We start from the raw sequence: 144179 nt of genomic DNA, 5'->3' as shown, positions 1-144179 counted from the left end.
TAGTTCTCAATGTCATGTCTGGACACCATCATTATTCTCATCTGGTTGAAGGTTGTATAACTTACTATAAAAAAACTTTAAAGGTTTTCACCATTTCCCCTGTTTGGATGACCTCTCTATTATCTGCTGTCTTAATTTTCAATATATTTTTGGAGGTTATGTCTTTACGGGCTATTTTTGCGAGATCTTTGCCACATTTATTAGCGTATAGATAATGGTGGAAATTAGCCTTATAGAGATATCTCTGGTATTTAGTATCTAATATTTCCTTGACTTTTAACCTAAGTTGGGATAATTTTGGGCTCTTTTTTCTTTGGCACCTAGTTGTATTAGAATCCCCCTAATGACACATTTATGGGCTTCCCATATCAAAGGATCACACTCTCTGTCTTCTAAATTTTCCTTAAAATAATTATTTAGGTAAGTATTGATATATTTCACATTTTCCTCTTTTGCTAATAAACTCTCATTTAGTATCCAAGTGTAAGGTTTTGCCATGGGTGTTCCAAATTGGAACTGGACGTGAAGGGGAGCATGGTCGGTGAGGAGTCTAGAGCCGTATTCTGACTTTATTACATTGCCTAAGTCTCTCTGTGTAGTCAGAAGGTAATCAATTCTAGAGTATGAATTATGTACATTGGAGAAGCAGGAGAACTCCTTTTTTGTCGGGTGCATGGCTCTCCAAATATCAACTAGATGAAATTCATGAAGTAAGTTTCTGATAGTTTTAAGTTTTTTTTATAGGAGACGCTTGACCTACCTCGAGATGTGTCTATGCCCGGCTCGAGGGTTATGTTGAAATCTCCTCCGAAAACCAGGGTCCCCTTCACAAACGGCCTCAGCCTATTCAAAACAAATCTAAAGAAAGCGGTCTGTTTATCGTTTGGGGCATAAACATTTACGAAGGTAAACGTTCGTTCGCCAATTTTGCCTTTAAGAAATATGTATCTGCCTTCAGGGTCAACAAATACATCTAACTTAATAAAGGGAAGGTTTCTGCTTATGAGGATAGCTACTCCTTTCCGTCTCTGGGATGGGGTGCAAGCATTGTACCATTAGTTATAAAAGCTATGTTTAGTTACGGGGGTAAAGTTTTTTTTAAAGTGTGTTTCTTGAATGAACAATAAATCAGCTTTTTGTTTCTTAAAAACTTGAAGGATTTGACCTCTTTTAGTGGGTACATTCAAACCATTGGCGTTGAAGGTCGCACACTTAAAATCAATCATTTTTTTGTTAAAACAATATAATAAGCCTTCATCATAGTCTGACTGGTAGGGTAATATAACTTCGAAATTGGTAACAATTGGTACGCCTCTTGAATAGAGTGAAGTACCGAAGGGGTGAAAAGTAACAGCGAATGATCCATAAGTAAAGAAAGGTAGCCTTGTGGATCAGAGTTTAGAACACTCATCAAGGTGATAAAAGACGGGTGTTTTTGTGAGGGGGGGGTAACAACAATAATAAGCAACAGTTAACACAGCTTAGTAAAGCTACAACAAAGTGTAATGAGACTAGGGAATGATCAGGACGAATCAGAACCTAGTGTAGATGGAAACAGTTTGTAATTACAGCGAAAGGAGCCAATGACCAAAACGGTCTAAATATTAAATATCAAGTATTACAGCTATATCAGGTGACATATGTTCTAAAGCAATAGAACAAAAGATGAGGAACAAACTACAGACGTATCAAAGGATATGGAGCTTCTTCATCCTGGTGTAAACCATGTTTAGTTTTTGCGGGGAGCTCTTGGGAAGGGAGAGTCTTGAGGTTCGCTCCTTCTTTGCTTCGGGGTAGTAATAGTTTCCCATTTGTTCACCCTGGGCAAATTGGGAAAGGACTCTGAAGGATCATTGGTCAACCAATCTGGTATGTCCAACTGCCCATGGTTCAGTTTTCGAATGACTGTTGTAAGATCTTCTGGGGTTTTAACAATATAGGGTCTGCTATTGTAGGTAGCCAAAAGACCAAATGGATAGAGCCATCTGTATTTGATATTTCTGTCTCTGAGGGCTCTAGTGAAAGGGGCCAGCTGCCTCCTTTTGTCTAAGGTGAATTTTGAAATATCTATAGTATAATACCTAGTTGTAAGTATTAATAAATGAAACAGAACTGCCGTATTTACAAAAAAGTCACAAGAGAAAAACATAGTAAATGTTTTAGTCAAAAAGCAAAATCCGCAAAAAGGTCAGACAAACAGGCAGGTAAAGAAGATGAGGTCACATACCGTATATAAAGTGGTAACGAATCCACAGGAATACTGCACACCCTGACGCGCGTTTCGATACGAAACCTTCCTCTGGGGGTACAGTCTTCCCACTGGAGAGAGCTCATTTAAATGTGTATTCCACCAATCGGAGTCCGTTAATCGGACATGTGATGTCTATAGAATCAAAGATTACAGTATAAGGCGCAGGTGAATCGCGCGATGGCCAGTCGCGCAGATGTAGCTGCGCCTACTACTCAAGGACCTTCCATGACGTCGAAGACGTCATGATCCCGCGTGATGTTCAGCGGGTCACGTGATGGCCAAGCACGTGAACAGCGCAGTCACGGGGATGAGTCACTGATGAAAGCATGGATGGCACTACTGCATACTAAATAAAGATGCAGTATACCTAAACATGGTAAGGAATAATGAAATAATAATTAAATAAAGTGAAATAGATCGCAATTACCTGATAAACTCAAAAAAAGAGAAAGGTACATAGTGACAAGTCATAATATTGTTGATAAGTGACTACTGATAAGTAATGAAAAATAAATCAAAAATCACTTAAAAAAGACGAAAGAAAAAAATATAAATAATAATGAAGACGTGAATATATAAACTTGATGATGCCATAAATAAAAAAAGAGTAGTATAATACATAGTGTTCATAAATAGTTAAAAGTGATAATTGATATCAGTCCTCAGATTGTATCTTTGGTGGCACAAGTGGTCCAATGGAATGTGCCCAAGATTCTTGTAGGATAATAGAAATAGATGTATTAGCCTAGATATAAAAAATACATCATTAGTAACAGAACTCTCCAGTGGAAAGATATGCAAAACATAAATGTGAACATGGAATCCTATTAAAAGAATCCAAAGTTATAAAAGAAAAAATATATCTAATACTAAAATGTGAATTTTACATGTTCACTGTAGAAAGGGGGCATAAAATAGGGCATCATTGAGGCCTTTTGGTTGTGTAGTACCCAAAGTCCAAATCCACTTTGTCTCTAATTGAGCCAAACGTTTCATCAGGTTGCCACCGCGCATGCCCAGGTCGATGTGATCTATCCCACAGACCTTCAAAAGTGAGGGATCACTGTCATGAAAGTTCCTGAAATGTCTAGCGATCGGTTTTAGGTCATCCACAACAGTGGTGTCCTTTGATTTCAAGATGTCCCGGACATGTTCACGGACTCGCACTTTTAATTCTCTGCTTGTTAGTCCCACATAAATTTTTGGACATGGGCACGTAGCGTGGTAAATTACTCCTTTAGTCATGCATGAAATATGGTGTGTGATTTTGTATACTTTAGTCTGGGCAGAGTTCATAAACTCAGTAGTCTTTAAGATGTTATCACAGGCCACACATTTCCCACAAGGGGTACAACCCCATTTAGGTCCCTTTGAACCAAAAATTGTTCCTTGTGTTTGAGGGGTATAATAGGACCTAACTAAATGGTCTCCTAAGGTTTTCGCCCTCCTAGGTACCACAGATGGATATGGAGATAGTATCTTATCTAGGATTGGGTCCGCCCTCAAAATTGGCCAGAACCTCTCCAAAATTTCTCGCATTTTTTGCCATTGTGAATGGTAAGGAGTAATATATCTTACCATATCAGATGTTTCCTTCTTTAATTTGGGGTTAATAAGGTCTTGTCGCGCTGAGCCTTTAGCCCGATTATACGCTCTCTTTATTGATCTCTTGCTGTAACCTCTTTCCAGGAAACGTTGTAGTAAAATGTCTGACTGGATCTCAAAATCCTCATCCGTGGAGCAGACTCTCCTGATCCTGATAAACTGGCCTGTGGGTATTGCTTTGATGGTCTGAGGAGAGTGAGAGGATGACGCATGTAAAAGTGCGTTGGTGGTCGTTTTCTTTCTATATATATTTGTTTGTAAATGGCCCAATGAGTCACGTTTGATTAAAACATCCAAGAACTCAATCTGTTTCATGTCATGTTTATAAGTCAGGTGGATGTTATACGTGTTGTCATTGAGGTTATCCATGAAAGATCCCAAGGCCTCGGAAGTACCCTGCCATATGAGGAAAATATCGTCGATGTACCGGGTCCAAAAAATGACCCGGTCCATCGACGTATGCCCATCAGACATGAAGAGCTCCCTCTCCCACAGCCCCAGGAAGAGATTGGCATATGAGGGCGCACAGGCCGCTCCCATTGCCGTCCCCCGGAGCTGCAGGTAGAAATAGCCATTAAAGGTGAAAAAGTTGTGCGTAAGGGCAAACTGTAACAACTCAATCAGACAGGCCGAAAACTTTTTGTCACTGTCTGTCATAGACAAAAAGTATGAGGCAGCACATATCCCATCTCCATGGTTGATGCTGGTGTAAAGCGATTCGACATTGCATGTCACCAGCATCATGTCAGGCTCAAGATGAATACCGTCAATCTTCCGAAGAAGGTCGGCGGTATCTCGCGTGTATGATGATAAGCCTTCTACCATGGGCTTCAAGTTATGCTCCAAGAATTTACATACATTTTCCAAGAAGCCTCCACATCCCGATATTATCGGCCTACCTGTTGGTTTAGTGGAACTCTTGTGAATCTTAGGCAGGAGATATAAGGTAGGTATCGAGGGATGTCGTACGGTTAATGCTTCACATAATGGTCGAGATATGACTCCATCAGTTACCGCTGCTTCCAGTAGATCCAGCAATAATTGACTATAAGCTATGTCTGTCATCTCTTTATATGCTTTTAATTATATATTCAATAAAACACTACCGGTGGTGCGCGGCCGATAACGATGTGAGAAGAGAAACATTCAGCGGCACTCACCAGTGTGTTGTATGAAAGTGGTGCTTTATTCCATAAACAAGGTGTAGCAGGGGGCAGACAAATCTTAACCACGCATCAAACAGCGACGGCCGTTTCGCGCTACATGCGCTTCCTCAGGCTGTGCGTCAGCGCGTACATTCGCACCACCCTTTTAACTATCGGCGCTGCCTGTTGTCATGGTAATAGACAACAAAGTTGCTCCCACATAAAAGGTTAGGGAAAAAAATATATATACATATAACGTAACAAATACAAATTCCATGTGTTTCAATACTACATGACAACATTGTGTGCAACACATATCTATAAGAATGGACTCAAATCGTTCCTATCATTCAAACCAAGCTCACCCTCTGCAGGAGGAGGTGGTGTCTATCCCCCCCTGCAGGGGGGCGGATACAATCTCTAGCCCTGTGAAAGAGATGCAATCCACGTTACCTCCATGAACACTTCTTACGTGGTCTATGAATCTTGGGCAACCTTTTCCCGTTTTTACGGAATTGAAGTGCTCCCTCACTCTTTCAAACATGCACCTGATTGTCTTCCCAATATTGAATCTCCCGCAGCTGCAGAGTAGTAGATACACTACATACGTGCTCCTGCAGTTGATGAAACTTTTGATTCTATGTAGGGGTGCACCGAAATGAAAATTCTGGTCCGAAACCGAAAATTCAGGATGCCCTTGACCGAAAACCGAAACCGAAACAGCCTTTTTGCCCAAATACTTTTAAAATACTTTTTTTTTAATGATTTTATTAATAATTCTTTTTCATGAATGAAATTCATCTGTGGGTGGCGCTGTTATGGAGAGGGGGATCTGTGGGTGGCGCTGTTATGGAGAGGGGGATCTGTGGGTGGCGCTGTTATGGAGAGGGGGATCTGTGGGTGGCTCTGTTATGGAGAGGGGGATCTGTGGGTGGCGCTGTTATGGAGAGGGGGATCTGTGGGTGGCTCTGTTATGGAGAGGGGGATCTGTGGGTGGCGCTGTTATGGAGAGGGGGATCTGTGGGTGGCGCTGTTATGGAGAGGGGGATCTGTGGGTGGCGCTGTTATGGAGAGGGGGATCTGTGGGTGGCGCTGTTATGGAGAGGGGGATATGTGCACTGTTATGGAGAGGGGGATATGTGCACTGTTATGGAGAGGGGGATATGTGCACTGTTATGGAGAGGGGGATATGTGCACTGTTATGGAGAGGGGGATATGTGCACTGTTATGGGCATAACAGTGCACAGATCCCTTTCCCCATAACAGTTCACAGATCCCTTTCCCCATAACAGTGCACAGATCCCTTTCCCCATAACAGTGCACAGATCCCCCCTCCCCATAGCAGTGCCATAGACCGATCCCCCTCTCCATAACAGCCCCGGCCCTCACTGCATCTTTATTTTACCTTACAATCTAGACGCTCCAGTAACAACTCTGCAGGTAGAGCGGAGGGCGGCGTAACGTCACTTACTCACGTGACGCACCTACTCCGCCCACTTTATGAATGAAGGAGGCGGAGCAGGCGCGTCACGTGAGTAAGTGACGTTACGCCGCCCTCCGCTATGCCTGCAGAGTTGTTACTGGAGCGTCACGATTGTAAGGTAAAATAAAGATGCAGTGACAAAGTAAACCGCCCGCCCGCAGATGGTGAGCTACTTGGTGGGTGACAAATCCCACACCCCATATTTTCGGCCGATATGTAACAATATCGGCCGAAGTGGATTAGGTGCATTTTCGGCCGATATTTTCGGCTGCCGGAATTTCGGTGCACCCCTAATTCTATGTTGGGTGCCTGCAAACTCAATATACTTCTTTTGGGAATTGTGTTGGCAAAGTGAACAACTGCCACATCGAAAATTAACCTTTGGTATATTATTTCTAAGCCAATTATTGCCCTTGATGGGATGGAACCTGCTTCTCACAAGTCTGTCTTTAATCGTGTGGCTTCTGTTCAGTAAGTTCGCTCAGGGTTGCATCTCTCCTCAAAATATCCCAATTCTTAAAAATTACTGAACGAATGTGTTCTGCCATGGGGCTGTATTTGAAAGAGAATGCAAACCTGCCACCCCCATTCTTGGCCTTCATCTGTTTATTTCTACAACCACTGCTCGTAAGTAGGTCATTCTGAGAGAAACCCTCCTCTACTCTCTTCATATCTTTATTAAGCAGCTCTTCTGGATATCCTCTCTTTAGCAATCGCTGCTTTAGCTTTGATGCCTGTCTGTGGTAGCCACTATCCCTACTATTAATTCTCCTCAATCTGACAAACTGGCCGTAGGGTACGGCTTTTTTCACATTTCGTGGATGGAAGCTGTCATGGTGGAGCAAGGAGTTGGTCGCCGTGGGCTTACGAAAGCCCTCCGTGACCAGCTTGTCGCCCTCAACCAAGACAGCCACATCCAGAAATTCAAATCATGTACCTCCAAAATTGAGGGTAAATGTCATTCCCATGTCATTTGCATTTAGGTATTTTACAAACTCGTTACACTCGATCTCTGTACCTTCCCATACTATGAACACAGCGTTTTTAGACAACAAAAAGAGAAGGCGCTCATAGGGTAAATATGTAAAGTGCTGTTTTCCCTTGCCTAGGGGAGGTAATATGCTCACCTGTCAGAGTTGCACCTAATTGGGTGCAACTACAATGAAAGATGAGCAATAGTGGGGATTGGTTGGTGCCGCCGGTCTTGTCCAAACACCCTTCGGTCGGGGCCACACCGCCAATCGGGTGAGTGTGAGAGCTGTAGGTTTGTTGGACCAAGGAAGTCCAAGAGGAACGGACAAAGTAAAGGGCGCAGAACCACAGCCAATGGTCAAAAAGATTTCGATTTAATCAAAGACAACGCGTTTCGGGGTGCATGACCCCTTCATCAAGTCTGATGGATCACAGAGGAGGCCGCTCACTCCCCAGCACGTGGGGCGTCTGGTATGCTGTGAGGAACTGGTACGCTGTGAGGAACTCACAGCGTACCAGACGCCCCACGTGCTGGGGAGCGAGCGGCCTCCTCTGTGATCCATCAGACTTGATAAAGGGGTCATGCACCCCGAAACGCGTTGTCTTTGATTAAATCTAAATCTTTCTGACCATTGGTTGTGGTTCTGCGCCCTTTACTTTGTCCGTTCCTCTTGGACTTCCTTGGTCCAACAAACCTACAGCTCTCATACTATGAACACGTCATCCACGAAACGCAAATACGTTTTCAACCGGGGTAAAAACGGATTCATAGTAGAATAAACAAACCTATCTTCTAATCTGGCAAGGTACATATTTGCGAATGTGCAGGAGACGGGGGTCCCCATAGCCGTTCCCAGCTTTTGCCTAAACCACTCGTTTCCAAACTGAAACACATTGTTGGATAAAATAAATTCAAGTGCGTCCCCAATGAAATCACAAAAAATTGGGCTTTTTCCCAAGTTAGTCACGATGTCAAGGACCGCCTCCAGACCCGCACCATGAGGGATGCGGGTGTAGAGGCTTTCCACATAGAGGGATACCAATTGGTACCCTTCTTGCCACTGCAGTTCCTTTAAAGCCAACAAAAAATCATTGGTGTCCCTGAGATAAGCAGGGGCACTTACCAAAGCAGGTCTCAAAAGCCAGTCTACATACTTAGACAAAGGCTCCATCACTGAGCCAATCCCCGCCACGATAGGACATCCTGGGGGGGGGGGGGTGGCTCAGCGACTTGTGGACCTTGGGGAGGAAATACCACGATGGTCTAGCTGGAAACGAGGGAACAAGTTTGTCCAACATATTCTTAGGGAGAAAACCTGCCTCCACATATTTAGTGATAAGGGACCTAAGTTGGTGCTGGGTCCTGGGTATGGGATCCCCCCCCTTCCCTCTCATATATGCAAGTATGCCCCAGTTGTCTGAGGGCTTCACCTATATAGTATTCTCTAGACATGAGAACTACATTGCCCCCCTTGTCCGCCGGCTTTACCACTACATCATTTCTGGAGCAAAGCCACTGCAAAGCTTTCTGCTCTTCAAGACTGATATTAGGTTGAGCTGTAGAATAAATAACAGCCCGAACATCTCTCATTACCTGATGTTAAAATATGTCAATGCTACTGCCGGCGGGCATAGGGGGGCAAAAGGTAGATTTGACTCCACCTTTGAATGGATCCACAGAGGTGTCACTAGGGGGTTCTTCAGTGACTGCTGCCCCGGTCAGGAATTCCAAACAGGCTAATTCTTCCTCATCAAATTTAGTGGATATATGAAAGCCTACAGGTACCTCTACCTGTGTACGGATGAACTTCTGCGGTGCGTCCCTGAATAACTTATGTAAATGGAGCTTGCGGGTAGCTTTAAATAAATCCACTTCAAACGTAACAGGATCAAACTGCTCAGTTAAGCTGCATCCAAGTCCTTTACTGAGGACCCTTATGCAGCCAGGTGGTAACACATGGTCCGTGAGATTAATCACCAAGTTCTCATCTGGTAGTGGGGGAGTAGTTATTTCCTCCAGGACACTTGTTTCCTCTCTCTTTCCGATTTCCTGACTCCTTTTCTTCTTGGTCTTTCTACGGCCCCTTCTGACCCTTTTCCTAAAGGGTCACATGTCTCTCCCACAGTGTCGATTATCACTTGATTAGATTCATCTGATGCACTGGAATCAGAATCCGTTGTCCAATAATTATTGTTCTGACGGCGGTTTGGTTTTCTCTTTTGTTTCCTAAATTTTCTGCCTATGTTCCAATCAAAGATATGTCGTAGTCTTGTTTATCTCTCACGAATTTGTCTTTTTTTCTCTCCTTCACTTCAGCTTGTACGATTGTGATTTTTTTGTTTAATTTCTTATCGAATGACTCCGATATCATTCAATCAGATAACCTTGAGTCTAGCTCGGCTTTTGCTTTAGTGAGTTCTTCTTTCACTGCATCGTACTCTTTTATATCTCTTTGTAATACTGTATCCAAAATTTGCAAGGAGAAATTAGCGTGTAGCTGTTGCCACTCCTTTAGAAACAATTCATCGTGTTCGTATTGAGCTGGATATTTGTAGACTCTCAGACCTCTCGGTACCCTCTCACTTTCTTTATAGGATTTCAGAGACTTTACTGTCCAGAATAGGCGCACTTCTCTGTCAGCCAGTTGCATTACTTTAGCCTCTAGTGATCGGGTGCTGAGGTTCTGTAGAATGTCTTTACTGTTACATTGCGTGAATAAATCTTCCGCCCCTTCTCTGCCATCTAGTATGGATGGACCGGATGCATCCGAAGCCTTAATAATAATCGCTCGCTGACTATGTTCGCAAGTTATTCGTAGCGTGCTCTAAGCCCCAGAAACAAAGTCCAAGGATTCTCACATAACCTTTTTCACTAACCTTTTATGTGGGCGCAACTTTGTTGTCCATTACCATGACAACAGGCAGCGCCGATAGTTAAAAGGGTGGCGCGAATGTACGCGCTGACGGACAGCCTGAGGAAGCGCATGTAGCGCGAAAAAGCCGTCGCTGTTTGATGCGTGGTTAAGATTTGTCTGCCCCCTGCTACACCTTGTTTACGGAATAAACCACCGCTTTGATACAACACACTGGCGAGTGCCGCTGAATGTTTCTCTTCTCATATCGTGATCTTTTAGCGTAGAACTTGCTTGCTCCTTTATTTGCTGCTGAACCAAATTCTGTGGGGATCACATTTGGTTTCTGTCCTTTGCTCATCTCAGATTGCTTCTTAGGGGTTTTGCCTTGTCTGTTTTCTTCAGTGAAGGATGCAGTTAGCACAGATCTAAAAGGTTAAATATCTTGTTAGCCAGTGATGGTGGAGATAGGAGGCAGCTTGTTAGCTTAAATTTTAGTCATAGCTGTGGATGAATTTTCTACAGTCATGGCTCCTACTTCATCATTGTTGTTCACTTCACATTATTATCTGATCGTAGAAGTGGAAGATTATTGAATAATGTACAGACAGATTCTTACTGTATATCTTATTGTCAATCGCAAGTAAGCACAGGGTCCGGTTCTTCCACTTCTACTATGTTTCTGTAGGGCTCTTTATCTGCAGGAGTTTGCCTGTGGGTGATTACAGTACACGATCGGCACCTCAGGCTCTGCTTAATACAGCTCTGGCCCTTTCATAGTGAGCGCTGATGTATGAGCGCTTCAGTATTAGCGCTACTACTCAGCGTTGATGCCGGCCTGTCTCTGTGACACTCAGGCGTCCGCCCGATGCAGCTGCGGATCCTGCTGTGCCTGTCACTTTAAGCGCCGAATCTATTCTATTCTTTCTGCCTGTCAGCTCAGACAGCAGTTGCGCGCGGCAGTACTCACATTAGGGACCGGATAGCAGACGTGCAGTCTTCTGTATCTTCAAGTAGCTCAAGCCGGCCCCAGCTGGATGTAGATTTAAGCTGTCGCTTTACCGGCCGGCAGCTCTAAGAGACCGGCACTTCAGTCCCCGGCGTCTACTGCACTTCAGGCCCCGATCTTCACGGCGCTCACATAAAGCTGATGTGACGGTGCCACAATGTCAGCACTTCAATGTCAGAGTCTGTTTTGTGTGAAAATCCACATGAAATGCGATTTAAATCGCTTAAATTAGCTATTTAATGCAGAGTTCTCTGCCTGTGCTTCTGCTCAGCTCAGCCCCCCAACTTGCTACCTTTCTTGAGCAAAAAAAATAAAAAAAATCTCACTTCACAATCACAGATTTTATTTTTATTTTTTGTGGGGGGGATTTTTGAAAAACAAGATGTACCTTCAAAAATAACCACTTTGGGTTGCATACTGTGTAGCTGTGTAGTGGGAACTGAACAGAATGTGCTTTTTTTTTTATTATTATTATTTGCAAATACTTTTGACCCACATTTGGTTCGGTTTTGCTTTGACAGCATTCCCCATGTCGTAAAACTGATCCGCGCCATTCGCTCTCTGGGCCATTTTGCTTTCTACGATTGCCACTTTGGTTAAGTTTTACATGTGTCTTCCAACAATTGCCATTTGCACATATTTTCTCTCCTGTCCGCAGTGTGAAACTGTAGAGACCCGGTGAATCACCGCACACTTCACTTCTTTGGGCAGTCACGGGGCCAAAACTGACCAAATAACTCAAGTGTGAACTCAGCCTTACAGGTCGATATTAGTGCCAAGAAGAAGCGCACTCCTTTTACACCGTCGTCAGCTGATTCCACATAGATGTCTACAGAACCTGTTCTATTAAACACTTATACAAGTAGAGCCCCCAACAGAGCGGAGAGGGTGTCAGCAGTTTGTGTTGACGTCACTGATTATTTTGCCCTTCCTCTGATCCATCAGAACAATAACCCACAAAAAACAGATCCTTCACTCGGTCAGCATTTGGTCAGTGATTCATCAGTATTGCTAAGGACAAAAAAAACAGGAGTGGATCCAAAACAGAGCTTACACGTGAATGGAATATTTGTATGTCTTCTGTGTTTTGTGAATGTGAATAAAGAAAAGAAAAAGGAGGATGCGGTTAACAAAATCTACCTGGGTAGGACGTAACCCAAAGGTAGTGTTAAACCAAAGGCGCCAAAGGTGATGGAAGTGGAGGGAAATAAAATATAGAAGGGAAAAGGGAGATGGAATTGCGAAAAAGATAGAGAAGGCAGCTGTGAATAGTGCTAGCAAGGCTAAACACTTGGTGAACAGATATTAGGTCAAAATTAGGCAGTCACAACTGAAACATCAATGCATGGCGTCTCAAGACAGACCAGCTTTTGAATAAAAACAAAGAAAACAGACATAAAGGTGCCAGCGCCACTCTCTACGCAATCAGGGTGGAAAAAGTATTAGTAGTCCAAGAGATAGAGACAACAGGCCTCCGAGTGGAAAGGTGAAACATCCACACAGTACAGTAAAATACCGTGATGGTGATAGTGATGTACTAAAGATACTTTGGAAATACCAAATGAGTAAATATGAATTGTATATATAAGTAATTAAACAATCATTGATATTAAATTAAAAACGTGTAACACCTACTTAATATGATAAGTAAAACCAATCCAGAGTATAACCCTGGTTAACTCACTTCACAGGAGGGTTTGCCACCAGGATAAAGCTCAAGACACCTGTGGCATGAACCCCCCAGCCGGGATCGCCTGTAGTATATTGGAGATTGACGTCAGCGCTCCAGTCGTACCATAAAGGTGATAAACGGCACGTGGGTCAGCAACTTCTTCATCAATCGCTTCATTGCAAGAATATGCAGCTCAGCGCGTTACGGGGAAGGGAAACAATCCCCTTCACCAGGAGCAAGGATAACAATAGAAACCGGGATATCAGTAAATACACACATGGATAATACTAAATGCCCGCCAAAAAGACGTAATTTCCGGTTTCCGGGGCAAACCGGAAATAGTGCGTTCCACTGTGGTACATAAACTGACAATACATGGGCTAAACACATACAAAACATATTAAATATATTAAGATGGAGGCTGCATAAAAATAGTGAAGAGGGTACATAGGTGGGGCCCCATGTGAGAGAATAGTAAACATCCAAAGAAGTTCTAAATAGAGGGCGCCCGATGAAAGGTGGAAAGACCGGAAGTACAATGGCCTCCGGTCCACTGTAAGATGGAACGCACAGAGACCGGAAGTACACTGGCTTCCGGTCCAATGTAAGGTGGAACGCACAGAGACCCGTGCGCATGCGCCCTGCTGGAGCGCATTGGGCATCGTGCGTTCCAAGTACAAGAAACTGCGACGGCAACCCGGTGAGGACACATAAGGGTTCTGTTATAAAAAGAACGCCTGTGGGAACAAGGAAAGAGGAATAGGTGAAGAGACAAAGGAGGGATCTGGAGGGGAAATAACACACAGCCATGTCTACATGCAAATGGGGAGAACAAGTCCCATGCCCACAAAACCACCAGAGGTGCCAGAGAGAATTATAAAAATTAGTTATATTATAATAATAGTCACATTAATAAATAAATAAACAGATGATAAAAAAGATGATAAAAAGAACATATGCTAGTGGTATTGAATACATAGAGGATAAAGTGGACACAATGGGATAGTACAATCAGGCGAGCAATAATTTGACTCGTATAGTGGAAAAAAGTATAAAATAAAACCTGGAAATCGGGATCAATAAATGAAGCAAATGGGGGGGGGGGGATACAATAGCATTACCTGGGTGTGCGATATAGTGATACCTATCAGTATCAGCACTCAAAACCAATATATAGTCTATTCAAACATATAGAAATATGATAATATAAAAATGGAAAACAATAATAAATATACTTGAACGGTGCACCTACCGTATATCTTAATCAAATGCAAGCCTCAACCCAAATGCATAGGAGGTGGTGTGCTCATAATGGTGTAGAGAGTAATCATACCATGGATAAAACATGAATAAAAACATAATTAAAACATGATTATGAGGGTAAAGTACATAATGTATATCAGTGGGAACCTACAGAAAGTTAATTTCGACCATGTACGTATACACGCAAATCACTTAGGAAAACCTAATGGAAAAAATCAGTGAGATCAGAGCAAGTATGAAAAAAACTGATAACCATTAGTAATTCGTATGTTCGAGTGATTCGTTGAGACCAAACGGAGTAAGGGTATTAAGCTTAAAAATACAGAACATTTCTTTTCTACATAATGTCTGGTAGGAATGTGGAATCCATTCAAGGGGCGTCACCCTCAATGTGGATGGGTCCCCGTCGTGATGCAGTAAAAAATAGCGGGATACACTGTGGGTTGCTATTTTCCGTTCTCTTAAACACTGAGTGGTCCGTCCTACATCTAACAGATCACAAGGGGATTGTAAAAGGTAAATAATGTTCGAGGTACTGCAATTCATAACGTGACGTAGTGTAATGGGTTCTCTGGGAGGTGGTAATTTAACTTGTTTAGCACAACGGATAATGATATCACAACATTTACACCTTTTGATCCCACATTTAGAAGAGCCTACTTTTAGGTGGGTCTTGTTAGTTTTAGACTTAAAAGAAGAGGGATCATGAGGTAATTTGGGGTACGAGGGTGCCATGATGTTTTTTAGAGTACGGGCTTTCTTATAGGTGAGGTTTGAGATTTTTGGAATTGTTGCACCTATAATGGGGTCTTTTAAGAGGATTGTCCAATGTTTATTCAGGATCTTTCTTCATGTTCCTTCTCGAAAGCTCCCATGAAGATATTTGGATAGGCAGTAGCAAATTTAGTGCCCATAGCCATCCCTTTGCGTTGCTGGTATATAGTGTCTTGAAAAATAAAGTAATTGTGGTTTAGAATAAACTGTATAGAATTTAAAATAAAGGTTCTCTGAGATGGGGGCATCAAGGATCCAGCAGCGAGTGTGTTTTCAACTGCTTGTATACCAAGGGAATGAGTTATATTGCTGTACAATGAACTAACATCTAGTGTAGCCCATATATAAGTTTCTTGCCAAATGAAAGTGTCAAGAGTGGTGATCAGATGAGATGTATCTCGTAGGTAGGAGGGTAACTGGAGAACGTACTTTTGTAGGATGCTGTGTAATCGGAAAGGTTAGAGGTAAGGGACCCCACCCCTGATATGATGGGTCTCCCTGGTGGATTTACTAGAGATTTGTGAATTTTGGGTAAAAAGTAGAAACGTGCCATAGACTGATGTGTGATTTTAATGAAGTTGCTCTTCTTTTTATCAACGATACTCAATTTATACCCCTCATTGACAAGTGTTGTTAGTTGCTTCCTATACTCTTTTGTGGGATCGGAGGGTAGAGTTTGATAGTAAGTCTCGTCAGACAGGATCCGCAGGGATTCCGCAGTATAGTAGGAGGCATCCATAAGCACTATGCCACCCCCTTTATCAGCGCTCTTAATAACAATCTCGTTGTTACCCGTAAGGGTCTGCAGAGCCTTGGATAAATGAGAATTGAGATTGTTTGTGCCTGTTGTCGAGGATGATGTGAGAAATGCCTCTCTAAAATCTGACATCACCTCACCATATTTTAAAAGCTCTCTATACGGTGGCCTTTACTTTCGAGAGGGTAAAAGGTAGATCTCGGTCTTAAATTAGATGGAATGGGAACAAGTAAGTGGTTAGGATGGGGGGAACTGAGAGCGTCTAGGTGGACTACAACAGCCGATGAAGCACCTATGTCCGAATTCGACACTGGGGAGCTGGAAACAACATCGGACTTGTTAGTGTTGACAACAGAGTGGGCAGTAGGGGTAGCACCGGTGAAGTCTATTTTGTGTGAAAGATTTTTAATAGTAAAACGAAGGTAAAGAGTTTACGTATGAATTGGTTGAGGTCTATAAATAATTCAAAGAGATCGGGTTGATTGGTGGGACAAAAGGAAAGGCCCTTGCTCAGAAGTTCTATTTTGTTTCTGGTCACCATCACGGTATTTTACTGTACTGTGTGGATGTTTCACCTTTCCACCCGGAGGCCTGTTGTCTCTGTCTCTTGGGCTACTAATACTTTTTCCACCCTGATTGCGTAGAGAGTGGCGCTGGCACCTTTATGTCTGTTTTCTTTGTTTTCATTCAAAAGCTGGTCTGTCTTGAGACGCCATGCATTGACGTTTCAGTTGTGACTGCCTAATTTTGACCTAATATCTCTTCTGTGTTTTGTACCCACTCCTGCATTTAGCTACCAAATCACAAGCCAATTCTGATGGGATCATACAGGCCTTACAGCTGCTACACAGACAGGATCCGTTGTGCGTCTCATTTTTCCTTCCTTCTGACAGATCAGAAGAAGGGTCAAATAAATGAGGATGTCAGTCAGGCTGAAAGGCAAAATAGTGGCCCAGTCATGAAGTGGGGAGGGTGGGAACAGCAAGAGAAGTCCACAGAGTGGCCCTATGACATAGTGGTGAGGTGGAAACAGCATGAAAGGCCATTTTCACCACTGTGTGGCATCTCCCCTTCTTCTTACAACACTCAACAGACGTCTGGGGACCGAGGAGACCAGTTTCTCAAGTTTAGAAATAGGAATGCTCTCCCATTCTTGTCTAATACAGGCCTCTAACTGTTCAATGATCTTGGGCCTTCTTTGTTGCACCTTCCTCTTTATGATGCGCCAAATGTTCTCTATAGGTGAAAGATCTGGACTGCAGACTGGCCATTTCAGTACCCGGATCCTTCTCCTACGCAGCCATGATGTTGTGATTGATGCAGAATGTGGTCTGGCATTATCTTGTTGAAAAATGCAGGGTCTTCCCTGAAAGAGTTGACATCTGGATGGGAGCATATGTTGTTCTAGAACCTGAATATATTTTTCTGCATTGATGGTGCCTTTCCAGACATGCAAGCTGCCCATGCCACACGCACTCATGCAATCCCATACCATCAGAGATGCAGGCTTCTGAACTGAGCGTTGATAACAACTTGGGTTGTCCTTGTCCTCTTTGGTCCGGATGACATGGCGTCCCAGATTTCCAAAAAGAACTTCGAATCGTGACTCGTCTGACCACAGAACAGTCTTCCATTTTGCCACACTCCATTTTAAATGATCCCTGGCCCAGTGAAAACACCTGAGCTTGTGGATCTTGCTTAGAAATGGCTTCTTCTTTGCACTGTAGAGTTTCAGCTGGCAACGGCGGATGGCACGGTGGATTGTGTTCACTGACAATGGTTTCTGGAAGTATTCCTGAGACCATTCTGTGATTTCCTTTACAGTAGCATTCCTGTTTGTGGTGCAGTGTCGTTTAAGGGCCCGGAGATCACGGGCATCCAGTATGGTTTTACGGCCTTGACCCTTACGCACAGAGATTGTTCCAGATTCTCTGAATCTTCGGATGATGTTATGCACAGTTGATGATGATAGATGCAAAGTCTTTGCAATTTTTCGCTGGGTAACACCTTTCTGATATTGCTCCACTATCTTTCTGCGCAACATTGTGGGAATTGGTGATCCTCTACCCATCTTGGCTTCTGAGAGACACTGCCACTCTGAGAAGCTCTTTTTATACCCAATCATGTTGCCAATTGACCTAATTTGTGTTAAATGGTCTTCCAGCTCTTCGTTAAGCTCAAATTTACTTTTTCCAGCCTCTCATTGCTACTTGTCCCAACTTTTTGGGGATTTGTTGACACCGTGAAAATTGGAATCAACGTATTTTTCCTTTAAAATGATACATTTACTCAGATTAAACGTTTGATCTGTCATCTACGTTCTATTACAAATAAAATATTGACATTTGCCATCTCCACATCATTGCATTCAGTTTTTATTCACAATTTGTTTAGTGTCCCAACTTTTTTGGAATCCGGTTTGTACATTAAAGTCGTGTATCTGATTACATTTCACCTGCAGGTCTGAACAATCGCTTTATATGCAGAAAGAGTGTTATAAAAAAAATCACCAGTGCGACCTTCAGCGATTCTAATTTTTCTTAAGTGCACAAAACTTCACATTTTATAAGGTCTCACTAGATATTATTGATTTTTGCAGTAAGTATTCCTGTGACATCACAGCCACTATGTTAGTAGCATATTTGTATGGAAAGCATAGAAATATATTTAACATGCACATTGCACATCCATTGTCTTGCCGCACACTATATACCACACACACACTATATACCACACACATTATATACCGCACACACACAGACATACACTATATATACCGCACACACACACAGAGTGTTTGTATCCTGTTGGTCAGGTCTCAGGAGAAGCTTTCTCTGTCAGACCGCCCGTATTTGCTGGTTCATTTAGAGTTACCCAGGGTGCATCATGGGCATGCGAACCAGCTTATGTGGTGCCCATATTCAAACATGGATTGTTTGAGGATTTCCATCATGTAATTTGTAGAACATGCCCACAACTTAGACCTTTTCTTAAATTGGTTAATTGTAAAGCATACAACTAATAGGATAAAATAACTGAAAAGGTCAATGTGCAGAACTATTCACCCCCCTGAAGTCAGTACTTTGTAGAGCCACCTTTTGCGTCAATCACAGCTCCAAGTCGCTTTGGTTAAGTCTCTAGGAGCAGTTGCCACATCTTACCGCTGGGATTTGTGCCCATTCCTCCTTGCAGAACTGATTCAGCTCCTTCCAATTGCATGGTTTGCGCTTGTGAACAGCAATCTTTAAGTCTGACCACAGATTTCCTATTGGATTGAGATCTGGGCTGTGATTAGGCCATTCCAACACATTTACATGTTTACCCTTACACCCCTCAAGTGTTGCTTTAGCAGTGTGTTTGGGGTCATTGTCCTGCTGGAAGGTGAACCTCCGTCTGAGCCTCAGATCACACACAGAGTGGTACAGGTTTTGCTCAAGAATATCCCTGTCCATGTTTCCCTCAACTCTGACCAGTTTCCCAGTCCCGGGTGCTGAAAAACATCCCCCCAGTATGATGCTGCCATCACCAGGTTTCATTGTGGGGATGGTGTTCTTTGGGTGATGTGATGTGTTGGCTTTGTGCCAGACAAGTGATGGACTGAACTATCACTGTGTCTGCAGTAGAAGCCTGAGGGCTAGCCTCCTTCCTATGGGCTATTGGCCCAGGACTATGGAGACCCCCACACTGACCTATTTGGTCAAGAGGGAACTATAAACCATGATTTTTTGGTTGAGTTTATAGGCCACATCTTTCCTATTCCCCATTAAAGTTGCATGGTGTGAATCCATAAACGCAATAAGGGTTAACTCTGCTCTGAGACTCCCAATGAATGTGTTTATTTTTCCCTTTGTTCTATTGTGTTAGTGATGGGATTAAGAAGTAGCCGACTCTGGTGTACAGAAGTAGATCATCCTATGATACACTCAGGAGATAATCCCATCCCATGGGTCTCCTCTCGCCCTATTGTTTCATCAAGATACTGTTGGGAGGATGTCTTTTTTCATACTGTTAATTTTTGATTGAGTTATGCGTCATAAAGCTGGCAGCCACTGCAATTATATATAGATTCCGCCATATTGGAATTTCTTTATATCTAATGTTCTTAAGATTTTGGAGTTGTTTATCTAAAATCTGAACATTCTGTGTTCACAGAAGTTCCTATTCCCTCCATTCGGAGAAGGCGATCGGTGGAGGTTGAGGAGGAAGAGGAGGAAGAGGAGGAGGAGGCGGACCCTCCCAGCCTATTGAGCCAACCCCCACCAGATGTGGGAGAAGTGAAGGAGGTGGAAAGTGCTGTACCCTCCAGCACCACCCCATCTCAGGACTCTGAGGAAGAGGAGGCGATCACCAGCCCCCGCCAGGAGGGTAAATATGCGCACATAGCAATATGATTATATATCCATAACATGTACATAAACATTAAAAGGGCCAACAATGAGGAGACAACATACACTATACACAAAAAATAACACTGGACAATAACTCTTTAATCTACATTAAAACCATTAACTTAACAAATAAATAATATTAAACTCTATAGAACTATCGCTAACAAACAAAATAAAATTATACTGTACTGAAATATCACTAACTAATAAACTATATAATGATCATAAATATCACTAACGTATTTAGATTTAAATCGTTAGTGTATAAAGACTTTAAATCCCCCCCAAAAAAAGAAAGGTAAACAATAGACAAACAGACATATTTTGTACCGCTGTGTACATATCGACCGTCTCTATAAAAATATACTATGATCTAACCCTTCCGGTGAACACTTTAAACATAAAAAAAAGAAACAATTAAAAGAAAATATTAATTTATTCAACCTAACATCACTAAAAGTGGAACACCAAGCTATCAAAAAATAGTAACAATCGGTAAGTTCATTCTGCAAAAAATGAGACCCTACCATTAGACAATCGCAAAATAAAAATAATAAAATGTCTCTCAAAATATGGAGACCGTAAAACATAAATTGTTTTTGGTTCAACAATGCTTTTATTGTGTAAAATAGAAATAACAAAAAAATAAGGAAAAATATTCGGTCTTGCCGCATCTGTAACAACCAGCTGTAGAAAAATATCATACCAAATAACCCCTCAGGTGGACACCTTTTTAAACAAAAGTTTAAAACTCTCCAAAAAGGCAATTTTTTGGACAACTTTTATCACAAAAAGGTGTAATAGCAAGCGATCATAAAGTCAGATGCACCACAAAATAAAGGTTTAATAAGAGTTGCAAATAATGTTCATATATATTTTTTTCAAACAGTACTGAAGACATTGAAGGCCAAATTGGCCAAAATGCATAAGGAGCAGCGCAACCATATGCAGGCCTTTCAGGAGCGCATGAAGGCCATGGAGGAGAGGCAACGCCAGGCCATGAAGGGGGTGCAGGAGATGATCATGCTTTTGGAAAAGTTGCCATAATATTTTTTATTTTTTCTAATAAGTTATATAAATCATTTATACAGTTATAACGTGTATTTTGTTTTTTTGTAATATTGCTCGGTTTTAGTGTAATAGCTCGGCCTAAATCAGCCAGAACTGACAGCAGCCGGTAAATACATGTCAAATACATATAGGGTCCAGTCACACGTCTGTAAAATGTGTCCGTATCCGTTCCACAATTGAGAGGAACGTTTACAGACCCATTGATTTTCAATTCCAGTCTGAAAAATTAGGCATTCACAGGATACAGAAGTAATTGTTGGCCATTACAGGCCCAAAAAATTAGCCGACAGGCGTTCCCCTGACAGCAAATACATTTGTATTCTGTGGCTGGTGGTACATTAGGCATTCATAGGATACAGAAGTACGTGTCGGCCATTACAGGACCCAAAAATTAGCCGACAGGCGTTCACCTGACAGCAAAGCATTTTTTATTCTGTGGCTGGTGGTACATTAGGCATTCACAGGATAAATAAGTGTCGGCCATTACAGGCCCCAAAAATTTGTGTCACGGTGGGTAGGATACAAGATACAATAAACACACAGAAAACCTCAAAACAAGCGTCTAGGCCAAAAGCTGGGGATAAAGGTCACCTCCTGACAATTCCCTACCAGCTCTACCTGGACTTCTGTGCCCACGTTCAGACCCTAAAGGTGGGAATAAACGTGCCTCCGTGCCTAAGGCTGAAGATTCCTTAAAGTTCCTGAGATGGTGGAAAGGGGAAAAGGGGCAGCCTGCTTCCTCAGGTCCCGGAGGAGGCAGGTGTCTCTCTAACAGCCTAGACAGAACACAAAAAGTAAACCAAAACCAACTTATCTTTGTAGCAGAGCAGAAACAGCAAATCCACCTTTCCTCAGAGCAAGATAGAAGCTATAACCCGCACAGGACACTGGGAAGGAGCGTAATTTAAACTCACACAAACGACCCCACTCAGTGCACTTGAAGGGAGGCGGATACAGCTCAACTCCAAACCCAAAACAAACCAAAAAACTACACACGTGCTGCCAACCTGGTAGACCTCCGTACATAACCTGAGCAGGGCATGACAATTAGGCATTTAACGGACATAAAAGGCCTTTTATGCCGCTGTATTTACCGAAGACAGGGACCATAAATTGTTATGGGTGGTGGCGGATATAGGCTGAATAAAACATGGTCTACTGGTCACATGTGTTGAATTCCTCCGAGATCTATGCCTCATTCATTTATAGAAATGTGAGGTAGTCAACACTGTCGTGAGCTAGGCGAGTGCGCTTATCGGTCACGATCCCCCCTGCTGCGCTGAATGTCCTTTCGGACAGGACACTTGACGAGGGGCAAGCCAACAGTTCCATTGCAAATTGTGCAAGCTCTGGCTAGAGGTCAAGCCTGCCCACCCAGTAGTCCAGGGGTTCATCACTTCTCAGAGCGTCCAAATTGGCCGTTAACCCGATGTAGTCGGACACCTGTCGGTCTAGCCGTTCCCTGAGGCTGGATCCGGAGGACAGCTGTCGATGGGTCGGCTGAAAGAATGATCTCATATCAGAAGTGACCAACACATCTTCAAACCGCCCTCTTCTTGCAGGCGCTGTTGGATTGGTACCCGCAACTGTTTCTCTGTGAGTGGAAATTCCTCTGCCAGCGCCCAAAAAAGCAGAATGCAGCATTTCTCTAAGCAAGGCCTGGAAGTGCTGCATTCTGACAGCCCTCTGTGATGGTAACATTTCCGCTATTTTTTGTTTGTACCGGGGGTCTAAGTACGTTGCCACCCAGTACTGGTCCTTGCCCTTTATGCTTTTTATACGGGGGTCCCTCTTAAAACACTGGAGCATGAAGGCCCCATTTGCACTAAACTGGAAGTGGTGTAGTGGCCTGGCTCCTGCTCATCATCCAGGATAAAATCGTCCATGTTCTCCTCCCCCCATCCACGGACAACACCAGGGATCCCAGAAAGGTTTAAAGCATGCTCTTCTTGCTCCTCCTCCTCCCCGGCACCATCCTCCTCTGACTCCTCTTCAGACTCCTGTTGTTGACTTGTCTCAGATGGAGTAGCCCCCCCCCTGGAAATTCATCCAGCATTGCGACTTCCTCATCTTACTGCTCCTCGACGGCTTGATCAATGACACGACGCAATGCACGCTCCAGAAAGAAGGCAAAAGGTACGATGTCACTGATGGCATCCTGGCTGCGACTGACCAGTTTGGTGATCTCATAAAATGGCCGCAGAAGTCTGCATGCGGCGCGCATGAGCAGCCACTGGCGCTGTGAAAAAAAAACAAGCTCCCCAGAACCTGTCCTGCCGCAGAGTTCATTCAGGTAGTCGTTAACTGCACGTTTCTACTGGAGCAGCCTATCAAGCATATACAAGGTTGAGTTTCATCGCGTAGGGCAGTCACAAATAAGACGTCTGACGGGCAGGTTTTGTCGCCGCTGAATGTGAGCAAGGCGAGCCATGGCCGTGTAAGATCTTCTGAAATGGCCCGAGATTTTCCTGGCCTGCCGCAAGACGTCCTGGACCCCAGGGTATTTGACAACGAATCGCTGCACGACCAAGTTCAAGACGTGTGCAATGCACGGCACGTGTGTCATTTTGCCCTGTTTTAGCGCGCTCAGCAGATTGGCACCGTTGTCGCACACCACTTTACCAACTGTCAAATTAAGAGGTGTTAGCCACTGATCTGCCTGTGAACGCAAAGCTGAAAGGAGTGCAGGACCGGTGTGGCTCTTGGCTTCCAGGCACAACAGACGCAGCACAGCATGGCAACGTCTCACCTGGCATGTCGAATAGGTTCTGGGGATCTTGGGCGGCGCAGCGGAAGAGACGGTAGCAGCGGAAAAGGAGGAGTCAGCCGAAGAGGAGAGGGAGGATGGAGTAGGAGGAGGAGAAGAAGAGGCAGGCCTGCATGCAATCCGTGGCGGTAAAACCAAATCTACACGGGTTACATGCTTGACGGCCGTCAGAAGGTTCACCCAGTGGGCAGTAAAAGTTATATACCTTCCCTGCCCGTGTTTGCTACACCACGTGTCTGTGGTCAGATGTATCTTGGCACCGACACTGTGTGCCAGAGATACATTCACTTGCCGCTGAACGTGGCCATATAGCTCTGGGATGCCCTTCTGAGAGAAATATTTCCTTCCTGGGACCTTCCATTGTGGTGTTCCAATGGCCACAAATTTTCGAAAGGCCTCTGAGTTCACAAGTTTATATGGCAGTAGTTGGCCACTCAACCAAGTCTGGTGTGTCCTTTTGACGTAATTGAACGCACCTTCTGCAACTTCCCACTTTGGCTCCGGCCTGGTGCTCCTGCCCTACCCCTACCACCCCTGCGGAAGGGCCTGCCTCTTCCTCTACCTGTCATTTTTTAAATGACCCGGTGACCAAAGTCTCTAGAGAAGTGCAGTGTATGTGGAAGAAGGTATATAACACCCCGCTTCAATATGTGGTTTTGGGGGGCCACTGGTCTATCACACCAGTTATAAAAAAAAAATTCTGTTCAATTTTCTCACGGTGTGTAGCAGAGGTAACGCAGTGAAAGCAGCTAAATTTCTGCAGTACCCAAATACACTATTTGAATAGTATATTCTTATATAACACCCAGCTTCAATATGTGGTTTTGGGGGCCACTGGTCTATAATCACACAAGTTATAAAAAAAAAATTCCTTTGAATTTTCTCACTGTGTGTAGCAGAGGTAACGCAGTGAAAGCGGCTAGATTTCTGCAGCACCCAAATACACTATTTGAAAAGTATATTCTTATATAACATCCAGCTTCAATATGTGGTTTTGGGGGCCACTGGTCTATAATCACACAAGTTTTAAAAAATGTTTTCCTTTGAATTTTCTCACTGTGTGTAGCAGAGGTAACGCAGTGAAAGCTAGATTTCTGCAGCACCCAAATACACTATTTGAAAAGTATATTCTTAGATAACACCCCGCTTCAATATGTTGTAACACCCCGCTTCAATATGTGGTTTTGGGGGCCACTGGTATATCAGTTATAATACTTTTTTCTAATTGCGTTTGTCACTCTTGGCCCTTGGCCCCTCCCCAGACGCCGCCTTGAAACAACATGCAGATTTGTCTACAAGTGATATTTATTTTTCTCCAGCCAGTTATAAGTTTTATTATCCAAAATAAATACTGTTTTCAGATGAGAACAGACCTCTTTAATATCAATATGTAATAAAAAAACATTAATGAATAAATGAAGTGGTATTTTGAAAAAATTAGGAAGATTAAACAAATGATAAAGGTGGAAAAAAAACAACAAGCCAGGTCTCGTTAAAGATAGTTTACTGTAGACAACTGGGTAAACATAAGTGCGCCAACAGGCACAAAAACAACAGGAGTCAAACGACCCAAGTTCAGAGTGCAATTGAACATTCACAGTCTGCATATGTGCATATATTTATGGCTTCACCAAAAAACAATGTGAAACACTGACCAGTTTCACTAGTCCTTTCCCATTTTGCCAAAGGTGTTACAAATTTGTAGTGGACATTCTTCGTACCTTTGCTTCAGCAAACTCATTTATAAGGTCTTTAAAGTTTAGCTGTCTTGCAAGTTCATGCTCAATGGACAGAAGAGCCAGACTGTTCAGACGCTGCTCACTCATTGTCGATCGGAGATAGTTTTTTATCAAGGCTAACTTGCTGAACGCTCTCTCTCCTTCTGCAACTGAGAGTGGAAGGGTAGCAAAAATTCTAAGGGCAATACAAATCTCTCCAAAAATCCCTTCAAGCTGCAGCTCATAAATTGAATTTAATAATTCCAAGGGACCCAGCTGATTGGTAAATGTTTCTGCATAGATTTTCCGCAGGAGTTGTAGTTCTGTAAGTAGGGATTCAGTAAAGTCATCACGGTATGTGGAAATCAGCATTTCTGTTGAAGTTTTCAGTTCTTCTTCTGAAAGAGTCCTCAGATTCAAGATGGGAGCAAAGAGCTTGCAGACTTCTTCCATTGATTTAAATCTTTGATCCAGGTCTGAAATTATGACATCCATTGCTGGGAAGAACATATTGACTTTGAAATAAATTTCCACATCCAGATCTTTTACATTTTTATCAGCCTTCTTTTTACAAAGCTGGTGAGCATTCAGTAGCTCCTTGGGAATCTCCATAGAATCAGCAACAACTTTGGACTCCGAGAGTAGAGCTGGCCACTTATCCCGTAGAATCTTCATTTCTTCAGACAAAGCCCTGATGTTGGCTGCACCTATGTCAATAGATACAGACCTGGACTGAAGGATTTTATTCCGTTCCTCAAAACTTTGCAGGACCTTGACCCAGAATGTAGCCAGAACAATTGCACGGAAAGAGGAGAAATAATCTAGCAGCCCTTCCGCTTCAGAGTGTGCAGCACTTGTCAGTTTTTTACTTTTCAGCACTCTTTCCAAAGCTTTCAGAACACTTGGAAGCTTTTGTGCGATTGGCTTTACTGCTTCAATCCTGGAACTCCATCTGGTGTCACTAAGGCCATGTAAAGAACCACCAACTTCATCTAACAAAGCGCTCCATCTCTCAGGACTGCTGCTAAATAGAACATATAGCCTATTTACACTCCCAAAGAAGGTCTTCATTTCAGGGGAACTTGAAGCTGCATGTACACCAACCAGATTTAATGAGTGTGCTGCACATGGACTAAACAACGCTGCTGGATACTTTTGTTGGATCCTGGATCTTACACCTTTAATTTTTCCTGACATGTTGGCTCCATTATCATATCCTTGACCTCTACAGTCTTTGACATCAATGCCATGCTCACACAATCTTGTTAGCAGCATTTCAGCAATTTCTTCACCAGTCTTCTCAAAGAAATCAAAGAATTCCAGGAACCTTTCTTGAATGCCCCATTTTCTTTTCACAAGATCTCTGTGCACATATCGCAGAATAATAACATTCTGTTCCATATGCGATACATCTGGTGTTGCATCACAGATCACTGAAAAATAAATAGATTGTTGCCTTTCAGAAAGCATGACATTCAAAACATGTCTTCCACATACATCGATTAATTCGTTTTGTGTGGCTGATGACAGATAATGTGCAGGTAGACGCTTTCCTTTTTCCTGGCTTTGTTTCACCTTTTCCAAGTGCTCCCTAAGTACACTATCATATTTGGCAACAAGTTCAAGAGTTCCAAGGAAATTACCATTTTGAATGTCTCCAATTCTTTGAGAACATCCTCTAAAAGCCAGATTCCGTGAGGCCAAAAATAAGGTAACATTAAGAAGCCTTTCCAACAGAGCTGCAAACTTTTCTGCTTCTCTTGTCAATTTTCTTTGCATCTCAAAGTCCACACCTTGTCCGCCTATGGACCTCTGTAAAGCTCGCCAACTTAGGTAGTACTTTCGGTGTTGAGCAGAACGTTCATGCTCTGGCAATCGTGTATAAAGTCGATGCCATGTGTTTTTGGAAGGGTCAAAGCCTTCGCTCCTACATAGTATACTCCCATCCTTTCTATGGTAATAATTTGTAGAAAAAGCTCTGCAAGTGATGCAGTATAAAACATGTTTGGAATCACTCCATCGAAGCCAGTCTCTTAAAATCTTCTCACGTCCATTTGAGGATTTTGCATACAAAAGATACTCCGAAAATGAACGTCCATCGCTGTCCAAAGTCATACGATATGCCATTTTTTTCAGATCCTCTTCAGTCATCAATCCAGAAAGCACAATTTGATTTCTTTCTTTGTCTTGAAGATTTTCTGGCCACAGTGCTGGATCTTTCCAATCGACTTTGCACAAATCCATAGTAACAGGACCTGTAGAACTTGAGGCAAAAGAGGAGCTGCATGAAGTTTCTAAATCGCTCAAAATTTCAAAGGGATATGCAATGGAGGAGGTATCTTCTATACTTGCAGCAGACTGGGTGCATGAGGACACACTTTCCTCAGGTAAAACACTCTCAGTGGAGCAGTTTTGAATTTCAAAGGCAGCCATACCCTCTTCTTGCAAATCTTCAGATATAGTGAGCAGCTCACAATGTTGAGAATGGCCCTCAATTGTGTCTGACCTAACATCCATATCTAGTTCTGAGGATTCTCCTTGTTCAACATTAGGTTCCTGGGTAGTTTCTGGCTTCTTAAAATAGTGAAATATTAGATTTTTCTTCTTTATTTTTTCTTGTTCTTCCTCTCGCTCTTTCCTCTCCTTGCGCTTCAGAAATCCAGACTTGTGTGGATACATTTTTGGATTGACCTGAAACAGGGAGATAGGATTCTTGTTCTGAACAAACGCAGCCAGAATCCCAAATTTGGGTCATATCTAAGTAAGATTGCCCAAAGGCGCTTATCACTCACTCCACCTCAATGTGATCATGGGCATTGGGCTCCATTCACTAAAGCATATTGCATGCGGTATTGGGCGACGACACATTTTCCTAAAAATTGCATGCAATAATAAAATAGCAATTGGTTTCATGAGATAAATACAGGCAGTCCGTCCCCAAGTTCCAAACTGGCTAGGGACTGTAGGTTTGTTTTTAAGTCAAATATGTTCGTAAGTCGGAAAAGCATGCGCAGAACAGCAGATACGTTGTTTTTTGAAGTTCCGTCGAATGGGCCCGCCATCAAAAAGTGGCCGCGAATGCGCAGAACAGCAGATACGTTGTTTTCCGATGTTCCTTGAATGTGCCCGCCATTGAAAAGATTCCGTTGAATGTGCTCGCAGTCAAAAAGGTTCATTCGAATGTGCCCGCCGCCGAAAAGTGGCCACGCAGCCTCCCGTTCGCAAGCAGGAGTTGTTCGCAAGTCGGATGTTCGTAACTCGGGGACTTCTTGTACCGCATATTTGAATGGAATAACGCAGGCCATGTTTTACTAAAAATTTTTGCAGAATGGTAAAAAAAATTGAAATTGATTTTTTACCACTGCTCTTAAAGCGGTAGATATTGTTTCAGGAATGGAGCCCAGTGTCTTAAGATACTATCAGCTCAAAAACACTCACGGTCGCTCAAAATAAAAAGCATACATATCCACTACTTAATGGGCCTGTAATCTATTTTTCCTGAAATTGTTTCTTACTGTGGTTTTCTGCCTCTTTGTAACGTCCTCTGCGAGCTCCCGAAGCTCTCCTATCCACTTTTGCTGTAAGAGGAAGACGGGACTTTAAGTTAAGAATACATACTTGAATAGAACTACAGTTTAGTGTCACTTTAACTTGTGACAACACAACACTCTATGGGCCACTCCGCGGCGCCAGGGAAGGACAAGCTGGCCGGGACTTGATTCTGCAGAGCAGACTGAGCAGAGCAGAGGAGCGGGCGCGGGAGAGAGAAGAGAAGAGATACTCTTCCGCGCCCGAAACAGAGGAAAATAGTCCCTACCTGCTGCCGCATACAAACGGAGCAAGCAGGCAGGTACTGAGCGGCGATTTAAAAAAAAAATTTTTTTTTTTTTTTTTTTTTTTTTAAAACATTAATTGGTTATGTCGAGGCTGCCCAGGCCCCCCTGCCAGCCGGGCCCGGTACAACTGGGCCAGCTGTACTGGCCTATCAGCGGCCCTGCCCCTATATACTGCACAACAATCAATAGCACACCTTTACCAGTCCTTAAAAGGACTTTTGTGGACCTATTAGCTAGTGATTTGTGTCACTAACAGTCTATCCCTGCTCCACACAGCAACCTCTCCCTACACTGACAAAAGACAGAATGTAAAATGGCGGCCAGATCAGGTTTATTTATAAGGTAGGGGGTGAGTCCATGTGCTGAAATGTCTCAATTGGCTGTCCTGTACCACCTTATGGATGTGTCATGGGTTTAATGTTTTTCACAATGTAAAAAAATATGGCAGTCGTGAATATCGCCATATGTTCGCCGAACAGCGAACGAGCAAAGTTCGCCGTGAACCAACCGCTTGGCGAACCGCAAGGCCATCTCTTGTCTCCAGTCCCCTGACCAGCCAGATTTACCAGCATCTGTTCCAGGACATGAAGCAGTGGAATTACGTTGTTCATCCCGTAGTCCTGGCGACTGACAAATAATGTGGCCTCCTTGAAGGGCCTGAGCAAACGGCAGGTGTCACGCATGAGCTGCCACTGGCTGACATCGAAGTTACACAGGGGAGTACTCCTGTCTGATTGGATCATCAAGAAATCGTTTATTGCCTTTCTCTTTTCGTACAGTCTGTCCAACATATGGAGGGTGGAATCCCAATGGGTGGTACCGTCGCATATCAGCCTATGTTGGGGGATGCCGTTCTGCCACTGCAGCTCAACGAGGGTGTGCGAGTGGCTGAAGTGCATGCAAAGTTTCCTGGCCATTTTTAGGATGTCTTGCAGACGGGTGGAAGACTTCAGGAACTGCTTGACAACCAGATTGAACACGTGTGCCATGCAGGGCGCATGGCTCAGCCCTCCTTGACGCAGCGCCAACACCATGTTCTTCCCATTGTCGGTCACTATGGTTTTGATTTTGAGTTGTCGTGGAGAAAGCCAGGATTTGATTTCTTGATGAAGGACACGGAAAAGTTCCTTCCCTGTGTGACTCTGTTCGCCCCAGGCAAACGAGGTGCAGAACAGTGTGACACCGCTGTGCCCTGCACATGTGGTATGCTAGAGGGGCACTGTGAATTATGCCTGCAGTGGAGGCTGAGGACACGGTGGAGGATGAGGCGGACATTGTCACCTAGCCAGGTTGCTGGTGTGGCTGTGCAGGAAACACATTCACCCAGTGGGCCGGAAAGGACATGTTTTGTCCCTGACCGTAGTTACAGCTCCACACGTCAGCGCTGCCGTGCACTTTGGCAGACACAGACAGGCTTAAGTACTGGCCCACCTTCTGTTCTACATGTGTGTGCAGGACTGGTACTGCCTTTTTGGCAAAGAAATTACGGGTTGGGACTCTCCACCTCGGCTCGGCACAAGCCATCAGTTCTCTGAAAGGTGCAGAGTCCATCACTTGGAAAGGGAGGGACTGCATCACCAGCAACTTGGACAGGAGCACATTCAGCTTCTGCGCTGTTGGATGAGTGCACGCACACTGTTGTCTCTTGTCAATCGCTTCGGTGATTGATTGCTGACGGAATGACTGGCTAGGAGAAGGAGGAGCAGGAGCATCAGGACCAGCAGATGATGGGAAGAACAGGCAGCTCCCTTCGGCTGAGGTGTTGTAGCCTTGACTGCCTTAAACCGGGTGCGTGCCACTGGGTGATGCAGCGGTTGCTGCGGCAGGCTGGACCACTACATCGGAGCCACGGTTCTCCCAGGCCACTTTATGGTGAAGCTGCATATGTTGACGCAGGGCCGTGGTGCCAACGTTGGCACCCTGGCCACGCTTCACCTTCTACCCACAGATTCTACGTATGGCCATGTTCACCTCCTCCGGCGGCTTAACAAAAAAACTGCCACACTGCCAAGTAGGTGATTTTACCCCCAACACTACGCAGACTGACTTCTACCGCCGCTGCTTCCGTGAACCCCTGCACCACTACTTTTCGGGCAGGTAGGCTCCTGCGAAGCGGTTGGTCTACCCAGGGCACGTTTGGCTCCCGACCTCCCACTGCTGCCACACTGCTGACTCCCGGCCATGCTAGCGACTTGATGGCTCCGCCGCTGCCTCACGTACAAGCTGCCACGCTTTTCTCCCGATGATGATGAAGCCCCTAATTCACCCGCCTCCCAAGTGCGATTAGCTACATCATCATCATCGAGTACTGTCTGCACGTCACTGATGTCTTCCTCAACGGTCTCTGGGTCAGGAGCCTGATCGCTCATAACACCACCTCCCACGCCACTCTCCTCACCACTACTTTCCTGCCTAGCAGAGAAAGCAGCGGATGTCTCATCCACTTCTTGGCTGGCCAGTAGCTGCTGACTGTCCACTAGTAGCTCATCCTTGCTGTATAGTGGGGCTGAGCATACAGCATATAATACTTCTCTGGCTGAGAGAACAGAAAAGGACAGAGGCAGGTTGAGGACAGGTGAGGGCACAGGGCCTGCTCCCGGGCCATGCCAACTAAGGGTTGTGTCTGACGAACCCACCGACTCTTGGCTGGGGATGTCTGATGTCACTTGGGGAGAGTGGAAGACCGAGTCAACCATTCAAGAATCGCTGGGTTGCTGGTCAAGACACGACCGCTAGATGACACCGAGAGTTCAGGCCTCTCGCAGCTACTCCTGCTGCCACGACCCCTTACTCTGCTGCCACCTGTGCCTGTGCCAGAAACATTTAGGCCTCTGTCACTCCCCTGTGCAGGGCCTGGCACTTCTCTGTCTGACATACTGTTAGATCAAATAAATAAATAAAAAGGAAATTAAAACACCCCAAAAAAGTCTATAATTTTCTCACTTCACCACACAACGGCTAATAAGCCCCTTTTTTTTTACCAGGGCTGTAATTTTTGCACTTCACTACACAATGGCAAATAAGCCCTTTTTCCCACACTAATACAAGCCAAAAAATGCTTTAGAACATATACTGTAACTGCACCACACAAGGGCAATTGTAATAAACCCAGTTAATGGCCGTATCAAACAGCACTTGCACTCCAATAACAAGAACGGTTTGCTGGAATTACAGAGCTGTATAATGGAAATTTGGATCTGCAGTCAGTGCAGCAAGGTGTAATCGGATTGTTCCTATTCCCCAGGCTGTAACCTCCACTACTGAACCCTGTTCTACAGAAATGATGTGGAATGATTCCTCCCTATCCTTTCCCTACACCTTGAATAATCTTTCCCTGCACTTGTAAATCGCTTTTTCAGCACAATGAAGTTTTTTCTACCACTGTCCCTAGCGCCTGCAAAATAGGAGACTTCTCAGCAAAATAGGAGTGTACGTCATTTCTGATGACTGTGTTAATATCCTCCTCCATGTGTTGTCCCTCTGTGTCCTCTTCACTGCTGCCAACAGACTCAAGTAGAGTCTCCAGTATCGAGAATGTTCTTGATGTTGAAGGTCCTGGCTCAGCATCAGCTGTAGAAGTAGACGTGGTAGTTTCTGAATCCTGCTGCACCTCCAGGATCTCGGTTCTTCTTAGAGCAAGCAGCTCTGTCTGCACTTTTGCCTGCACATTTATAATTTGTTCAGGTGTCAGAAACTTCAACTTCCTAAATCTTGGGCCCAGCGCAGCGGAAATAATGACAGGATTTAGAACCTGTTCTGATAGGATATCACTCCATCTGCTGTGAAGCTGGTCCTTTGCAGTGGCTTGGAAGCTCCTCATGTCCGCAGTTTCAAAGGAAGCACGCTCACTGGACCTCAACAACCCCTTGACAAGTGCAGGCATTGACGATGGAGATGGATACTCTTGCCCACTCATGAACACAGTGGTACACTCAAAAGGCTTAAGCGCAGTAGAAAGCTCCTCTAGAACAGTCCACTGTTCTGGCTTTAGGTCCCGATAATGTTTGCCCTTTATGGTAACTGATGGGTCTGACAGGGTTGCAGTAACTGGCCACCTTAGCCATATAGTAAGTGCTGTTCCATCTGGTGCTGACATCTTGCACAAGCTTATGTTCTGCTGTACCCATCTGCTTCTCCTTCAACTTGGTGCTGGCTAATTCACTTTTTTCTAAATTGTTCACCCAGTCCTCTGACAGCTCTATCAATACCTGCATTTTTAATTGCAGCATTAATAACAAGCTGCAAAGTGTGGCCAGTGCAGCGGATACTGGACCATCCATGCTTCTCCTCCAGGATGTTCACAGCAGCCACCATGTTTGCAGCATTGTCATGGACAACGGCAATAATTTTTTTAGGTGGAATTTGAAATCTATCCAAAACCTCCTCTAACCATTCTGCAATGTGTGCATCTGTGTGTCTCTCCTCCAGGGGCATGGTTGTCGGACAGATGGAATTCATCTTCCAATCATCCCCTATGTAGTGGCAGGTAATGCCAAGGTAAGCCTCAGTTGCTACGCTGGTCCATATGTCTGCAGTCAACGCTATTCTGCTCTTATTATGGTGAATGGTATCCGTCACATGCTGAAAGGTCCTTGTACTTCCTCTCCATTAGTGTGGTGAAATGGGTTCTTGATGGAAGCTTGTATGAAGGATTCAGTGCACTGACCATGCCGTGGAATCCTTTGTCTTCAACCACGGGCAGTGGTCGCATGTCAGTGACTAACATTTTTAATACAGCATCTGTGAGAACAGAAGCTTGTGCTGGAGCACATTGGGGATTCACATGCACAGATTCACTCATGGAGCGCTGCCTCTTCCTGAAATGATTGAAAAGCAATATATTAGTAAAAAAAATTATTTCTGTCTAACTCACATTCATATATATGAGTAGGTTTGACAGAGCTTTTTACCTGCATAATACATCATTTATTACTTACGGGGCTATTCCTTCCTCTGTGACGCCAACATGTTTCCTCCTCAGGTGCTCGTTCATCACGGTTGTGCTTCCGCAGACAACCAACTTGTTGGATGGATGTTGAGTGAAGTGCTCCCATGCCTTGCATGACTTTGTCCGCACGCTTTTCTCAGGGGTCACAGTCTCACCAGCGTCAGCCATAATGCAGTTCTGTAATTGAAGCAAATGTTTAAACTTAGTTCTGGTGGGAGAGGGGTTTAGTACTAGGACATGCAGGAAACAGGTTAAATAACATGACATAACTTACACAGCAGAGCGGTGTACACCTGTCTCTCACAACCGCAGTCCCGCACCCCTGGACTCTGGAGGTGGTAGACCTAATAGGGACAGAAAAAACAGCAGCAGCATATTAACAAGTGTATCCACTACTGACTTCCCTCACCTGACCCACCACAGCCCTTCCTCACCTTGCAGTGTCTCTCTCAGGGGGATTCTCACTACTGCATCGCACCACCAGTGATGGTCAGTTCGCAGTGTTCGCCAGCGAACACATGCAGGCTGCCATCTTTAGTAAGGTAGACTCACCCGTCCGGCGATGCACAGGTAAGCCCTTGCCTGTGCCGGGAGCCGGTCTGAAATCAAATGCGGTCACAGGGAGCATGCAGTTCCGACAACAGCCTGATGAAGGCCCCCGGCAGCTGTTCTCAGAACTGCCTGCTCGCGATGACTACATTTGAGGGATTACCTGTGCATTGCCGAACGGGTGAGTCTACCTTACTAAAGATGGCAGCCTGCATGTGTTCGCTGGCGAACACTGCGAACTGACCATCACTGCGCACCACTGGACGTAGTAGACCAACAGCTTATTATTGCACATTCAATCTCCAAGTACTCCTCCTACTACTATTATCCTGATTACCTGGCTGAGCTGGCGTATCTCATTTATTTCATTTTTCTAGGATGTGATGTGACTAAAAAGCAGCAAATTTGGACTTTTTTTACGTTTACGCCAGTTGCTGTACAGCATCATTAACATTATAATTTAATAGTTCAGACAGTTACCCACACGGCAATATTAAATATGTACATTTTTTGGGGGTTTTTTGCACTTTTTTTGTATGCAATAGGAAAAGGGGGACTAATTTTTCTTGAGGGAGGGGCTTATTTACATTTTAATAAAACTTGTCTGTATAGCCTAGTATGTACACTCCTACTATACACATGGGGGTATGTGCAGACTGGGAAGAGCATTGCATCATAGTGTCGGTACTACAGACACTAAGGTGCAATGCTTTGCACATACCCCCATGTGTATAGCAATGTGCAAAGGCCTGGGACACTGTGGCAATGCGGCAGTAACAGTGGCAGCACGAGCCCCAAGCAATTGTTGAGCGGAGGGTCAGAGGAGGGTGGGACTGAAAGTTAGGGGTCAGGGACTTAACTGCGGTGGTGCTGGAGCATGTGGGATTTACGGGACCTGCAGGCATAGCTCCTGAACTCCCGCCCGCATAGCAAGGAATCGGCCGATAATTTGATAACGGGATTCGTCGACAACGAATCCCGTTATCGAATATTATCAATAACGTTGATTAATTGTTGCAGCCCTAATACGTACCATAGTAAGGACTCATACACACTGGTACGGAGCCTGCACTCTTTTCATACATACTGGTATGGAGCCTGCACTCTTCTCGTACACGCTGGTACGGATCCTGCGCTCTTCTCGTACACGCTGGTACGGAGTCTGCACTCTTCTCGTACACGCTGGTACAGATCCTGCACTCTTCTCGTACACGCTGGTACGGAGTCTGCACTCTTCTCATACACACTGGTACAGAGCCTGCGCTCTTCTCGTACACGCTGGTACGGAGTCTGCACTCTTCTCGTACACGCTGGTACGGAGCCTGCGCTCTTCTCGTACACGCTGGTACGGATCCTGCGCTCTTCTCGTACACGCTGGTACGGAGTCTGCGCTCTTCTCGTACACGCTGGTACGGAGTCTGCACTCTTCTCGTACACGCTGGTACGGATCCTGCACTCTTCTCGTACACACAGGTACAGAGCCTGCACTCTTCTCATACACACTGGTACAGAGCCTGCGCTCTTCTCATACACACAGGTACGGAGCCTGCGCTCTTCTCATACACACTGGTACGGAGCCTGCGCTCTTCTCATACACACTGGTACGGAGCCTGCGCTCTTCTCATACACGCTGGTACAGAGCCTGCGCTCTTCTCGTACACGCTGGTATGGAGCCTGCGCTCTTCTGGTACACGCTGGTACGGAGCCTGCGCTCTTCTTGCACACACTGGTACGGAGCCTGCACTCTTCTTGCACACACACTGGTACGGAGCCTGCACTCTTCTCATACATACTGGTATGGATCCTGCGCTCTTCTCATACACACTGATACAGAGCCTGTGTGTCACGTAGTGATGTGGGAGGGAACACCACACCGACAACAGGAGGGAAGGGAAAAGGAACTAGGCCCTAAACCCTAATCCTAGCCCTGACTCCTATCCATATGAACGGACCTTGAGGGTAGGAATGTTCATACACTGGAACCTAAGACCCTGGAAATCCTGAATAGCCCTGGAGTAGTGTCTGGGCTTGAGACCGCCTGTTCCTTCCAATATGAAAGAACCAGCGTCTCCCTGAGGCCTAGTAACAAAGTCAGAGGGGAAACAACAAAATATGAAAGGGAAGTGACACTTAACTTCTGAAGTAAATGGATGAGCAGGAACTCAGAAGAGGACCATACACCAGCACTTCCAACACCAAACTGAAGCTATCAACCGCATAGCATGATGGGTGAAGTCAGACTAAATAGAGGAGTTGGAAGGACCACTAAGCTACACCTGAGACAAGAGGTGTGGTCATAGCAGCAACAACACTGAAAAAAAGGTGAAACCAAAGAGGCTGTCAGATCACATCACGTGCAGTCAGTCTCTTAGATCTTCCGACACCTGTCACGTTAGACACCTGTCACAAGCAGACAGCTGAGAAGCTCTGACAGGAGCCGTTCAGATCCTCCCCCTTGAGTTTCTTTGTTTTGGTTTCTGTTCCTCACCTCGTTAGGCTATCTCAGCTGTCATGCAGTCAGACTCATTACCTCCCTTTATATTCTCCCCCATGAGGTAGTTGGGTGTGGCTGATACAACTTCCTGGATTGAGTGTGCATGCTGTCTTTAGCTCCCAGCTACCAGTTCGCAGTTCACAGTCGTATGCAGATAAGTGCTGTTTTAGTATTTATGATTTTCTGTTGTCTGGATCCAGGTGACCCTGACTCCCTCCGTGTCTGTGTAGGGAGCCGGTGGTCGTGTCCCCTCACTATTGTAGGGCCTTCAGGTTAAGATAGCCGAGGTACGTGGATATGCGCCCATTCACCTTTAGAGTGGTCGCATAGGCTGAGCATTAAGGGAGAGCGGCAGGTCGATTGCAGGGGTCTCCTTTTATGTTCCTTAGTTGTGGATCCAGTTAGTCATCGTTTGTTATTTGTATCATATTGTTTCCTGTACACCATCCGTGACATTATCAGCCACCAAAACCGTCTCAAGCATGGATCCGGTTTCACTTTTGGCTGAACGCTTCCAGGGTCTTTCATTGGAGGTAGCTGATCTCCGTAAGACTTTTTCTCAGTTTCAAGTGACCGGTTCAGCTTGCGTTCATGGAGTTTGTGCTGAGCCTAAGATTTCGCTCCCGGATACGTTTTCCGGGGGTAGTGAGAATTTTGTACGTTTTAGAGAGGCTTGCAAACTCCATTTTCGCCTTCTTCCCCATTCTTCCGGTGATGAAGAACGAAGGGTGGGCATCATTATATCGCTGCTCAGGGGTAATGCTCAGTCCTGGGCCTTTTCGCTGCCGGAGGGGGCACAACCCCTCCGTTCAGTGGATGAATTCTTTTTAGCCCTGGGTCAGATATATGATGATCCGGATCGTATTGCTCTGGCTGAGTCTAGACTACGTCTGTTATGCCAGGGTAAACAATCCGCAGAGATATACTGCTCAGAATTTCGGAGATGGGCAGCAGATACGGGTTGGAATGATGCTGCACTCCGAAGTCAATTTTGCTATGGTCTTTCTGAGGGATTGAAAGATGCATTTGCCTTTCATGAAAGACCTACCTCCTTGAATTCTGCTATGTCCCAGGCTGTTCGTATTGACAGGCGTCTTAGAGAAAGAGGAGAGATTTCTCCTTCTTGTCATGCTCAGTCCCGGGACAGTGCACCGGTGTCTTTCTGTGCACAGGGGTCTCAGTCGCTGTCAGCCCCTTCTGAGCAGGAGCCCATGCAGCTGGGGTTGATTGCCTCTGACAATAGAAGATTCAGCCCGCAGGGGAGGGTTTGCTTTTGTTGTGGAGGTATAAATCATCTGGCAAATGTTTGTCCCTCTAGGAGATTCAGGCAGTTTTCTGGGAGTAATAAAGAGACAAAAAGGAAGAAATCTTTTAAGAATATTCCGTCTGTTACTATTGGCAGGGTTGAGGCGGAAATTGAAGAATTGTCTTTTGCTTGTAGTTCCCGTTTTGTCCTGCCTGCTAGGGTGGCGCTAGAGAGCAAGAACATTTTTTGTGAGATTTTTGTGGATAGTGGAGCAGCTGTTAACCTCATTGATAACCAATTTGCAATAACTCATGGTTTCCAGGTATGCACTTTGCGAAAAAATATTCCTGTTTTTTCTATTGATTCAGCTCCACTTTCTCAGAAATCATTAAAGGGCATAGTTCACAATATCCGTTTAATTGTGAATGATACTCATGTTGAGGATGTGTCATGTTTCGTCCTTAGCGGTTTGCCTACTCCTCTAGTGTTGGGGCTACCCTGGCTCTCTAAACATAACCCCACCATTGATTGGCCAGCGAGGCAAATAAATGGTTGGAGTGACTTTTGCAGAGAGAATTGCCTCATAACATCTATTTCTGAGGTTTCTACTAAAACTGTACCACCTTTCCTCTCTGAATTTTTGGATGTTTTCTCTGAGAGTGGAGTTCAGGATTTGCCTCCGCACAGGGAGTATGATTGCCCTATTGATCTCATCCCAGGTGCCAAGCTGCCTAAATCTCGTTTATACAATCTTTCCCAACCTGAGAGGGTCGCGATGCGTGCTTATATCTCTGAGAGTCTGAGAAAAGGACACATACGACCCTCAAAGTCACCTGTTGCCGCTGGTTTTTTCTTTGTTAAGAAAAAAGATGGTTCTTTAAGACCTTGTCTGGATTTCAGGGAGCTGAACAGTATTACTATTCATGATCCGTATCCGCTTCCTTTAATCCCAGATTTGTTTAACCAGGTTGTTGGGGCGAAAGTCTTTTCCAAATTAGACCTAAGAGGGGCATACAACCTGGTTAGGGTCAGAGAAGGAGACGAATGGAAGACGGCTTTCAATACCCCTGAGGGCCATTTTGAGAATTTAGTTATGCCTTTTGGTTTGATGAATGCCCCAGCCGTTTTTCAGCATTTCGTCAACAGCATTTTTTATCATTTAATGGGAAAATTTGTATTAGTGTATTTGGATGACATTTTGATTTTTTCTCCTGATTTCAAAACTCATAAGGAACACTTATGTCAGGTCTTACTCATCCTGCGGGAGAATAAATTATACGCGAAACTGGAAAAATGTGTGTTTGCGGTTCCAGAGATCCAATTTCTGGGGTTTCTTGACCCCGAGAAGGTCCGCGCTGTGCTTGAGTGGGAGCTTCCTGAGAATCAGAAGGCGCTGATGCGTTTTTTGGGCTTTGCTAATTATTACAGGAAATTTATTTTGAATTATTCCTCTGTTGTTAAACCACTCACGGATATGACCAGAAAGGGGGTAGATTTTTCTTCCTGGTCGGTAGAGGCGCGTAAGGCTTTTTCTGATATCAAGGAGAGTTTTGCTTCCGCTCCCATCCTAGTACAACCTGATGTTTCCTTACCCTTCATAGTTGAGGTTGATGCTTCTGAGGTAGGGGTGGGGGCGGTCTTGTCTCAGGGTTCCTCTCCTGCCAAATGGCAACCGTGTGCCTTTTTCTCAAAGAAGCTCTCCTCCGCAGAGAGAAATTATGATGTGGGAGATAGGGAATTGTTGGCCATCAAGTTGGCTTTTGAGGAATGGCGCCATTGGCTAGAGGGAGCCAGACACCCTATTACCGTGTTTACTGACCATAAAAATCTGGCCTACTTGGAGTCAGCCAAGCGTCTGAACCCGAGACAGGCCAGATGGTCTTTGTTCTTTTCAAGGTTTAATTTTGTTGTTACGTTCCGCCCTGGGGTTAAGAATGTGAAGGCAGATGCCCTGTCACGTTGTTACCCGGGAGGTGGGAATTTTGAAGACCCGGGTCCCATTTTAGCTGAAGGTGTGGTGGTCTCTGCTCTTTTTCCTGAATTGGAGGCAGAGGTGCAGGCAGCCCAGTCAGAAGCTCCTGATCTTTGTCCTCCTGGGAGGTTGTTTGTGCCTCTCGCTTTGAGACACAAGATTTTTAAAGAACACCATGATACGGTCCTTGCTGGGCACCCGGGGACAAGAGCCACACTGGATCTCATTGCTCGGAGATTCTGGTGGCCTGCGCTTCGTAAGTCGGTTGAGGGTTTTGTGGCAGCTTGCGAGACTTGCGCTCGTGCCAAGGTCCCTCACTCACGGCCATCAGGTCCTCTCCTTCCTTTGCCCATTCCTTCCCGTCCTTGGACACATCTGTCCATGGACTTCATAACGGACTTGCCTCGTTCCTCGGGGAAGTCTGTGATTCTGGTGGTGGTGGACCGTTTTAGCAAAATGGTGCACTTTATCCCTTTTCCCGGTTTGCCCAATGCTAAGACGCTGGCGCAGGCATTTGTTGACCACATTGTCAAATTGCATGGGATTCCTTCTGACATAGTCTCTGATAGGGGCACGCAGTTTGTTTCCAGATTCTGGAAGGCTTTCTGTTCTCGCTTGGGGGTTCGCTTGTCATTCTCTTCTGCTTTCCATCCGCAGTCGAATGGCCAGAGCGTGTCAATCAGAATCTGGAGACATATCTGCGCTGTTTTGTGGCGGAGAATCAGGAGGATTGGTGTTCGTTTTTGTCCCTTGCTGAGTTTGCTTTAAATAACCGTCGTCAGGAGTCCTCTGATAAGTCACCATTTTTTGGTGCATATGGGTTTCATCCGCAGTTTGGGACTTTCTCTGGAGAGGGCTCTTCTGGTTTGCCTGATGAGGACAGATTCTCCTCGTCTTTGTCATCTATTTGGCAAAATATTCAGGATAATCTAAAGAATATGAGTGAGAGATATAAGCGTGTGGCGGATAAGAGACGTATGCCTGGTCCGGACCTGAATGTTGGTGATTTGGTGTGGCTGTCTACCAAGAATATCAAGTTGAAGGTTCCCTCCTGGAAGTTGGGTCCTAGGTTTATTGGGCCTTACAAGATCCTGTCTGTCATCAATCCTGTTGCCTACCGTCTTGATCTTCCTCAGACTTGGAAGATCCATAATGTTTTCCATAAGTCCTTATTGAAACCTTATGTTCAACCTATTGTACCCTCACCTTTGCCTCGTCCTCCGATTATGGTTGATGGGAATCTTGAATTTCAGGTCTCTAGGATTGTGGATTCTCGTCTTGTCCGCGGTTCCCTCCAGTACCTCGTTCATTGGGAGGGTTATGGTCCTGAGGAGAGGATGTGGCTCCCAGTGACGGACATTAAGGCCTCTTGCCTCATCAGGGCTTTCCATAGGTCCCATCCTGAGAAGGTGGGCCCTGAGTGTCCGGAGTCCACTCCTAGAGGGAGGGGTACTGTCACAAGCAGACAGCTGAGAAGCTCTGACAGGAGCCGTTCAGATCCTCCCCCTTGAGTTTCTTTGTTTTGGTTTCTGTTCCTCACCTCGTTAGGCTATCTCAGCTGTCATGCAGTCAGACTCATTACCTCCCTTTATATTCTCCCCCATGAGGTAGTTGGGTGTGGCTGATACAACTTCCTGGATTGAGTGTGCATGCTGTCTTTAGCTCCCAGCTACCAGTTCGCAGTTCACAGTCGTATGCAGATAAGTGCTGTTTTAGTATTTATGATTTTCTGTTGTCTGGATCCAGGTGACCCTGACTCCCTCCGTGTCTGTGTAGGGAGCCGGTGGTCGTGTCCCCTCACTATTGTAGGGCCTTCAGGTTAAGATAGCCGAGGTACGTGGATATGCGCCCATTCACCTTTAGAGTGGTCGCATAGGCTGAGCATTAAGGGAGAGCGGCAGGTCGATTGCAGGGGTCTCCTTTTATGTTCCTTAGTTGTGGATCCAGTTAGTCATCGTTTGTTATTTGTATCATATTGTTTCCTGTACACCATCCGTGACACTGCGCTCTTCTCATACACACTGGTACGGAGCCTGCGATCTTCTTGTCAATTATCTTTTTATTGAGCAAGGTCAAGCATAGTAATACAAAGTTGACATCACATGCACAATGATATAATAGCATATTCAGTGCAATAAATCAGCCGAGGATAGGCACATCCTCGCATACAGTCTTGAGCTACATATGCAGATCATACAATGGAATAACCCTGACTTCCATATAAAGGTAGTGATTAAGGCACTTATCAGGTAAACGGGTAGCTCCCAGTTTGCTCTAACCCATATACCACTGGGTTAGCACCTTAAAGGAGTGCTCCTGTACCTTGACGTACCTGGAGAAGCCATGTGAGTGTGCGTATAGCCGGAGGATGTCTGTCTCAGAGAAGGTTCTGTTCAACTCTATCTCCCAAGTTTTCAGAAACTGCGGGAGGTCATTGGATCTTGGTATGTTCAATGCTAGATAGAGCAATGAAATTAGCCTCCTGTGTGGCGAATTAGAGGACAGAATCCTCTCAAACCAAGTTTGTTCCATATCATGAGCTTTCTTATCTAATAGGGCCTTACTGACAGACCTGAAGTCTGCTAAATCTAGGAAATTGCAAGATTTCATGGCGTTTCTAAAGGTGTGGTCAGCTGGCAGTTTGCCTAAGGCATCTTCTAAAAATACCTTTGTTGAGAAATCTCTTAGGTAACACCACCCTGGAGGGGTGTGTTTCTGCTGCAGGTCTAACTGAGTAAGGGATCAGGTCTGCTGGCATAACTGAAGAGGGATTACGTAGCAGGACATGATCCTTATTGAGCTGCTTAACCACCAGACTTGTGCCCCTAAGCAGTATATGTGCGTGTAAAGATGTCGAATTCAGACCCCATAAAGCAGCCCTCTGAGACTGGGATAGTTGGAACAATTCTAGGTCATTGCCGACTGTTGAGCAGCTAGGTACATGGAGCTGCATCCATCTTCTGAGATGAATTGCCTTGTAATAGAGCTGAACATCCGGCAATGCGAATCCCCCATGATTTTTCCGTAAAATCAGTCTGCTATGTGCAATCCTAGCTCCCCCCCCCCCCACAGATAGTTAGAAAACAATCTGCGTATCTGAGTAAAAAATGAGGAAGGGAGGAAGACAGGCAGCATCTGCATAACATACAACATTTTAGGGAGTACAAAAGCCTTTATCAGGTTCTTCCTCCCCATCCAAGAGGCATATGGAATGCGGAGAGAGCCAAGTTGGCGCTGCACCTCGGATATCAGGGGTTTATAGTTCAGCTGAAATATATTTCTTAAATCAGACGGGATCTTGATACCTAAATATGAAATATGGGAAGTTTGCCAGATGAAGGGTGTCGTGGTTTTAAGGGAGCCGTTATATTCATAACTTCAGATTTAGAGTAGTTTACTTTATATTTGGAGATCTTGCCGTAAAAGTCAAACAGAGAGAGAAGATGCGGGAAGGCCTCGACCAGGTTGGAAACCAGCACCAAAAGATCATCAGCATAGGCAACATTGGTGTACTCAATCATGTCGTTTTTGGCTCTAACCCCTCTGATGCCAGGGTGGTTCCTAATGGCTTGGAGGAGAGTCTCCATTACTAGGATATAGAGAGACGGAGACAAGGGGCAACCCTGCCGGGTGCCATTATGGATGGGGAATGACGGCGACAAAGTGCCGTTGACTCTAATTTCGGGTGGTGTATAAGGTCATGATCGCTCTCTGAAATTGCACTGGGATACCAAAACTATGCAACGTCTTCTTCATAAAGTTCCAATTCACCCGGTCGAAGGCCTTCTCCGCATCCACGCTCAAGCAGGTCAGGGGGAGACCTTGCCTCTTTGCCCACTGAATGGCCGTAACAACTCTGCAGGAGTTATGGTTCCCCTCTCTTCCTGGCACGAACCCAGCTTGGTCGGGATGTATTAACTTAGAGAGGAACGAGCTGAGACGAGAGGCCAGAAGCTTAGCCCAGACCTTAATATCGACATTTAAGAGAGATATGGGCCTATAACTCCCGCAGAGTTTAGGGTCCTTCCCAGGCTTAGGCAAGATGGTTACTGTGGCTTCTAGGGATTGACTATGCAGCTGCCCCCCTGCAAGAAGAGCATTGCACCAGTTTGTAAGGTGTGGACATAAGATGTCCGCGAATTTCCTGTAATAGCCCACCGGAAATCCATCCGGACCGGGGCATTTTCCTATGGGCATGGATTTCAGGATCTTAATTACTTCTAGTTCAGTGACAGGCACCATTAATGAACTCCCTTCATCACTACTAAGCTGGGGTAAGTTTAGGTGGTTTAGGAAATCAGTTATTACAGAGTCTGCAGTTGGGCCTGAATGGGTAGCTCGGTTATCTAGCCCATACAGCTCTTGATAAAATTTCTGAAATTCTTTAGCTATATCTGCAGTCTTATGCAGCGATTTACCATCTGTGGACTGAATACTAGGAATATACATAGAGTCTTTCCTCTGCTTAATAAGGGAGGCCATTAACTTCGTGCCCTTGTCTCCGTGAGAGAAAAAGCGAAACTGAGCATACTGATAGCCCCTGGCGTGGCAGGCGTTGAGGTGATCTTTCTGTTTTGCTCTCAGGAGAAGAAGTTCCTGCTGTGCCTTCAAGGCTTTCGACCTCTTATGTATGGTCTCCAGTTCAGTGATCTGTTTAAGAAGAGAATGAGGCATTTGTTGTCTCTCCCTCTTGACCTTGCTACCTATGGATATGAGTTCTCCTCTCATTACTGATTTGTGTGCTTCCCACACAGTCTCTTGGGAAATATCTGACGTTAAATTCTCCCTAAAAAACCACGTCAGTTTCTGTGACAATGAGTCTACAACCTCCCTTCTATCCAGCAATGTCTCATTGAGTCTCCACTGCTTATTCTGGAGAGGCAAACTAGAGAATTGAACCACAATCGATACCGGGGCATGATCCGAAATCGTGATAGGGTCAATCACCGCCTGTTCAATCATATCTATGCAGGTGTTTGAGACTAGGAGATAATCCAATCTCTTATAAACATTGTGGGAAGCAGAAAAAAAAGGTATAATCTCTGCCATTTGGATGTACTAGACGCCATGCATCTATTACTTTTGCGTCTGCAATATGGGCATTGATTTGACCTAATGTCTACTGAGTTTGTTGTGTGGAACCATCTGAGGTGTCCATGAAGGGGTTCAGGGGCACGTTAAGATCCCCACCAACTAAACATATCCCTGGAGCCTGCGCTCTTCTCATACACACTGGTACGGAGCCTGTGCTCTTCTTGTACACACTGGTACAGAGCCTGCAGAGCCTCAACATTCCCCTGGGCACAGAGGCTGGAGGGGGAGAGGGGGACTCACACTGCCGGGCACATCTTTTACATAGTGAAGCAGGGAGCCGTGTATTTTCTTTTATGGAGCTGGAGAGGGCACAAGGAGGACCTAACTACTATGAGGGGGCACAATTAGAGATGAGCAAATCGAATCCCACGAAGTGGAATTCGATCCGAATTCAGGATAAATTAGATTCGCCTAGAAGCCAATTTGCCTCGTGCTTCGTGTCAGCAAATCGATTTAACCTGAAATAGTATAAAAGACCAAAAAATTCAAACTTACCTCCTCCATTTGCTCGCGACGGGCCGCCAGCCTCCATCTTGCTTGAAAATCTCGGCCGAAATCCCGTGTGGCGCGAGATTACATCATGACGCTGGCCGGTGTGATGATGTCATACGTCACCACACCAGCCGGCGTGATGACATAATCTCGCGTCGCACAGCATTTCGGCCCAGATCTTCATGCAAAATGGTGGCGGTCGGCCCAGTCGCGAGCAAATGGAGGCGGTAAGTTTGATGTAATTTTTTTTATTCTTATTTTTACTCAGATGCCGCGATCAAGCAATGGCCGGACTGGGGGGGCGTAGCCCTTTAGGGGAGGCCCCCCATGACGGGGGGTTTGGTTAGGGAGCCCCGGGGGAGTGTTGGATTGGAGGGGGGTTAAAGGGGGGAACTAGTGGGGTTAGGATAGGCCAGTTTGAGTTAGGGGAAGGAGTAAGGGGGGTTTAAGTATTGGGGGGGATGAAGGAGAAGGGAGCCATTTTAGGTAAAAAATTAAGCTGGCAGTACCTGAAGTGAGATGGAGCAGCTAGAGGCATCGATCCGTGACTTGCGGGCGGCAGCGGAGGTGAGAGGCTCGGCATGGGCATAGGAGCAGGTGCAGCTGCTGCTGAGGGGGGCGGGTGAGGCTCCCGTTTTGCCTCATCCACCAGTGACATAGCCGCGGCGGGCGAGGCCGCCGGTGCGCTTCTCCCCATCCTCTTCCCCCCCTCGGGCTCAGCGCCGGATCCAGAGCCCCAGCTCCATCCAGGCCCTGACGTGGAAGGAATCCTAACTGTAGGCGGAGCCCCAGGGGTGGCCGGGCTCGGCCACCTCCTTCTGTGACCGGAGACGTCGGGGGAGCGGGGCCAGGTGCAGCGGGTGCCTCCGTAACTCCTGGCATGGAGGTGGCCCCTCAGCATGGGAGAAATCGCCAGCAGCGCGGGGCTGCTACTAGTGAGGCGGTCTGTGGCAGCAGGCCCCAGGATCAGAGGAGAGAAGCAAGCTCCGCCTCCTGGCCCGCATGTGAGGCACCAGTTAACCCGAGCGTCTCTGGTCTGATAGTGGCCAGGGGCAGGAGGCAGAAAGAAGCAACTGTCCGGATGCAGTGCCAGCGGTGGGGACATGCTGTGGATACTGTTCCTGCCTTGCCAGGAGGCAGGGTGAAGACAGGAATCCCATCTCCCTCGAGCAGTCAGACGACAACGTCCCTGGTCCCAGCGTGTCCAGGGGACAGCATGAAGATGGCGGTGTCACGGGACCGGACAGTGTGGCGCAGAGGAGAAGGCATCCGGATTCAGGATTCGCGGCTGATGGGCACACAGCACCCAGGCAGCCAGGTGAGATGGCTTGGGGACCACTTGCGCAGGTAGTGCAGGGTATGGGGGCTGGGGGGGTGGGGGACCTCAGTTGGATTTAAGCAAGGGCTTGGGGCAGCTTTTGGGGGGATTGGCGGGGTTCGTGGATGAGCGGAGGGGCTCCTTTGCAGGCATGGGGCGTGCAGGGCCTGGCGGGTGGTGCGGGTTCAGTGGGGGAGCAGCGGCGGGGGTTACCAGGTGTTGGGGTGTCGGTACAGACGCAGGCGGGGGCTGAGGTGGAGGAGGATAATGTGCGTGTGGATGATAAGGCAAAAGTTTACGTCTGTTTTGAGGGTCCGTTGGGGGCTCACTTGAAGCCCGAGATGAGGGACCGGATTTGGAAAGGGGAGTATGTAGAGATATTTTCTCTGCTTCCCTTGGAACATTTTAATTTGGACAGAGTACGCAGGTACAAGGGTAAAAAAGAGGAGGAGGAGAAACGCTGTTTTAAATTGATTGATACCGTGGACGTTTACAAATTGGTTGCAGGCGTTCGCGATATTGGCTAGCGTTATTGGGGAGAAGGCGCCGGAGGCTTGTTCAGGTCTGTTTTGTTATTTGGACGCAATAGGGGAGGCTTATCGGGTATAAGTGGCTTGGTTAAGATATGATGAGCAGTTCCGTCAGCGGAAAGCGGTGCGTCCAGAAATGCGGTGGGACCACAAGGATATTGCCTTGTGGTTGAAAGTTACGGCTCCGGTCCGATCTGGACAGCCCTTTAGGGGGAGGGGAGTAGTGGGGGGGAGCTTAACACAGCAGCAGCGTCAGCTAAGGGCTTGTGTTTCGCCTTTAACGAGGGAAATTGTCGGTTTGGGGTTAAATGTAAATTTAAACACGAATGCTCAGGTTGTGGGGGAAACCATGGGGCGGCGAGATGTTTTAGAAGCGGGAAGCAGAGAGGGGGGGATTTTAATGAAAAAGGTGACGCCGGTGCGGCTGGTAAGGATGCAGCCTTATCTCGATAGATACCCAGATAGAGAGGCAGCGGGGTTGTTGGGGTTAGGGTTTTTCGGAGGGCTTTAGGATTCCGTTTGTGCCGAAGGGGGCTCTGTTGTTAATGAGGAATTTGCGGTCGGCTAGGGAGCATCCGGAGGTGGTGGGTGAGAAGCTAGGTAAGGAGGTGTCGTTGGGGCGGATGGCAGGCCCGTTTGCGGAGCCGCCTATTTCTAATTTGCGGGTGTCACCGTTGGGAGTTGTACTCAAGAAAAAGGCGAATAAGTTTCGCCTTATCCATCACTTGTCGTTTCCGAAGGGCGCTTCAGTCAACGACAGTATTGACCCTGCTGTTTGTTCAGTGCTTTATACGTCGTTTGACACGGCCGTAGGTTGGCTAAAGCGTTTCGGAATCGGTGCTCTGATGGCAAAAACTGACATCGAGGCGGCGTTTAGGTTGTTGCCGATGCATCCGGAGTGTCAGCATTTGTTGGGGTGTTTTTGTGATGGGTTTTTTTTTGTGGATCGTTGCTTACCCATGGGATGTTCTCTGTCGTGTGCCTATTTCGAAGCGTTCAGCTCGTTTTTGGAATGGACAGTTCCATTGGCCAAGGAAAAGACGGTGGGTCCGGTAATGGAGTTGAGCTTTCTGGGGATAGTTATTGATTCTGTGAAAATGGAGTGTAGATTGCCGTTTTGCTTGCCGGATTATGCCTATGGGCCGGGTTTTTTGCAGACGGTTGGCACAGGCGACCGCAGGGGTGGTTCCCCCGCATCATTACATTCGGTTGGGAAAGGAGTTGCGAGCGGACTTGCAGGTGTGGAGTTCCTTTTTAGATCAGTATAACGGTCGCTCGCTATTCATGGGAGAGGTTGTTGATTTGTTTGATTTTGAACTGTTTACGGACGTGGCAGGGGGTTCAGGTTTTGGGGCGTTCTGTGGGGGTCAATGGTGTGCGGGGGGCTGGCCGGGTTTGTGGGTGGAGCGGGGCTGGGTGAAGAACATTGCTTTATTGGAGTTATTTCCCATAGTGTTGGCAGTTTTGTTATGGGGGGATCGTTTTTGGATAGGAAGATAAGTTTTCACTGTGATAATATGGGGGTGGTTCAGGCAATCAATGGCTTGTCGGCCTCGTCGCCGTTAGTGGTGCGGCTGCTGCAGCGCTTGGTGTTGGAGTGCTTGTCGCTCAATGCTTGGGTTGTAGCTGTGCATGTGCCGGGGTGGACAATTGTATTGCTGACGCCCTTTCTCGTTCGCAGTGGGATCGTTTCCGGCGGTTGGCTCCAGAAGCAGGCGCGGTTGGACTGGATTTTCCGGCTTGCCTGTGAGACCTGTTGGAGGAGCCGTAGCGGGGCTCATTCAGGCTTCATTGGCGCCGGGTACGTGGGCTATGTATTTGAGGGCTTGGCGTGCTTGGGAGGACTGGTGTACCGGCTTGGGAGGGGGGAATGAGGAATTAGAATTTGCGTTGCTGATGTTTTTGGGCCACTGTAAAGAGGAGGGTTGGTCGGTTAGTAAGGTTAACGGTTATATGGCAGGGCTGGCGTTTGGTTTTAAGTTACGGCGGATGGCTGATATTACAAAGTCATTTTTGGTGGTTCAGGCATTGAAGGGGTGGCGGAGGATGCGGACAGGAGAGGATGGTAGGAGGCCAGTGTCGTTCGTGTTATTAATGCAGTTGGGGAGTCAATTGCCTGGGGTTTGTAGTTCAGCTTGGGAGGTTCGGTTGTTTCGTTTGGCATTCTCGTTAGCGTTTTTTGGAGCAATGCGGTTGGGTGAACTGGTTTGTCCGTCAGTGAGCAGGATGGGGGGGCTATTAAGGGACGACGTGGATTTGTTTGCGGACAGGGTGGAGTTTCTGATCTGGCGGTCGAAGACGGATGTGGTGAGTCGGGGTCGGAGAGTGGTGTTGTTCAGGATTATGGGCTGTGATATGTGTCCGGTTCAATGTCTGCAAGACTATGGGGCAGGGGCTATTGGGATGTCTTCTCCTTTGTTGGTGCACGCCGATGGGTCTTTTCTCTCTCGTTTTCAGTTTTCGGCGGTATTTTATAAGTGTTTGAACCGGTTGGGGTTGGAAAGAGATGGGTACTCCAGTCACTCCTTTAGGATTGGGGCGGCGACGGAAGCGGCAAGGTTGAGCTTGGGAGAGGAGGTTATCAAGCGGATTGGGCGTTGGGAATCGGCTCGGTTTTGGTCCTACGTTCGGTTAGATCGCTTGTAGGCGTTCCGATTGGATGGTGGGGGATTGGGGTGCTTTTGGTAATATAAGAAGTTGTGGTATTGTTCTTGCAATTTTTCTCATTACAAATGCAGCACCCGCTCTGGTGTGGATCCTGGGGCATTCGTATGTCTTCTGGGGGGGCCGTCCGGGCAGCGGTTCGGCCGAACGGTCAGCAGTTGGGTTTTGATAAAGAGTCCGTGGTGGTAAGATGGTTAGGGCGCAGGGGCATGATCTGGAAAGGGGTGTTGCCGGAGGTGCATCGGTTTGTGCGGACGGACAGGGCGCCTGATGTTTTAGTGGTCCACACGGGAGGCAATGATTTGGCGGCCTATTCGTGAGTTGGTGAAGGATATTAAGTGGGACTTGCTACGGCTGTGGTCGTTGTTCCCTGGTCCGGTGACCGTGTGGTTGGACATAGTCCCGAGGCGGGTTAGGAGGGACGCACGATCAGTGGAGGCGGTTAATAAGGCTCGCGTGAAGGTGAAACGGGGACTCTGTTACGGATCCAGCGGACATCACGCCGACACGCCAGCGACACCCTGAATGCGGTAGGACCAGTTGTTTTTTTCATTTATTGCAAGGTGTATTGGTACCACCATGTATCCTATGATAGATTTTATTAGGTATGTGGGACGGGGCGATACTGAATCCTTGCCCTGGGTGCATTATTTGCTGCACTGATTGCTGAGTCTGAAGAAGGACCGTTTCTGAAACGTTACCACTTCATCATGTAATGATGTAAATACAAACTACTGTTGCTGTTCCATCTCCCAGGGTTAGCAGTTTTTGGGTCCCTGGGTGGTGAGGACCTGACCCAGCACCATCAGATACTTGGGCAGCCATTAGATACCTCTATGATGAGTGGTCATCCTTGGTTAGGGGCAGACTGACCATTCAGGCACTCGGGCATGGACTGAGGGCCCGCGGCCAGTAGGGGCCCCGCTCACTCCTGCAGCCAGAGGTCGCAATAACTTTTACTAAATAATAAATTTTACTCCCTGGAAAAAGTCCCCTACATTCATAAGCGCAGTGAGCGCTGTGAACGGCACGGACAACGCAGCAATGCTGCCTGTGCCTGAAATAACCAATAACAAAGCTCCTTACAGCAAGGAGCTTTGTTATTGGTTGGGTATTAGCGATACAGGTCGGGTGAGGCAGGGAAAGCCGGCGAGAGCTGGAAGGAGGAGGGGCCGGCTCCCGGAAGTGGCTGTATTAAGGAGATCGCGGCGCACTGCCCAAGGATCCTGGGGAGCCACAGACTCATGTGACTGGACTGGTCTGAGAGAAAGGCTGACCCTGAGCTTGTGAACCCCTGCCCCCCCCCCCCCCCCCCCCGTGTTGTTGTGGCAGTGAAAAGCCCAGCCTGTCAGTCTTTAAGTAAGTGATTCCCCCCTCCCTGAATCATCGTTCCGTCCAGTCTCACCGTTCTCCACTCTCCCCTCCTCCTGTCACCCCACTAGTGACCCTGCTCCCCTTCCTCCTGTCACCCCACTAGTGACCCTGCTCCCCCTCTTCCTGTCACCCCACTAGTGACCCTGCTCCCCCTCCTCCTGTCACCCCACTAGTGACCCTGCTTCCCCCTCCTCCTGCCCCCCCAGTGACCCTGCTCCCCCTCCTCCTGTCCCCCCTAGTGACCCTGCTCCCCCCTCCTCCTGTCGCCTCCACTAGTGACCCTGCTCCCCCCTCCTCCTGTCACCTCACTAGTGACCCTGCTTCCCCCTCCTCCTGTCACCCCACTAGTGGCCCTGCTCACCCCTCCTCCTGTCACCTCACTAGTGACCCTGCTTCCCCCTCCTCCTGTCACCTCACTAGTGACCCTGCTCCCCCCTCCTCATGTCACCCCACTAGTGACCCTGCTCCCCCCTCCTCATGTCACCTCACTAGTGACCCTGCTCCCCCCTCCTCCTGTCACCTCACTAGTGACCCTGCTTCCCCCTCCTCCTGTCACCCCACTAGTGACCCTGCTCCCCCCTCCTCATGTCACCCCACTAGTGACCCTGCTTCCCCCTCCTCCTGTCACCCCACTAATGACCCTGCTTCCCCCTCCTTATGTCACCTCACTAGTGACCCTGCTCCCCCCGCCTCATGTCACCTCACTAGTGACCCTGCTCCCCCCTCCTCCTGTCACCTCACTAGTGACCCTGCTCCCCCCTCCTCATGTCACCTCACTAGTGACCCTGCTCCCCCCTCCTCATGTCACCTCACTAGTGACCCTGCTCCCCCCTCCTCATGTCACCTCACTAGTGACCCTGCTCCCCCTCCTCCTGTCACCCCACTAGTGACCCTGCTCCCCCCTCCTCCTGTCCCCCCACTAGTGACCCTGCTCCCCCCTCCTCCTGTCACCTCACTAGTGACCCTGCTCCCCCCTCCTCCTGTCACCTCACTAGTGACCCTGCTTCCCCTCCTCCTGTCACCCCACTAGTGACCCTGCTCCCCCCTCCTCATGTCACCTCACTAGTGACCCTGCTCCCCCCTCCTCCTGTCACCCCACTAGTGGCCCTGCTCCCCCCTCCTCCTGTCACCTCACTAGTGACCCTGCTCCCCCCTCCTCCTGTCACCTCACTAGTGACCCTGCTTCCCCTCCTCCTGTCATTCCACTAGTGACCCTGCTCCCCCCTCCTCCTGTCACCTCACTAGTGACCCTGCTCCCCCTCCTCCTGTCACCCCACTAGTGACCCTGCTCCCCCCTCCTCCTGTCCCCCCACTAGTGACCCTGCTCCCCCCTCCTCCTGTCACCTCACTAGTGACCCTGCTTCCCCTCCTCCTGTCACCCCACTAGTGACCCTGCTCCCGCCTCCTCATGTCACCTCACTAGTGACCCTGCTCCCCCCTCCTCCTGTCACCCCACTAGTGGCCCTGCTCCCCCCTCCTCCTGTCACCTCACTAGTGACCCTGCTCCCCCCTCCTCCTGTCACCTCACTAGTGGCCCTGCTCCCCCCTCCTCCTGTCACCTCACTAGTGACCCTGCTCCCCCCTCCTCCTGTCACCTCACTAGTGACCCTGCTCCCCCCTCCTCATGTCACCTCACTAGTGACCCTGCTTCCCCCTCCTCCTGTCACCCCATAGTGGCCCTGCTCCCCCCTCCTCATGTCACCTCACTAGTGACCCTGCTCCCCCCTCCTCATGTCACCTCACTAGTGACCCTGCTCCCCCCTCCTCCTGTCACCTCACCTCACTAGTGACCCTGCTTCCCCTCCTCCTGTCACCTCACTAGTGACCCTGCTCCCCCCTCCTCATGTCACCTCACTAGTGACCCTGCTCCCCCCTCCTCCTGTCACATCACTAGTGACCCTGCTCCCCCCTCCTCCTGTCACCTCACTAGTGACCCTGCTCCCCTCCTCCTGTCACCCCACTAGTGACCCTGCTCCCCCCTCCTCCTGTCACCCCACTAGTGACCCTGCTCCCCCCTCCTCCTGTCACCTCACTAGTGACCCTGCTCCCCCCTCCTCCTGTCACCTCACTAGTGACCCTGCTCCCCCCTCCTCCTGTCACCTCACTAGTGACCCTGCTCCCCCCTCCTCATGTCACCTCACTAGTGACCCTGCTCCCCCCTCCTCATGTCACCCCACTAGTGACCATGCTCCCCCCTCCTCCTGTCACCTCACTAGTGACCCTGCTCCCCCCTCCTCATGTCACCCCACTAGTGACCATGCTCCCCCCTCCTCCTGTCACCTCACTAGTGACCCTGCTCCCCCCTCCTCATGTCACCTCACTAGTGACCCTGCTCCCCTCCTCCTGTGTGTGTCTGTCCCTGTGTGTGTCTCCCTGTGTGTCACCATCACCATGCCCACAGTGTTCCTATGTCTTGACGCAGCTGCTTCAGGACGTTCTGTGCAAGAAGAAGAAGATGGAAGAGGAAGCAGAGCCAGCATGGAGTCCATGGGAGAGACACAGGGAGGCACACTAAGGACGTAGGTGACACTACCACATGATCTACACTAGTGTTATCTGTGGTTTTACATAGGACTGCAGGTAAGGCTACTTTCACACTGCCGTTTCAGGGTCCGCCTGTGAGATCCGTTTCAAGGATCTCACAAGCGGCCCCAAATGGATCAGTTCAGCCCCAATGCATTCTGAATAGATAAGGATCCGCTCAGAATGCATCAGTTTGCCTCCGTTCAGCCTCCATTCCGCTCAGGAGGCGGACACAAAAAAGCTGCGGTGTCAAACGGATCCGTCCTGACTTATAATGTAAGTCAATGGGGACGGATCTGTTTGACGTTGACACAATATTGGTGCAATTGTAAACGGATCTGTCCCCCATTGACTTTCAATGTAAAGTCAGGACGGATCTGTTTGACTTACACTTAGACTTTTTTTGACTAAGTTATGCAGACGGATCCGTTCTGAACGGATACCATCGTTTGCATTTATAGGTGCGGATCCGTCCAGTGGCGTTGCAAGGCGGGTGCGGGACGCACCGGGTGACACCAGTCTGATGGGGTGAGTGACGTCACCCGGCAGACCCAACACCACTAGCACCCCCCACCCCCGGTAAGCAATCTGTCTGCTAGCACTGCCAGTGACTACTGACCAGGACCTGCTCTGTATCTGCTGCAGGACCTGGGATGATGTCACTGTCATGTGATCAGGAGGGGTGGAGCTCAGCAGTGGAGAGAAGTGGTAGGAAAGGACCTGTGATGATGTCACTGTCATGTGATCAGGAGGGGCGGAGCTCAGCAGTGGAGAGAAGTGGTAGGAAAGGACCTGTGATGATGTCACTGTCATGTGATCAGGAGGGGCGGAGCTCAACAGTGGAGAGAAGTGGTAGGAAAGGACCTGTGATGATGTCACTGTCATGTGATTAGTGCAGGGGGCGGAGTGTTGTATGAAGTAGAAGAAAAGAGAGAAGGGATGGATTTATTGAGTGAAGGAGATGCTGGGAGTTGTAGTCCTCTCCTCTTCTATCTACTCCTGTAATGTCCTCTGATATCACATAATAACAGGTTGGACATGCTGGGGGTAGTTGTCCTCCCAGCACTTTCTGGTAGGACTCCCATCCTCCCCTCTCTGAGAAGGTATTTCCTGCCTCTTAGTCTCTTGTGCCTGAAAAGTGACACACTATAGTCTGGACACATGTGGCTGCAGCTTATATCTGAGTGTCCGGCCTCCCCCGGCCAATCACAGGCGGCTGCTCTCCACTCTTGGTTTTTCATTGGCCCATTAGGAGGCGTGTGAAGAAGAAAAAAAAGCTACATTCAGGAATGCTGTTAACCCCTTCAGTGCACCAGGGAAGGCTCAGCAAATGTATGCATGAGGAGCAGCAGCAGCGGGTGAGGACGGGGCACTCCTCGTGTATCTGTGCGCGCACTTAGTGCTGGCAGAGATTTCTGCACCTCTTGGCTTGCACGGTGTATTTGCAGTTTTTGCAAGGGCATTTGTCCCCGGGTCCTCCCCCCTCCACACAGGGCAGTGCCCCCCGATGTTATTCCGCGGGGATTCTGGGATTATCTGTCCACTGTTTGTCTGAAAAGGGAGGAATTTTAAGCAGCTGACCTTGGAGAGGTGGCGTCCGGTCCTGGAGAAGCAGGTAGGTGACCGCCGGATATACACAATCCATAAATTGCAGGTGACAGGGGTCATGTGACGCCCAAAATATACTAAAGTTTTTGAAATATTTTAGTTATCGCACTAAGCGTACTTTCACACTTGTGGCAGAGTGACCCGGCAATCAGCATGCAAACGGACAGCATTTGTGGACGATCCGTCTCACAAGTGCATTGCAAGAACGGATCCGTCTGTCCGTTTGTCATACGGACAAACGGATCAGTTTCAATTTTTTTTCACATTTTGAATGCCGGATCCGGCACTAATACATTCCTATGGAAAAAAATTACGGATCCAGCATTCAGGCAAGTGTTCCGGTTTTTGGCCGGAGATAAAACGGTAGCATACTGCGGTATTATCTCAGTCCTGAACAGTCAAAAAGACTGAACTGAAGCCATCCTGATGCATCCTGAACGGATCGCTCTCCATTCAGGATGCATTAGGATAAAGCTGATCAATTATTTTCCGGTATTGAGCCCCTAGGAAGGAACTCTATGCCGGAAAAGAAAAACGCTAATGTGAAAGTGCCCTTAGGCGTCTCGTGTACCTGTGACCGCGGTTGGATTTTATAAATTTTCATTCATGATTTATACAATGCAGCAGTGCGCTCTCTAGAACAGCTGTCCTGGAAACTGCAGAGAATACGGCATTGGGATTACACCTGCAGGTGACTGTGCGGTATGTTCCTCCTCGCTGTGCGGTATGTTCCTCCTCCTCGTTGTGCGGTATGTTCCTCCTCGCTGTGCGGTATGTTCCTCCTCGCTGTGCGGTATGTTCCTCCTCGCTGTGCGGTATATGTTCCTCCTCGCTGTGCGGTATGTTCCTCCTCGCTGTGCGGTATATGTTCCTCCTCGCTGTGCGGTATATGTTCCTCCTAGCTGTGCGGTATATGTTCCTTCTCGCTGTGCGGTATGTTCCTCCTCGCTGTGCGGTATATGTTCCTCCTAGCTGTGCGGTATATGTTCCTCCTCGCTGTGCGGTATATGTTCCTCCTCGCTGTGCGGTATATGTTCCTCCTCGCTGTGCGGTATATGTTCCTCCTCGCTGTGCGGTATATGTTCCTCCTCGCTGTGCGGTATATGTTCCTCCTCGCTGTGCGGTATATGTTCCTCCTCGCTGTGCGGTATATGTTCCTCCTCGCTGTGCGGTATATGTTCCTCCTCGCTGTGCGGTATATGTTCCTCCTCGCTGTGCGGTATATGTTCCTCCTCGCTGTGCGGTATATGTTCCTCCTCGCTGTGCGGTATATGTTCCTCCTCGCTGTGCGGTATATGTTCCTCCTCGCTGTGCGGTATATGTTCCTCCTCGCTGTGCGGTATATGTTCCTCCGCGCTGTGCGGTATATGTTCCTCCGCGCTGTGCGGTATATGTTCCTCCGCGCTGTGCGGTATATGTTCCTCCGCGCTGTGCGGTATATGTTCCTCCTCGCTGTGCGGTATGTTCCTCCGCGCTGTGCGGTATGTGTTCCTCCGCGCTCTCACATTTCAGGACGTCGGCTGCTAAATTATGAGCTGTTGGGGCCTTTTCCTTCAGGTTTTCCTGCAGTCGCTGGTGGAGAATATTCATTACTTATCCGACCTGTTTTTCTAGTTTTTAATGTATCGGTGCCAGGAGGTGTCACAGAGGAACAAGATTTCTGAGACAGAGGGGTGAAAAAATATTTAACAATAGAATAGAGGACGCTCACCAGTTGAACCGGAGCCCAGCCCACTGACCACCCCTCAGTGATATAAGTAAGCGCAAAAAAGACGAGATCCGTCTTATAAAAAATTCATATGTATAAAAAAAAAAAAAAACACGGTTTCTAAGGGTACTTTCACACTTGCGTTGTTTGATTCTGGCAGGCGGTTCCGTTGATCAGGCAAACTGTATGCAAACGCATGTCATTTTTTCTGACTGATCAGGCATTTTTCAGACTGATCAGGATCCTGATCAGTCAGAAAAATGCATTGCAATACCGGATCCATTTTTCCGGTGTCATCAGGCAAAATAGATCCGTAATTTTTGAAAAAATCATTTTTAAAGGTCTGCGCATGCGCAGACCGGAAGGACGGATCCGGCATTCCAGTATTTTGAATGGCGGATCCAGCACTAATACATTGCCGGATCCGGCATTCAGGCAAGTCTTCAGTTTTTTTCGCCGGAGAGAAGGCTACTTTCACATTTGCGGCAGGACAGATCTGACAGGTTGTTCATCCTGTCGGATCCGTCCTTCCGCTATTTCGCCGTGCCGCCACTCCGTTCCCATTGACTATACGACGCAGCACGGCAGTTCGCGGTGAGAGGCCGCCGGACTAAAAAGTCGGACATGCAAGACTTTTAGTCCGGCGGCCTTTTGCCGTGCACTGTCGTGCTGCACCGGAGCTCCGCCCCCCTCCCATTATAGTCAATGGGGACGGAGCGGCGGCACGGCGAAATAGCGGAAGGACGGATCCGACAGGGTGAACAGCCTGTCGGATCCGTTCTGCCGCAAGTGTGAAAGTAGCCTAAAACCGTAGCATGCTGCAGTATTTCCTCTGTCCAAAACACCATTCAGTGACTGAACTGGAGACATCCTGATCAGTGATGGCCAGTTCGCCCACGAACACATGCGGGCTGCCATCTTGACTCACAAGTCCGGCAATGCACAGGTAAACCCTTACCTGTGCCTGCGCCGCGAGCCGGTCTGAAACAAATGCGGTCACTGGGGGCAGGCAGTTCCGAGAACAGCCCGATGAAGGCCCCCGGCGGCTGTTCTCGGAACTGCCTGCTCCCGGTGACCGCATTTGTTTCAGACCGGCTCGCGGTGCAGGCACAGGTAAGGGTTTACCTGTGCATCGCCGGACTTGTGAGTCAAGATGGCAGCCCGCATGTGTTCGCGGGCAAACACGGTGAACTGGCCATCACTGATCCTGAAAGCCGTACTCTCCATTCAGAATGCATCGGGATAAAACTGATCAGTTCTTTTCCGGTATAGAGCCCCTAGGACGGAACTCAGCGCCGGAAAAGAAAAACGCTAGTGTGACAGTGCCCTAACCTAACTCGTATGTAATGCGCATATATTATATTAGTAAAGCGCTTTCTTTAATCCGTAGTTGTTTTCCGCAATGCTTCATGTATTTGTTACTCACGGATCCTGATACAATGAGCGCTCGTCTCCCTACGACAGAACTCGTTATATGCAGCGTCTCCTCTCGCGCATGCGTACTGGGATCGTCAAGACGTCAAGAGCCGGCCGGGGCTCTGCTGTACCCCGACACTGGTAGATATCGATGCACACCTTCAGCTTGGAAGCCGCCGCCACCACCTGACGTGTTTGGGAACCGACTGTTCCTTCGTCAGTGGTACAAGAATAATGAATGGTTACTGGGACCTAAAGCACGTGTTTTATACCCTCTTAGGGTCTATTCACACGTCCGTTTTTTCTTTCCTGATCTGTTCTGTTTTTTGCCAGTCTCTGGATCCGGTCCGGAGATTTTATCAGTTTGTTACCAATTAAGAGAACCTTGCAGTTCAGTTAAGGCTCCATTCACACGTCCGCAATTCTGTTCTGCATTTTGCGGAAACGGAATTGCAGACCCATTCATTCCTATGGGGCCGCACGATGTGCTGCCCAGATCCGGAAATGCGGACCCGCACTTCCGGGTCCGCAATTCCTTTCCCGAAAAAAATATAACATGTCCTATTCTTGTCCGCAATTGCGGACAACATTAGGCGTTTTCACACACGGACGTGTGAATGGACCCTAACACTGAAGAGAGATACAATTGCCAAATATCAACTGACACTGCTGACTGCGCGCCATAGTGAGGGACTACAAGACAAGGAAACTGGGTTTTTAAATATTTTATACATATAAATTTCTTATATGAACATTATATATGCGAGAGCTCTGCATTTAACCCCTTCCCGACCAGCGCCGTAATAGTACGGCGCAGCGTGACGTGACTTACCGCCCAGCGCCGTACTATTACAACGCGACAAACCCCCGGCCCCCAGGCATAATCGCTCGGGAACCAGGGTGCGATGGTTGCTCTGCCGAGCAGGCAGCAATGTTAGCTAAGGGCTGCGGGAGCCCCAGTCACTGCTATTGGCCGGATTCCACAGGCACGCGCATCGCAGCTCCGGGGGAGGTGTCATCTGAAGGTGACCGGTGCTGTCTCCTCCGAGGTCAGGCATGGGACACCAGTGTTTGGGGTCCCTTGCCAGCGCTGATAGTGGCTGGAACAACGCTCCGGCTGCACAGGAAGAGGCAGAACTTCCCTACAGGCAGCCATTCTAGCTGGTGACTGCATGCAGAGAGGTTCTGTGCCTTTCTGTGCTGCTTGCTGGGACTTGCGGTGCACCACCACTGCGTTTTAACCCCTTTCCTGCTGAAAAGAAGAACATCTGGAATAGCTGCACAGATTTTTTTTTTGTTCATTTGCAGCTGTTTCAGATCCCTAAACCACCCTCCATCCCTGTCCCTTCCCGTACCTCCCGTCCTTTTTTTACGGACGCCATTTGGTCCGTGCACTTTTTTGATCTTTTTTTATTTATTTTTACCATTTTCCAGCTCGGCACCACTTTTTCTGCGTGCGGGCTGTGACCGCCAAGTGCTGTTCAGTGCGTACCTGCCTGATCAGCACCTGCGGATTATTTGTGCGGATTTTTCGGCAAATTTTTCTTTTTTTTTTGGTTAAAAAAAGAAGAAAAAAGTAGTTGGGGCTTTATATTAATATATACAGAGTTCTATATATATAGATATAAGTAAAATGTATAGCCAGTTTTTGCACACACGATCTGTGTGCGTGCTGCAGAGCACTGATCAGTAGCGTGCTTGGTAGCATCTGCACATTTTTGAGGTTTTGTTTTTTTGGTGTGAAAAAACAGCTTCAGTTAGGGGTCGTTAGTTATATATATATTGTAGGAAGGCGCAGGGGTCCGTCATTGAAGAAAGGTACATGTCACCGAGGTTCCTGGCCTCGGTGAGATAAGAATCGGTAATTTTCTGTGTCAGCCGCAGCCAGTGCTCGCTGATACTGTGTTACTTAATGTGGCTGTAAAGCCAATCCGGGCCGGTTCTTATTGGGAGCAGCCAAAGAGCAGGGTGGGTGGCTGTTCCCCATGTTCCAGGCCAGGTTTTGGGCTGGGGTTTAAAAACCCAGCCAGCAGCTCAGCTGGCTCCAGGTGATAGTGGAGCTCTGTGGTTTGGGAGCTGAGGAGTGCTGCCACCTGGAGGCCAGGCGCCCTAAAGCCTGCTGTGGACCGCCAGGTGACGTGTTTTTGAGTTCTGTGGACTTTTGCTGTGTGAATTAACACCAGGGCCCTGCCTAGTATTGTGTTTCTTTTCTGCCTTTTGTGTGAATAAACTCTGCTTTTCAACCGTGGTTCTGCCTCTGTATTGCGTCCACTTACCCTGCCTACCAGAGCAAATCCCTACTATATATATATTATAGAAATTTCAGTTTAGGTTTTTGCACTAAGGCACCACCTGGATGCGTGCATTTTGCAGAGCACTGAGACCCGATCAGTAGTATCTGTTACTGACCGTGTCTGCTCAGTTTTTTTTCCCGTTTTTTTTACAACTTCTAAATTTACATTTATTACAATTACAAGCCCCTTCACGTGTGAAAACACAACATACACACCCCTCACACATAATAAAGGTTTCCATATTTCACACATCACACCCCAATAAAATATAAATGGCCGGTCCGTCCCAACGACTATACTCAGCTGAAGAGGCCTAGGCCATGCTTGCCTCCGATACTGAGTCTGCCAGTGAGGGAGAAGAGGATGCCCCTGTCCTCTACTCCTCTACCCCCTCATCGTCATCATCATCATCCGCTGATGAGGGATCCTCTAGAAGGCACCCCAGGGTAGCGGCGGAGGCAGCCCCCCAGAGTGAGCCCACATGGACCCCACCCCCTGACGATTATCAGCCCCAAATTCCAGAGTTTGTGGGAAACAATGGAATCCAAATTGACTGCATGGGCTTCACAGAAATTGATTTTTTTCAAAATCTTTTTCAGTGAATATTTAGTAAATTTTATCGTGGCCCAAACAAATTTTTATGCCCAGCGGTTTTTCCTACCCAGAACCCCACATCGCCATTCGCAAGACCCCTTGTTTGGACCCCAGTTACAGCAGCTGAAATGAAAATCTTCTGGGGGCTTCTGCTGCATATACAGTAGGGCTTGCTAAAAAACCTGAAATTAGACAGTATTGAAGTGCGGATGTCTTGTACCACACTCCAATATTCAGTAATTCCATGGCCCGGAATAGATTTGAGTCGATTCTGAAGTTTTTGCATTACAACGATAATGCACAGTGTCCGCCCCAAAATGACCCAACATTTGATCGGCTTTTTAAAATTATGCCCATCCTTGACCACTTCAGCACCAAGTTTGCTGAAGTGTGCACTCCAGAACAAAGTATCTGTATCGATGAGTCCCTGGTATATTTCAAGGGGAGGGTAAGATTCCACCAGTACCTGCCTAGCAAGGTATGGCATAAAAATGTAAAAACTCTGTAAGAGCAGCTCCGGGTACACCTTTAGGTTTCGGGGTTATGAAGGGAAAGATTCCCGGGTAAAACCCCCGGAATGTCCCCCCGTCCTAGGAGTTAGTGGGAAGATTGGGTGGGACTTGCTGCACCTAGTGCTGGATAAGGGTTACCACCTCTATGTGGATAACTATTATTCCAGCATACCCCTATTCAGGTCCCTAACTGCCAGAGGTACTGTGGCGTGCGGCACAGTGTGCAAAAATCTGAGAGGCCTCCCTAGATCCCTGGTAGGGCAACCACTTAGAAAGGGTGAAAGCAATGCTCTCCTCCAAGATAACATGCTGGTGGTCAGAGGTCACAATAACGCCTGTACAAGCGTCATAGACGCCTGTTCAGGCCATTTTACTCCGATACGCCTTAGACTTTTCCCCCGCCATTCATCAGCGCAGTGAGCGCTGTGAACGGCCCAGGCAGCGCAGCAATTCTGTCTGTGCCTGAAACAGCCAATAACAAGGCTACTTACAGTGAGGAGCTTTGTGATTGGTCAGTGATTGGTCAGTTTGAGCGGCTGCCGGAGCTTATGGCAGACCGCTCTGAAGGGAGGAAGGAGGCGCGCGATCCTCACTGGCGGGGTAAGTGGCCTTGCTGTGAAATATAGTGGGATTCCCAGATCTGAGCGCCTTGTTTTCCTCTATAATGATGAGTCTGAAGCCTCCGCCGAGCGCGGTCTCTCCTCCCTGCTGAGCGAGGTACTGAAGACGGCCTCAATAGAAGGTCTAGGGGACCGTCTTCACTACCGCGCTCAGCAGTGAGGAAAAGTGCTCATAGAAGTCAGCGGGGTCTCAGCACTGGACACGCCAACAGGAGACCTCCATACAACCTCCATAACGGACAGACCTGTCACCCGTAGACCTCTATGTCACCTATCAGCTTTCCTATGAATCCAACAAGGATAATTCATTGCAGCATGTTCCATCAGACGCTGAACTAGACATAGTTTGCTATAAGGATTTCTTCTGTAATGCGGTGGCACATGGTGCTGCAAGGACTGCATGTGGCCATTCACAGCCTCCAGGACATACAGTCCCTCTGCCAAGCGCATGAAGTCTTCGCTGTAAGACTGTATAATCCAATAACCACAGCGGTGGTGGCATTATCTGGTGGCATGAGATAGGGCAATGGGTCATGGAAGACGAATTCCCCTTTATAGCAAGATCAAGCGCAACACAAAATGACAGCCTCTAGATCAAGGATCAGCAACCTCCGGAACTCCAGCTGTTCTGAAACTACAACTCCCAGTATCCTCCTTTCACTTCTTTAGGAGTTACAAGAACAGCTGAGCAAGTGTGCATGCTGGGTGTTGTAGTTTCACAGCAGCTGGAGTGCCGAAGGTTGCTGCACTGTAGATCTGCAAGCGAGCCTGGTGGTTATCACTGCGTGATGACGTCATCCACAAGTGACTGTGGCGGTGAGAGCACCTGGCACCAGAGGTATGTGCCCGGGTCTTTTGCTTGTGCCCTTGGCACCAGCATGCACCACCATCCATTGTGCCCGTGTCCTGCTCTGCCAGTGCCTCAGGTCTCTTCAGAGTCTACCAACAGCCCCGGTGGCACCGACATACCCACCTGAGAGCTCATCTACAAGGACATAACTTTGGTGGGCAGCAAAGGCCACGTGATGGATGGCAAACCCCAGTGACCAGCGGCAAATATTTAAGGGATTGTCCCAAGATCAACACTAATTACCTCTCCATACTTGACCCAGAGAACACTAGAACGTGGTAACCAAGGTGGGGCCCCCAGCGATCATGGACTTGAAGGGGACATGTCTATTTTACTAACGACTTGCATTTCCCATGCAATAACCATTCTGGGGAATCAATTCTTGTGACTCTATATTGTACCATTCCTCTATTATTCCTACTAGAGCTTATCAACAAATTGCGAGTAGTCTGCAATAAAGGTCCAGCGGGGGGTTACCAGTTGACAGCACTGATTGAATAATATCAGGCTGTGCAGTGACACCCCCATCTGGACCTTCACTGCAAACTGCTAGCAAGTCATTCATAGCGAATAGCAGAAATAAGAGGAATGGTGCACCATAAAGTCATAAGAATAGATCCTCCAGGATTGTTATTACATGGGGGGTGCAAGTAGTTTCCAAAACAGAGAAATCTGGAGAGGTGCGGGGTCCTCTTTAACGACAGGTGATAAATATCAATCTTAGGACAAACCCTTTAAGGCCTCATGCACACGACCATTGTTTTATTCCGTGTCTTGTTTTATTCCGTGTCCGTTTTCATGATTTTCTTTGGACCCATTGACTTTCAATGGGTCCGTTGAAAACTCGGCTAATGTACCGTTTGTCAGCCGCATCCGTGGTTCCAGTCTGTCAAAAAAATATAACCTGTCCTATTTTTTCGCGGACCCATTCAAGTCAATGGGACCGTGAAAAAACGTGGAGACACACATGATTGTCATCCGCGTCCGTTTTTTTCCTATCATTTGCATGGCAAACTTGACTTTTTTTTTACTTTCCTTCATGTCTGGTGATCCTCCAAATATAAAGGAAGACACATGGAAACGGAAACAGATCACGGAACAACGGAACCCCATTTTGCGGAACGGAACACAACAACGGTCGTGTGCATGAGGCCTAAACCTTATAAAATCACTGCAACAGTGACCTCAGTGGTGCCGACCCTCTCAGAGCAACAGTGACCTCAGTGGTGCCGACCCCCTCAGAGCAACAGTGACCTCAGTGGTGCCGACCCCCTCAGAGCAACAGTGACCTCAGTGGTGTCGACCCCTCAGAGCAACAGTGACCTCAGTGGTGCCGACCCCTCAGAGCAACAGTGACCTCAGTGGTGCCGACCCACTCAGAGCAACAGTGACCTCAGTGGTTGCCGACCCACTCAGAGCAACAGTGACCTCAGTGGTGCCGACCCCCTCAGAGCAACAGTGACCTCAGTGGTGCCGACCCCCTCAGAGCAACAGTGACCTCAGTGGTGTCGACCCCTCAGAGCAACAGTGACCTCAGTGGTGCCGACCCCTCAGAGCAACAGTGACCTCAGTGGTGCCGACCCACTCAGAGCAACAGTGACCTCAGTGGTGCCGACCCCTCAGAGCAACAGTGACCTCAGTGGTGCCGACCCCTCAGAGCTACAGTGACCTCAGTGGTATCGACCCCCTCAGAGCAACAGTGACCTCAGTGGTGCCGACCCCCTCAACGCAACAGTGACCTCAGTGGTGCCGACCCCCTCAGAGCAACAGTGACCTCAGTGGTATCGACCCCCTCAGAGCAACAGTGACCTCAGTGGTGCCGACCCCTCAGCGCAACAGTGACCTCAGTGGTGCCGACCCCTCAGAGCAACATTGACCTCAGTGGTGCCGACCCCTCAGAGCTACAGTGACCTCAGTGGTATCGACCCCCTCAGAGCAACAGTGACCTCAGTGGTGCCGACCCCCTCAACGCAACAGTGACCTCAGTGGTGCCGACCCCCTCAGAGCAACAGTGACCTCAGTGGTGTCGACCCCTCAGAGCAACAGTGACCTCAGTGGTACCGACCCTCTCAGAGCAACAGTGACCTCAGTGGTGCCGACCCTCTCAGAGCAACAGTGACCTCAGTGGTGCCGACCCTCTCAGAGCAACAGTGACCTCAGTGGTGTCGACCCCTCAGAGCAACAGTGACCTCAGTGGTGCCGACCCCTCAGAGCAACAGTGACCTCAGTGGTGCCGACCCCTCAACGCAACAGTGACCTCAGCTAAATTTAAAATTGTCTAAATTTGCTATTTATGCATGGAAGACAGTTCTAGGGTACTAGTATGGTTTCCCTGCATAAATAGCAAACCTTTAATGTTATGTAGGCCCTCGTATTAACTATTTGAATTACTGTAACTTTTGTACTCCTCATCGGCTGAAAATACTCCTCAAAAATGGTAAGAGGAGTATTTTTACTTTTCCAGAAAAAATGTAGCGCGACTTCTGCAGGTGGTTAAGTACAAGGACAAGAGGGACGTCCTTGTACTGACCACCATTCACAGTAACACCAGCTCCCCTGCCGCTGTACGTGGTACCACTACCACTGTGCCCAAACCAGACTGCATCCTGGACTACAACAGGCACGTGGGTGGGGTTGATTTTTCAGATCAAGTTCTGAAGCCCTACAGTGCCACACGAAAAACAAAAGTGTGGTACAAACGGCAATGTAAAATGCGTACGTGCTATATAAGTCTAGCGGACAAAGAGGAACATTTCTTCATTTTTAAGAAGTAGTGATCAAGGCCCTAATTCTTCCAAACCAAGCAGAAGAGGGCCCCAGTACTTCTGTAAGTCACAGTGGCCGTGTTGTACCAGCTGAAGTCCCCAGACAGCAAGAAAGGGAAGGACCCAAAAAATAAGCAGAGTGGGTTCAAAAAGGAGTATTAGATTTACATAGATGGTGAAGCATATGGGTGTTTTGGCCCTAGGGGGGAGCTGCGGCGCTGTGGTGGGTGTGAGTGTGGTCTTAACCCTGGAGCTTCGGATGCGAAACAATACAATGTGGGGTGATGTACTCTGTCATGAAGTAGACTCCTGTAACACTTTAATAATGTACTGTCTATGAAACTCAGACGGTGCTAGTCTTGAGACCTGCGAGTCTGATGTATGTTGTTACTCTTATTTTTCGTTTGGAAAATAAAAAAAACTAAGTCTATTAAAAAAATTAGGAAGGACACCATTTACCACTGTGAAACCTGCCCTGAAAAAATTTGGCCTGTGCCATGAAGGAGTGTTTTAACATCTACCACACATTAATGGAGTATTAATTTAATTTCATCCTTTATGCTCCATGTATTATTTCCACTTTATATCTCTGATTCAGTCCACCTCGCTTGCATATTCACTTTCCAACAACCACTACATATTTTTTTCTGTGAGACAACTGTGCCCTTTCCACCTCTTAAAATGTTCGTACGGGGGTGCTCTTTCCAAAATGGGGTCACTTTTTGGGGTTTTTCATTTCTGGGGACCTCAGGAAATTTATTTAATGCGACATGGCAGCTAAAATCCATGTCTGTTTATTCAGGCCTGCAAAAACCAGTTTTTGCAGTTTGCCTCTAGAGACCTGCTGTGCGCCCATACAGCAGGCTACGAGCACATATGGGGGGGTTTGCACAAAGGGGAGAAAATGGGGAACATATACTGGGGTGCATTTTCTCCTTTAACCCCTTAAGGACTCAGCCCTATTTCACCTTAAAGGGGTTATCCGAGTTATGAAAAAAACAAATATAGCACTGAATATCTGATATATAACTGAGCTAAGCAAATTGTATGCAAAATATATATATCTATTTCCTCATTTCCCTGGTTCTTTTCTGGCCCTTTGTTTACATGCAATAAAAACAATCTCTGCCCCTCCCCCTGCTCTGCTAAGGGAGTGAATACAAGAGCTGCCCTGAGTGACATGTCTGCTTGCTGGGAGACTCTGCAGCTTATTGTATGTGTAGGACTACAAGTCCCAGCTGTATAATGACACTACTAAGGAAGTGGATACAAGAGCTGCCCTGAGTGCTGGGAGAAAACAGCAACTTGTAAGTGTAGAACTACAAGTCCCAGCTGTATAATGACACTGCTAATACACACAGGATCTTCCCCCTACCTGTAATGCTCTGCAGAACTTCTCTTTCAGCTCTGTGCCCAGCATTTGTCTCCTCACTGACTGCAGCTACACAGTAAACACTTCAGCCCTGAGTCTGTGCAGCTGAAGGGGTTAAGATTCCTAGGATAGAGCACACAGCCGGCAGGGAAGGGGGCGTGGCCAGCACAGTGACGTTTCGTTTACAGGCTTGTAAACGACCTTTATCAGAGCAGGGAGAGAAGCTGACATCACAGGTCATGTGACCCTCTGTGAGATCTGAGAAACCAGCCCCTGGAGATAAAGTGAGTGAATTAGAAAGCTGTTACATTTGCCCAGTTAGGAACATAGAAAGAACAAAAAAATAACTCGGACAACCCCTTTAAGGACTTGGCCATTTTTTGCAAATCTGACCAGTGTCACTTTAAGTGCTGATAACTTTAAAACGCTTTTACTTACCCAGGCCGTTATGAGATTGTTTTTTTCGCCACATATTGTACTTAATGACACTGCTAAAATTGGTTCAAAAAAGTTAATTTTTTTGCATAAAAAAATACAAAATTTACCAAAAATTTACCATTACATTCCCCATATGTCTACTTTATGTTTGGATCATTTTGGGAATGATATTTTATTTTTTGGGGATGTTACAAGGCTTAGAAGTTTAGAAGCAAATCTTGAAATTTTCCAGAAATTTTCAAAAACCCAATTTTTAGGGACCAGTTCAGGTCTGAAGTCACTTTGTGAGGCTTACATAATAGAAACCACCCAAAAATGACCCCATTCTAGAAACTACACCCCTCAAGGTATTCAAAACTGATTTTACAAACGTCGTTAACCCTTTAGGTGTTCCACAAGAATTAATGGAAAATAGAGATACAATTTCAAAATTTCACTTTTTTGGCAGATTTTCCATTTTAATAATTTTTTTCAAGTTACAAAGCAAGGGTTAACAGCCAAACCAAACTCAATATTTATGGCCCTGATTCTGTAGTTTACAGAAACACCCCATATGTGGTCGTAAACCGCTGTAAGGGCACACGGCAGGGCGCAGAAGGAAAGGAATGCCATACGGTTTTTGGAAGACAGTTTTTGCTGGACTGTTTTTTTTTTTACACCATGTCCCATTTGAAGCTCCCCTGATGCACCCCTAGAGTAGAAACTCCATAAAAGTGACCCCATCTAAGAAACTACACCTCTCAAGGTATTCAAAACTGATTTTAAAAATGTTGTTAACCCTTTAGGTGTTCCACAAGAATTAATGGAAAATAGAGATACAATTTCAAAATTTCACTTTTTTGGCAGATTTTCCATTTTAATAATTTTTTTCCAGTTACAAAGCAAGGGTTAGCAGCCAAACCAAACTCAATATTTATGGCCCTGATTCTGTAGTTTACAGAAACACCCCATATGTGGTCGTAAACAGCTGTACGGGCACACGGCAGGGCGCAGAAGGAAAGGAATGCCATACGGTTTTTGGAAGGCAGATTTTGCTGGACTGTTTTTTTTTACACCATGTCCCATTTGAAGCCCCCCTGATGCACCCCTAGAGTAGAAACTCCAAAAAAATGGCCCCGTTTTAGAAACTACGGGATAGGGTGGCAGTATTGTTGGTACTAGTTTAGGGTACATATGATTTTTGGTTGCTCTATATTACACTTTTTGTGAGGCAAGATAACAAGAAATAGCTGTTTTGGCACCGTTTTTATTTTTTGTTATTTACAACATTCATCTGACAGGTTAGATCATATGATATTTTTATATACCAGGTTGTCACGGATGCGGCGATACCTAATATGTATACTTTTTTTATTTATTAAAGTTTTACACAATGATTTATTTTATGAAGCAAAAAAAAATCATGTTTTAGTGTTTCCATAATCTGAGAGCCATAATTTTTTCAGTTTTTGGGCGATTACCTTGGGTAGGGTATGATTTTTGCGGGATGAGATGACGGTTTTATTGGCACTATTTTGGGGTGCGTGTGACTTTTTGATCGCTTGCTATTACACTTTTTGTGATGTAAGGTGACAAAAAATGGTTTATTTAGCACAGTTTTTATTTTAAATTTTTTACGATGTTCATCTGAGGGGTTAAGTCATGTGATATTTTTATAGAGCCGGTAGATACAGATGTGGCGATACCTAATATGTATACTTTTTTTTATGTAAGTTTTACACAATAATAACATTTTTGAAACAAAAAAAAAATCATGTTTTAGTGTCTCCATATTCTGAGAGTAGTTTTTTTTATTTTTTAAGCGATTGTCTCATGTAGGGGCTCATTTTTTGCGGGATGAGGTGACGGTTAGATTGGTACTATTTTGATGGGCAAACGCCTTTTTGATTGCTTGCTGTTGTACTTTTTGTGATGTAAGGTGACAAAAAAATTGTTTATTTAGCACAGTTTTTATTTTTTACGGTGTTCATCATGTTAGGTCATGTGATATGTTTATAGAGCCGGTCAATATGTATGCGGCGATGCCTAATATGTATACTTTCCCCCCCCCCCTATTTTTTACCAATTTTTTTTAACTTTATTTGGGGAAAATTACGTTTTGTTTATTTTTACTTGAAACTTTTAATTTCCAGGGGGCTGGATCTCACAGGCTCTTCATCGGAAGGCAGCACAATGCCTTCCTTAGACATTGCGCTGCCTTCCATGCCATCGGGTTTCCCCCCACAGCCCCGTGGGGACCCGATGGCACCTCCGCCAGCCGCCGCCGCACAATAAAAAGCCACAAACCGCAGGTCGGAATTGACCTACGGTTTGCGGCGATTGCCAACAGGCACCAGGTTTGATTTGAGCAGGCACCAGGTTCCGATCACCGCCCGCCGGGTGGCGGTGATCGGAACTATACATGACGTACCGGTACGTCATGGGTCCCTAAGGGGTTAACCCCTTGTGAAAGTGAAAAATTGGAGTCTGCTAGTAATTTTTCATTTTTACAAATGTGTGCTTTGAAATCCTTTCAATACTATTTCTGCCTTCTGTGAGACACCCATTTGCTGAAAAGTGCCCTTTCCACCACTTACCATAATTTTTTTTAGCACAGATGGGGTGTTTGCGTATTCAGGGGAAAGTGGGTAACAAAATGTGGGGTGCATTTTGTCCTGCTACCCCTTGTGAAAGTGAAAAATGTTGTTTTAAAGCAACTTTTTCAGTAAAAAATAGTAAAAACACAGCCAAGCATTTCCTAAGGCCTAGTTCACACGAACGTATGGCTTTTATAGTTTTTTGCGGTCCGTTTTTCACGGATCCGTTGTTCCATTTTTGAGTTCCGTTGTGTTTCCGTTTCCATTCCGTTTTTCCGTATGGCATATACAGAATACAGTAATTACATAGAAAAAATTGGGCTGGGCATAACATTTTCAATAGATGGTTCCGCAAAAACGGAACGGATACGGAAGACATACGGATGCATTTCCGTATGTGTTCCGTTTTTTTTGCGGACCCATTGACTTGAATGGAGCCACGGAACGTGATTTGCGGCCAAATATAGGACATGTTCTATCTTTCAACGGAACGGAAAAATGGAAATGCGGAAACGGAATCCTTACAGAACACATTCCGTTTTTAATGCGGAACCATTAAAATGAATGGTTCCATATACGGAACACAAAAAAAAAGGCCTGTACACTCGCAAAAAAAATGATCGTGTGAACTAGGCCTAATTCTGTGAAACGCCTGGTGGTTCAAAGTGCTCACTACACACCTTGAAATATCCCTTGAGGGGTATAATTTCCAGAATGGGGTAACATTTTGGGGGATTTACACTGTAGGACCACCTCAGGGTGTCTTCATATACGTGATGAGAAAAAGAAAAAATCCAGCAACATAAATCCACGTACAGACAGACACGGGTGCAGACACAAGCGGTACTCTGTTGACGCGTTTCGGCCGAAGTCCTTAATCGTAACACAGGTGGGTGCTGGACTGAGACAATATATACTTCCTTTAAGAGTGGGAGTGGAAAAAAGAAAAGGAATTAGTCCAACCAGCATCATGCACCTGGAAGCAATCACATGTGGGTGTAGCACTGAAAAGCGTACCAAAGAGCCTGGTCTACAATAATACGTTGCTATGTCAGTGCGACAAAAACCGCATGATGTGAACAGACACATAACAAAACAATGTAAAATACATATTAAAATCAGGGATGAGTCTATCGACAAACAATGGCACAGTGCACTCAAATTCATAATTACCATAAACAGGTTGTGAGAACAAATCATTGGTAAAATACACGAGTTCTCTCTTTAAATTCCGACCTGAAGGCATTCCAGTGTTCAGTCTAAATATCCGGTGAGCTTCCCTTAGCAGGAGCGCTTTTTTTGAGGTCGCCTCCCCTGGGATGAGAGGAGACTTTCTCAAAAGCAAAGGCACAAAAGGAGTTCACCTTGCGATCGTGTTTAATAATGAAATGTTTGGCAGCACTAGAGATATTCAGTGCAGTAGGATTGGATATATCATTGAAATGCTCTAAAATCCTATTTTTGAATTTGCGCGATGTGCTGCCTACGTACATTAAATCACATAATGTGCAAAAAATCACATAAATGACACCAGTGCTATGGCAATTAATGTATGTTTTGATTGGAAAATTGATAATTAATTGTAATAGCACTGGTACCGCTGGTGTCTGCATCGTCTGTACGTGGATTTATGTTGCTGTAATAAATGGAAGATTTCTACGGCTAAGCATCTACAGTGCCGGATTTTTTCTTTTTCTCATCACGTCCTGGATCCCTTGGTCCTTCCGTGCACGCGGAGTATTTATGCAAAGGTGAGCTGGAATTGTAACTTATCGCCAGGGCCGGCCTTAGGTGTTCAGGCACCCTGTGCGAGCTAATCTCGTGGCGCCCCCCCCCCCCCCCCAAAAAAAAACAAAAAAAAAAACACTGCTTGTTGCAGGCATCATGGCATAGGCTGGCTGACTATCCAACCAAGTAGTTACCAGCCCGCACACCCCAAAGGCCGGTGTAATGTTATACTTCCCTACTTCGTGAGATTTCCCTACCTTCGTCACTTCCGGTCGCACCGGACATGACGTGAGGAGGTGTGCAGCACCGCGCAGGCGCACAACAACAGGTTAGGGAAGTTTCACAGCAGAGTGCGCATGCGCCAGGAGCCTCGCCGGCGATTAGGGTAGGGAAAAACTATGGGCCAGTGCGCAGGCGCAGTGATCGGATGGATGTTCTCAGCTGGACACCGGCCGACACTGCGCATGCACCGGGAGCCTCACCAGCGGTTAGGGAAGGGAAAAATTACGTACGGGCCAGTGCTTTTTCCCTACCCTAACCGCTGGTGAGGCTCCCAGCGCATGCGCAGTGTCGGCCGGTGTCCAGCTGAGAACATCCATCCGATCACCACACCTGTGCACTGGCCCATAATTTTTCCCTACCCTAACTGCCGGCGAGGCTCCCAGCGCATGCGCACTCTGCTGTGAAATTTCCCTAAACCATCGTTGTGCGCAGTGCGTCCCCCCAATATAATAAACATTGGCGCAGTGCGCCCCCCCAATATAATAAACATTGGTGGCGCAGTGCGCCCCCCCCAACACCCCAGTATAATAAACATTGGTGGCGCAGTGCGCCCCCCCAACACCCCAGTATAATAAACATTGGTGGCGCAGTGCGCCCCCCCAACACCCCAGTATAATAAACATTGGTGGCGCAGTGCGCCCCCCCAACACCCCAGTATAATAAACATTGGTGGCGCAGTGCGCCCCCCCAACACCCCAGTATAATAAACATTGGTGGCGCAGTGCGCCCCCCCCCCAACACCCCAGTATAATAAACATTGGTGGCGCAGTGCACCCCCCCTCAATATAATAAACATTGGTGGCGCAGTGCGCCCCCCCTCAATATAATAAACATTGGTGGCGCAGTGGGCAGTGCCAATGAGGGTTAAAAAATAAAAACTAATTAACTCACCTCCTCCAATTGATCGTCTTCTGTTCTTTCTTCATGACCTGTCAAAGGACCTGTGGTGACATCACTGTGCTCATCACATGATCCATCACCATGGTAATGGATCATGTGATGAGCTCAGTGACGTCACCACAGGTCCTGAAGAAAGAACAGGAGACCGGCAGCTGCGCGATCAACTGGAGGAGGTGAGTTAATTTTTTTCAATTATTTTTTAACCCTCATTGGCACTTCCCACTGCGCCACCAATGTTTATTATACTGGGGGGGGGGGGGGGGGGGCGCACTGTGCCACCAACGTTTCTTATACAAATACAGGAGGCGGGTGCTGGAATCAAATAGCCGGCACCCGACCTTTGTGACAGGGAGCTGCGATCAGCGGCAGTTAACCCCTCAGGTACCGCACCTGAAGGGTTAACTCAACTGCAGCTGATCGCAGCTCCCTGTCACAGAGGTCGGGTGCCGGCTATTTGATTCCGGCACCCGCCTCCTGTATTTGTATTTCAGGTCAGTTATCTTCATTGGTGGCACAGTGGCCACAGCCCCTCCCCTCCTCCTCCCGTCTCTCTTCTTATTGGCAGCGGCGGGGGCAGCAGGCAGGTCAGACAGGGGAGGGGGCGCCCCGAGGGAGAACACAAGTGCAGCCTCGCCTGCCGCATATTACATTGCGAGCTGTCGGCCGCCCAGCGCCCCTGTTGCTATGGCGTCCTGTGCGGCCGCACAGCCCGCACACCCCAAAGGCCGGCCCTGCTTATCGCATATGTCTTCACATGCGACATAGCTCCCAATTACCATTCCAGCTAAATCCGTTCTGGCGCTCCTTCCCCTCTGAAGCCTGCCGTGTGCCCATGAATCAGTCTTTGAGCACACATGGGGTGTTTCTGTAAACTCCAGATTCAGGGTAAAAGATTTTGAGTTTTGTTTTGTTATTAACCCTTGATGTGCTGCAGAAAAAATTGATTAGAATTTAAAATCTTCTAAAATAAAAGTGAAATTTTCAAATTTAATTTCCATTTTCCTTTAATTAATTCTCGTGGGGCACCTAAAGGGTTAACAAAGTTTGTAAAATCAGTTTTGAATAGCTTGAGGGGTGTAGTTTCTAAAATGGGGTTATTTATGGGTGGTTTCTAATATGTAAGCCCCTTAAAGTCACTTCATAACTGAACTGGTCCTGAAAAAATTGGGTTTTGGAAATGTTCTTAAAAATTTTAAGATTTGCTTCTAAACTTCTAAGCCTTCTAACGTCCCAAAAAAATAAAATGTCATTTTTAAAATGATCCAAACATGAAGTAGACATATGGGGAATGTAAAGTAATAACTATTTTTGGAGGTATTACTATGTATTATAGAAGTAGAGAAATTGAAATTTGGAAATTTGCTAATTTTTCTAAATTTTTTGTCAATTTGGTATTGTTTTTATAAATAAAAATTATTATTTTTTGACTCAATTTTACCAGTGTCATGAAGTACGATATGTGACGAGAAAACAATCTCAGAATGGCCTGGATAAGTAAAAGTGTTTTAAAGTTATCAGCACAGAAAGTGACACATGTTAGATTTGCAAAAAATGGCCTGGGCAGGAAGGTAAAAACTGGTCTGGGGTTGAAAGGGTTAAAGGGGCCGTGATTATATAATAGGGCGTATGAATTGTGGGGTTTTTATTTATTTATATTTATGTATTGTTTTTTTTAGTCTGTTGTATTATATACATGAATTAGTAAAGTTATATGCAAATTACTTTGAGCCAGCCATTTTTTATTTTTTTTTGGATGAAAAAATATGTCTACATGTCACATAAATGTGGATACTAAGACACGTCATCTATTACTACTGATTCCATATACCATGGCTGATTGAAGTCCTATCCTTTTACATAGGACTGCAGGTGACATCTACTACATTATCTGTACTCGGAGAGGTGTCACTGTGTTATCTGTGGTGTTACATAGGACTGCAGGTGACATCTACTACATTATCTGTACTCGGAGAGGTGTCACTGTGTTATCTGTGGTGTTACATAGGACTGCAGGTGACATCTACTACATTATCTGTACTCAGAGAGTTATCACTGTGTTATCTGTAGTGTTACATAGGACTGCAGGTGACATCTACTACATTATCTGTACTCAGAGAGCTATCACTGTGTTATCTGTGGTGTTACATAGGACTGCAGGTGACATCTACTACATTATCTGTACTCAGAGAGTTATCCCTGTGTTATCTGTGGTGTTACATAGGACTGCAGGTGACATCTACTACATTATCTGTACTCAGAGAGTTATCGCTGTGTTATCTGTGGTGTTACATAGGACTGCAGGTGACATCTACTACATTATCTGTACTCAGAGAGTTATCACTGTGTTATCTGTGGTGTTACATAGGACTGCAGGTGACATCTACTACATTATCTGTACTCAGAGAGTTATCACTGTGTTATCTGTGGTGTTACATAGGACTGCAGGTGACATCTACTACATTATCTGTACTCAGAGAGTTATCACTGTGTTATCTGTGGTGTTACATAGAACTGCAGGTGACATCTACTACATTATCTGTACACGGAGAGTTATCACTGTGTTATCTGTGGTGTTACATAGGACTGCAGGTGACAGCTACTACATTATCTGTACTCAGAGAGTTATCACGGTGTTATCTGTGGTGTTACATAGGACTGCAGGTGACATCTACTACATTATCTGTACTCAGAGAGCTATTACTGTGTTATCTGTGGTGTTACATAGGACTGCAGGTGGCATCTACTACATTATCTGTACTCAGAGAGCTATCACTGTGTTATCTGTGGCATTACATAGGACTGCAGGTGACAGCTACTACATTATCTGTACTCAGAGAGTTATCACTGTGTTATCTGTGGTGTTACATAGGACTGCAGGTGACTTCTACTACATTATCTGTACTCAGAGAGTTATTACTGTGTTATCTGTGGTGTTACATAGGACTGCAGGTGACTTCTACTACATTATCTGTACTCAGAGAGTTATTACTGTGTTATCTGTGGTGTTACATAGGACTGCAGGTGACTTCTACTACATTATCTGTACTCAGAGAGTTATTACTGTGTTATCTGTGGTGTTACATGGGACTGCAGGTAACATCTACTGCATTATTGGTGGTGTTACATAGGACTGCAGGTGTTGGCTATTGTATTATCTGTATAGAGTGTGATCACTGTGTTATCTGGCGGTGATTAGTGTCCGTTTCGTGTGTTATCTAATGTAAACATGCGGTGGGGTTGTATTTGATGCCTCCATGGACAGGAGATGATAACAGGTCATTGAACTGGAAATCATAAATTTCTGTTGCCAAGAAAACTCCTGATGTTGGAAATCAGTTCAGTAGACGGCCGCTTAGAACAGGTCAGTTGTACCCTGTATTGAAGGGACTGATGCAAATCCCGGTGTACAGGGGGTAGGTAGCCGGGGATGGGGTGGTGGGTCAGATGCCCTCGGTGCACTTGGTGGAAGACGTGCCAGCTCCACCTCTGCTGGCAGACGGTACATTGGTTCCATCAGCACAAGAGTCTCACGAGACACTTTTTGACAGCTTGGCATTGCAAGTCATTGTCCTCATTAATAACTGATGTGTTGTAGTCCTGACGAAGGGCGTTCAGCTCCAGCAGGGGTCACACAGAACCCTCTGCCCTCAGCAGACTGTTAATCATTACACGGCCGTGAATTCCTGGAAGGATAATCTTCACCCTGGCTTATCATCGAAGCAGAAAACGTTAGTGATTGAGGAAGGTGCGGAAGAGTTCTGCTGCTTCAGCTGTTATAACTTTAAATCTTTGCCTTATGACAACTAACCCCATCATCCAATTCACTAGTTCTGTGGGATATTACTTTTCACTCTCGCAATGTCCATTATTCCCCTCCCCCTATATACGTTATTATTGCATTCTGAATGGAAAAGGATCCGCTCAGAATGCATTAGTTCAATCTCCATTCCGCCTTGGAGACGGACACCAAAACGCTGGTGCCCGATTAATGAAACTGAGCCAAACGGATCCGTCCTGGCACACAATGTGAGTCAATGGGTACGGATCCGTTTTCACTGACACAATCTGGCACAATAGAAAACGGATCCATCCCCCATTGACTTTCAATTATGTTCAAGACGGATCCGTCTTAGCTATGTTAAAGATAATACAACCGAATCCGTTCTGAACACTGTTTAGGGAGAGCTGTGCTATCCATTGAATGATTTGATAACAACTCCCTAATGACGGATTCTATCCCAGCTCTGCATACACTGTCCTGTAGCAAGGTCTCGTTTAGTCGCCACGTCCATTCTTTAGCTGTCAGTCACGGAATAGTGGGGCGCGGTCAGACCATATCGAGGTCCCTATGTGTGCGTTTGGATAGAAAGTCAAGGCATGGTGAGATATCCAGAACATGTCCACTCAACTATAGGATTGATGAGCTGGGGAGAAATAAGTATAGTCCCTATCTTTAGGGTGTAAACGTAACACCCCAGAGATGTGTTACTACACGCCTCTACCCCGCTACTATCGCCTAAGAGCCTTTATACTGTCTTCAGATTTATAGACTGATTTTGCTTATGTCCTCCACAAATGTGCATATAAATCTATGTTAAATGCAATTGTTCATGTAATTAGCCTGGTTACCAGCAGGTGGCAGCATCGTCGGCAGAGATTGTCTTAATGTTATGGCAGTTCAGAGTGGAACAATCCTGTTCTATTCTGCCCCCCTCCCTTCTAGTTGGGCTAGTCCCTCTTCCTGCAGCAAGGGAGGGTTTACCCCTGTTGGGGAAAGGAAGGCTTTTGAGTGGTACTCCCTCCTTAGGGAAGAAAGTAGGGGCACGGCTCCGCAAGAGTCATGGCCATATGCCCAGTCTGAGCACCTTGAGCTCTGCTGGATGAAGAAGCAGAAACTACAGGCAAACTCCAGAGTTCCAGGAAGAAAGCATCCCGTGAGATAAGTCCAGAGTCCTAGGAGAAGCCTATTCCTCCTCAGCTAGTCTGTCCTCACACAGCAGAGGTTACAGATAAGTGCAGACGCTAACCCTGACACAGTTACAGAACTATGAGACGTTTATCCTGCAAGGTCCACATTTAAAGCAGAAGTACTCGTTCCTACCTATCATTGCCAAAACCTGCTGGGACCAAGAGACCAAAGCTGTATACTGCTTGGATGCAAGTTATTTCAAGTAAAGCAACGTTTGAACTTCATCTAAAGGTCTGGACATCATTTATTCTGCAAAGTTCCTCTATTACTCCTACTATCACTACACTCAAATTTATTGCAAGTGAACCAGGAGCCAGGAGTCCCGCCGTACCCAGGTAGGAGACACCGTGACACTATTATCACTATCCTGCAGAGACATTATAGGCCATTACCCCACTCTGGCATTCCTAATCTGGGACGTGCGTTATAACACCTTGGAAGGGCCCTGGGGTAGTACCCTGCGCACGCTGCAATTGGCGTCACGACAAATACAGACTATTATCCACCCGTACCTGGCCACTGCATAAGATGCGCCAAACATCCACCAATTGCCTGGAGTGTAATGCTTGTTTTGCACGTAAAATTGCTGATTTTGAAGCAGTTGTTTTGCCCATAGAAGAGTCAACAAGGGCTCCATAATCATATTGAAGTCGCCCCCTAATAGCACAATTCCTTCTGCAAAAGCCTCTAATTTGGATAAGATACCTTTGAGTTTTTTGCTTTGTCTGACGTTTGGCAAGTATAAATTCCCAATGGTGCATGTTCTCTCATGGATGTTCAATTTCAGGAACAAGAATCTCCCACGTGGGTCTGTCCGATGCTCTAAAAAGGTATAAGGTAGAGATTTATGCAATGCAATAGACACTCCTTTCAACTTAGATTCGGGATTAGTACTATGAGCCCAGTAATTGTTATATTTAGAATGTATACTCGGAATTTGGCCCAGCCTGAGATGCGTCTCCTGTAATAGGAGAATCTGCACCCTCTCTCTGTGCATGGTTTATAGCACTTTAGAGCCTTTTTCAGGGATATTAAATCCTCTGACATTCAATGAGATAAGCTTGACACTAGGTGGAGCCATCGTCTCAACTAGCGATCTGCTATAGAAAGGTAGTGTTTTTGGACAGAGAAGCGACTGCAAAAAAAAATAATATATATATATAAGATGTCTAAGACTCCTGAGCCTCTCAGCAACGTAATAAGATTGGGATTAGAAGCAGAAGAGAAGAAGAAAAAATGAGCGGAGAGAACCTGTAAAGGTCTAGTGGTAAGTATAAGCCAATGGGTTCCTATTTAGGTGGTATGATTCCCTGAGCTAGTAGGTCTAATTAGGGAGAAAGGAACGGAGGAGAGAAAAAAGGGGGGGGAAACAGATAAAGAGGAGGACAGGATAGAGATAGTATCAAAAAATCCCTTCTATGCAGAAGGGCACAATGTCTCTTACAAAGATGGAGACGAGTGTGTAAACGGGAGACGGTCTTTCAGTGACGGAGCGAGGGTCCCGCCCCGAGGCAGAGAAGTGAAATGAACATGCATCTATCTATTGAGCCATGAATCAACCCTATCATGGACGAAGCCACCAAGGTGGCAGCGCGCCCTCTGTGAGCATATGTTGGGTACGCAATGGTAGAATCTGCATGGAGAAACTTAACATAAAGAACATATAACATAGGTGCGTGGGATATTTGGACAGAGAAGGACTCTCTTAGCAGGGCAGTCTGCGATTTTGCATAGGCCTGCAGGCCCTATTCGTGTCAGTGTAGAGTCCTTGACTTTACATTGCCTTATTACACGATGCTCTTTAGCTGATGGTAGAGTGGGGTAGATTGTTATGTCTTTGAAGATCACTCCTGGGTCTTCATAGCACCGAGCACGAGGGAAGTGGGGGCGTAGTCTGCCAGTCTGGTAGTTGGATTATGGGTAGTTCCAACGCAGTAAGGAATGTATTCAAATCCTCTGGATCCCACAGTTCTAGGCGGTGGCCATTTATGCGTACTATTAGTTGAAACGGGAATTCCCCATGCGTAGGGAATGTCATTCGCTCTAAGGAGATCCAATAAAGGCTTGAGGGCTCTCCTTTGGGCTAGGGTAGCTCGTGACAGCTCTTGAAGGATCGTTAAGGTAGCCCCATCAAAGTCAATGGTCGAGAAACTGCAAGCCTTTTTCATGATCTCCTCTTTCACTGCATAATAATGAAGACGGCAAATTACGTCCCTAGGTTTGGCAGTGTCTGGGTTAATGGGCGCCAGGGTTCTGTGGGCTCTGTCTATCTCCAGACGATCCGAAACTAGTTTCTCCAAGATGGTGCTGAATAGACCTTGTAGTGTAGGGATCAGGTGTTCTGTTTTGGTGGATTCTGGGAGCCCTCTTATTCTTATATTATTTCTCCTATTCCGGTTTTTCGATGTCATCATGTAGGCAATATAGTTGACATACTGTATGTGCCGGTCTCTTGATTCCCCCTGGGCTAATCAAATCTTCAACTTTAGCTGCTGTGTGGTCTTGTGTGCAGGCAACCTCCTCTACCTTTTCCTCCAAGGCTTGTATGTTAGCGTTTACTACAGACAGTTCCTGTTTAAAGGAGTGTTCTAATCTCTCAATAAATATCTCCATTTCTTGTCTTGTGGGGAGTAATTTCATATGTTCTTTCCAGTCCCACTGTTCGTCTGGGTGAGATCCCCCCCCCCCCCCCCCCCTCTGCTATTTATTTGTGATTAGGCATCTTTTCCATACCTTAGTGTGCTGGTATTTCAAGATGGCGGCGGCCTCGTTTTGGGACCCTGTGGCAGAGAAGTCTGTGAGATCTGCAGGCTGGGTAAGAGAGCGACTATGCTTATGCCCTTCGACGTGGATGTCTGCAACGCCGCTGTGGCGTTTGACTCTGTTGGTGGTGTAGCGTGTATGAGCTGCTGGCCCGGGTGCAATGGCGCAGTTCCTGGGTTGCAGCCTGCTGCCGGTCCGGCTGTCTCAGCTCCCGCGTCCCTGCTGAGGAGGTGCCAGCGAGGGAACTCTTCCTCTTCCTGATCACGTGCGCTTCCAGGGCTCTGTAAGATGAGTTGGCTGGTAGTTTCTCAGCCTCGTGGCGGGAGCTCCACACTAGTGCGTGCTCTCACCGCCTAAGCCAGGCCACCCCTTCCCCACAGCTCCTAATTAGATAAAAGAATATACGAGCTGGGAGGAGAGAGACAGGACCCAGCTATGGTCTCAAGCAATTTCCCAACTTTATTATCAAAACATACAGTCGTGGCCAAAAGTTTTGAGAATTACATAAATATTGGAAATTGGAAAAGTTGCTGCTTAGATTTTATAATAGAAATTTGCATATACTCCAGATTGTTATGAAGAGTGATCAGATGAATTGCATAGTTCTTCTTTGCCATGAAAATGAACTTAATCCCAAAAAAAACTTTCCACTGCATTTCATTGCTGTCATTAAAGGACCTGCTGAGATAATTTCAGTAATCGTCTTGTTAACTCAGGTGAGAATGTTGACGAGCACAAGGCTGGAGATCATTATGTCAGGCTGATTGGGTTAAAATTGCAGACTTGACATGTTAAAAGGAGGGTGATGCTTGAAATCATTGTTCTTCCATTGTTAACCATGGTGACCTGCAAAGAAACGCGTGCAGCCATCATTGCGTTGCATAAAAATGGCTTCACAGGCAAGGATATTGTGGCTACTAAGATTGCACCTCAATCGACAATTTATAGGATCATCAAGAACTTCAAGGAAAGAGGTTCAATTCTTGTTAAGAAGGCTTTAGGGCGTCCAAGAAAGTCCAGCAAGCGCCAGGATCGTCTCCTAAAGAGGATTCAGCTGCGGGATCGGAGTGCCACCAGTGCAGAGCTTGCTCAGGAATGGCAGCAGGCAGGTGTAAGTGCATCTGCACGCACAGTGAGGCGAAGACTTTTGGAAGATGGCCTGGTGTCAAGAAGGGCAGCAAAGAAGCCACTTCTCTCCAAAAAAAACATAAGGGACAGATTGATCTTCTGCAGAAAGTATGGTGAATGGAATGCTGAGGACTGGGGCAAAGTCATGTTCTCCGATGAAGCCTCTTTCTGATTGTTTGGGGCATCTGGAAAAAGGCTTGTCCGGAGAAGAAAAGGTGAGCGCTACCATCAGTCCTGTGTCATGCCAACAGGAAAGCATCCTGATACCATTTATGTGTGGGGTTGCTTCTCATCCAAGGGAGTGGGCTCACTCACAATTTTGCCCAAAAACACAGCCATGAATAAAGAATGGTACCAAAACACCCTCCAACAGCAACTTCTTCCAACAATCCAACAACAGTTTGGTGAAGAACAATGCATTTTCCAGCACAATGGAGCACCGTGCCATAAGGCAACAGTGATAACTAAGTGGCTCGGGGACCAAAACGTTGACATTTTGGGTCCATGGCCTGGAAACTCCCCAGATCTTAATCCCATTGAGAACTTGTGGTCAATCCTCAAGAGGCGGGTGGACAAACAAAAACCCACTAATTCTGACAAACTCCAAGAAGTGATTATGAAAGAATGGGTTGCTATCAGTCAGGAATTGGCCCAGAAGTTGATTGAGAGCATGCCCAGTCGAATTGTAGAGGTCCTGAAAAAGAAGGGCCAACACTGCAAATACTGACTCTTTGCATAAATGTCATGTAATTGTCGATAAAAGCCTTTGAAACGTATGAAGTGCGTGTAATTATATTTCACTACATCACAGAAACAACTGAAACAAAGATCTAAAAGCAGTTTAGCAGCAAACTTTGTGAAAACTGATATTTTTGTCATTCTCAAAACTTTTGGCCACGACTGTACAGTCTTATAGGTAACAAAGTAAAAAAAGGCACACCGCCAAGGGGGTGGAAATCAAAACTAGAAATTTGATTAGTTGCTCATATAAGGCAATACTTCCGGACCATACTAATGACATCGTAATAGTTAAAAAGTTTCTGCAGCATCTTATCGCATGGTTAGCATTCTTCAGCAACATCATATGAAAGACAGAAAGAATAGAATCTGTCCAGCCTTAAAGATACAGTTTACTACAGTTCAGACCATTTCCTTCGCAATTCCTACCTTTTATGATTTTAGCAGATGGGCAGGACACCCAGGGCCGGGTACTTTACTTGATCTTGTATCAAATGCAGGATTAACATCTTCACCTGATTCCCCAAGACCCTGGAGTCCTGAACATCTGCACCAATCACAACAACCTGTTATGAATCGAGATGAAGTGGCCTTCAAGTGCTGACCTAATCCTAGAAAAGGAAAAAGCACAGACGTTAGGGCATATCATCTAGTGAAACAATACTACAAGTAATAATTGATTATACACGTATCCTTCAATTACTGAATCGAGTACTCTATGTGGTGCTAGTAAGATCTATGTGTATTGTGTGCATAAAAACTATTAAAACTGAGAATCCTTGGGCAATACTATCAATGGGTCACTGGGCTGGAAGTATCGGACTCTATCAGCTTTGTTCTTTCTTTTACACAACTTCTTCACATCCCAAAAACTTATTTTTACTATCTCATTTAGAATCCATATTGAGTCTGGATCAGCAGCCACACAAGGGGGAACAAGAAACACCATGCTCTCCAGTCTCCGGAATCAACACTTTCTTGCAATGACTGGCGTGGACCCAATTAGGCTTTTCTTTGAGCTTCACTGATGTGCTTGTGGTCAACAACACTTGGAATGGACCATCAAACCACGGCTCAATGACTTTCTTAACGTGTCTTTTCTGGTACTTTATCAGGATCTAGAAGTGAAGCAAAACTTGTGCAAACTGATTACATAACCTGTCAGACAACCATGTTTTATTTGGAGATGCTGTGGGAAATACAATCCTGTCCTAGGGGCTGACCCAAAGAGGACCTCATAGGGACTGTCTTACGGTTAGAGGTATACCTTACTGAAAAAAAGGGCTACTGGCAGGCACTCTGTCCATGGCTTACCAGTTGCCATGGCTTTTTGAATTTTTTACTTCAGTGTCCTGTTCAGTTTGTCTACCCTACCACTGCTTTGCTGATGGTACAAAGTATGTAAGGCCTTTTCTACACCTAAAGCCTTCGTTATCTCCTGCATCACTTCACCTGTGAAGTGAGCACCTCTGTCACTTTCAATGGTCTCAGGTTTCCCATACCTACATACAACTTCGGCCATAATCTTCTTTGCTGGGGTCTAGGCTGTGGCCTAAGGCTACTTTCACACTTGCAGTTGCCTTTTCCAGCAGGCCGTTCCAGCGGGGGAACCGCCTCCCCTTTTTTGATGGGTTTACCTGAAGCGGCCAGGAAGTCTCTGGCTTTCAAAATGGGCCCATAGTCATAGGCTATCCTAAAGGTATACCTCTCAGTGTAAATATTGGCTGTTTTTCCTCCTGCATATCTGCAAGCCATCTTCAGAGTCTTTAGCTCCACTTCTTGGGCAGACATGTGTGGTAGCAAAGGCTCTGCTTTAGAGTCTCATGTGGAGTCACCGCTTCCCAACCTGTGTAGTAACTGCCACTCTGGCCGTACCTCAATCCATCCACAAAGAGCACATGATCTAGATTATCTAATGGCTGATCTATCACATGGTCAAACTCCGCTGTCTCTTGTGACATCATCTGCAAACAGTCATGAGCCTCTTCCTCTAGATCTGGAAGAAAAGTTTTTAAGTGCCAGTGCCCTACTTCTTCCCTCCCACCTTACTCCAGAGGCAACAGTGTGGCTGGGTCCAAAGTATTGCACCTTGGGATAGTAACATTGTCACGCAACAAAATGGAACACTGCATTCTAAAATGGCGGGCAACAGAAAGATGTTTGGGTTGTACTTGCATGAGGATAGATGTAATATCATGAGGAACAAGCACTGTCACTTTGTGGTTCAGGACTATCTCTGAGCTTTTATCAAGCATGGCTTGTACAGCTGCTACAGCTCTGACACAAGAAGGGACACCTCTGGCCATGGGGTCAAGTCTGGCTGAATAATATTCCACAGGGCGTTGTTGCTGGCCATGCTGTTGGGTGAGGACAGCTGAGTCATGGCCATTTACCTCTGTACAATACAATCTGAATTGTTTGGCACAATCTGGTAGGCTCAGTGCGGTGGAGGACAAAATTGCCAGCTTTAGGGCATAAAAAGCATCTACCGCCTCATCTGTAAGGTGAAAGGGACAGGAAGACAAACAATCATAAAGAGGCTGCATCAAACTTGTGGCATTGGGTATCCTAAGTTCTGTAATAAGAAACAAGGCGCAAAAATGTCCTCAGTGCATTCACGTTTTTGGACAAAGGGATTTCCTCCACAGCCCTCTTACGTTCAAAGGTGAGATGTTTCACCCCAGGTGAGATACACTGCCCCAAAAAGGTAACAACAAGGTAATGCAGCAAAACTAAAGTTTTGTCTTTGACACCTTGCAGCCATGGTCAGCAAAAAGGACAGGAGTGACAGGAAAGTCTGTACACAGATGTCCTTAGAGGGACAGCAGAGCAATAAGTCATCAACATATTGCAGGAGCAATCTGACCAAACTTGTGACATGGCTGCAGTATAAATACTGGGCGAGTTCTGGGTCCCCTGCGGCAGCACCACCCAGGTGTACTGTTTACCCTCATGTGTGAAGGCAATCAAATACCAACTGTCTGGATGTAGTGGTACTGAAAAGAAAGCATTTGCCAAATCAATCACAGTGGAGTGGGTAGAGGTAGCGGTTATCTGAGCCAACAAGGTGTGTGGATTGGGCACAATGGGTGTTAAAAATTGGGGTTTCATTGACAGCACATAGGTCATGTACCATCCGGTACTGAGTGGGTCTGCCCTTCTCACTTTTCTTTTTCACAGAAAAGGAGTGTTAGGCCTCTTTCACACGGGCGTTGCGGAAAAATGTGCGGGTGCGTTGCGGGAACACCCGCGATTTTTCCGCACGAGTGCAAAACATTGTAATGCGTTTTGCACTCGCGTGAGAAAAATCGCGCGTGTTTGGTACCCAAACCCGAACTTCTTCACAGAAGTTCGGGCTTGGGATCGGTGTTCTGTAAATAGTATTATTTTCCCTTATAACATGGTTATAAGGGAAAATAATAGCATTCTGAATACAGAATGCATAGTAAAACAGGGCTGGAGGGGTTAAAAAAAACAAAAAAAACATTTAACTCACCTTAATCCACTTGCTCGCGATGCCCGGCATCTCCGTCTGACTCTTTACTGTATAGGACCTGTGGTGAGCATTAACTATAGTTTAAGGACCTGGGATGACGTCACTCTGGTCATCACATGGTACGTCACATGATCTTTTACCATGGTGAATCACCGTGGTAAAAGATCATGTGACGTACCATGTGATGACCAGAATGACGTCATCCCAGGTCCTTAAACTATAGTTAATGCTCACCACAGGTCCTATACAGTAAAGAGTCAGACTGAGATGCCGGGCATCGCGAGCAAGTGGATTAAGGTGAGTTAAATGTTTTTTTTATTTTTTTAACCCCTCCAGCCCTGTTTTACTTAGCATTCTGTATTCAGAATGCTATTATTTTCCCTTATAACCATGTTATAAGGGAAAATAATAAGGTTCGGGTCTCCTGCCCGATCGTCTCCTAGCAACCGTGCGTGAAAATCGCACCGCATCCGCACTTGCTTGCGGATGCTTGCGATTTTCACGCAACCCCATTCATTTCTATGGGGCCTGCGTTACGTGAAAAACGCACAAAGAGGAGCATGCTGCGATTTTCACGCAACGCAAAAGTGATGCGTGAAAATCACCGCTCGTGTGCACAGCCCCATAGAAATGAATGGGCCGGTATTCAGTGCGGGTGCAATGCGTTCACCTCCCGCATCGCATCCGCGCGGAATACTCGCTCGTGTGAAAGGGGCCTTATACGGTTATAGTATCTCCTTGATAACCCCCTTTTTCAAAAAGTCTTGAACTGTTTGAGATATGGCATCTGACTGTGCCATACTCACGGTATATTGCATCTTCCTTGGAAGTGGGGAGCCAGGATTAAGCTCCACTTTCACAAGAGGGACTGTGAGCTTGCCTACATCTGTGGGTCCAGTAGCCCACAGATGGTCCAGCAGTCCCTAAAGCAGGGCTTCCTTCTCATCTACTGGGAGTACTGACACAAACATGGACCAGGGTGTTTTATCACTAGCAGTCAACAAACAAAGTTCCTGGTCATTGAGGGCACCCTTTACTTTCACAGTACCACCCACCTGGTATGAGATGCTGGCATGTACTCTTGCATGCAAGTCTGCACCCAGGAGGCAACAGGGGACGGTGTCACTGACCAGCATCCGGGCAAGTACTTCTTGGTTAGGTGCAACTCTAACACGGATAGGGAGTGTACTACTTTCCCATGGAGATTGCGAGGAGGAACATGTTTGCTGTGCACAACTTTCTTGGCTGCTCCAGTATCAATCAAAAACAGGACAACTTCCTTATCACCCAGAGTGAGGGATATCATTGGGCCCGGACCTGAATCTGCTAAAGTGTTTAAGGGCACAGCCGATACTGGATTTCCTGCTTCCTTATCTTGGTTTGAGGAGAACTGAGGAGGAGAGGCGGTGGGGGCAACACTACTCTGCTCCTTGGAAGGGGACCTACAGTTCCTAGCCATGTGACCAGGCTTCCCACAGTTACAACAGGCAAAGTTACATCGCTTGTTACCTCCCTGATTTTAGGTGTTTTTGTTGAGAGGAGAGGTCCCAGAAGGAGCTGCTCCTCTTTGCACAACTCTTACTCCAAGAGGGCGAGTTCTTCTTCTATTCTGATCTTGCGCTATACCCTTTGTAACTTTCACCAAGTCTCTTATAGGTCCATAGAACGCCACTAAGGACGGCCACTAATTAGGGCGTCTCTTATGGACTTATAGAGACCGTCTACAAAAGCGGTCCCTAAAATGCTCTGATGGAGGTACATTAGGCGGTCACCGTATAACAATTTTACTGTTGGCCAGTTAGATTACAGGCCCCAAAAATTATGCATTCACCGTACAGAAAAGATCAAGTGATTATGTGGCTGGAGGTATATTAGACGATCATTGAATATCAATTTTACTGCTGGCCAGTGGACTACAGGCCCCAAACATTATGCATTCACCGGACAGCAAACATCAAGTGATTATGTGGCTGGAGGTATATTAGACGGTCACTGGATATCAATTTTACTGCAAGCCAGTACAAATACATGTCAAATACATATTTTTAAAAGAACTAAACATATAAAATTGGATTAAAAACATGGCTAACGAAATCCCCCCTCTTGAAAAAACCCTAAATGATAATAGTTGAAATTCGATAACATGTGGTCGCTGTATTTACATAAGACAGGGACCATTCTTTGTTCTTTGTGGTGGCGGATATGTGTGCGCTGGCATGAGAAAATTTAATTAAACGTGGTCATCACAGGTGTTTAATTCCTCCGAGATCCATGCCTCATTCATTTTTAGAAATGTGAGGTAGTCCACACTGTCGTGAGCTAGGCGAGTGTTCTTATCGGTCACGACCCTCCCTGCTGCGCTGAACGTCCTTTCGGACAGGACACTGGACGAGGGGCAAGCCAAGAGTTCCTTGGCAAATTGTGCCAGCTCTGGCCACAGGTCAACCTGCACACCCAGTAGTCAAGGGGTTCCTCGCTTCTCAGAGCGTCCACATCGGCCGTTAACCCGATGTAGTCGGACACCTGTCGGTCTAGGCGTTCCCTGAGGCTGGATCCGAAAGGGCAGCTGCCGATGGGTTGACTGCAAGAATGATCTCATATCCGAAGTGACCAACACATCTTCAAACCGCCCTCTACTTGCATGCGCTGTAGGATTGGTACTGTTTCTCTGTGGGTGGAAATTCCTCTGCCAGCGCCCGCAACAGCAGAATGCAGCATCTCTCGAAGCAAGGCCTGGAAATACTGAATTCTGACAGCCCTCTGTGATGCTGGTAACATGTCCGCCATTTTGTGTTTGTACCGGGGGTCTAAGTACGTTGCCAGCCAGTACTGGTCCTTGCCCTTTATGCTTTTTATATGGGGGTCCCTCTTCAAACACTGGAGAATGAAGGCCCCCATTTGCACTAAATTGAAAGTGGTGGAGCGGCCTGGCTCCTGCTCATCGCCCAGGAGAATCTCGTCCTCGGTCTACTCCCCCAGCCACGGACAACACCAGGGATCCTAGAAAAGTTTAAAGCCTGCTCTTCTTGCTCCGCCTCCTCCTCCCCCCAGGCACCATCCTCCTCCTCTTCCTCTTCAGACTCCTGCTGACTTGTCTCAGATGGAGTAGCCCCCTTGGGAATTCATTCAGCATTGCGACTTCCTCATCTTCCTGCTCCTCGACGGCTTGATGAATGACACAATGCATGCTCCAGAAAGAAGGCATAAAGTACGATGTCACTGATGGCACCCTGGCTGCGACTGACCAGTTTGATGATCTCATCAAATGGCCGCAGAAGTCTGCATGCGTCGAGCATGAGAAGCCACTGGCACGGTGAAAAAAAAAAACAAGCTCCCAGAACCTGTCCTGCCGCAGAGTTCGTACAGGTAGTCGTTAATGGCACGTTTCTGCTGGAGCAGCCTATCAAGCATATACAAGGTGGAGTTCCAGCGCGTTGGGCAGTCACAAATTAGACGTCTGATGATCAAGTGGTGTCGCCGCTGAACATCAGCAAGGCGAGTCATGGCCGTGTAAGATGTAAGTAAGGTGCCACGGGTTGCATGCTTGACAGCCGTCAGAAGGTTCACCCAGTGGGCAGTAAAGGTTATGTACCTTCCCTGCCCGTGTTTGCTAGACCACGTGTCTGTGGTCAGATGTATCTTGGCACCGAGACTGTGTGACAGAGATACATTCACTTGCCGCTGAACAAGGCCATATAGCTCTGGGATGCCCTTCTGGGAGAAATATTTCCTTCTGGGACCTTCCATTGCGGTGTGCCAATAGCCACAAATTTTCAAAAGGCCTCCGAGTCCACCAGTTTATATGGCATTAGTTGGCTGGCTAGCAGTTCTAACAAGCCGGCGGCCAGCCGTTGGGCAAGAGGGTTATCCGGCGTCATCAACTTTTTCGAACATTTCGAAATCAATCATCAATGTTTTTTCGAACATTTGGGCCACGGAAGCCTGCCTTTTGCCAGATGAACGCAACAACGGCATGGTGGAAGGTGGAGTGGAGGACAAATGGGAGGAGAAAGGAGAAGAGGCAGGACTTGGAGCACTGGGAGTGTGGCTTTGTCGGTTATGACGGTGTTGCCCCCACTGGGCTTGGTGATGGGTGGCCAGGTGCCTTCTTAAGGCAGTCATCCCTAGGTAAGTGTTGGGCTTACCGTGATTTATGCGTTGACAGCACAGACTGCAGATTGCAACACTTTTGTCAGCAGCTGGCACGTTAAAAAAAGCCCACACTGCAGAGCCATGTTCCGGCGTCCTGGGAGCTCCAGATGTGACCGTAGATGGTGGATGGCTCGCTCCAGATACATTTGCAGTCTGCTTTTTGCCTCCTGTGCACTGCGAGTTCTGCCTGCTTCTCCTCCGTCTCTCCCTCTGAACTCCCCTCCTCTTCCTCTCTTGTGGGCACCCACGTGACATCCATCGACACATCATCATCGTCACCTTCACCACCACTGACATTAGAGATCTCGGAGTAGGCAGCAACAGCAAGGACCATCCTCTTTGGGCTGATCTGGGTACTGTCGCCAGACCGCTCGGAGGCGACTGTTGCTACCTCCTCTTCCTCATCCGATGCCAAGAATGGCTGTGCATCGGTAAGGTCTGTGAATGGATGGGAAAATAATTTTTCTGACTCGAGTGGAGGGGCTATGGTGGTGGTGATGGTGTCTTTGGGGGTGCACACAGCAGAGAGTGAGGAGGGTGCAGATACAGAGGATGAGGAGGGTGCAGAAGCGGAAGGCTGAGTGAGCCACTCAACCAACTCTGGTGCGTCATGTGACGTAATCGCACGCACCTTATCCAACTTCCCACTTAGGCTGTGGCCTGGTGCACCTTCCCGACCCCTACCACCCCTGCAGAATGGCCTGACAAAGTCCCAATAGAAGAGCAGTATTTGTAGAAGCTGGTGTATCGCAGGGCTCAATCAATATTTGGTGGAAGCTGGTATATCAATCCCCTCTATCAATATTTTGTGGAAACAGGTATATAGAACCCAATATTGAGTAATTGCTTGAGGCAGGTATATCAAACCCCTTAATCAATATTTGTTGGAAGCCGGTATATCAATACCCTGTATCAGTATTTTGTGGAAACAGGTATATAGAACCCAATATTGAGTAATTGCTGGAAGCTGGTATATCAAACCACTTAATCAATATTTGGTGGAAGCTGGTGTATCGCAGGCCTCAAACTATATTTGGTGGAAGCTGGTGTATCACACCCCTCAATCAGTATTTTGTGGAAGCTGGTATATCGCACCAGTTGCAATTAGTTATGCAGTACTTTTAGTCCGGTTGCCTCTCGGCGTGCGCTGCCGTGCTACTGCCGTAACTCCGCCCTCGCCCCCATTATAGTCAATGGGGACGGAGCAGCAGTCTGCGGGCACACATGAACTAGCGGCACGACGGATCCGACCGGCTGTTCACCCGCCGGGACAGCCTACCAGAGTCCGCTGCCACTAGTGTGAAAGTACCCATACATGCTTTTTTGATAATTTTTTATTTAATTTTGGGGGATGCATGGTAACGAAAAAAAAGCCAATTTTGGCATTGGGGATTTTATTTATTTTTTTACACCATTTTCCAGACAGGTTAAGAAAATTGGATAATGTAATCGATTGGTTCCTCATAGGTGTGCTAGTTCCAATCATGTATGTTTTTTACATGCGAAATATCAAAGGGTGTATTTTTAAAATCTTTATTTGTTTTATGTTTTTCAAACTTTATTCAACTATTTCGAAATTTTTCTAAGTCTCCTTAGAGGACTTGAACACGTGATTGTTTAAGCCAGGGATGCTCAACCTGTGGCCCTCCAGCTGTTGTAAAACTACAACTCCTAACATGCCCTGCTGTAGGCTGATAGCTGGGAGTTGTGGTTTTGCAACAGCTGGAGGGTCGCAGGTTGAGCATCCCTGGTTTGCCCCCTTAAAGGGTTTCTATCACTTCGTATCAAATATTTAGCTGTCAGACACTAGCGATCCGCTAGTGTCTGCTCTAACAAACCATCCTAATATAATAGGTTTTGGGGCAGCCGTTTTGCTAAAATAACAACTTATATCTATATGCTAATGAGCCTCTAGGTGCTATGGGGGCGTCATTAGCACCTAGAGGCTCCGTCTACCTTCCTAAACTGCCGCCGCCCAGCGCGTCCCTCCAGCCCGCCCATCTCCTGCTGAATGCGATCCTCTCCGTGCGCGTCTCTGTTCGGCGCATGCGCAGTGAATGTCTGACCGCTTCCCTGCTCAGACATCTCCACTGCGCCTGCGCCGATGACATCATAGTGCTCCGAGGAACAGGCGCAGTGGAGATGTCTGAGCAGGGAAGCGGTCAGACATTCACTGCGCATGCGCAGAACAGAGACGCGCACGGAGAGGATCGCATTCAGCAGGAGATGGGCGGGCTGGAGGGACGCGCTGGGCGGCGGCAGTTTAGGAAGGTAGACGGAGCCTCTAGGTGCTAATGACGCCCCCATAGCACCTAGAGGCTCATTAGCATATAGATATAAGTTGTTATTTTAGCAAAACGGCTGCCCCAAAACCTATTATATTAGGATGGTTTGTTAGAGCAGACACTAGCGGATCGCTAGTGTCTGACAGCTAAATATGTCTCATGAAGTGATAGAAACCCTTTAAGGACCCTGCCATATTTCACCTTAAGGACCAGGACATTTTTTTTGCAAATCTGACTTGTCACTTCATGTGGTGATAACCTTAAAACGCTTTTACTTATCCAGGCCATTCTGAGATTGTTTTCTCGTCACATATTGTACTTCATGACACTGGTAAAATTGAGTCAAAAAATTACATTTTTATTTATGAAAAATTACCAAATTTACCAAAACTTTTGAAAAATTACCAAATTTCAATTTCTCTACTTTTATTATAATAGTAATACCTCCAAAAATAGTTAATACTTTACATTCCCCATATGTCTACTTCTTGTTTGGATCATTTTGTGAATGCCATTTTATTTTTTGGGGACAATAGAAGGCTTAGGCCTCTTTCACACTTGCGTTGTTGGGATCCGGCATGCACTTCCGTTGCCGGAGGTGCCTGCCGGATCCGGAAAAACGCAAGTGTACTGAAAGCATTTGAAGACGGAACCGTCTTCCAAATGCTTTCAGTGTTACTATGGCACCCAGGACGCTATTAAAGTCCTGGTTGCCATAGTAGGAGCGGGGAGCGGTATACCTACAGTCCGTGCGGCTCCCGGGGCGCTCCAGAATGACGTCAGAGCGCCCCATGTGATCACGTGATCCATGCGCTTGGGACGCCCTGACGTCACTCTGGAGCGCCCGGGGAGATGCACGGACGGTAAGTATACTGCTCCCCCGCTCCCCACTACACTTTACCATGGCTGTCAGGACTTTAGCGTCCCGGCAGCCATGGTAACCACTCTGAAAAAGCTAAATGTCGGCTCCGGCAATGCGCCGAAACGACGTTTAGCTTAAGGCCGGATCCGGATCAATGCCTTCCAATGGGCATTGATTCCGGATCCGGCCTTGCGGCAAGTGTTCCGGATTTTTGGCCGGAGCAAAAAGCGCAGCATGCTGCGGTATTTTCTCCGGCCAACAAACGTTCCGTACCGGAACTGAAGACATCCTGATGCATCCTGAACGGATTTCTCTCCATTCAGAATGCATTAGGATAATCCTGATCAGGATTCTTCCGGCATAGAGCCCCGACGACGGAACTCTATGCCGGAAGACAATAAGTGTGAAAGAGCCCTTAGAAGTTTAGAAGCAAATCTTGAAATTTCCAGAACCTACTTTTTAAGGACCAGTTCAGGTCTGAAGTCACTTTGTGAGGCTTAAATAATAGACACCACCCAAAAATGACCCAATTTTAGAAACTACACCCCTCAAGGTATGCAAAACTGATTTTACAAACTTCAGAATTTCACTTTTTTGGCAGATTTTTCATTTTAATCCATTTTTTCCCAGTAACAAAGCAAGGGTTAACAGCCAAACAAAACTCAATATTTATTGCCCTGATACTGTAGTTTACAGAAACACCCCATTTGTGATCATAAACTGCTGTACGGCCACACGTCAGGGCGCAGAAGGAAAGGAACGCCTTATGGTTTTTGGAAGGCAGGTTTTTCGGGACAAATTTTTTTTACACCATTTGAAGCCCCCCTGATACACCCCTACAGTAGAAACTCCAAAAAAGTGACCCCATTTTGGAAACCGGGATAAGGTGGCAGTTTTGTTGGTACTATTTTAGGGTACATATGATTTTTGGTTGCTCTATATTACACTTTTTGTGAGGCAAGGTAAAAAAAAATAGCTTTTTGGCACTGTTTTTATTTTTTGTTATTTACAACGTTCCTCTGACATGTTAGATCATGTGGTATTTTTATAGAGCAGGATGTTATGGTCGCGACTAGGGTTGTCCCGATACCGATACTAGTATCGGTATCGGGACCGATTCCGAGTTTTCTCGGCGGTACTCAGCCGCCGATACCCCGCCCCGATACATAAATAGAATACTTTTTTCCTGCAATGAATATTTTTGCGGCCCGGCAAAGATGCAGCATCGGGAGAGAGGAGGGGCTGGAGTCCGTAACTATGGGCGGGGCCCGGTGCAGTCACTGTACTCTTACACCGGGCCCCGCCGCTCACCAAAGTATTTATAAACGTGAATCCTTATCCTGTTATTAAGTTGAACTAACGCTGCCCTCTCCCATGTTCCCCTGTATCCCCCTGTATCCCCACAGCACTTACTTAAGCTTCCATAGCAGGCAGAGCGGACGGCAGCAGTAACGTCACTCACTGACGTAGAGCGCCTGCTCCGCCCACTTTATGAATGAAGCAGGCGGAGCAGACGCGCGACGTCAGTGAGTGACGTTACTGGTGCCGTCCGCTCTGCCTGCTATGGAAGCTTAAGTAAGTGCTGTGGGGATACAGGGGGATACAGGGGAACATGGGAGAGGGCAGCGTTAGTTCAACTTAATAACAGGATAAGGATTCACGTTTATAAATACTTCGGTGAGCGGCGGGGCCCGGTGTATTGGGGGACACTGTTATGAGGGGGATCTGTGGATGACATATAGCAGTGTCATCCACAGATCCTCCCCATAACAGTTCCATCCACAGATCCCCTATAACAGCACCATCCACAGATCCCCCACCAAATAACAATGCCATCCTCAGATCCCCCCACCCCATAACAATGCCATCCACAGATATCCCACCCCATAGCAGTACCATCCACAGATCCCCATAACAGTGCCATCCACAAATCCCCATAACAGTGCCATCCACAGATCCCCCATAACAGTGCCATCCACAGATCCCCCATAACAGTGCCATCCACAGATCCCCATAACAATGCCATCCACAGATATCCCACCCCATAGCAGTACCATCCACAGATCCCCATAACAGTGCCATCCACAGATCCCCCATAACAGTGCCATCCACAGATCCCCCATAACAGTGCCATCCACAGATCCCCCATAACAGTGCCATCCACAGGTCCCCCATAACAGTGCCATCCACAGATCCCCCACATGACAGTGCGTCATCCACAGATCCACAGATCCCCCAAAACGGTCACATGACATTTAAAAAAAGTATCGGTATTCGGTATCGGTGACTACTTGAAAAAAAGTATCGGTACTTGTACTCGGTCCTAAAAAAGTGGTATCGGGACAACCCTAGAGACTCGCGACAATACCAAATATGACAACTTTTTTTGGTTGTTTCAGTATTTACATAATAAAGCATTTTTTTTTTTAATGATTTTTTTGTGTCTCCAATTCTGAAAGCCGTAGTTTTTTTATTTTTTGGGCGACTGTCTTATGTAGGAGCTAATTTTTTTCAGTATGAGATGACGTTTTTTTTGGTACTATTGTGGGGTGCGTATGACTTTTTGATTGCTTGGTATTACACTTTTTGTGATGTAAGGTTACAAAAAATGGCTTTTGACACCGTTTTTATATATTTTTTTTTTACTGTGTTCACCTGAGGGGTTAGATCATGTGATATTTTTATAGAGCCGGTCGTTACGGACCTGGCAATACCTAATATGTATACTTTTTTTTATTTATTTGTTTTACACAATAATATCATTTTTGAAACAAATAAAAATCATGTTTTAGTGTCTCCATATTCTGAGAGCCATAGTTTTTTTTATGTTTTGGGCGATTGTACTAGATAGGGTATCATTTTTTGTAGGATGAGGTGACGGTTGGATTGGAACTATTTTGGGGTGCATATGACTTTTTGATCACTTGCTATTACACTTTTTGTGATGTAAGGGGACAGTAAATGGCTTTTTTGACACCGTTTTTATTTTTTTATTTTTATGGTGTTCACCTAAGGGGTTAGGTCATGTGATATTTTCATAGAGGTTGTTATGGACGCGGCGATACCTAATATGTATACTTTTTTATTTTCTTAAGTTTTACACAATAACAACATTTTTTAAACCAAAAAAACTATGTTTTAGTGACTCCATACTCTGAGAGCCATAGTTTTTTTATTTTTTGGTCGATTGTCTTAGATCAGATATTTTTTGCGGGATGAGGTGACGGTTAGATTGGTACTATTTTGGGGGGCATATGCCTTTTTTATTGCTTGGTGTTGCACTTTTAGTGATGTAAGGTGACAAAAAAATGGGTTTTTTAGCCGTTTTTATTTAATTTTTTGATAGTGTTCATTTGAGGGGTTAGGTCATGTAATATTTTTATACAGCTGGTCGATATGGATGCGGTGATACCAAATATGTCTACTTTTCTTTTTTCCCTATTTTTTACACATTTTTTTTACTTTATTTTGGGAAAAGAACCCTTTTTTTTTCACTTGAAACTTAATTTTTTTTGTAAAACTTTGGGACTTCAACTTTTGGGGGTCTGATCCCCTTTAGAATGTATTACAGTACTTCTGTATGGTGATGCATTGGCTGTAAGTGTATTACCAGTGTAATACAGGGGGCTGTATCTCACAGGTTGCCATGGAAGGCAGCCACGATGCCTAAGGAAGGCATCGGGATGCCTTCCCTGCCATCGGGTCCCCATCACAGCAGCGCGGGGACCCGATGGCTGCTCTCTCCCTCCCTCCACACATTGCACGTGCCGCCGTCAGCGCTGACCGTGGCACATCAAGGGTTAATGCGCCAGCATCGGTGATTTCACCAATGCCGGCGCATACAGCAGAGGTCCGGCTAGCAGTGACTGCCGGACCCCTGCCGCGGATCGGGAGGGCGCAACTCCTGCACCCGCCCGATCACAGTGCCGTACATGTACGGCGCTGGTCCTTAAGTCACGGACATCTGCACTGTCCTTAAGGGGTTAAGCCATTGTGCTTAGATTTTATAGAATTTTTGTTTTTTGTTTCATTTTTTTATTAAGGAATTTTTACATAGTGCAACAGAGAGTATACTGTCAGATCTTACAAAGCCAAGACATAGTTGGTACACCAGTAAAGATAGGAGGGCAAAGTGAAGTAGTCATCTCACTTATGAAACAAAAAACACAAGTAACAAACAAATAACTGACTAACATTCTCAGACAGGTTCAGTTAGAAAGTCTCTGCAAACTGGACGTATTTGAAGTCATGCAGGACATCAGGCTCCCCACTGGAAGATTTTATAGAAATTTAGACAGCTTATTACATCCAGCCAGAACATGGCAGACCTGGAGTCCGTCAAACACAATCTCATGGTTTCGATCCAAGAATAGAGGGAGCTCCCTCCATCCGGTCTAAATACTCACATGCCACATTCTCTATTGACTTTAGTATCCGAGGACTTACACTGCCGGGATCTACATAGTGTCTGATCCCGTCAATGAGTGTCAGGTCTGAGCTGCTGAAACCCACAAGTGATGACGCGGGCCCCGCTCCTGAACCCATGCCATCACTGGGATGTAATATTATGGCTCTGAGTGTTAACTCGCTGCACTCAGTAATACAATAGTACGTCAGTGGTCGTGAAGGGTCAAGGACCCATTTTTGTTTCTTTCAATTCTACATTTCATTCCCTCTGCCTGACACTTTGCACTTTGATTGACAGGGCCAGGCGTGAAACCATCATAATACTTGGACCTGTCAATCATAGTGCAGAGTTTTCGGCTGTTTTGCATGCAATTATAGGACGTCCTCTTCATTGTTTAGTTTACACATTGTATTTTCTTAGCTTTTTCCATGCCAATGTCTGTCTCTTATAGGTGGCATCTGACAGATAATGGATGACCTTCAGAAGTTCCAGTTTGCCATAGACCGTGGTGGTACCTTCACTGATGTTTTTGCAAGATGTCCTGGAGCAAAGGTTCGTGTCATGAAATTATTGTCTGAAGACCCGTCAAATTACAATGACGCTCCTACTGAGGGCATCCGGAGGATCCTAGAAGAGGTAGGAGGCGCAAAACGGCAACCAAGTTCATAGACAACCTTCATTGGTCTATATTGATGTATTGTACTTTTCCCAGGAGACTGGTTGTACGTATCCCCGGGACTGTCCTCTGGACACAAAGCAGATAGAGTGGATACGGATGGGGACCACAGTGGCAACCAACGCTCTTCTGGAAAGAAAAGGAGAGCGGATCGCTCTACTAATTACTAAAGGATTCAAGGATTTGCTTCATATTGGAAACCAGGCGCGGCCCAAAATCTTTGACCTGGTAACAGTCCATATTATGTACATCTTGGGCCATAGCGGACAAAAGCCCAAGACTTATTATCATTGACACATGGGTTTGGTGGGGATCCTGTTACCAGTTTTGCAAGTTTCACCATCTTCTTTTGTTTTTTTCCTCAGGAAATTCGGATGCCTGAGGTTCTGTATGAAGAGGTCATAGAGGTGGAAGAAAGAGTCGTCCTACATCAGGAGGGCTGTCAGCTGCCTAAAGACCCTTCTCTGAAGACCTTCATAGGTGTGAAGAACACTCAGATCTTTAGTGTATAACTTTCCATATTATTCGCTTTATAAGACGCACCCGATGATCAGACGCACCCCAGGTTTAAGAGGAGGACAATAAGAAAAAAATATTTTTAATCAGACCTCATCTCAGATCAGACCCCCATAAATATCATGACATCAGATCAGGCCCCTATAAATATCAGGACATCAGATCAGACTCCCATAAATATCAGGACATCAGCCCTTCATGTCAGAACCCTATCAGACCCCCATCAGACCTCAGATCAGATTAAAATAAAAACCATCTCCTAATTGTCCTGTGCCGCGGCTCCTCCCCACCTCCGGCAGAAGTTGTGCTCCCCTGTCTTCCCAGCCTGCGCTGCTCTGTCACCTGACTGCGTGCAGCATCAGGTCATAGTGCGCGCACTACGTCCTGACGCTGTACATGGTCAGGACAGTGCAACGCTGGCCTCAGGAATGAAGACCAGAAAGGTGAGTATTACAAGCGCGTGCAGCGCTTCACTCCCTACTCCCTGCACCATAATGGAAGCGCTCACTAGTATTCGCTTTATAAGAAGCACAGCCATTTTCCTCCCACTTTTGGCGGGAAAAAGTTCATCTTATAAAGAGAAAAGTACGGTAAGCATACATACTAACTAGAGATGAGCGAAGCGAGCTTCGGGTGCTTCATCCGAAGCCACTTCGCTAAAAAATTATAATACTGTACGGAGACTCGTCTCTATTAGAATGTATGGCCTCCGATGAGCCGAAGTAAGTTATTCATGAAGTCGCGCGAGACTGCGTTGAATAACTTGTTAATTGATTATTACTCTGAAAAACCACTAGCGATCTTGGAACTGAATTCGGCTGCAGTTCCGAGTGGTACTTTGGAACCGAAGCCGAGTTTGGTTCCAAAGTTTTTCACTGTAATAATCAATCAATTACCGAAGTTGCGCGCGACTTTGTGAATAACTTACTTCGGCTCATCGGAGCCCATACATTCTAATACTCCGTACATTATTATAATGAATTTTTTAGCGAAGCAACTTTGGATATGACATATGAAGTCGCTTCGCTCATCTCTAATACCATCAATCCAAATTTTGGAGGGATAATCCTCCATTCGTGGTTGTAAAGGGCTCTCAAGCATAAAGGGAATGTGTCATCAGAAAATGACCTATTGTTTAAATCACGTTTTTATGTTTAAAATATTTTTAAAGAATTTTTGATGATTTTTTATTTCCCATGTCTTTATTCAAACAAAAACCATGAAGTCCTGCAGTTTTCGCACTGTCCACTAAGCCTAATAATAGGCGTCTCTTCATGGTCTGTACAGATCACTTTGCTGTAGTTATATATTATTTTAATCCTGCCTGTAATGATACCACCTCTGTGTACAGATAAGACAGGATCCTCCATTCACAGTAGGTGATTGTTAAAGCGTATCTGTTCTTCCCTTGTACAATGACCTGTGCACAGGTCACAGAGCCTATAAGACTCTCCCATATAAGTCACTGAGGTCCTGACCATTATGTCTATGGACCATGGGGCTGCTGGAAAGCAATTTTCAAATGCTGTGTAAATGCTGCTCAGGCAAGATGGCCGCCCCCCATAATAATGTTCAGAAAATAGAATTAAAAAAAACTGGAATCAGAAAATAAAAGATTGGATGAAAAGGAGATGTGTTGTTAACTGGTTTTAACTGGCAGATAAATATTTTGGTGATAATTTTTGCCAATTTTGGACATGTAAATGTATCTAAGTGTGCTTAACTCAAGACTGAGTTGATTTTGTGTGATTTTGGGTTCATCTTCGAGTTAGGTGACTGATGGAAGGACCAATTCATGGCATTCCAGTGTAGATTGGGGACAGGCTTAGGGTAAGAACCATACCAGTTATGAACCATACCAGTTATTATCCCAACTTTTTCTGTTTCTTCTCCACTTCACTCATGATGGTTTTCAGGTGGTGATCGTTGAGTTGATGGTGCCATCTCTGACCGTAAGGGTTGTAATGTTCTTGATTTTTCTAGGCTGAAATTATATCTGAGTGGGTATTCTTCCATTTTTAGGTTCAACTGGTGATACTCTAGAAGTCTGGGAGCCAGTTAACTTGGAGAACCTGAGGAATATACTGCAGGATGTCTTGTCCCGGGGGATCCGCAGCCTGGCAGTGGTCCTTATGCACTCTTATACGTGAGTGGTGGTATGTAGTAAGGGTATCTTGTCTCCATGGCAGTTTCCATCCTTTTTCATGAGTTGCTTATTTGCGTTTCCTCCCCAGGTGGTCATCCCATGAACATCAGATTGGAGATCTGGCACGTTCAATGGGTTTTACCCATGTATCTCTTTCTTCAGAGGTAATTCCTATGATTCGAATGGTGCCAAGGGGGTACACGGCTTGTGCTGATGCATATCTCACCCCATGTATACAGAGGTATCTGGATGGGTTTCGCAGTGGCTTTCAAAACCAGCTCAAGGTGAGATGCAGAATCTTTGTGTTTGACCATACAGTGTTGCTCCTTCTGTAATGGTGAGGCCAGATTCACATGTCGTGTCCTTTTTTTTTTTTTTTATGCAGGACCTTCAGGTTCTCTTCATGCGCTCAGATGGAGGATTGACCCCGATGCACAGCTTTAGTGGGTCTCGCGCAATCCTTTCTGGACCAGCAGGGGGAGTGGTAGGTTACGCCATAACCACCTATCAACCTGAAAATCCTCAGCCTGTTATTGGCTTCGATATGGGAGGTGAGATAGAAGACCAGTGGGGGATCAGACAGGTCCAATCATCCTAGAAACCCCTTCTACAGTTTACATCTGATCTGCAGTAGAAGTTTGTTAGCATCTTTTATAGTCACGGCATGGGTTGTTATTTTTACATGAACCAGAGTTCACATTTTCTTACACCCCCTGCTTGTTCAGTGTCTGGTGGCTTCTTTAATAACGCTGTAACTATTACTATACATCCACTTAAAATGTGTCTTTTATTGATATGCATTAAAAATGGGTGGGTAAATAATAATAAGCTGGCGAATCACCTCGGCGACATTTGCAGCATTTACAATATAGTTAAATAAGTAAAGAAAACTAGTTTGTACTTTTCCGACAAAGGGCATGCTCCCCAAAGGGCAGTTTTCCCCTGTGCATGCTGAATGTTTAATTCGTAGTTCTCTCAGACATGGTGGGTAGAGACTAGCTGCACACAGAAAGTAGAAGAGAATCATGGAGGACATGCAGAGTACTAACCTGTAGGCTTTTAAATAATAATAATAATAATACTTACATGGGCTGAGATATAAACTTTGTATGTCTTAGGGTACTTTTTACACTAGCGTTTTTCTTTTCCGGCATAGAGTTCCGTCCTAGGGGCTCAATACCGGAAAAAAACTGATCAGTTTTGTCCCAATGCATTCGGAATGGAGAGCATTCCGTTCAGTATGCATCAGGATGTCTTCAGTTCAGTCGCTGTACGGTTTTTGTACTGAGAAAATAGCGCAGTATGCTGCGGTATTTTCTCTGTTCAAAATTCCTGGACACTTGCCATTATTTTACATTGAAATGCATTAATGCCGGATCCGGCCCCAAGTGTTCCGGAAAAACGGATCCGGTTTTGCGGTCTGCGCATGCGCAGACCTTTAAAAATGTGAAAAAGATAAATACCGGGGATCCGTTTTTCCAGATGACAACCGGAGAGACGGATCCGGAATTGCAATGCATTTGTAAGATGGATCCGCATCCGGCGACGGAACTGCCTGCCAGAATCCAGCAACGCAAGTGTGAAAGTAGCCTTACTATTGATAACTCCAGCGCTCTACTTGTCTGTGTGTTTCTCCTCTTTCTCACTCCTGCTGCTGCTCACTCCTCCCCCTCTCCTATCCATACACTTGTATTGACACGTCAAATGTGGTTCTTCTATGGAGTAGGTCTTGGGACAGAAAGAAAGCACTTTTCAAAGAGAAAAGCAATAAGAAAGGTAAAAGTGGGGGAGAGATAAACAGCTGGAAAAATCCAAAACATTCCTTGTGGTCGCTTGTACTGTGATTTATGTAAGGTTGTGTGAAAAGTTAGTGACCATCAATATTTTCCATTGGCCTGGTGGCTTCTACTCTGTAAAGTGTCATTACAGCAAGCAGTGTACAGTAATCTGATGCTAGAATCCAAACCTGTTCCCATTAATAACCAGCAGAATAGTGAGTGCAGCTCTGGAGTAAAAACAGGATATAACTCAGAATCAGTACAGGATAAGTAATGTATGTACACAGTGACTGCACCAGCAGAATAGTGAGTGCAGCTCTGGAGTATAATACAGGATGTAACTCAGGATCAGTACAGGATAAGTAATGTATGTACACAGTGACTGCACCAGCAGAATAGTGAGTGCAGCTCTGGAGTATAATACAGGATGTAACTCAGGATCAGTACAGTATAAGTAATGTATGTACATAGTGACTGCACCAGCAGAATAATGAGTGCAGCTCTGGAGTATAATACAGGATGTAACTCAGGATCAGTACAGGATAAGTAATGTATGTACACAGCGACTGCACCAGCAGAATAGTGAGTGCAGCTCTGGAGTATAATACAGGATGTAACTCAGGATCAGTACAGGATAAGTAATGTATGTACACAGTGACTGCACCAGCAGAATAATGAGTGCAGCTCTGGAGTATAATACAGGATGTAACTCAGGATCAGTACAGGATAAGTAATGTATGTACACAGTGACTGCACCAGCAGAATAGTGAGTGCAGCTCTGGAGTATAATACAGGATGTCTATTTAATTCAACCTTTTTCCTCTGCTGTGTCCACTAGAGGTGTAGATCCTCCCTGTATCATCTTTTTGCTCTTCTTGTTATGGAGGCGTCCTAATGGGGGACCCTTGTTATGATGGTATTGTGCTCTGATGAGGCTCATGTGATGGGGATGTATAGATCAATACCTGACATTACTGCTTCCCTCCTTTCTATTACAGGGACCTCCACAGATGTCAGCCGCTACGCAGGAGAGTATGAACATGTCTTTGAGGCCACCACAGCTGGGATCAGTATTCAGGCCCCCCAGCTGGATGTGAACACCGTGGCCGCTGGAGGGGGCTCCATGCTTTTCTTTAGGTAAGTGTCTGCGGGTGGCTGTGCTCCAATGGTAGTGACTGTGCACTCTTTAATGTTATATAGGACCTTACCCCCAGAGCTGTGTCCTTATAAGTGTCAGCCAGCAGTAATAATCACAGCAGGAATATCTGGATATATATATATATATATATTGAAATTAAGAACAAAACATACATTTTTGCAGGTCGGGATTGTTTGTGGTTGGACCAGAGTCTGCGGGCGCCCACCCCGGACCCGCTTGTTACAGGAAAGGTAATGGATGTGAATATGGGGCTTCCAGTTATTTGTGAGCATGGCCCAAATGGGTTGTACCAGAGTAGAAAAACATGGCTGCTGTCTCCCACATCCGGCCCCAGGTTGTGTGGCTGACCTGCAATACCCCGCACAACCTGTGGACAGGTGTGGCGCTGCCTTTGGAAGAAAGCAACCATGATTTTCTAATCCTGCACAACCCTAGAGAGTTAATATGTTCCTTATTATTAATACTCTCATACTTACATAGTCGGCTCCTCCATCTCCACTACAATATAGTGTTTCTTTTTTATGTAAAAAGTAGTAAACACTGTACAATGACAGATTCTAATAGCCTTTGTGGGAGATTTACCAACAGAAATCCGTCTTTGTTGTGCCGCACTCTGCGACTTTTCCCAGGTCTACAGAAGGGATCTGGCGTAGGTTTAGGAGCAGCGGTGGATCCAGCCGAGTTATGTAGAGGCCAGCGCCAGCGCAGGGCCTTATTAAGGCCGGCGACTAAAACGCCAGTCCTAATAGATAACCCCCTTTGTGTTCACATTTCTCACTAGGATTATTATCCCAGATGTTATTAATTCCCACATTCCTTCCTCTACAGGGGGGCCGCTGACTGTGACGGACGCCAATCTCTGTCTCGGCCGTCTCCTCCCTGATTACTTTCCTCGGATCTTTGGTCCGTCTGAGGATCAGCCTCTCTCCAAGGAAGACACAATATGCATGTTTAAGGAACTCACTATGGAGATTAATCTGTTCCAGCATGGCCGACCGGGGGGAGGAGCTTCACTCAGCATTGAGGAAGTGGCCATGGGATTCATCCGAGTGGCCAACGAAGCCATGTGTCGTCCGATCAGATCCCTCACTCAGGTGCTGACAGGCGACGACGGTGACATCAACATCCATGGACATGACTTTTAGTTTGATTGCATACAGAATAATTCTACACAAACAGCACAGACATGTCATAAATGTATTACATTACTGATTCAGAGCTGCACTCACTATTCTGCTGGTGCAGTCACTGTGTACATACATTATATTACTTATCCTGTACTGATCCTGAGTTACATCCTTTATTATACTCCAGAGCTGCACTCACTATTCTGCTGGTGCAGTCACTGTGTACATACATTACTTATCCTGTACTGATCCTGAGTTACATCCTGTATTATACTTCAGAGCTGCACTCACTATTCTGCTGGTGCAGTCACTGTATACATACATTACATTACTTATCCTGTACTGATCCTGAGTTACAACCTGTATTATACTCCAGAGCTGCACTCACTATTCTGCTGGTGCAGTCACTGTGTACATACATTATATTACTTATCCTGTACTGATCCTGAGTTACATCCTGTATTATACTCCAGAGCTGCACTCACTATTCTGCTGGTGCAGTCACTGTGTACATACATTACATTACTTATCCTGTACTGATCCCTAGTTACATCCTGTATTATACTCCAGAGCTGCACTCACTATTCTGCTAATGAAGTTACTGTATACATACAGTACAGACCAAAAGTTTGGACACACCTTCTCATTCAAAGAGTTTTTTTAATTTTCATGACTATGAAGGCTTCAAAACTATGAATTAACACATGTGGAATTATATACATAACAAACAAGTGTGAAACAACTGAAAATATGTCATATTCTAGGTTCTTCAAAGTAGCCACCTTTTGCTTTGATTACTGCTTTGCACACTCTTGGCATTCTCTTGATGAGCTTCAAGAGGTAGTCCCCTGAAATGGTCTTCCAACAGTCTTGAAGGAGTTCCCAGAGATGCTTAGCACTTGTTGGCCCTTTTGCCTTCACTCTGCGGTCCAGCTCACCCCAAACCATCTCGATTGGGTTCAGGTCCGGTGACTGTGGAGGCCAGGTCATCTGGCGCAGCACCCCATCACTCTCCTTCATGGTCAAATAGCCCTTACTTTCAACGTTTTCCCAATTTTTCAGCTGACTGACTGACCTTCATTTCTTAAAGTAATGATGGCCACTCGTTTTTCTTTACTTAGCTGCTTTTTTCTTGCCATAATACCAATTCTAACAGTCTATTCAGTAGGACTATCAGCTGTGTATCCACCTGACTTCTCCTCAACGCCACTGATGGTCCCAACCCCATTTATAAGGCAAGAAATCCCACTTATTAAACCTGACAGGGCACACCTGTGAAGTGAAAACCATTTCAGGGGACTACCTCTTGAAGCTCATCAAGAGAATGCCAAGAGTGTGCAAAGCAGTAATCAAAGCAAAAGGTAGCTACTTTGAAGAACCTAGAATATGACATATTTTCAGTTGTTTCACACTTGTTAGTTATGTATATAATTCCACATGTGTTAATTCATAGTTTTGATGCCTTCAGTGTGAATCTACAATTTTCATGTTCATGAAAATAAAAAAAACTCTTTAAATGAGAAGGTGTGTCCAAACTTTTGGTCTGTACTGTACATGAGTGCAGCTCTGGAGTATAATACAGGATATAACTCAGGATCAGTACAGGATAAGTAATGTATGTACACAGTGACTGCACCAGCAGAATAGTGAGTGCAGCTCTGGAGTATAATACAGGATATAACTCAGGATCAGTACAGGATAAGTAATGTATGTACACAGTGACTGCACCAGCAGAATAGTGAGTGCTGCTCTGGAGTATAATACAGGATGTAACTCAGGATCAGTACAGGATAAGTAATGTATGTACACAGTGACTCCACCAGCAGAATAGTGAGTGCAGCTCTGGAGTATAATACAGGATGTAAATCAGGATCAGTACAGGATAAGTAATGTATGTACACAGTGAATCCACCAGCAGAATAGGGAGTGCAGCTCTGGAGTATAATACGGGATGTAACTCAGGATCAGTACAGGATAAGTAATGTATGTACACAGTGACTGCACCAGCAGAATAGTGAGTGCAGCTCTGGAGTATAATACAGGATGTAACTCAGGATCAGTATAGGATAAGTAATGTATGTACACAGTGACTGCACCAGCAGAATAGTGAGTGCAGCTCTGGAGTATAATACAGGATGTAACTCAGGATCAGTACAGGATAAGTAATGTAATGTATGTACACAGTGACTCCACCAGCAGAATAGTGAGTGCAGCTCTGGAGTATAATACAGGATGTAACTCAGGATCAGTACAGGATAAGTAATGTATGTACACAGTGACTGCACCAGCAGAATAGTGAGTGTAGCTCTGGAGTATAATACAGGGATGCATGTAATATAGGAGAATAGTGGGGTCCAGTTCAGTTGTTCTTTTTTAATAACATTTTATAAGTTTTACCATTTTTAATCCTCTTTGTCTATAGGCTAAAGGTCATGACACGTCTCGTCACGTGTTGGCATGTTTTGGCGGCGCAGGAGGGCAGCATGCTTGTGCTATCGCTCGTTCTCTTGGCATGAAGACTGTCTTCATCCACAAGTGAGCTGCTTTTATTTTTCATGCTCTGGAAACAATTGATTGGTTTATTTAGTACTGACCTTAACGTATGGTTTTTATTCAGATATGGCGGGGTCCTCTCGGCGTACGGCATGGCACTGGCGGATGTGGTACACGAAGCTCAGGAGCCATGTTCTATGCTGTATGGTAAAGATTCCTTCCCACTCCTAGAGAAGAGAATTGCATCTCTGGAGACTCAGTGCATTGAAGCCCTTCAGCAACAAGGATTTCAGCGGTAGGAGAAGGCGCCATATGTGAAATCTATCAGTTCTTGGTGGAAATAAATATTATTTTCATACTTTTACACAATAGATAATATAAACCATTTGAGACCAACATGAATTTCTAGATTAAGGGGTTAAAGGGGTTGTGTCATTACAGACATTTTCTTTAATACTGGAGCCACTGCAGCTGATCAGGGCCATCCAGCCATGTACGTAGCAGCTTTTCATAGGAAAGGATTAATACTCATGGTTCCCTGCAGTCAATTTAATGTCTTATTTTGTGGTGGTCAAAGGCAGGGGTGCAGTCAATGTTCCGATCCCTGGTGGTCTAGGTGATTTAATTGCTACTGCACACCTCCAGGTAATCTAGGGCAGTAAAGGAATTCATGTCACTATCCCTTGTGGTCTTGGTTAGTTAAGAGTTTATTTCCTGCATCCCTGGTGGTCTAGAGCAGCAAAAGGAGTTATTCACAACTTTCCAGGTGTCCTGGAGCAGAGGTGGAGTTAATGTCACCATCCCAGGTAGTTTAAGGCAACAGAGGAGTTAATGCCATTGTCCGTGTTGGTCCAGATTAGTGGATAGGTTACTTCCTGCATTCATGATGGCCTAGAGTAGTGGAGAAATAAATGTTTCCATCCCAGGTGGTCTAGTACAGGGTATGAGTTAATGTCATCTTCCTGGGTGGTCTGGGGCAGCAGAGAGTTAATGTCACATCCCTTTTGTTCTAGATTAGTGCTTAGTTTCTGCATCCCTTGTGGCCTAAAGTGGTGGAAGCGTTAATGTCACCCTTCCTGGGAGTATTGGTTATTTAGGAGGATAGTATCTGCAGAGTAGTGAAAGTCACCATCCATTAGCAGAGAGGTTAGTTTCTGTATCCCTTGTGGCCTAGAGAAGTTGAGGAGTTACTATCACTATCTACTATCACCCTACTGTCCTAGGTCTGTTTACTTGTTAATACCCACTTCCCAGGCGGTCTAGGGCAGCATTCCTTCTGATTTACAGTAGATTTGTGGACCTGCATTCCTGGTGTTCTAGAGACCCAGAGCATTTAATATCATCTTCCCAGGTGGTTTCGATTATTGTAGAGGTTAGTGCCTGCATCCCTGGTGGTCCACTTTATTGGAGAGGTTAGTGCCTGCATCCCTGGTGGTGTAGATTATTGTAGAGGTTAGTGCCTGCATCCCTGGTGGTGTAGATTATTGTAGAGGTTAGTGCCTGCATCCCTGGTGGTCTAGATTATTGTAGAGGTTAGTGCCTGCATCCCTGGTGGTCTAGATTATTGTAGAGGTTAGTGCCTGCATCCCTGGTGGTCTAGATTATCTTAGAGGTTAGTGCCTGCATCCCTGGTGGTCTATATTATTGTAGAGGTTAGTGCCTGCATGCCTGGTGGTCTAGATTATTGTAGAGGTTAGTGCCTGCATCCCTGGCATAGACAGGTTTAACGTAGGACCCGCCTGAACTGAGACCACCTTGTCGCTTGGTAGGTGGGCTTAGATGTGTTTTGATCAAAATGTATTGATTAAGTGTCTCAGGTTTTATCAATAGAGTGAGGGCTTAGTCCATATTTTATGTTTGCATCTATTATTATAGTGCATCATTTTCTGTGATTGTATAAATGTAGCCATGTACATCCGTAACATTCATTATCATATCGTGCAGGATGTTTTATATATGTTTTTTTCTGTGATTTGTTCTGCATCCCTGGTGGTCTAGATTATTGGAGAGGTCAGTGCCTGCATCCCTTGTGGTCTAGATTATTGGAGAGGTTAATGCCTGCATCCCTGGTGATCTAGATTATTGGAGAGGTTAGTGCCTGCATCCCTGATGGTCTAGATTATTTTAGAGGTTAGTGCCTGCATCCCTGGTGGTCTAGATTATTGGAGAGGTTAGTGCCTGCATGCCTGATGGTCTAGATTATTGGAGAGGTTAGTGCCTGCATCCCTGGTGGTCTAGATACTTGGAGAGGTTAGTGCCTGCATCCCTGGTGGTCTAGATATTTGGAGAGGTTAGTGCCTGCATCCCTGGTGGTCTAGATTATTGGAGAGGTTAGTGCCTGCATCCCTGATGGTCTAGATTATTGGAGAGGTTAGTGCCTGCATCCCTGATGGTCTAGATTATTGGAGAGGTTAGTGCCTGCATCCCTGATGGTCTAGATTATTGGAGAGGTTAGTGCCTGCATCCCTGGTGGTCTAGATACTTGGAGAGGGTAGTGCCTGCATCCCTGGTGGTCTAGTGCGGTAGGGCACTTATATGGCTTGTCCAGGATTAAGTATTATTAGTTTTATATAGTCTATGTTAATACAAATGATAACGGTACAGTTTCCTCCTCTACTTGTCCATAGTTCAGACCAGAGCTCCGTCCAGCAGCTAGGTAATGTAAAATGCAGCACCACCTCTCCTGGATGGAGAAGCAATGTGAGCTGTACTGCAAAACCGTAACCATCACCGCCATATGCCTGATCTAATCCTGACAGAGGTCCATCTCCATGTCCAGGAGAAAGAGAAAAGCCATGGCACTTTAGATTGTTAGATCTTTAGACTATCAGAACAAGCATGGGCAACCTCACTCACTCGTATTATTGTATACAGGTCTCAGATCGACACTGAGCCCTTCCTACATCTCCGCTACGAGCGAACGGACTGTGCGTTAATGTGCTCAGCGAGGGGATACCCTGTGAACCCCAACTCCTGCCGTGTGGGGGATTTCAAGGAGGCCTTCACAGCCAGGTAAGGCAGGTTTTTGAAATCTACCCCAAATAATATTTTTGATTACTGAAGCTAATTATAAGGGACCTGATCCTGAGTGTGACCTTCACCAGGTACATGAAGGAGTTTGGATTCACTATCCCATCCCGGAATATTGTTGTGGATGACATTCGTGTACGAGGAACAGGCAGCACTGGCATCCGCTGCGAGTCTCGGATCAAGCCAAGTGGACAGCCGGCTCGTGTGGAGTTGGTGAGTTAATCCTACAGGCGGTGATTACTTAGTGTTGATTATTTAGAGTTTCCATGCATGTGTCCTCCTCCCCTCAATGGCTGTAAAACCAGTCATAACCAGCGCCGGCATACGCCATTCTCTGCGTACCTGCCAGAGTCTGTTTGCCAGGGAGACAGTCTGATCTCCCACGTCAGGTGTTCTGACGTCATAGGCCACGTGATGTCAGGTGTGTCACGTGACCAGGAGGTGCGGGGCATTTAAACAGCTTTGCGTTGTAGATTGTTCTGACCTCCTGACTTTTGTTCCCAATTCTTGGATTCTGATTTGGCTTTTCTGCATCTCCTGGTTTGACCATGGGTTGATTCTTGGACTCGCTTCTGCCTGAAGTATTTGGACATGGACTTGACTGCTGGTGTATGACCTCGGATTGATATTGTTTAGTGATCTGCTGATTTGGCTTTATTGTCCTCTTTTGGTTTCGATTTGGTACGTTTGACTCTGAGTACTCTGGTTCCGGGTTTTTCTCAGTACTTGTGTGCCTGCCTGTCGCTTTGTTTTTTTTTGTTTTTCCTGGTAAGCCCCAGCACGTAAATAAACAAGGACCGTCGACCAGTTTTGGTCCACCACTTAGTGTGGTCGTGCAAGTAGGCAGAAACACAGGCGTGGGTGAAATTTAGGGTTCACTTGTATATACATATGGAAAACAAGAGATGAGTGATTGTTTGCGCCGCTCATCCTTCTTTAATAAATGTTTTACACATGCCATGTCTGCTGCACACATTGGTCACTGGTCACGGACACATGCAAGACACATTCCACACCACCGAACAACTAAACGTTAAAGGGCACTAACTATTCTAACAATTTCTTCTAAAAGGTCCCTTTAGGTTACTCACTTAGATTTAAAATATTCATGTTGTCCACCTTTAAAAACACTTCTGAAATATCTGCCATTAGGGGTCTCACAGTTAATCGGCAAATTCTATCCTTATCAGCATAAATGGACTGATGGAAGTGGTCGTGCCTTTCTTCACTGGCTGGCTCCAGAGCTCAGTGCAGAGGCCCCTTCCCCATCCAGGACTCAGAGCTTGAACAATGCAGAATGCTCAGCATCTCAGACTGCTGTTTTCTGTGTATAGACAGCCACATCTTCCCTTCAGCACATCATAACTGCATTTTGTACTCCAGTCATAATGGAATTCATTTATGAAGCGCTTGTGTGCCTCTGCATGTGATGATTTTAACTTATTAGCATCCCTCACTGGACTGACTCTGCATCAGTTTACATAGTCCTTGCCCCATCTAAGCTGTATTCATTGTGTCCTTGTCTTCTGGCTCTTTCCTTCTCCCCATCCATGCTCTTCTGTGACCTGCAATTATTTTGCCTTCTGTGTGCTGTGAGCATAAACTGTCGCTTACACACTATGTGTGCTGAGGATAGGCCATTGGCCTAGAAGCATGGGTAAGGAAGTCTATTCCAGTCTAGTACTGGCAGACTGCCTTTATTAGGACTCTCCCCCAGGCTTGAGGACAACTGTTAGATGCAAGAGCATCACACTGAAGTCATTATAAGCGACCAGAGCAGTGGGGAAGGCTGGAATGGATCCTGACACTGTCCCCAGCAAAAGCAGAAGTTAAAGGGGTTTTGCCATCTGAGACAATGGGGTCATATCGCTAGGATATGCCCCAATTGTCTGATAGGTGCGGGTCCCACCTCTAGGACCCGCATCTACAATGAGAACGGAGCGGGGAAATGAACGGAGGGAGCATGCGCAGCCACCCTCCATTCTTTTCTATGGGGGCTGCTGAAAATAGCCGAGCACTGGCTCGGCTATTTCCGTCTGCCCCATAGAAATGAATGGGAGCAAGGCCTGCGCGTGCGCGGTGCGCTCCCATTCACTTCTATGGGAGCAGCGCTTAGTGGTGGACGGACCCCGGGACATCTGGGGTCCTCTAGCCACAGCTCTCCCCACTCCGTTCTCGTTGTAGGTGCGGGTCCTACCTATCAGACAATGGGGGCATATCGTAGCGATATGCCCCCATTGTATGTGATGGGAATACCCCTTTAGTTTGTGAGAAGCTCGGTTAAACTTTAAAGGAAATACCGTCATCAGAAAATGACCTATTTTTCTAAATCACGTTTTTATGTTTAACATATTCTTTAAGACTTTTTGATATTTAGAATTTTCCATGTCAATATCTATATTTAAAGAAGAACACTAAAATCCTGCAGTTTTCGCACTGGTCACTGAGCCTGATAATAGGTGCCACTTCTTGGTCTGTACAGATCACTTTACTGCAGTTATCTGCTAATCAATACACAGAGGTGATCTCATTACAGGCAGGATTAGAATGACAGATAAGACATAATACCTGAGAACCCTTTCCTTTGATTCCTCCTTGCAGGTCACTAAATGCTACTTTGAAGAAGGCTACATGGACACCAGCGTGTATCTTCTGGAGGACTTGTCCTGTGACCACACAATCGTTGGACCAGCCATTATCATCGATAAGAATAGGTGTGGACGTCAGTGATGAATTTACAGTATAACTTCTATTGTGGCTTTCTAGATAATTTTCTATAATACTTAATAATTTTTTCTACATAATACAGTCAACGAGCACATAAAACAGCAACCTGAGTTCTGCCCTAATGGATATCAGGAGGATAGCCCTGGAGGAATCAAATAGGTCCAGGATTCCAGATCTAAATTGTCATCCCCACGCGAAAGTGAAACAGGGAGAACTCCCTCCCATGTCTGTACCACATAGATGCTGCGATCAGCATTGATCCTGGTCATTACAGTGGGGGTGCCTTCTCACAGGTGTCCGCCCATTACTGCTGTGCCAGCATGACCCTCCTGACATAACTGCATCGTGAAGTCTGTTGGGAAGGCCAGTTTTGTTATCGTGGGCCAAGGGGCTAATGTCCAAACATGGTGGCTTCAGGCTCTGATGCCAGTGCTTGTGTGGATTCTGGAAAGAAATCTAGTGTGCGATTGAACTCTAGGCTCACACTTCTTCTAGATTTCGTGATCCAGAGTATTTGGCTGGAATCAACATGTTGGCTTGCTCTTTATTCTAGCACTGTGTTGGTGGAACCAGACTGCACCGCGTCTATTACGGAGTATGGCGATATCCAGATCTCTGTAGGGAGCGGAAAACAGCAAACCGTTGGACCAGAGCTCGACACCATTCAGTTGTCCATCTTTTCCCACCGATTCATGAGCATAGCCGGTCAGAATCTTACATTGTCTTTTGTTATGGGGCTATTTTATCTACATCCATTCCAATACTAATGAAAAACGTAATCTCCTTTCCTCTAGAACAAATGGGTCGTATCCTTCAAAGAACAGCCATCTCCACCAACATCAAGGAACGTCTGGACTTCTCCTGTGCGCTCTTTGGTCCTGATGGGGGTCTGGTGTCCAATGCTCCCCATATTCCAGTGCATTTAGGAGCCATGCAGGAAACAGTCCAATTTCAGGTAAGGCTAGGGTGCATGTTGCCTCATGGAGACACAGTAGAGGTTCTCCAGAACATCTTGATTTCTGTAACGTTTTCATTATTGACGTGTTCATGATTTCTTTCTTTGCCTCTATCCATGTTGTTGCACATTGCCTCTTCCACTTAATGTTCATATACTATGTCAACAATTAGATAAAGTTGATCACAAAGCTGTCCTACTACTTGGACATCCAGCGATCAGCTGTAATCTGTAGCTGGAAACCTGGCAGCGAGTGTTCAGTTTCTTTGCAGCGCCTCTAGAGTTGAAATGAAGTATTACACAGGGTTCATTCACATCAAGTGGTTGTCTGCATAATACTGCATAGGACATGTCCTCCAGAGCGAGAGATGATCTTTGTAATCGCTTTGTGCTCTGGCTAAGAGATAAGGGTCCTGACCTCTGGGGGCAATTTTCTTATTACTGCATTGTACTCATTTTGAGCTAAAAATCATTTCTTTTCAATTTGTCTTTTCTAAAAACATGGAGCCCTTTTTTCCGTACAGAGCTGACATGCTCTCGAAGCAGCCTGTGGATTTTTTCTCTTTTCCGTCAGTTGGGGAGCAGACAGGCTCCTTATCTCTGCTCTCTGACATTATAATCACTCATTATAGCTCAATACTTGTCTTACTGATAAGAATATGGCTGAGTGTTCATGACCTCTTAGTAGTTTACAGATAAGGTTTATTAGATGACCGGCAGAAAGTGAAAGTACCAGTCACACAGCTAGAAACGGTTAACCCTTTGTGACAGAATGGCTCAATATTTTTAATTAAGGCAAACTGAAAAGATGATTTTTAGCCCAAAATGAGTAAAATGCAATCATAAACAAAAATTGCCTCTGAAAGTGTACATAGCCTTTAAGTCAGAATTTCCTAATAAAAGTGGTATATAAAACTGCAATTATACCCTACAGTAAAGAAGTATGCAATGTTTAGCAGCGATCAAGGGATTATAAAATAAAGAAAGTTAATGTTTATTAAAAAGAAATTGCCTAAGGTTTTAAAACAATTTTATTGAAAAAAAAAATTGTGCAAAAGTTTAAAATTAATAAAGAAATATCTATTTGGAGTCACTGGACTTTTAATAAGCTGTGAAATAAAATGAACAGATTATTCGTCCCACGCAGTGAATGATGGAAACCAAAATCTTCACAAAGAAATAGTAATAGGTTACAAAAAAAAACATACTACACTGGATACTTCAGCTGTTAAGAGATTTGTCCAAATCATATAATTAATTTAATATTTTTTTGGGTTGGCTATAGATTAAAAACCTGCAAGATGATCTGAAAGAAGGAGATGTGATTCTGAGCAATCACCCGTGTGCCGGGGGCAGTCACCTGCCGGACCTGACGGTGATCACACCAGTAAGTACTTACCCAACCCCAGCAGTCCGTGTCCGTATGTCCACATGTCCATTTTTCAAAAAAATAGAACATGTCCTATTCTTGTCCGTTTTGCGGACAGGGAAAGGCATTAAGAAGAAAATACAATGTAACAACACTCTGCAAACCAAATAAAGTACTAAAAAGTATTCTAATGCTATGCTTATTAAGTAAATTAGAGATTTTGTACAAAATTATTTGGGCCCGTCTGCCACACGTCAAGGCGATCTCTGTAAGACAGGAACCTAACACTAAATTCTACCTGTTATGTGCCATGATGGCTACCATAAAATTCAGGGAGGTCCCACATGCATGCTGGGCCTACCTTAATTTTTGTCATTTTTGGTGCCAAAATGGCCTCCATTAAATCCAAGGAATGCAGGTACCAACATGCATGCCGAGCCCACTCCACACCTCTCCTGGTGCCAGATGGCCCCCAACGAATGCAATGAGAGTCCACCCTATACCTCTCCTGGAGCCAAAAGGCTTCCAGTGAGTGAAGGACAGACATTGTTACAATGCATCCGCAAAAAAAACGATGCAACACGGACGTCACACAGATGTCATCCGTTTTTTTTGTTTTTTTTTGCAGATGCCTGTTTTGCGGACCTCTAAATACAAACAGTCGTGTGCCCTTCTATGTATTTTTTTGTTGTATTCTTGTAAATCTTCTCCTGTAGGTCTTCCGGGTGGAAGCTCCTCGTCCAGTTTTCTTCGTAGCATCCCGTGGGCACCATGCTGACATTGGAGGCATTACCCCTGGCTCCATGCCACCACATTCCAAGTCATTAAATGAAGAAGGAGCAGTTTTTACTTCTTTCAAACTTGTGAAGGAAGGAACATTCCAAGAAGAAGGTGAGTGGACATAAAATAATCCAGGTGGCGAGGCAGAGCATTAAATATTGCAAATTGCTACATTTCTGAGGTTCAGGATCAGAGGCCTCCAACACCTGCAATCCACCCCACATACAGTGACCATGCGCAGTGTCAGGGTATGATGTCACTACTTGCTTTAAAGGTAGGCATGGGGCAGAAGAGAAACCGATTTTCAAAGACAAGTATCATTTTAATCGGCAGACTCAACCCTACCAGTCAGTGTGTCTCATTTAATAGGGTTGATCCTGTTCACGTGACAGATTATTTGTCCTCTCTGATACTGGGTTATATTCGTGACACTAGTATGTATGTCTTCAATAGAACCTGAATAGTTATCACTTCAGTGATGTGTGTACCGTATTTTTCGCCCTATAAGACGCACCGGCCCATAGGACGCACCTAGGTTTTTGGGAAGGAAAATAAGAAAAAAAAATGTTTAACCAAAAGGTGTGCTTTTGGTGGGTTTGGAACTAATGGTGGACTGTGGATGGCACTATTACTGGGGATCTGTGGATGGCACTATTACTGGGGACCTGTGGATGGCACTATTATGGGGGATCTGTGGATGGCACTATTATGGGGGATCTGTGGATGGCACTATTATGGGGGATCTGTGGATGATGCACTATTATGGGGGGTCTGTGGATGACGCACTATTATGGGGATCTGTGTATGGCACTATTATGGGGGATCTGTGAAGGACACTGTTATGGGGGGATCTGTGGATGACGCACTGTTATGGGGGATCTGTGGATGACGCACTATTATGGGGGATCTGTGTATGGCACTATTATGGGGGATCTGTGAAGGACACTGTTATGGGGGATCTGTGGATGACGCACTGTTATGGGGGGATCTGTGGATGACGCACTGTTATGGGGGGATCTGTGGATGACGCACTGTTATGGGGGGATCTGTGGATGACGCACTGTTATGGGGGGATCTGTGGATGACGCACTGTTATGGGGGGATCTGTGGATGACGCACTGTTATGGGGGGGATCTGTGGATGACGCACTGTTATGGGGAGATCTGTGGATGATGCATTGTTATGGGGGGATTTGTGACGGACACTGTTATGGGGGGGATCTGTGAAGGATACTGTTACAGGGGCGGATCTGTGGCTGAAATCTGTGGATGGCACTGTTATGGGGGATCTGTGGATGGCACTGTTATGGGGGATCCGTGGATGGCACTGTTATGAGGGATCTGTGGATGGCACTGTTATGGGGGATCTGTGGATGGCACTGTTATGGGGGATCTGTGAATGGCACTGTTATGGGGGATCTGTGGATGGCACTGTTATGGGGGATCTGTGGATGGCACTGTTATGGGGGATTTCTGGATGGCGCTGTTATGGGGGGGATCTGTGGATGGCACTGTTATGGGGGATCTGTGGATGGCACTGTTATGGGGTGAGGGGTCTGTGGATGGCACATATATAACAGTGCCATCCACAGATCCCCCACCCCATAAGTGCAATCCACAGACCCCCCACCCCTTAACAGTGACATCCACAGATGTCCCCCATAAAACTGTCATCCACAGATTTCACCCCCCACCGCTCCAGTGCTGCAGTATACAAATATAAAATGTCTCATTCAATTAAAAGTGATTAAACATGCCCCCTCACTCCTAATATTACCGTACACCCTAACAGCTTTTGTACAATGCATGCCGGGCGACCGGCGCGTCACTCACTGACATCACGTGCCTGCGCCGCCTGCTTCATTCATAAAGTAGGCGGCGAAGGCACGTGACATCAGGGAGTTACGCTGCCGCCCGCCCGGCCTGCCTGCCTGCATTCTACAGAGGCTGTTAGGGTGTACGGTAATATTAAAAGTGGGGGGGGGCATGTTTAATTACTTTTAATTGAATTAGACATTTTATATTTGTATAGTGCAGCACTGGAGCAGCGGGGCCGGAGTACAGTGACTGCACCGGCCCCGCCGCAATTGCCGGCCCCCAGCTCCTCCTCCCAGTCCCTCCCCGCTCGCTCATACATCACAGCCTGCGATGTAAAAATGTCGGCATTCGCCCCCATAAGACGCAGAGGCATTTCCCCCCCATTTTTATGGGGCGAAAAATACGGTAGTTTATGGGTCCTGTTATTTCATATTATATAAGTGCCATTAAACATCATCTGTCTCTTATACCCATGATTCCCAACAGCTGTCACTGAGGCGCTGATGGCTCCAGGACTGATACCTGGCAGCAGTGGGACCCGTAACCTCCATGATAATTTATCGGATTTGCGAGCACAGGTAGCAGCCAACCAGAAGGGCATCCAGTTAGTAAATGAGTTAATTGACATCTATCGATTGGAAGTCGTACAGGCCTACATGGGACATATCCAGGTCAGTCTTGCATCCGAATTACTGTGCAACGGCAGTCATCGATTATACACTGCTCAAAAAAATAAAGGGAACACAAAAATAACACATCCTAGATCTGAGTTCATTAAATATTCTTCTGAAATACTTTGTTCTTTACATAGTTGAATGTGCTGACAACAAAATCACACAAAAAAAAAAAAAATGGAAATCAAATTTTTCAACCCATGGAGGTCTGGATTTGGAGTCACACTCAAAATTAAAGTGGAAAAACACACTACAGGCTGATCCAACTTTGATGTAATGTTCTTAAAACAAGTCAAAATTAGGCTCAGTAGTGTGTGTGGCCTCCACGTGCCTGTATGACCTCCTTACAACGCCTGTGCATGCTCCTGATGAGGTGGCGGACGGTCCCCTAAGGGATCTCCTCCCAGACCTGGACTAAAGCATCTGCCAACTCCTGGACAGTCTGTGGTGCAATGTGACGTTGGTGGCTAGAGTGAGACATGATGTCCCAGATGTGCTCAATTGGATTCAGGTCTGGGGAACGGGCGGGCCAGTCCATAGCATCAATGCCTTCGTCTTGCAGGAACTGCTGACACACTCCAGCCACATGAGGTCTAGCATTGTCTTGCATTAGGAGGAACCCAGGGCCAACCGCACCAGCATATGGTCTCAGTAGGGGTCTGAGGATCTCATCTCGGTACCTAATGGCAGTCAGGCTACCTCTGGCGAGCACATGGAGGGCTGTGCAGCCCTCCAAAGAAATGCCACCCCACACCATTACTGACCCAATGCCAAACCGGTCATTCTGGAGGATGTTGCAGGCAGCAGAATGTTCTCCACGGCGTCTTCAGACTCTGTCAAGTCTGTCACATGTGCTCAGTGTGAACCTGCTTTCATCTGTGAAGAGCACAGGGCGCCAGTGGCGAATTTGCCAATCTTGGTGTTCTCTGGCAAATGCCAAACGTCCTGCACGGTGTTGGGCTGTAAGCACAACCCCCACCTGTGGACGTCTGGTCCTCATAACACCCTCATGGAGTCTGTTTCTGACCGTTTGAGCAGACACATGCACATTTGTGGCCTGCTGGAGGTCATTTTGCAGGGCTCTGGCAGTGCTCCTCCTGTTCCTCCTTGCACAAAGGCGGAGGTAGCGGTCCTGCTGCTGGGTTGTTGCCCTCCTACGGCCTCCTCCACGTCTCCTGATGTACTGGCCTGTCTCCTGGTAGCGCCTCCATGCTCTGGACACTACGCTGACAGACACAGCAAACCTTCTTGCCACAGCTCGCATTGATGTGCCATCCTGGATAAGCTGCACTACCTGAGCCACTTGTGTGGGTTGTAGACTCCGTCTCATGCTACCACTAGAGTGAAAGCACCGCCAGCATTCAAAAGTGACCAAAACATCAGCCAGGAAGCATAGGAACTGAGAAGTGGTCTGTGATCACCACCTGCAGAACCACTCCTTTATTGGGGGTGTCTTGCTAATTGCCTATAATTTCCACCTGTTGTCTATCCCATTTGCACAACAGCATGTGAAATTGATTGTCACTCAGTGTTGCTTCCTAAGTGGACAGTTTGATTTCACAGAAGTGTGATTGACTTGGAGTTACATTGTGTTGTTTAAGTGTTCCCTTTATTTTTTTGAGCAGTGTATATATATATTTAACCTATTGTAAATAATTTATTGTATTCACTAAATCAATGTGAGAAATTTATCAAGACGGATGCCCTGTGCTGCCAATGGTTGTACCTAATTTATGGCAAGATGCAGGCAGTCTGTGCACCACAAAGCTTCCCAATATGTTTAATCTTTCTATAACTATTACAATACTGCTCCTATGTACAAGAATATAACTACTATAATACTGCTCCTATGTACAAGAATATAACTACTATAATACTGCCCCCTATGTACAAGAATATAACTACTATAATACTGCTCCTATGTACAAGAATATAACTACTATAATACTGCTCCTATGTACAAGAATATAACTACTATAATACTGCCCCCTATGTACAAGAATATAACTACTATAATACTGCTCCTATGTACAAGAATATAACTACTATAATACTGCTCCTATGTACAAGAATATAACTACTATAATACTGCCTCCTATGTACAAGAATATAACTACTATAATACTGCTCCTATGTACAAGAATATAACTACTATAATACTGCCTCCTATGTACAAGAATATAACTACTATAATACTGCTACTATGTACAGGAATATAACTGCTATAATACTGCCTCCTATGTACAAGAATATAACTACTATAATACTGCTTCTATGTACAAGAATATAACTACTATAATACTGCCTCCTATGTACAAGAATATAACTACTATAATACTGCTTCTATGTACATGAATATAACTACTATAATACTGCCTCCTATGTACAAGAATATAACTACTATAATACTGCTCCTATGTACAGGAATATAACTACTATAATACTGCTCCTATGTACAAGAATATAACTACTATAATACTGCCTCCTATATACAAGAATATAACTGCTATAATACTGCTCCTATGTACAGTAATATAACTACTATAATACTGCTCCTATGTACAAGAATATAACTACTATGGGAGGCGGAGCCTGACAGCCAACCGGGAGAGACGCATGTGAGAGAGCTCCTCTCCATGTGAGTCAGCAAACTAGTTAATTCTGCTATCTAGCCTTATAAGAATGGGCAAAGTGGGTAGATTTATCCCCAGTGATAAACCAGAACCCAACAGATCGATCAGAAATCCACAAGAAATGGATACATTTCTCAACAAGAGACCTCCAGCCGAAAGTGCTGCCAAGATGGCGCCGCCTGAGCAAGATGACTGGCTGCAGGGCGCGGAAGGAGTGGACGGCGTCTCACCAGACACAGACACCAGGTCCAAGATAAATTCATCGGCACCCATTTCACGCCAGTTTATTCAGCAAGCATTGACCTCAGCACTGGCTCCGGTGATACAAGATCTCACGGAGATCAAGAGCGATGTTAAACATATTGGGCACCGGGTGGAAAAGTTAGAGCACAACCAGGCGGCCATACTAACTTTCGCTCACACTTTGGGAGAAAGCAACGCAGCACTGGCCTCGTCGCTGGATAACGCTTATGCACTAATAGAAGACCAGGAAAACCGTAGCCGTCGGAAAAACATCAGGCTACGTGGTCTCCCTGAGCTGGTACCTCATGACGCATTGCCTGAGGCAGCCGCCGCCATTTTTTCAGGCCTACTAGGAGCAGAGCGGGCTGCTGAGATCTGTGTGGAACGAATTCACAGAGCGCTGAGGCCAAGACCAAAGGACACAGACCCACCTAGAGATGTGGTGTGCGGACTGCTGCGGTATGTCGACACAGCGGCTGTTCTTAAAGCGGCCAGAGATCAGAAAGAACTGATCTATGAAGGAACCAAGATCCTGTTGTATCAAGACCTGGCACCCTCGACGCTGAGCAAGCAGAGAATCTTGAGGCCGCTCACAGACCATCTAAGGGCAATCAAACTGCCCTACAAGTGGCTCTTCCCATTTGGTTTAACCTTTTCCTCTGAGGGCAAGAGGTGTACAATCCGTACTCCAGCGGACTTACCAGCAGCATGGTCCCTTCTCCAGACAACCCCCCTGGACATACCATCATGGCTTCCATCAGCCGACACAGGGGTTCCATTGCCTGAATTGCCCGTGGAGCAAAGGTGGATCAGAGCAGCAACTAAAAGAAAATCTAACATCAGGCCCTGAAGAGGCGAGCATCGCTTAAGGACATGCTCTATGCGCATAAATGGTGACTGCTGGATTCGGGAAGGCCGGACTAGGCCGCACTATGGACGCTTTAGTGTACCGTTCTGCAAGTATAACTTGAAACCATATATGTTAGCATTGTTCACAGCTTATTATGAGACGCCCAGCCGCCGCCTCGCGGTTGGGGACCCCAAGGGGCCCTGACCGTGATGTTGCGGATGGGCCGCTCCATGGTGGGTCGATCAGACCAGATGATCCACAAACGCTGTGGTAGATCGCCCCTCTCATGACTATGGTTAGAGAATGCAGTTACTCCCATACATATCTGTTGCATATAGCTGAGTCTTGTGCTCAATGGTGTGTTAGCCCGCTTTATAATAAATGTACTGCGGTATAGCATAATCAAGATAGGTACGGCCTAAGGGCCGGTCAGGCTAGGTTGTTATACTGTTTATGATACTCAAAACTGCTAGTTGTGACTCATGGGATAGGATGGCTTACTCCCCCCGTATAGCCATTAGCCTTCAGTCCCACATGGCACTCACCAGGGATTTATTGGCGCAATCCTGGTGCAAGCGCCTTAGAACAGGCTGGCTTGGGCCATTCGCGCTTTGCCTTTTTCTGATGGGCTGCGCGTTAGGCACAAGTCACCCGACCAACGTGTTGGAGATTTACTCCATTTATCAAATGTTCTTAATGTTTTTTATGTTATTGTGTTTCCCTGGTCATACACATGAATCTATATCATTGCTCGCTCTAATGAAACTATTCAGAATATTCCATGGCATTAATTAAGTGTACATCATTTAATGTCAGGGGGTTTAACACCCCGCAGAAGAGGTCACAAGTCATAAGAATGATGAAAAAGTTGCATACTGACATCTGTTTTCTGCAGGAACTGCACCTTAAGTCAGGACGTGTGCCCACCCTCCCCAAGACACATTTCCAGCATTGGTTTACTAGTGAATGGAGTAAGGCAGCTAGGGGAGTAGGCATCGCCATATCAAAGAAAATCCCTTTCCAACTGATTTGTAAACAAGAGGACCCAGAAGGGCGCTATATATTCGTGAAGGGTTCAATTGGTACCCGGGTAGTGACTCTTGCCAGTTTATATTGCCCTAACAGAGGTCAAGCAAAATGGCTTATTAATACTCTGAAAACGTTTGCCTCCTTTGCAGAAGGAATAAGATTAATTGGAGGGGATTTCAATATGACACTAAACCCCTTAGTAGATGCATCTGATGGCACCTCACAATTAACTCAGGCGGTCTTAGGCAGGGTAAATACCTACCTTGCAGATGCCAACCTGGTGGATTCGAGGAGACTGCTCCACCCTGTCGAGAATAATTTTTCTTTCTTTTCAGCCCCGCATAACACTTATAAGAGGCTGGACTATGTCCTGATCTCTGGCAGCTGTGCGGACAGGCTGGAGCGGTCCACCATTGAACCCATCACGGTTTCTGACCATGCCCCAGTGACTATCTCACTCCAGTTCCCAACATTGCCAATACATTCTAGACAATGGAGGTTAAACGAGACACTTCTAGACAAACAGTCTGACCGAGATAATCTTAGTCAGAAATTGACCTGGTTTTTTAAGGAGAACTGCACAGAAGTAATGCCACTCACAACTGTCTGGGAGACGCACATACAAGTCATGCGGGGGAGCTCATTGCACTGGGCAGCAGGGTCAAAAGGAACAGACAAGAGCACTTAAATAACCTACTTAAGCAAATTGCAGATATTGAATCGTTACATAAGCGGTCTAGAGCCATAGACGCCAGAGATAAACTAAATGTTTTACGTAAGCAACTAACAGATCACCTAAATGTGAGTTATGCGAAAACATACCAATATTCGCAGTTCCGCTTTTACTCCCATGGAGATAAGGGCACGAAGCTTATGTCCTCTTTGCTTAAACAAAAAAAAGATTCAATGTTTATAGCAGGCATTGACAATAAAGATGGCACTACTTTACATAAGACATCAGATATAGCCAGTGAGTTCCAAAAATTTTATAGCGACCTTTATGGACTTCCAGATGAGGTAGTGGGATCCGCAACGGGAAGAGAGGTCCTGATAAGTAGCTTCCTAAACCACTTGCAGCTACCCACCTTGACTGAAATGGAGGGTCAAGCTTTATTGTCCCCAGTAACAGAAAAAGAAGTCTCTAACCTCATAAGTTCCATGCCACTAGGGAAGAGCCCGGGTCCAGACGGCTTCACAGTGGGATATTATAAAAAATTCTCAAACGTACTGGCCCCCCACTTGGCTGCCTGGTGCAATGAGCTCCTAAAAGGTTCCCAGTTACACAAGCAGTCCCTTGAAGCCACAGTCACTATTCTCCCCAAACCAGGGAAAGACCCTAAGTTATGTGGCAGCTACAGACCAATCTCGCTCTTAAATGTTGACGTTAAGGTCTGGGCGAAACTCTTGGCAACTAGGATAAGTGCTCTCCTCCCTATACTTATAAACCCTGAACAAACAGGCTTTGTACCTGGTAGGGAAGGCAGTCACAACTCGTGTAGAATCTTGTCCATCATGCAGTTAGCTATTAAAAAGAAAATCCCCTGGTCCTGCTGGGTGTAGACGCGGAGAAGGCCTTTGACCGGGTTAATTGGACCTATATGATGAGTACCTTACAAAAATTTGGTTTTCCCCAACAGTTCAGAAATGCTATCATGACACTGTATGGTGACCCAAGTGCCCGGATCAGAGTTAATGGCACCCTGTCGCCTTCCTTCCCCATAAGGAATGGGACGAGGCAGGGTTGCCCGTTATCGCCTGCTTTGTACATTCTAGTGATGGAAACATTACTACAAGCCATCAGAGAACATCCTGATATCAAGGGTATTAAACTAGAAAACAGCTCCACTGAACATCTTAATGCTGCCTATGCAGATGACCTCTTGGTCATGGTATCCAACCCGGTCGAGGCCTTCCCGCGTCTGCTATCCCTGTTCGAGCAGTATGGACAAGTGTCCAACTTCAAAGTAAATCACACGAAGTCGGAGGCAATGAATGTGTCCGCACCAGCCAATCAGATCAGCGTGCTTAAATCTAAAACTCCCTTTATATTGCAAACGTCTCACCTGTCCTACCTGGGTATCAAAATTCCCTGTAAGTTAGATAAATTATTCCAGCTAAATTACGCTGCATTACTAAAAGATATTCAAAAGCAGTTACACACCCTGCGAATTCCATATTTTTCATGGATGGGCCGGAAGAATATGCTGAAAGCATTTATTATACCTAGACTATTATATGCCATGCAGATGCTGCCTGTCTTTCTTCCCCCTTCCTTCTTTACGCAAATCAGACGACTCTTTAGCACGTTTCTTTGGGGGGGAGAGGGGGGCGAGACTGGCACATCGCATGTTGATACTAAGGAAAGCTCAAGGAGGAATGGCGCTACCTGATGCCCAGCTATATTACAAGGCTATACACCTGAAGAGGTGGTTACATATTCATGCCCCTTGGTCCAACATCTTGAGTAGAGAACTAGAGATCGCACAACTTGATAGGAAGCAGAGAGCGGGTTTATGGGGCCTGAACTCCTCTTCGCTACACTCTCATGTGCTGCTCAAAGGCACAGCGGCTGTTATTAGGCAATTAAACAAAGATAAAGGCCTGATATCTGCTCCGTCATTATTAATGCCAGCTGACCTTGCTCCATTCCTAGTTAGACCCAATGCGGTTACTATACCACCAGCATGGAACAAATTGCTCTCTTACACTATAGAAGAATTTCTAGATGGGGCATCAAGTGCTCTTCATGACCAACACCCCATGAACAGCGTCCTGTCATCTTGTAACTTCTTAGACACAATTGAATTCAACTCTGTGAGTAAACCATTACTAAAATATAGACAGAGTAAAGCAGAGACCACTTGGTTTGAGAAACTGATGCACTTAAAGTCAACGCCCAATAAGCTAATATCTAAAATATATTTGGCACTTAACGTCCAAAACCCTGTAGGGATTCCACATTACTTAAAAACGTGGGCCACAGAACTAGACTTAAAATTTTCAGAAACTGATATATTACGTATCCACGCACATTCTCATGGATTCTCAAGATGCGTGAGGGTACAAGAGCACTCATACAAGTTGCTAACTCAGTGGTACCATACCCCGAAACAACTATTCACTAAAGGACTTAGCAATTCTGACCTGTGCTGGAGGTGTAAAGAGGCTAGTGGATCGCAAACTCATATTTTCTGGTCCTGCCCAAAGATACGTGGGTACTGGGAGGGAGTATCTAACATAATAGATAAAGTTATGAATAGACATATCCAGTTGTCACCAGAATTGGTGCTTCTCTGGCTTCCCACACCAGCCCTGTCTCCATCCAAATCAAGCTTACCCACACACCTACTACAAGCTGCTAGGCTTCTAATACCACAGAAGTGGCTCAGTGAGGAACCGCCCACACTTCCACATTGGGAGATGAAAGTGGATCAGATATGCAGAATGGAGGAGCTGGCTGGATGGGAGACCAGACAGCACGAGAAATACCTAAAAACCTGGACTCCATGGTTGACGTACAGGAATCAGAGAACAGACTCTTAGGCCCACTGAGATGAGAAGTAGCAATTGATTCAATCATACTATCCTAGTTTCATTCTATGACAACTAAGACTTAGTATAGGCTGGAAGAGCGTTCAAAGGTAGAGTCCATATGCAAAGTAATTGATACATGTGTGTACAGGAGGGCTTCCCCAGGGAGGTCTCATCACCCCAATCCCACCTCAATCCAAGTTGAAGGACTACGGTCCCCCTTTTCCCTCCTTTATTTTATTTTATTTTATTTCTTTCTTTTACTGTTTGGGACTTTGCCCCTCCCCATGTTGAGTCTGATTGTGAAGGTATACATCTGGTCATATTAGGAAATCCAAATATATCTCAACATTAACTGGCTTATATGGGCATAAATAAATAAAACTTATCTGTACAGGACACGACCACACTTTGGCAACCAAGTACTTTACAAAAGATAAGTTATTTATGGAAATCTCTTTACAGTGTTTAATATGGCGTATCTTTTGGCAATGTAATTCAATGTATGTTGTAGACGAACATATGTATTACCTGTAATTAAACTCTGCTTATGTAATTCATTACTATGTCAGACACAGTAAGGAGTTGGTCTGCTCCGACTTTGTTTTGCATGTCTCTTATATTTTCCAATAAAAAGAAATTTGACAAGAATATAACTACTATAATATTGCTCCTATGTACAAGAATATAACTACTATCATACTGCTCCTATGTACAAGAATATAACTACTATAATACTGCTCCTATGTACAGGAATATAACTACTATAATACTGCTTCCTATGTACAAGAATATAACTACTATAATACTGCTCCTATGTACAGGAATATAACTACTATAATACTGCTCCTATGTACAAGAATATAACTACTATAATACTGCTCCTATGTACAGGAATATAACTACTATAATACGGCTCCTATGTACAAGAATATAACTACTATAATACTGCTCCTATGTACAAGAATATAACGACTATAATACTGCCTCTATATACAAGAATATAACTACTATAATACTGCTCCCTATGTACAAGAATATAACTACTATAATACTGCTCCTATGTACAAGAATATAACTACTATAATACTGCTCCTATGTACAAGAATATAACTACTATCATACTGCTCCTATGTACAAGAATATAACGACTATAATACTGCTCCTATGTACAAGAATATAACTACTGTAATACTGCTCCTCTGTACAAGAATATAACTACTATAATACTGCTCCTATGTACAAGAATATAACTATTATAATACTGCTCCTATGTACAAGAATATAACTACTATAATACTGCTCCTATATACAAGAATATAAATACTATAATACTGCCTCCTATGTACAAGAATATAACTACTATAATACTGCCTCCTATGTACAAGAATATAACTACTATAATACTGCCTCCTATGTACAAGAATATAACTACTATAATACTGCCTCCTATGTACAAGAATATAACTACTATAATACTGCTCCTATGTACAAGAATATAACTACTATAATACTGCTCCTATGTACAAGAATATAACTACTATAATACTGCTCCTATATACAAGAATATAACTACTATAATACTGCCTCCTATGTACAAGAATATAACTACTATAATACTGCTCCTATGTACAAGAATATAACGACTATAATACTGCCTTCTAGAAATCTGAGCCAGTAGCGGTTGGTTGCCCTGTTTCTCTGTGTCACTCCTCATATGACAGACTTGTCTCTGGAGCCTGATATATCTGTGTCTTGTTTTATTCTTCTCCTGGGTCACTGTCTGCGGTATTATATACCTTGGTACGGATAAGGGCGTACAATGCTTTTTTTTGTATCTTTCCACATAGGCTAATGCAGAGGTGGCAGTCAGAGAGATGTTGCGGGAGTTTGCTGATCGGTGGGAGCGGCAGAGCGGAGCACTGGAGGTGGACTCGGTAGATTATATGGATGATGGTTCTCCTATCAAGCTGAAGGTGACAATCAACAAAGAAGAGGTAACGGAGCGCGTGCTGTAGTGCGCTGTAACTTGGTTTCTTGTGTATGGTGGGCGCTAAGCTGTTCATTAGATGAATGCTGGACACTAGACAACTCTGGCGGAACTGACCAACCATCTTATGAGTACGGGGGCCTCCAAAATCTCTCCTGATGTCAGGGAGAGATGATCTGGGCTCTCGGATAGTATAAATGTATTATTAGGTGGCTGATGGAGAGTTAAGGCCCCTTCAGTGATTCGCGTACGTGTGTTGTCCGTGGTCTACATGGACCTCTCACGTGTCCATTGATTTTGATCAATGGTTTTTCAAAGACCAAGAGTCTGTGATGACACCCCAGAAGCATGCCCTATTTTGTCCATGATTACGGATCCCACACGCACATTGTAGTCTACGTAACACAGCCGCCATCTATGTTGGGTCTGTGGATTTTGTGGACCGCTGCTCTGGAAACTGATTTCCAGCCTAGCAGTGTCTGTGGATTACAGAAGACACATGGAGAGCAAAAAACGGACACGCGGACCAAACATGGATCCTTCACAGACATCTTCCTGGTTGAACCATGGTCATCACTGACACGGGTGCGTGAAAGAGACCTTAGTTTGACTTACGATACTTACTCCAAGATTATTTTACAATTTAGCTTGCATAAAAATAAAAGGACTTGAATGGGTCCTCGATCTGTCGGAGAGGCTTGGCTTTGTAGTCCTTCCGGAGGCCTCTGATCCATGCCTCGTACCGCCCCGTATCTTGTGGACTACGTACCAATTCAAGTCCACAATACAGGCACGGGGCACACCCATAACCTTTAGGCAAGGGGTGGGGCCTAGCCCCTCCATGCACCTCGTGTTTCCACTATTGGCCACGCCCCTCGGTGCTTTGAAGCCCACATTTGCACAGAGTATAAAAGTCATTTTTTTTCAGGAACGCTTAAACTGATTTTCACAAGACAGGTATCATTTTACTCGGCGGAATTAACCCTAAGGCCTCTTTCACACGGGCGTTGCGGGAAAATGTGCGGGTGCGTTACGGGAACACCCGCGATTTTTCTGCGCGAGTGCAAAACATTGTAATGCGTTTTGCACTCGCGTGAGAAAAATCACGCATGTTTGGTACCCGAACTTCTTCACATAAGTTCGGGCTTGGGATCGGTGTTCTGTAGATTGTATTATTTTCCCTTATAACATGGTTAAAAAAAATAAATTTAACTCACCTTAGTCCACTTGCTCGCGCAGCCCGGCATCTCTTCTGTCTCCTTTGCTGAACAGGACCTGTGGTGACGTCACTCCGGTCATCACATGATCCATCACCATGGTAAAAGATCATGTGATGACCGGAGTGACGTCACCACAGGTCCTGTTCAGCAAAGGAGGAGACAGACGAGATGCCGGCTGCGCGATCAAGTGGATTAAGGTGAGTTAAATTTTTTTTATTTATTTTTTTAACCCCTCCAGCGCTATTTTACTATGCATTCTGTATTCAGAATGCTATTATTTTCCCTTATAACCATGTTATAAGGGAAAATAATAATGATCGGGTCCCCATCCCGATCGTCACCTAGCAACCGTGCGTGAAAATCGCACCGCTTGCGATTTTCACGCAACCCCATTCACTTCTATGGGGCCTGCGTTGCGCGAAAAACGCAGAATATAGAGCATGCTGCGATTTTCACGCAACGCACAAGTGATGCGTGAAAATCACCGCTCATGTGAACAGCCCCATAGAAATGAATGGGTCGGTATTCAGTGCGGGTGCAATGCGTTCACCTCACGCATCGCATCCGCGCGGAATACTCGCCCGTGTGAAAGGGGCCTAATGGTCAGCATGCCCAGCTTAGTAGGGTAGCTTCTACTGACGGGTGCTTTTAACTTCGCAATGGATTTATTAACATGTATGAAAGTAATCTATTCTACAGTTCACTCTGAGCTCGAGTCTTTTAGTCTCAGAAGCCAAGGTAAAAATAGCATTACAGTGTAATTCCTGATGACTCCACTAGGGGGCACATCTATTTGGTTTTTTTATATTTTTGCGGATATTTTTTTGAGGATATGAAACTGTTCCCTTTGTCACAGGGGAGCGCTGTGTTCGATTTTACCGACTCCGGATATGAAGTCTTCGGGAACTGTAATGCCCCTCGTGCCATCACCCTCTCTGCCCTCATTTACTGCCTGCGCTGCATGGTGGGCCAAGATATTCCACTTAACCAGGTCAGTAGTAATGTAACTGATAAAAATTAAAGGGGTTTCTATTGAACTACAAAAACAGGCCCGCTTTTTTTTTTTTTTTTAAACAGCGCCACCCCTGTCCTTAGGTTGTACTTAGTATTGCAGCTCAGCTCCATGAAGTGAATTGGGCTGCAGTGCCACATTCAACCTGTGGATCTGTGTGGTGCCATCCATGTTTCTCCAATCCTCTACAACCCCTTTTAATGTGTATTTTTAGGGTTGCCTTGTGCCCATCCGAGTCATCATCCCAAAAGGGTCTATCCTGGATCCCTCTCCGGACGCGGCAGTTGTGGGAGGAAATGTGCTGACGTCACAGAGGATTGTTGATGTCATCTTTAAGGCCTTTCAAGTGTGTGCAGCGTCACAGGTGAGATGTCTGAAGGTGCGGACCCTGCGCCGCGGTACAGAGTCCTGTAAGAACTGTATTCTGCAGTATGACCACCGTGAGGCACTGTAGTCACCTCCCGAAGCCTCCGTAATTCAGGATCCATCCATAGTACAACATAAACGACAGAATCCGACTGATCCCTTTATAAGTGGTGACCGGCGGTATCCGTCATACCACAGACCCAACATTGCTTCCAGGTTCCCTTTTTCTCCAGGGTTGTATGAACAACATCACATTTGGAAACCAGAACATCGGATACTATGAGACGGTGGCCGGCGGTGCTGGGGCCGGCCCACACTGGGTCGGGAGAAGCGGTATTCATAGTCACATGACCAACACGCGGATTACAGACCCGGAGATTCTGGAGAAACGGTATGTATCTTTGAGTACGTATAGGCTGAACACCATTATATGAATGTGTACACGGCCCGGCTATAGCAAGGTGTCCCCCCCTCTACAGGATAGAAGATAACTATTGCATCGGTGGTGGTCCTACCCCTGGGTCCCCCACCGGTCACAAGAATGGGTACCCTGTACCCCGAGGGGCCTCCTGAAATGAGTGGAGTGACAGGTTGAGTGTGCACATGGAATTGATGGAGATGGTGAAGTACAAGCAGTCCCATAGAGATGAATGGAGATTCTCATTCTCAACCTCATTTTGTGGGGCCGCGCAGGCTGGGGGGTTCTTGTGATCAGTGTGGGTCCCAGCGGTAGGACCCTGTAGATAGGGAATAACTTGCTACAACCGGAATAACCCTTTAATGTCTAATAGGTAGTGGTCCTGCTCATGAGAACGAGGGTCCCTTGTGGATTTGCCATAAATGTCTGTGGTGGAAAAATGTATTTTAAGGGATTGTCCAGGGTTAGCCCATTTCTAAAACTCTCCCCTCTCCACAAGTTGTTCTTGAGGTATTGCCTCATTGACTGCAATGGAGCTGAGCTGTAATACCAGACACAACCTATGGAGTGTAATACCAGACACAACCTAACTGTAATACCAGACACAACCTAACTGTAATACCAGACACAACCTAACTGTAATACCAGACACAACCTAACTGTAATACAAGACACAACCTAACTGTAATACCAGACACAACCTATGGACTGTAATACCAGACACAACCTAACTGTAATACCAGACACAACCTAACTGTAATACCAGACACAACCTAACTGTAATACCAGACACAACCTAACTGTAATACCAGACACAACCTATGGACTGTAATACCAGACACAACCTAACTGTAATACCAGACACAACCTAACTGTAATACAAGACACAACCTAACTGTAATACCAGACACTACCTAACTGTAATACAAGACACAACCTAACTGTAATACCAGACACAACCTAACTGTAATACCAGACACAACCTAACTGTAATACAAGACACAACCTAACTGTAATACCAGACACAACCTAACTGTAATACCAGACACAACCTAACTGTAATACCAGACACAACCTAACTGTAATACCAGACACAACCTAACTGTAATACCAGACACAACCTATGGAGTGTAATACCAGACACAACCTATGGACTGTAATACCAGACACAACCTAACTGTAATACCAGACACAACCTAACTGTGATACCAGACACAACCTATGGACAGGGGTGGCTTTGGACTGTTTTTGGAAGAAAAAGGTCAGTTTTACTAACTGCGGACAACCCCTTTAAAGTTTGGTAATCTATACTGCAAATAATAGTAAGATATAAAGGCGTGTATTAAGCGACAATTACAGCCTTAGGCCTCATGCACATGACCGTATGTATTTTGCGGTCCGCAAAAAATATGGATGACGTCCGTGTGCATTCCGTATTTTGCGGAACGGAACAGCTGGTCCCTGATAGAACAGTCCTATGCTTGTCCGTAATCCGGACAATATTAGGACATGCTCTGTTTCTTTGTGGAATTGAAATACGGACATACGGAAAAGGAATGCACACGGAGTAACTTGAATGAAATGAATGGTTCCGTATACGGTCCGCAAAAAAAATCGGGACGGACACGGAAAGAAAATACATCCGTGTGCATGAGGCCTCAGAGAGTCTGTGACTGGTCACTGGTGGGGATGGGTTGAAGGCCTGAGTGTAATAGACATCCCTGGAGAGTCTCTTCTAGCCTTGGTGGTGGATAACTCTGCCTGTCTTTAGGTACCCAGTAATCCTGAAACGTTTCCAGCTACGTCCAGGCTCCGGTGGTCGGGGGACCTTCTGTGGGGGGGATGGAGTCATTCGGGAGCTGCAGTTCCGAGAGCACGTCATCTTGTCCGTTCTCACTGAACGAAGGGTTTTCCAACCATACGGCGTCCAAGGTGAAGTTCAGACTTTCCTCCTCTTCCTGCTTTATATGACAATTACCTTAAAGGGAACCTGTCCCCTCAAAAACGCATATAAAACCGCCAGCATTACCTTATAGTATCCTCCAGTCTGTTCATAATCGTATGTTTGATCCGGTAGTCTGATGCTCAATAGCCTAAAAAAAAATGATATTTTAAGCGCTATCAGCGCTATCTTGTCGGTCAGCTTCAAGTCAAGGTGAGCACGCCCACTCTCTTATTTGATTGACTTCCAGAAGTCTCGCTCATGCGCGGTGTGCTCCTTGGTAAGGCGCGACCCCACCCATCAGATACTAATGACCCCTTTAAGGTGGGTTACTGGATCACAGAAAAAAAAAACGTTGAGCATTTCTGCCATATGCAAAGTCCATACCATAAATGATAGGTCACGTTAACGTCATACTTGCAGCAAAGCTATCCCGCAGAGACCAGCCTGTCGGTGTTCTCCAGATCTGGCATAGCTGGATAGTGGCGCATGCCCGCCAGACGTCATTGACTTTAATGGGATCCGACCGCTACCCCAGCATAAATGCCAGGATTTGGCTGGAAAAAAATTGCTGCACGCAACAGTTTTTGTCCAGCTGAATCCTGGCATTTATGTTTGGGAGCTGCCGGATCCCATTATAGTCAGTGGGGTCCGGCTGGCACATGGTATTATCTGACTATGCTGGATCTGGAGAACACCGGCAGGTCCTGGAACAGCTGCCGGATAGATTTGCCGCAAGTTTAAAGTTGGCCTTAGGTGGGGCCCACACTATCTGAAGAACAGCAGTCCAGTGACCTTCATTTGCCCATTCCCGGATGTTGCATCCTCGGCTCCTTCTGCAGTTCTCATAGACTTCAGTGCAGAATGCAACGGCTGGAAAATGCCGAGTGTGCGGCAATGGGCAACTGTTCTTCTGAGATGGTCACAGAGATCCCCCTAAAGGTTCCCCTTTAACCACCTTTACCTGCAAATTTTAGGTGGATCTCCTGGTGCGCCTGGACTCAACCTCTTGCATCGGAGCGAAGGAAAAACCATTAACTTGGGAGGGAAAACATCTATTTCGTTACAACCTGGGGTAAGAGAATAAATGCATGGTTAACCCCTTAATGACCGGCCCATTTTGCACCTTCGTGGCCAGGCTTATTTTTGAAAATCTGACATGTATCACTTTATGTGGTAAGAACTTTGGAACACTTTTATTTACCCAAGCCATTCTGAGAGTGTGACACATTGTACTTCATGACAGTCATAAATTTTAGTCAATATATTTCACCATTTATTTATGAAAAAATCCCAAATTTACCAAAAACTTTGAAAAATTTGCAATTTAAAATTTTTTAATGTCTCTGCTTTTAAAACAGAAAGTGATACCTCATAAAATATTTAATACTTAACATTCCCCATATGTTTACTTTATGTTGGCATCATTTTGTAAATGTCATTTTATTTTTTTAGGGCGTTAGAAGGCTTAGAAATGTAGTAGCAATTCTTAAGATTTTTAAGAAAATTTTTAAAACCCACTTTTTAAGGACCAGTTCAGGTCTGAAGTCACTTTGTGGGGCCTACATAGTGGATACCCCCATAAATGACCCCATTGTAGAAACTACACCCATCAAGTTACTCAAAACTGATTTTACAAACTTTGTTAACCCTTTAGGTATTCCACAAGAATTAAAGGAAAATGGAGATCAAATTTATAAACTTTACTTTTTTGGCAGATTTTCCATTTTAATCCATTTTTTTTCTTTAACATGTCAATGGTTAACAGCTAAACAAAGCAAATATTTATTACCCTGATTCTGCGGTTTACATAAACACCCCACATGTGGTCGTAAACTGATGTAAGGGCACACGGCAGGGCGCAGAAGGAAAGGAGCGCCGTATGGTTTTTGGAAGGCAGATTTTGCTAGACTGGTTTTTAGACACCATGTCCCATTTGAAGCCCCCCTGATGCACCCTACAGTAGAAAGTCCTAAAACGTGACCCGATTTTGGAAACTATGGGATAAGATCACAGTTTTGTTGGTGCTATTTTTGGGTACATTTGATTTTTAATTGCTCTATATTATGTTTTTTGTGAGGCAAAGTAACCAAAGAATGGCTGTTTTGGCACCGTTTTTATTTTTAGTTTTTTTACAACGTTCATCTGACAGGTTAGATCATGTGCTATTTTTATAGAGCAAGTTGTTACGGGCGCAATGATATCAAATATGTCTACTTTTTTTGTTTGTTTTAGATTCACTTAATAAAGCATTTTTGAAAAAAAAAAGTTTTTGTGTCTCCATTTTCTGAACGCCATATTTTTTTTTATTTCTCTGCTGATCATTTTGTGCAGGGGATCGTTTTTTGCAGGAAGAGTTGACGTTTTTATTGTTACCATTTTTGGGTACATATGATTTTTTTGATAATTTCATTATTACACTTTTTGGGGCAAGGTGACCAAAAAATTGGTAATTTTGGCACAGTTTTTATTTATTTATTTTTACGGCGTTCACCTGAGGGGTTAGGTCATGTGAAATTTTTATAGAGCAGGTCGTTACGGACGCGGCGATACCTAATATGTATACTTTTTCTTATTTAATTAAGGGCTCTTTTACACTTGCATTCTTTTCTTCCGGCATAGAGTTCCGTCGTCTATGCTCTATGCCGGAAGAATCCTGATCAGGATTATCCTAATGCATTCTGAATGGAGAGAAATCCGTTCAGGATGCATCAGGATGTCTTCAGTTCCGGAACGGAACGTTTTTTGGCCGGAGAAAATACCGCAGCATGCTGCGCTTTTTGCTCTGGTCAAAAATCCTGCCGCAAGGCCGGATCCGGAATTAATGCCCATTGAAATGCATTAATCCGGATCCGGCCTTAAGCTAAACGTTGTTTCGGCGCATTACCGGATCCGACGTTTAGCTTTTTCTGAATGGTTACCATGGCTGCCAGGACTCTAAAGTCCAGTGTAGTGGGGAGCGGGGGAGCAGTATACTTACCGTCCGTGCGGCTCCCGGGGCGCTTCAGAGTGACGTCAGGGCTCCCCACGCGCATGGATGACGTGATCGCATGAATCACGTCATCCATGCGCATGGGGCGCCCTGACGTCATTCTGGAGCGCCCCGGGAGCCACACGGACGGTAAGTATACTGCTCCCCCGCTCCCCACTACTACTATGGCAACCAGGACTTTAATAGCGTCCTGGGTGCCATAGTAACACTTGCGTTGTTACGGATCCGGCGTGTAATTCCGGCAAATGGAGTACACGCCGGATCCGGACAACGCAAGTGTGAAAGAGGCCTAAGTTTTACACAATAATAGCATTTTGGAAACAAATAAAATAATGTTTTAGTGTCTCCACAGTCTGAGAGCCATAGCTTTTTTTTTTTTGCCGATTGTCTTAGGTAGGGTCTCATTTTTTGTGGGATGAGGTGACAGTTTGATTGGTACTATTTTGGGGGGCATACGCCCTTTTGATCGCTTGGTGTTGTACTTTTTGTGATGGTAGGTGACAAAAAAAAGTCTTTTTTGGCACTGTTTTTATTTTTTATTTTTTTACGGCATTCACCTTTAGGGTTAGGTCATGTGATATTTTTATAGAGCTGGTTGTTATGGACGCAGTGATACCAAACATGTTTAGGGTATTTTATTTTCTTCATTTGTACCCAATTATAAATGTGCGTATATGGCAAAATGTCAGATTTGTTTTTTTTTTTTTACTTTTTATTATTTATTTTTTTTACACTTTTTTTCTTTTTTACACTTTTTGACTCGGACGCACTTGGTTCTTGAAGATCCAGTGGGTCTGATGGCTCTACAATACACTGTATAGTGTACTGCAGTGTATTTTCATTCACAGTAAGCCTGATCAGGCACCTGCCTCTGGCAGGCCCCTGTCAGGCTTGCATACCATGGCAAGCCTGGATGCCTGTGTAAGGCATCCAGTTGCCATGGTAACCATCGGGACGATGCCACAGCAGAGCAGCGGCCCGATGGATGGGGGGGGAGCCACAGCAGCGTCAAGATGCGGTAACTAACACCACATCATGACGTACACAGTACGCCGTTGGTCATTAATGGGTTAATCCTGGCATTTCAGTATTTGCCTGAAACAGATGAGCTGCTATTAGGTGAAGCTGAGGGACCAGTCATGGAGACACTGGCCTAATTATGGTGGAACATATGAGTAACCTTATTTTCTTTCCCCAGGACGTGTTCACACTTCATACTCCCGGTGGAGGAGGATATGGTGATCACAACGTGGGGGATAAGACGTTGATGCCCACGAAGAGTCAAAGTCGCAGTTTTGCGGAGCGGGGAAGCGTCTACGATTACCGAATGGCTCAGGAGACTGTGTGACAACCTCCTGACGAGATCCATGAATGACCAATGTATAGACGCTGAGGAGACCGGGGCTGGGTGACGTCTGTTCCCTACATGTGCTATGATCTGATCGTGAGAAATATATGGTAGAGTTCTATTATTAAAATAAAAATCTCAGATTTTGATTTCATAAGCGTCATCTCTATCTCCTTCTCTATATCCTGGAGATCGTCTGCTCGTGATGTTTTACGTCTCAGTGATATCACATCGCCACACATCAAATTCATCTGAAATTAGAAATGAAGGAAGTGGACAAGGTGTCTTGATTGAAAATGAGTAACATACTGTAGTTTTATGGCTATAACATCTATGTATGTCTCCATGGTAACAGACTACAAACAAGCCCTGTGTAGTCACACTTCAGTCGATACCTCAACACTTCACTCCATACTCGCTAATATATATTTGATAAGTTACGAAGAAGTAGAGGACAGATGTGAGTATGGCTGCAGGATCCGACTACACAAGAAATTTTTCTTCTCTGTTATCATGGAGGCACATAGATTTGCATAGGAGCTGAAGATTAAAAACGACAGTGAATTAGCAGGAAGGAAGCATTTTTATATGCTTTGGAGCAATAATGAAAAAAGAAATCATTGGTAGCAAAGTAGAAGATAGCCTTTAGGCCGCTTTCACACGGGCGAGTTTTCCACGCGGGTGCAATGCGTGAGGTGAACGCATTGCACCCGCACTGAATCCGGACCCATTCTTTTCTATGGGGCTGTGCACATGAGCGGTGATTTTCACACATCACTTGTGCGTTGCGTGAAAATCGCAGCATGCTCTATATTGTACGTTTTTCATGCAACGCAGGCCCCATAGAAGTGAATGTGGCTGCGTGAAAATCGCAAGCATCCGCAAGCAAGTGCGGATGTGGTGCGATTTTCACACATGGTTGCTAGGAGGGGTGGACCCGATCTTTATTATTTTCCCTTATAACATGGTTATAAGGGAAAATAATAGTATTCTTAATACAGAATGCATAGTAAATTAGGGATGGAGGGGTTAAAAAAATAAAATAAAAAATGAAACTCACCTCATCCACTTGTTCGAGCAGCCCGACTTCTCTTCTGTCTTCTTCTTTGATGACGTCACTGCGCTCATCACATGATCCATCACATGGTCCAACACCATGGTGATGGCCCATGTGATGGATCATGTGATGAGCGCAGTGACGTCATCAAAGGTCCTTTTGCCAGGTCCTGAAGAAAGAAGAGGAGATCCGCTACGCGACCAAGTGGATGGGGTGAGTTAAATTTGTTTATTATTTTTAACCCCTCAATGGACATTCTACTTAGCATTCTGTATTCAGAATGCTATTATTTTCCCTTATAACCATGTTATAAGGGAAAATAATAAAATCTACAGAATACCTAACCCAAACTCGAACTTCTGTGAAGAATTCCGGGTTCGGGTCTGGGTACCAAACATGCCGCTGGGACCTGCACTTATATCGAGAACGGAGCCCTGCAAGTAAAGGAGGCCGCCCTCCATTCATTTTCTATGGGGTTGGCGAAAATAGCCGAGCGCTGGCTCGGTTATTTCTGTCGGCCCCACAGAAATGAATGGGAGCCGGGGCCGCACATTCACTTCTATGGGGAGCCGGCTTGGTGGTGGCTGGACCGGAGTGCTCCAGCCACCACCTTGCGGGGCTCCATTCTCGATATAGGTGCGGGTCCCAGAGGTGGGACCCGCACCTATAAGACATTGTCCATGTTGAGACAACCACTAAAGTTGTGATCGTCTCTTTTGGTAAACCGTTGCTTTATTTGGCAGAAAGGGTAATTTGAAGAGATATGCAGATGAGTTCTTTGTGCACTGAGGGCGGGACTTTTCCCGTCGGTGCACCCTTGTTCCTTCCCTATGATTCTGAGAACTGTTCTCATCTCGCCCTGTAATCTCTCACCTGCGCTGTGCACCAGAATTTCTGAGCATGGCAATTTTATTTAATAAAGTCCTTAAATCTGGCACCAAATAATCCAGTAGGGAATAAAAAGTAGTCCCATGGCTCATTAATGGGGACCTTAACCTTTCTTCAAAGCACCTCAAAGGGGTTCTCCAGGAAACTAAACTAAATAAAAAAAAAGAAATATGTCATAGTAAAAACATTCATAAGTACCTTTTATATATCCAAAAAAGCTCGTTTTCCCTAGGGAGTTATCATTGTGGGACTCTAAAATGGCTGCCATCAAGTCACTGCATCAGAAACACGTCCTAGAATGCCCAGTACACTCACTAGGACGGGCTGCGTCAACGCCAGCAGCTCGAGACACTGTTCAGCCTGAGGTAACAGCTACTTCCCGGTTGAACTGACTGCTAGTGAGACGTGAACGCGCATATTAAAGCTCTTTCACACGAGCGGATGCCGTGCGGGTAATCTGCTGCGTAAAACAGAGCCAAGCCCCGTTCCGGACAGCAGAGACACGGAGCATTAATTAACATGATTGATGATGCTCCGTGCCTCTCTGTGACCTTTTTGCTACAAAATCACGGTGACAACTTTATCTCACTGATCACAGAGAGTCACGGAGCCATGTTACTGCTCCGTGTCTCTGCTGTCCGGAACGGGGCTTGGCTCTGTTTCACGCAGCAGATTGCCCGCACGGCATCCGCTCGTGTGAAAGAGCCCTTAGAGCATGCGCACTGTGCTTAGGCAGTTCCCAGTGAAGAGGAGGGGAGAAAACTGTTCCCTGGAGACAGTTCCCTGTTTGCGATCCGTCTCAGGCACCCGGCAGGGCTCTGAAGCGGCAATTTTAAAAGGAATCTACTCTCATCACAGTTTGTGCTGTGCCGTCAGCCTGACAGGAGTGAGGGCGGCCGGCTACATCGTAGCTGCTGGCTGTGTAAGCTAGTCATTTCAGGCAACTTTCTGAGGTTATTTATCAGAAACTGAACTTTCCTTGTCACAAAGCTCTCAAAACAAATGGTATGTAAATCATTATAATCCAATAAAGAAGAATTATATATAGATTACTAGACTGTACTGTGTCTGTGCATTTATTTCTATAAGCTTCTCTATATACATTACATATATTCGTAAGGCTGTGTTCACATAACCAGTTGTCGCTCCCTCTCTACAAACACATATTTATATTGTGCTGTATTCACATCAACATTTTGTTTTCCGTTCTTCTGATCCCGATCAGAATAAAAAATAATCCTCTTATTTGAGCATCCGCTGTGCTTATTTTGCATCCGTTTTTGTCAGTTCCGTCAGAGATCTGTTATTTTGGATGGGAGAAAAAGTCCTTCACTTTTTCTCCCATCCAAAATAATGGATCTCTGACAAAAGCGGATGCAAAATAAGCACAGCGGATGCAAAATAAGAGGATTATTTTTTATTCTGATCGGGATCAGAAGAACGGAGAACAAAATGTTGATGTGAATACAGCACAATATAAATATGTGTTTGTAGAGAGGGAGCGACAATGGCTTGTGTGTGTGTGTATATACTGTACAGTGAGGAACAGAAGTATTTGAACACCCTACGATTTAGCAAGTTCTCCCACTTAGAAATCATGGAGGGGTCTGATATTCACATTGTAGGTGCATTCCCACTCTGAGAGACAGCATTAAAAAAAAAAAAAAAAGGAAATCGCATTGTATGATTTTTAAAGAATTTCTTTGTCTTACACTGCTGAACATAAGTATTTGAACAAATGAGAAACAGCAAGAATTCTGGCTATCAAAGACCTGTTACTGTACCTTTAAAAAGTCCACCTCTACCCCACTCATTTATATAACTTAGTAGCACCTGTCTAAACTCTTTAAAGACCCCTGTCCACCCCACTGTCAGTGAGATGCCAACTACTACCATGGGCAAGACCAAAGAGCTGTCAAAAGACACCAGAGACAAAATTGTGGACCTCCACGAGGCTGGAAAGGGCTACGGGGCAATTGCCAAGCAGCTTGGTGGACTGGATGAACTGTTGGAGCAATTGTTAGAAAATGAAAGAGGCTAAAGACGACTGTCAGTCTCCCTAGGACTCGAGCTCCATGCAAGATCTCACCTCGTGGGCTATCACTGATGATAAGAAAGGTGAGGAATCAGCCCAGAACTACAAAGGAGGAGCTGGTCAGTGACATGAAGAGAGCTGGGACCA

The 144179-nt window shown here is 45.8% G+C and overlaps 1 protein-coding gene and 1 long non-coding RNA gene across 2 annotated transcripts in view; one reads left to right on the top strand and one right to left on the bottom strand.

The window, feature by feature from the left end:
* Nucleotides 1-8157, bottom strand: part of LOC121002192 — an 18900-nt gene extending 10743 nt beyond the window's left edge. The window contains exons 1-2 of the long non-coding RNA XR_005779245.1: nucleotides 7973-8157; nucleotides 7104-7105 (exon numbers count right to left, since the gene is read on the bottom strand). This is a non-coding gene — a long non-coding RNA (uncharacterized LOC121002192). The remainder of the gene's footprint in view (nucleotides 1-7103; nucleotides 7106-7972) is intronic.
* A 48091-nt stretch (nucleotides 8158-56248) lies between these two features.
* OPLAH (5-oxoprolinase, ATP-hydrolysing) lies at nucleotides 56249-140206 on the top strand. Its single transcript, XM_040432838.1, has 27 exons — nucleotides 56249-56382; nucleotides 99683-99867; nucleotides 99944-100135; nucleotides 100273-100387; nucleotides 102446-102569; nucleotides 102658-102853; nucleotides 102955-103120; nucleotides 105346-105484; nucleotides 105669-105736; nucleotides 106335-106600; nucleotides 109056-109168; nucleotides 109251-109421; nucleotides 112001-112138; nucleotides 112231-112369; nucleotides 114758-114870; nucleotides 115437-115588; nucleotides 115678-115838; nucleotides 117124-117225; nucleotides 117924-118098; nucleotides 120291-120475; nucleotides 130615-130761; nucleotides 132831-132965; nucleotides 133201-133350; nucleotides 133586-133743; nucleotides 135542-135702; nucleotides 136690-136787; nucleotides 139903-140206. Exons 2-27 carry the CDS (start codon nucleotides 99700-99702, stop codon nucleotides 140050-140052), a joined length of 3882 nt encoding a protein of 1293 aa, XP_040288772.1. The 5' UTR covers nucleotides 56249-56382; nucleotides 99683-99699; the 3' UTR covers nucleotides 140053-140206.
* The last annotated feature ends 3973 nt before the right edge of the window (nucleotides 140207-144179 follow it).

This window comes from Bufo bufo, chromosome 5, assembly GCF_905171765.1.
Source record: "Bufo bufo chromosome 5, aBufBuf1.1, whole genome shotgun sequence".
Taxonomy (NCBI): domain Eukaryota; kingdom Metazoa; phylum Chordata; class Amphibia; order Anura; family Bufonidae; genus Bufo; species Bufo bufo.
Note: the sequence above shows the minus strand (reverse complement) of the source record. Positions and strands in the feature narration are given on the sequence as shown.

What these genes read in the sequence shown, in the direction of transcription:
- OPLAH (XM_040432838.1), top strand. Translation starts at nt 99,700, where the DNA reads ATGGATGACCTTCAGAAGTTCCAGTTTGCCATAGACCGTGGTGGTACC. An exon ending in CAGCAACAAGGATTTCAGCG is followed by an intron (nt 109,422 to 112,000) that starts GTAGGAGAAGGC and finishes TATTGTATACAG; the next exon opens with GTCTCAGATCGACACTGAGC. An exon ending in AAGATATTCCACTTAACCAG is followed by an intron (nt 132,966 to 133,200) that starts GTCAGTAGTAAT and finishes GTGTATTTTTAG; the next exon opens with GGTTGCCTTGTGCCCATCCG.